This window comes from Gastrolobium bilobum, unplaced genomic scaffold (assembly GCF_033153095.1).
Source record: "Gastrolobium bilobum isolate Gb01-03AN ecotype WA unplaced genomic scaffold, APGP_CSIRO_Gbil_v1 utg14062, whole genome shotgun sequence".
Classification (NCBI taxonomy): Eukaryota; Viridiplantae; Streptophyta; class Magnoliopsida; order Fabales; family Fabaceae; genus Gastrolobium; species Gastrolobium bilobum.
In genome coordinates, this window is record NW_026898155.1 from 274,902 (window position 1) to 419,080 (window position 144,179).

General features: G+C 33.8%; 11 protein-coding genes across 14 annotated transcripts; 8 read left to right on the forward strand and 3 right to left on the reverse strand.

Moving 5' to 3' along the window:
- Window positions 1-546: 546 nt before the first annotated feature.
- LOC133313322 (uncharacterized) lies at window positions 547-3,090 on the forward strand. 4 transcript variants are annotated; one of them, XM_061514684.1, is made up of 3 exons: window positions 547-773; window positions 1,350-1,401; window positions 2,116-3,090. In XM_061514684.1, the coding sequence occupies exon 3, from the start codon at window positions 2,116-2,118 to the stop codon at window positions 2,836-2,838; it is 723 nt and encodes a 240-aa protein (XP_061370668.1). In that variant the 5' UTR covers window positions 547-773; window positions 1,350-1,401; the 3' UTR covers window positions 2,839-3,090. The 4 variants fall into 4 exon arrangements, with proteins under 4 accessions (XP_061370668.1, XP_061370667.1, XP_061370666.1 ...); XM_061514682.1 differs by having other exon boundaries at window positions 548-773; window positions 2,091-3,088; XM_061514683.1 differs by lacking the exon at window positions 1,350-1,401.
- A 20,747-nt stretch (window positions 3,091-23,837) lies between these two features.
- LOC133313326 (probable galacturonosyltransferase-like 1) lies at window positions 23,838-24,898 on the forward strand. Its single transcript, XM_061514690.1, has one exon. The coding sequence runs from the start codon at window positions 23,857-23,859 to the stop codon at window positions 24,700-24,702; it is 846 nt and encodes a 281-aa protein (XP_061370674.1). The 5' UTR covers window positions 23,838-23,856; the 3' UTR covers window positions 24,703-24,898.
- Window positions 24,899-45,058: 20,160 nt separating this feature from the next.
- Window positions 45,059-45,932, forward strand: LOC133313347 (probable calcium-binding protein CML41). The gene has a single exon (XM_061514711.1). It carries the CDS (start codon window positions 45,103-45,105, stop codon window positions 45,706-45,708), a length of 606 nt encoding a protein of 201 aa, XP_061370695.1. The 5' UTR covers window positions 45,059-45,102; the 3' UTR covers window positions 45,709-45,932.
- Window positions 45,933-54,135: 8,203 nt separating this feature from the next.
- LOC133313329 (lysM domain receptor-like kinase 4) lies at window positions 54,136-57,052 on the forward strand. Its single transcript, XM_061514696.1, has one exon. The coding sequence runs from the start codon at window positions 54,263-54,265 to the stop codon at window positions 56,165-56,167; it is 1,905 nt and encodes a 634-aa protein (XP_061370680.1). The 5' UTR covers window positions 54,136-54,262; the 3' UTR covers window positions 56,168-57,052.
- A 5,004-nt stretch (window positions 57,053-62,056) lies between these two features.
- On the forward strand, window positions 62,057-81,447 carry LOC133313328 (exocyst complex component SEC3A-like). Its single transcript, XM_061514695.1, has 25 exons — window positions 62,057-62,231; window positions 63,065-63,135; window positions 63,748-63,828; window positions 64,023-64,090; window positions 64,203-64,305; window positions 64,569-64,717; window positions 65,352-65,469; window positions 65,918-66,022; window positions 67,689-67,790; window positions 67,881-68,018; window positions 68,756-68,884; window positions 68,972-69,052; window positions 69,165-69,239; window positions 70,399-70,572; window positions 70,659-70,791; window positions 70,920-70,984; window positions 71,420-71,590; window positions 71,687-71,766; window positions 76,804-76,885; window positions 78,871-78,968; window positions 79,138-79,246; window positions 79,347-79,418; window positions 80,156-80,221; window positions 80,306-80,395; window positions 81,337-81,447. The coding sequence occupies exons 1-25, from the start codon at window positions 62,057-62,059 to the stop codon at window positions 81,445-81,447; spliced, it is 2,646 nt and encodes an 881-aa protein (XP_061370679.1).
- A 3,216-nt stretch (window positions 81,448-84,663) lies between these two features.
- On the forward strand, window positions 84,664-86,214 carry LOC133313338 (octanoyltransferase LIP2p, chloroplastic-like). Its single transcript, XM_061514704.1, has 3 exons — window positions 84,664-85,152; window positions 85,303-85,453; window positions 85,871-86,214. Exons 1-3 carry the CDS (start codon window positions 84,742-84,744, stop codon window positions 86,212-86,214), a joined length of 906 nt encoding a protein of 301 aa, XP_061370688.1. The 5' UTR covers window positions 84,664-84,741.
- A 181-nt stretch (window positions 86,215-86,395) lies between these two features.
- Window positions 86,396-89,071, reverse strand: LOC133313346 (uncharacterized). Its single transcript, XM_061514710.1, has 5 exons — window positions 88,958-89,071; window positions 88,777-88,849; window positions 88,250-88,615; window positions 86,932-87,272; window positions 86,396-86,801 (listed from the first exon to the last, which is right to left on the reverse strand). The coding sequence occupies exons 1-5, from the start codon at window positions 89,027-89,029 to the stop codon at window positions 86,583-86,585; spliced, it is 1,071 nt and encodes a 356-aa protein (XP_061370694.1). The 5' UTR covers window positions 89,030-89,071; the 3' UTR covers window positions 86,396-86,582.
- A 6,003-nt stretch (window positions 89,072-95,074) lies between these two features.
- On the forward strand, window positions 95,075-101,933 carry LOC133313339 (allene oxide synthase 1, chloroplastic-like). Its single transcript, XM_061514705.1, has 2 exons — window positions 95,075-95,761; window positions 101,187-101,933. Exons 1-2 carry the CDS (start codon window positions 95,075-95,077, stop codon window positions 101,931-101,933), a joined length of 1,434 nt encoding a protein of 477 aa, XP_061370689.1.
- Window positions 101,934-105,846: 3,913 nt separating this feature from the next.
- LOC133313331 (wall-associated receptor kinase-like 14) lies at window positions 105,847-111,146 on the reverse strand. The gene is made up of 3 exons (XM_061514698.1): window positions 110,363-111,146; window positions 107,612-107,689; window positions 105,847-107,424 (listed from the first exon to the last, which is right to left on the reverse strand). Exons 1-3 carry the CDS (start codon window positions 111,093-111,095, stop codon window positions 106,127-106,129), a joined length of 2,109 nt encoding a protein of 702 aa, XP_061370682.1. The 5' UTR covers window positions 111,096-111,146; the 3' UTR covers window positions 105,847-106,126.
- Window positions 111,147-124,245: 13,099 nt separating this feature from the next.
- On the forward strand, window positions 124,246-127,361 carry LOC133313340 (cytochrome P450 CYP82D47-like). Its single transcript, XM_061514706.1, has 2 exons — window positions 124,246-125,227; window positions 126,732-127,361. The coding sequence occupies exons 1-2, from the start codon at window positions 124,253-124,255 to the stop codon at window positions 127,359-127,361; spliced, it is 1,605 nt and encodes a 534-aa protein (XP_061370690.1). The 5' UTR covers window positions 124,246-124,252.
- Window positions 127,362-135,600: 8,239 nt separating this feature from the next.
- On the reverse strand, window positions 135,601-137,003 carry LOC133313342 (protein ALP1-like). Its single transcript, XM_061514707.1, has 3 exons — window positions 136,986-137,003; window positions 136,153-136,378; window positions 135,601-136,052 (listed from the first exon to the last, which is right to left on the reverse strand). The coding sequence occupies exons 1-3, from the start codon at window positions 137,001-137,003 to the stop codon at window positions 135,601-135,603; spliced, it is 696 nt and encodes a 231-aa protein (XP_061370691.1).
- Window positions 137,004-144,179: the final 7,176 nt, after the last annotated feature.

Here is a 144,179-nt window from a genome sequence, read left to right on the forward strand (position 1 = left end):
TCTTACTATTAATTTTGCTATTGTTGGATTGGAATTAAATCAACAGCTCTCACTTGATATTATTTTGTAACAATTAATTTAATTTTGATTCAATAATTATAAAATATCTTATGTAGAGATATAATTAAGTAGATTTCACAACTAAAAAAATGAACTGCTGGTTTGAATTTTGATAGATGTATAACATAACATAAACTTTAGAGTAAACACTCCTTTTGGTCCCTGACAATATCTACGAAATCCTTTTTAGTCCCTCGCAATAAAAAAGGACCAAATTGGTCCTTAAAATTATGAAAAAGGGTCATATTAGTCCTTATGTCAACTCCTCCGTCACTAACGTGGCCCTTTTTACATACTGTTAGGGATCAATTTGGTCATTTTTTATTGTCAGAGACTAAAAATAATTTCATAGATATTGTCAGGGATAAAAAAAGGTGTTTACTCTAAACTTTATTATATAACATGAAGAAAACATTTTCCTATTTAAAATGACGTTAACTTTAAAATTACAAACATTTTAATTCAGTGATTTGATATGAATTCTTGAAGTTTTATGCAGCTACCAAACACACAGGATCACGCATAAAAAAGAAAAAAGAAAAAAAAAAAAAAAGGGTAGAAGGACAGAATCTTCTTCCTTCTGTGTTTTATCGTAGCAACTTAAAAGTTATCGCATCACAAAAATGATATCGTCTCAGACTCTCAGCCTCCGCCTTTCTCTGATCAGTTTTGACTTTTGACTTGGAGGATCCATCGGTTTTTGGTTTCTGCAGGTTCGTAACTTATTTTGTTTTCCTTTTCTGAATCTGGATCCCTTTCTTTTCTTTTCTTTTTTCTTCACCACGTCTTTCCTTTGTCGTTTTGGTTTTCATCTCCTTGGTAGTTTTGAGAAATGATAGACTTCATAATTGGCTATTTTCGAAACTAGATCTGGGATTCTGGGTGTTTGAATTTTACTGGGACTTTTTTTGTTCTTATTTATCCATGTTTGTTGTTTTCTTTCTGCTAAGCGTAACTTTTTCAAACACTTTCTTTCAATTCCGTCCATCAAAACAGCTGCATCGGTGACTGTGTCTTTGAAACAATGGAAGGAATTTTTTATTCAGGAATATCACATATAAAATCTTAAATCTTATATTATTTTTTATCCTAAGGGCATATATATATATATATATATATATATATATATAGTATTTGGTAGAAGATTTATTTTGGGATTGATGGGAAAGTGTTAATGAATATTGGAAAATATCATATTTGGTTTAGGTTTTTGAAAAAAATACTAAGAAAACATGATAGATGGAGAAATGACTTTTGTGTTGATTTTTGGATGAAATCCACTGTTACAGAATACCACTTGAGATGTAGTATTTTGAGATAACTGGAGAAGAAAAAAAACAGGTGCGAAGTTTCTTCCGAACATAGATTTTGCAAATTTAAATAAATTTTTCCGGTAATATTTTGGTCAACCAAACAACTTTTTTTACCTTCTCCTACCAAAATCACTTTCTAACCATTTTCTTAGTAATTACATTTTCCTAGTATTCAAAAAAAATTTCCTCAACCAACCGGCCCACTAAGGTAGTGTTTGGTTGAAGAGAAATTTTGTAATATTAGGGAAATGTAAATATTAGAGATCTGCAGGGAAATTGAGTTAGATAGAAAAATTTTAAAAAAGTTGTTTGGTTGAGTATAATTTTACCAGGAAAATTGAGTGAAATTCCTGAATGTGTGTTTGGTTGAAAATAAAAATTTGATGGGGAAATAAATAGAATTTACGAAAGCAACCTTTTTTATAAAATTTTGTACCATTGCAACATATAAGAAGAGGGGTATTAATGTTATTGTATTTACTCACTTTTTCATTTCTCCAGTTTCTTACAAGAATATCATGTCTCAAACAGCATTCATCAATAGTGTTTTTTACCTTATTAACACACATTTCTACTTAGATAGACAAATGTGTTTGATGGATAAAAGTTATAAAATCTTTCAACCAAACAAAGAGAACAAGGATTGGCACATGCAATTAGACGGGAAAATTTTGAGAATCCCTCAACCAAACACTACCTAACATATAAGTTGTGTAGGTATCTGAAGGTTGGGATTTTACAGATGGCAAGTGGGTTTGGGGAATCAACAAGCAGGACACCCCCAAGCCCTTTCTGCTCCAACAACAACAATAATAACAACGATGCTGGCAACTTTGAATGTAACATTTGCTTTGAATTAGCACAAGACCCAATAATTACTTTGTGTGGTCATCTTTTCTGTTGGCCTTGTCTTTACAAATGGCTTCACTTCCACTCACACTCGCAAGAATGCCCTGTGTGCAAGGCCCTCGTTGAGGAAGAGAAGCTGGTTCCCTTATATGGGAGAGGAAAGACATCAACTGACCCAAGATCAAAATCTATTCCAGGTCTTAATATCCCACATCGTCCCTCTGGTCAGAGACCTGAAACTGCTCCACCACCTGAATCAAATCATTTTCATCAACATGGGTTTGGATTTATGGGTGGGTTGGGTGGGTTGAGAGGGTTTCCGCCGCCGCCAATGACAACCGCAAGATTTGGGAATTTCACATTGTCTGCTGCATTTGGTGGTTTTATACGGCGGCCATCCTTATTTAACTTTCAGTTCCATGGGTTTCATAATGGGACCATGTATGGTGGAGCAGCTGGTTTTCCTTATGGATTTTCTAATTCATTTCATGGCTTCCATGCTCATAGTTATCCTCTGCACGCACGTCAAGGGCAACAAGATTATTTTCTCAAGCTACTGCTTCTCTTTGTTGTTTTCTGTCTCGTTCTTGCTTTTATTTCGCAACAGATAGTATAGAAGCTCAGACTGCTAGTAGTAGAACCAAACTTCTTCTATTTTAGATCTTCTGGTGCGCTCTTTGTTTAGTAAGTAAGGAAATTGTTCATATAATAATCTCTCATTATGTGAGACTTGACTTGCGTGATATCCATATAAAAAGTTGGATATCTAAAGCATGAAAGCACGCATTAAATGTTAATTTAATGGCTACTATACTGAGTTTGAGACTACGAGGTAGCAGAACTAGTGAAAGTATGCCTTTTCTCTACTTTCCTTTCCTTTTGTATTTTCATTTACGTATTGATATACTGATGTTATATTATTTTGATGCATGCTACTTTCATTATTCACAATCCGGATTTAAGGGTTATGCACTTATACTTATTATTGGTTTTCACTAGATGTGGGTTTGCGTGCATTTGGTGGTATTTACATTCAGATTGTTTTGGTGCTGTAATTTTTGTTATATGACCACGGATGGCTTTTTATATTTTAATAAGATGAGTATATAGAAATCTAAGGACCTTGGAAACTAGTGGCCTATTTTTTCATGCAAGGTGGATTTATTTTAGGAGGGAGAATATTCTCACTACCAAAATTTTTCACTACCAACTTACTACCTATCTAATGACTATTGGATCAAAGATAGAGAATGCTAAAAAAAATTTGAAAAGAGAGAAAATATTAATCCAATGGTGATTAGATAGGTAGTAAGTTGGTAGTGGAAAATTTTGGTAGTGAGAATATCCATCCTCTTATTTTATATGGATTAATGTTTATTTTGATTTAAGAAGATTTGAGCCTGTTTGCAGTACATTAAAATTAGACATGTAAATGATAAAATTGACATTAGTTGACAAATAAAAACAACCTTTTCAGAATGATCCTGCTGTTTTAAGTGGACATGTAACTCTACATGGAGATTCTCTAACAACCTTATTATATCTCTACTCTCTACTTGTCCTTTTGCTCATTTTGTGGTTCCTAAGTGCTTGTCTGATTATCATCATTGTAAAATGTTATATCCGGCTTTATTTCAATAGCACTTTTGATGTATATACTGCCTACTTTTTCAGTTTTGAGTTTTTGGTTAAACATAACAATTGTCTGAAGATGATTTTTTAGCTGTATACACTTGTCACTAATAAGACATATATGGTTGTATATTACAAATTTCGTTCATTCTTCTCGTGTTCTGTTAAGCAGAACATGCCATTTTTCACTCTATGCGTCTTTGAGCTTGATTATAATAGTCTCTGTCCTAAGAGCGAGCCAATCACACAACTGTATCGCTTGAATATCACGTCTTGGTTTTCTGTCAGTCAAGCTGCTTGGTTATTATGTGTTCTTACGATCAATTGTCATAGATGGAGGGTTACCTTTTACCTACAGGACTTATTGTGTTTGGCTTATTATGGTTAGTATGTGTTGGGCTTGGGACACGACTTATTATCCTACAGGAGCTGTAATGTTTGAACGAGGGTTTTTGACTGTACTGATGCATCTTTCAATATATTCCACTGGTTTAGTTCGTTGCTTGAATGTATTACTGATATAATGCAGGAAGACACGCTTCAAGTGTGTGCACGTTTAATCGCGCACCTCCCAGATGCCCGTATCGAGCCGTGAAAAAAGGAAGGGTTTGAACACGTTAATGGTGTGTGGGCGTTTCTTGAAAAGTCTGTCCTTTTGAGACACGTTTTGAACCCATCAAATTCGGTTGAAATCTTTGTATCAATCACTTCCACTTGAAACCTTTGCAATGCCAAAGCATAGGGGGAAAAAATGACTGTTGATGGAGAACTGAGAGGGGAGATGAACGGGGAGAGCAAATGAGGGAGAGGTAGGGGAAGAGGAAAGGTTGAAAATTTTAGGGACAGGAAACACGCTATGTTACAATGCACTTTTATGTGTGTTAGGGACGCGGTCCAATAATAGACGCATCAGAGACGCGGTAACACCAGTTGTGCGTCAGTGTCAAAGACGCGGCTGTCTCAGCTGCGCATCGGAGCCTGTCAGCAATTCGTTACCACTAGGGGTGAAAATGGGCTGGGCTTGACCAAACTTTGTCCCGAAAAGCCCAAGCCTACGTCAAAAAAATTCAATTTGGCCTGACCCAAGCCTAGTATGAGTCTAACTGTTAGTCTGGTTTGACCCGTTTATAAAAAAAACAAATGGCCTGGCTTGGCCCGTTAGCCTGTTAATTTTTAACTTCCAAGCAGAACCATGAATCAACTTTACAAAGTACTCAAATTCAGTTGCTACACCAAAAATCATAATTTCAACGTCCAAACAGAATCATGAATCATAACAAAACTCATACAATATGCACTTAAGTCATTTTCGAAAGCAAAATGCTCAAAGTAAATAACATATATTTCATCAGATCCAATAAACAAATCCATACTATGTAAATTAAAATATGTTGTAAATAGTAATTATGTAGTCATTTATTAGTAATTATGTAGTCATTTATTTGTATTTATTTAGTCCGTTACTTGTATATTGGGCCAAGCCCATTAGGTCAAAATTAGGTCAAGAAGTCTCTATAAATAGAGACCCCTATGTACAGATTCAAATACGATTCAATAATATTTCAAATACCCTTTTATTTCAACTTGGTATCAGAGCTCTCGATCCTGAGGGCTCTGCTTCCGCGCCTATTGTCTTTAGAACAAGAACCTTTTATTCTTTTTGTCTCTCGCTGCCATCAGCCGCCACCGGATTTTTTCCGGGGACCTCTTAGACCGAGAAGATCTCTGTTATACTGGATCTCTGTTACTGTTCATCGTCTCCATTATTCTTCATCACAAGACAACATCTGTTCATCACAATTGGACCCTTTCCCGGTGGTTTTTCAACTCCGAACAGACCTAGAAAGAACCGCGCTCACCGGACGACGTTGCTCCAGAAATTTCAGACCAGACGGCCACCCACGCGCCGCCCCTTCAACCGCGAGTGAAGCCCACGCGCAGCCAATCTCACCGGCGCGTGGCGGCGCGTGAGATCATTTTTCCGGATCGGACCACCGCGATCTTGATCTTCCCTTCATCCTCTTTCTGGATCTGTGCTCCTCTCTTTGATCGGACATCGTTTGGTATTTATTTGTGATTTTTTGGCTTCTTGGAGCTTTTTTTTGACCATTTTCTGTGCAGTATGGCCTCTTCTCAAAGGAGTTCTTTTTCAAAATTTTATGATGGTACCTCTTCTAGACCTAAGAGAGATGATCGATGGTGTTCTTATTGTAAAAGAACAGGTCATATCAAGGATTTATGCTTTTGCCTTTATGGAAAGCAATATGTCTTAGAAAAGATGGCAAAGTTGCGTGGTCAAGCGCATTTTACTTCCTCTGAAATAACTCCTACACCTAATAAGACCCAACCTACATTTTGTCCAGATGAGTTGGAACGGCTCCGAATCATTCTTGATTCTATGAGTAAGCCATCTGATACTAGTGTTTTGACTATGACTGGTATGAGCTCCAAAACTTATTCTTTCATTTCTTCATGTAATGATTTTAAACATTCTTGGGTTGTTGATTCTGGTGCTACTGATCATATGGCTTGTTGTGCTGACTCCTTTACCTCTTATCATCCTACCATTGGAACTCATACAATAGCCGTAGCTGATGGCTCTCATACATCAGTTGCGGGATCTGGTGACATAAACTTACAGCAGTCCTTACATCTTAAGGATGTTCTTCATGTTCCTAAACTCTCCACGAATCTTCTTTTTATTCATAAAATTACAAAAGATTTGAATTGTACTGTAACCTTCTATCCTACCCATTGTGTTTTTCAGGATCTCGCCACGGGAAAGACGATTGGTAGTGCTAAAGAGCAAGGTGGGCTGTACTATCTGGTGTAACAATCTCCTGCAAATAAAGTAACAAATCACATCTTGATGTCTCATGGTCAATCAACTGCTGATTCTTTGATTTGGCTTCATCATAAGCGCTTAGGTCATCCTCCATTTAGTTTACTCAAATCTTTATTTCCGTCATTGTTTTTGTCTAAATCTGTTGAGTCTTTTCATTGTGATGTTTGTGAATTTGCTAAGCATCATCGTGTGTCTTTTCCTTCTAGTATTATTAAGAGTGTTGAACCTTTTGATCTTATTCATTCTGATGTTTGGGGTCCCTCTAAAGTCCCTCATGGTTCTGGAAATAGATGGTTTGTTTCTTTTACTGATGATTGCACTCGTGTAACTTGGGTGTACTTAATGCGTGAAAAGTCTGAGGTACCACAACTGTTCTTTCAATTTTATAAAATGATTGAGACCCAGTTTGATAAAAAACTCAAGAGACTAAGAACAGATAATGGTACTGAATATGTTAATCATAATTTTTCCCAATTTATAAGAAATAACGGTATGATTCATGAACTTACTTGTGTTGACATCCCCCAACAGAATGGGGTTGCTGAAAGAAAAAATCGTCACCTTCTTGAAGTGGCTCGTGCATTAATGTTTCAGACACATGTACCCAAATACTATTGGGGAGATGCTATTCTTACTGCAGCATTCTTGATCAACTGTTTACCCACTCGGGTACTTGACCATGTACGTCCTATTCACTCTATGACTTCTTTTTTCCCTTCTATTCCAACTATGATGAGTCTTCCTCCACGAGTGTTTGGGTGTGTTGCTTTTGTTCATGTTCATAAACATCATCGCAGTAAGTTGGACCCTAGGGCTATTAAATGTGTTTTTCTTGGTTATGTTCCTGATAAGAAGGGCTACAAGTGTTATCACCCTAGTAGTAGGAAATTTTTTGTTTCTATGGATGTTACATTTCAGGAATCTGAGTCCTTTTTCCAAGGTCCTCATCTTCAGGGGGAGAATCTTTCACCAGAAATCTCATCACCTCCCTTCTTTGAGTTTGAATCATCAGTGTCTACTCCTTTACTTATGTCAGTGTATCCTCCACCTGGTCCTGTTCCTCCTGTGTCTGTTTCTCCTTTGTTTGTTCCTCCTGTGTCTGATCCTCTTGTGAGTAATCCTCTTATGACTGATTCTCCTGTGATTGATACATCAAGTACACCAGAGATACGAAAGATTATGACACCTGAAAGAAGGAAACAACCCACATTGTCTCAGCAGCAACCTCAATCGTCTGAACCACTGGTAAGTCCTGAATCTCATATTTCTGATCATGATGTTAATACTTCTGATGACTTACCCATTACTACTGATTCTGATGATTTACCCATTGCTCTTAGAAAAGGAAAAAGAGCTTGTCCCAAGAAATCTTGTCCCTCCTGTCCCTCTTGTACTCAATACCCTATCTCCCAGTTTGTTTCCTCTGCTAATCTTTCTGTGCAGCACAAAAGCTTTGTTTCAGCACTAGACTCTATTGCAATCCCAAAATCAGTACATGAAGCCTTGAAAGATAGGAATTGGGCTCAAGCCATGCAAGAGGAGATGAATGCATTGGAGAAAAATAAAACATGGGAGGTAATTGATAGACCTACTAGAAAGAAAGCAGTAGGGTGCATATGAGTTTATGCCCTGAAATATAATTCTGATGGAACTCTTGAGAGATACAAAGCTCGATTAGTTGCCAAAGGTTACTCTCAAACCTATGGCATTGATTATGAAGAAACATTTGCTCCAGTTGCAAAGATGAATACGGTGAGAGTTTTGTTATCCCTTGCTGCCCATTACAATTGGGATATAAACCAATTTGATGTGAAGAATGCTTTCCTCAATGGTGAGTTAGAAGAAGAAGTCTACATGGAAATTCCGCCTGATTTTGATTCTGTGAAGGGAGAAAATAAAGTTTGTAAATTAAAAAAGGCCTTGTATGGATTGAAGCAGTCACCTCGTGCTTGGTTTGGAAAGTTTACTAAAGTTATGATGACCTTAGGATATAAACAAAGTCAAGGAGATCACACTCTTTTTTCAAGCACTCCCAAAATGGGAAGCTTACTGTGCTCCTTGTATATGTTGATGATATTATTATCACAGGTGATGATTTTGTGGAGAGACAGATTCTGCAAACACGGCTTGCCTCTGAGTTTGAAGTTAAAGACCTTGGGAAACTGAGATATTTCCTAGGGATAGAAGTAGCTCATTCGAGCAAAGGAATCTTTATCAGCCAAAGAAAATATGTTCTTGATCTTCTCAAAGAAGCAGGAAAGCTCGGGTGTAAACCCTCTAATACTCCTATTGAGCAGAATCACAAGATGGACTATGAAGAGGAGAGTCCTCCAGTTGATAAAGGACAATATCAACGGCTAGTTGAGAAATTGATATATTTGGCCCATACTAGACCAGACTTAGCTTATGTTGTTAGTGTTGTCAGTCAGTTTATGCACGATCCAAAGGAGAAACATATGCAGGCAGTAGAGAGAATTCTTCAGTATCTGAAAGGTACTCCTGGTAAAGGGTTGTTATTCCGACGTGATGGCAATCTATCTTTAGAAGTCTACACAGATGCTGATTATGCTGGATCCGTGACTGACCGTCGTTCTACCACTGGTTATTGCATGTTTCTTTGTGGTAACTTGGTGACATGGAGAAGTAAGAAACAAGATGTGGTCGCCAGATCAAGTGCAGAAGCTGAATTTCGAGCTATGGCTCAAGGCATTTGTGAGTTACTGTGACTGAAAATTGTACTTGATGATCTAAAAATAAAATGTGAGGGACCTATGAAGCTGCTATGTGATAATAAGTCCGCTATTTGTATAGCTCATAATCCAGTTCAACATGATCGGACTAAACATATTGAGGTCGACCGCCATTTCATCAAAGAGAAACTTGATAGCGGGTTGATTACCACTCCATACATTCCCACTGGGCGTCAATTAGCTGATCTATTGACAAAGGGGCTTCCTTCAGATAGATTTCAAGAACTTGCTAGCAAGCTGAGAATGATAAATATCTATTCCTCAGCTTGAGGGGGAGTGTTGTAAATAGTAATTATGTAGTCATTTATTAGTAATTATGTAGTCATTTATTTGTATTTATTTAGTTCGTTACTTGTATATTGGGCCAAGCCCATTAGGTCAAAATTAGGTCAAGAAGTCTCTATAAATAGAGACCTCTATGTACAGATTCAAATACGATTCAATAATATTTCAAATACCCTTTTATTTCAAGAAAATAACTACATGAATCCAACAAATAAATCATGATGCTTGTAGTAAGTATAACTCTCCCAAAAATCTTTTAATATATTCATATATACAATCTAACATGTTGAGATGTTGGTTCCTCCTATATAAGAAATAAAATAAGATTTCTATTAAAATATAATCGAATATAACTAAGTTATAAATAATTGCAATTGATTAAACTTATATCTTTTATTTTTTCTTCAAGACATATTTACTCTATTTTATTTTATTTAAAATAAATAGTACAATATAGGCTGACCTGTAGGCTTATAGGCCCGACCTATTGAAAGTGAGCATACGGCCTTTTTATTAAACAGGCTTTTTTAAGGCCCAAGCCCGGCCTATTATACAAAATATACTAGGTCAGATCTGGCCTGATGTAGACTAAGCCGTAGGCCTCTGTAGGCCGACCCGACCCAGTTTCACCCCAAATTACAACCTTTGTACCTTATCTACCATGTCTATAGGCACTTGCCACGTAATAAGCGCATTTGAGACACACGTGAAGCGTGTCTTCCTGTATTACATCGTTAATACGTTTGACAGACAAACTAAACTGGTGGAATATGTCCAAAAAATGTATCAGTACGGTCAAAACCCCTTTGAATGATCCTGCTCTAGTGGATTAGTGCTTGTTGTGGGCTCTGTTTTAGTTGGAAAGGTGATGTGACCAAGAATGATGACGGAGAATTTTAAGACAGACGAAGCATGTTATAGGAATATGTATTGTTTCGTCTGGGTATGCGAAAATGTTTGCTGTTTAGTGTCATCGTTGTTATAGATAGTGGCTATGTGGCATTCATTTTTGTTCTTATGTCTTTGCCTGAGAACCCAAGACCTAGAATTTGATTTTATCCCTGCTAAATAGAGATTCTCCATCGGGAGAGGTGGATTATGGATTTTGGAATAGATCCCTGGTTAATTAATTAGTGTTATCCATGGAGGGTCATTTTAATTAAATAGTATGCTGATATTGATGAATTTCCCCAATCCCTTTCATAAAAAATATATTCTTAAGCAGGTAATTTTAATTTGCATTTTAGCCTTGCATTATATCTTTTTTTCTCCTAGGGTTTTCTTTCCTTATTATATCTTACTAATAATTGGTAGTATTTATTTTCCCCTTTTTTTTTGCGGGAAAGGGGGTTACAAGCATTTATTTTCTTCATGTTCATTAATAGCCTGTTGAAATCCTGGGTTATTTTGTTTCTTCTTTCTTGAAGTGCTATTCTCTACAATGGTTCTGCAGCCAGATGGGTATAACCTATTTGCGTCTGCTTTTGTTTTGTTTTGTTTTGTTATTATTTATTTAAAATGAACATCTGATATTGCCGTAACTTATGTTTTAAAAATTATTAATAAACATTTAAAATGTTCAATAATTATTAAGGATTGAAGTTATTAAACGTAAATAGATTTAGATTTTATAAAAATGTTAAAATTTAATTTTGGTCTACACTAAAGTATAAAATGTTTTGCACATTAATAAATTGTGATTTGATTTATTTGAGACAGTTAAATTTGTAATTAAAAAATAAAAAATTTTCACTTCTTGTTATATATGTGTTTTTCATTTTTGGTAGTACAGAAATTTATACCTGCTATGGGAATTAGTATGATAAACTAATCAGTAGGGTAGTAGTTAAGTATTTATTAAATGATGATTTCATAGTAAATATTTGAAATTTTATTAAAAATAACCATTGACTACTAAATGCTTAATTGATGACATACCAAAGATAAAAAAAAATGGTACTAAAGTGGTTGGTTGGTTGCCTTCCTTGTAAACTTTAATAAAAAGATTTAATGTTTCTCATCTTGTACATAAAAGTATGTGGGGTTTTATATGTTTTTTCTTTCCTCTCCTCACATGATCTCATGTGGGATTTATATACTCTTGTCTCATAAAATATAAGAAATATTAAACACTTAATAAATTGATTAAAATTGGTTTTGAAAGAATTTATGTTAAAAAAATTAGGAAGATTATACTTATTTCCAATTAAGTTTATCACTTTTTACTATTAGATTTTAATTGTTGATTTTCGCCAATCCAATGGTTATAATTTCTTAGATGATATTTATTAATTAATTATTAATTTTTAATAAATTATAACTACCAGATTGGCAGAAATCAATGATTCAAATTTAGTGGTAAGAAATGATAAACTTAATTGGTGACAAGTTTAACCGAAAAAAATTGGTTAATGTTTAAAAATGAGTTTGAAATAACTGATTTTGTTTGGATTATAAAATACGGGGACAGATCCATTTATTACAAAAAAAGTTTAACATTCTTACAATCAATTTAATCATTGTTGATTTCGTTAATCTAACGGTTATAATTTATTGGCAATTAATAATATTTTATTGAATTATATTTATTAATTATTATTAATTTATAATAAATTATAACTGTTAGATTAACTTAAATTAAAGGTGATTAAGTTAGTTGCAAGAGCCAATGTTATTAAAACCGGCCCGGTCATTGATCTGGTTGAGGTATTGGGTCACTGGTTCAACCAGTGGGTCACTGGTTCTACCGCATGACCCGGTAATTATATGCAATTTTATAATTTATATTAGAAAATTACAACATACTCAAATATCTAAAAAAATGATAAAAATTTCAAATATTTTAATGTAAAAAGTAATAAATCACATATTATTATCTAATAAAAGATCAAACAAAAATATAATGATCGTGATACAGGATTTTAGGTTTAGAAAATGATATCTCTAACTATAAATTAATTCAAATTTTTCTGCATAGTACATAATTGAGATAATATTAGTATTGTAGATACATAACTTATGTAAGTCAATAAGCAAAAAGATATTCAAATATGTCCATTATGATTTTTTTTGAAAAAATAAATTTTGGTTTTTTTTTTTTTGGACTGAGCCGGGTCACCGGTTAACCGACCGGGTCACCGATTTTTTATGAAAACCGGCTGGATCAGACCGGGTCGCACCGGTTCTGATGCATGGCTGGTCCGTTGCTTCAATCGAACCGGTTATATGACCGGTTTACCGGTTCCCGAGTCGACCCGGCCGGGTCGGTCCGAGTTTAATAACACTTGCAAGAGTTGTAAATTTTTTAGTGGTAAGTATGTCTCCCCATAAAATACTATCACTTTTAAATATAATTTTTTTTTCTTAAAATTACATAGATCCTATATTTAAAATCAAATTTACGTAATGAAAAAGCTGAAGGAGTTCAAAATTTTCCAAACAATTATGTCACTTTAAAACTATTTAGCGCCTGTTTGAATCAGCTAGTAAAAAAAAAATTATTATGTCTTGCTTATTTTAAAAATATTTTTAGCAAAAGTTAAAATTATTTAGATTTTTAAAAAATATTTAGTTTTTGACTTTTGTTTCTTTTAAAAATTAAATTTTTTAGTTTAAAAAAAATACAGATTTTTAATTTTTTTGTGATCTCTACTTTTTTTTAAAACAAACATTCAAATAAATTTATTGTAAGAAGTATTTTTTTTTTTTTTTTGAAAAAAAGAGAGAAGAACTTTTAGAGAGAAAAAAGTCCATATCAACGAACCTTACATGGCAGTAAACGTAAATTTCAAGTAAAATAACAGCTATGAGGTTCCAGGCATGTTTCCACTACCGTCATAATTAATAAAATTGCAGTAAATTATTCTTACTAGTATCTTTGCTTCGAAGGTTTATACTCTTTAAGATCAAATTTAAGGGTAAATTTTGTTAATTTAAAACATCATATTAAACTTAAAAGGGAAAACTTCAATTATCACTTTTCTCATAATCACTTATCCACCTCCTCCAAAATTTTAATCAATTTACAGTCCTATCTATATTTTTTTTATCAATGACCCAGTATCTTCATTTTCCATCCAAAACTAAACAGAACAGAGTCTGGGGTTCCAAATTTTTGGCTCATTCCAAAGGTTTCGTTCTCCAATTTTCTTCTTAACACGCTAACCCTAATTCGAAGCTCCTTGCATGTGAGGGTCTTGAGTGTACACACTCCGACAATCAAGAACACCAACGTCATCGAGCACTGGTATCTTATTTGTCTCACTTTCGTCCTTGAGTGTTTCTTCTTGTTTCAATATGTTATGTGTATTTAAATGAAGAAATGAGAAGAAAGTGTCAATGGGTAATTTGCTTTATATGTAATCATCATATTCTGCTAGTTTTAAGGTTCCCATTTCATGATTATATGATATTTTTTAGGGAATATTCGGTAGAGGAGAAAAAATTTTTTACAGGAAAATATAATTAATGGGAAAATGGTAACAAAATCAATTTGATGGAAAAGTTTAAAAAAAGATATTTGGTTGAATGAAATATTATCAGAAAAATTTATTTAAATTTGTAAAATCTATGTTTGGGAGGAACTTCGCACATGTTTTTTCATTTCTCCAGTTATTTCAAAATACCATATGTCAAGTGGTATTTTGTAACAGTGAATTTCACGCAAAAATCAACACCAAAGTCATTTCCTAGCCTTCCTATTTGCCAAACATAGTATTTTCCATTTCTCAAGTTATCTCAAAATACCATATGTCAAGTGGTATTTTTTTTCAAAAACTTGAACCAAACATGATATTTTTCAATACCCACCTACACTTCCCCGTCAAACCCAAAATAAAAGTTGTACCAAACACACCCTTAGTGTTTGGTTTCCTTTAAAAGTTCTGTCGTCTAAAGATTCATTTTTAGGCAAGAATGAATGTTGGGTTTTAAATTTGTGCTAATCTATTATTTTCCATGAAGCTAACCTTTGCACTTAAATTTGTGTGTTTTTTTTTTTCTAAAAAAAAATAGATTTCAATCTAAGTTTTTAAATTTATGTTTTTGCTTTGATTAGATACTCTAAAAAAGTGAAAACTGAAAACAGAAGTACAATGTGTTGCTGGTCTGTCTCTAACACTCTAACCTGTCCTGTTATAACAGAAATACAACGTGTTGATGTCCCTTCAGCACATGCATTGATTGTTCTACTTGAATCCTCTCTCTATCTTATATATTTGCAATTGCTTATTTTCTTTGCCTTTGTGTGCAATGCAATACAGCATTAGATTGGTTTGGTGAGTTAATTTTTCTGCCAAGACTCCTGTCACTAGTATTCAAGGCGAACAACAAATAAATGATCCTTGTAAATGCCTTGCATACTAGAAACAAAATAGAAGCTCTATTGGTAATATAGATTGCATTTTTATTGTCCCTAATTGTTGCTATTGGTAATTGGCCAGCCCTTTTAAGCTCTATTGGTAATTGGCTCCAACTAGAATTATTAAATTGTTGCTATTGCTTGGTATGCAGGTTGCAATGGATGACTATGATGTAGGTGTGTTTGAAGATGACTATGATAGGGTTCTATATTCGATGATGGGGCTGACTATGATGGAGCTGTGTTTAACGATGACAGGGCTGACTATGATGGAGCTAAGTTTGAAGATGGTGGAAAGGATTGCTGTGCAGATGATGATGGGGCTGACTTTGGAGATGGTGTAGGCATCTGTCATTGGAGAAACACCAAGCCAACAGATGACTCGAATTCAAAATGAGCAATCACAATAAATATCTCAACCTTCTACGAACAGGAAAAAGCCAAAGAATGGTATCTTGTATTGATATATGGCTACAAGAGGAGGAAAACATATCAGCCCCCTTAGCACCTGATGAAGGTTCCTTGATTTGAAGCTTGTGGTTGCTGTCCAGATTTTTTGGAAACCTACTTTTTTGGCACAAGAAGGGAGATGTTGGCTTCATTTTGCTATCATGGAATGTCTAACAATTGTATTGTATTGAAAGGAGATACTTGATGCATAGCAACATGCTTTACCATTTCATAATAGAGTAGTCTATCAAAAGCAGTATTGTATTGAGAATATCTTCATGCATACTGATAGAAAAATGAATTTTAGAGAATGTATATTACAACTGATGATATAAAACGGACTCAATGAAGATTTATTATTTTTATTTTGTTTTTGAACGAGGGTTCCTCGGGGCTATTCTGAATTGTACAAACTCTCTAGAAAACAACCTTCTTCTTTGTTCTGTTTAGTGTTTTTTTAAAATATTAACAGAGTTAACTTTAGTTTTGGATGCAAAATAAAGATAGGGAGGTAAGTGATAAAAAAAAATTAGATGGAAGTGTAAATAATTAAAAATTTAGGGAAGGAGAATAAGTGATTATGAAAACACTTACGAGGGGGGAGTTGAAGTTTTTCCAACTTAAAAAGCGGTGACAACTTTTAAGATCAAAGTTGACACGGTGTGAGCCCCTGTTTGTACTTGAACTCTGTTTTTGGCCCGAGAATGATGAGGGATGAATCATGAGTGTTCTGATGAAATTGTTGAATTATGTGATACACGAGTTATAAGATCATTTGTTACGTGTGGACTGTCTCTGTGGACAGACCCAGATTTTTTGTTTGTGGAGCACGTCCCTTCTTTTGTTTGTCTGGGTAGTGGTAAGACACTATCATCTTTTAAATAAAAAAAGACTTTTTTTTAGCAGGTCGACACTATCATCTTTTGGTCGTGGACATCTTGCACAATTTATTGCATGTTGGCTTGTGTTACGTTACCCTTCTGTAATATACTGCTGTCATAATGCCACTGCATATAGGACAAGAGTATCGACAAAAAAATGGAAATGAATAAAAAGGTAAATAGTGATGATTTTGTAATTGTTTATTCTATTAATTTTTCTCTTTCTTCCTTTATGGGACATTGACCATATTGTCACTTCTTTAATAAAAATTTACCTGATTGCCACTTCTGAAAAAAAATTTGCCAAAATGCCACGCCTGAATCCCGCTGGTCTGACAAGCAGGAATGGACTGGACACGTGTCAGCGTCTGAATGGTGAACCATTCTCGCTGGGCTGCCCAGCTAGAATGACAGAATGCTGACACGTGACAAAAGTACAGACATCCAGAGAATGCCTGTGCTTTTGCCACGTGTCAGCATTCTGTCATTCTAGCTGAGCAGCCCAGCAAGAATGGTTCACCATTCAGACGCTGACACGTGTCCAGTCCATTCCCGCTTGTCAGACCAGCGGGATTCAGGCGTGGCATTTTGACAAATTTTTTTTCAGAAGTGAAAATCAGGTAAAATTTTGCCTAAAAAGTGGCAGTACGGTCATTGTCCCCTTCCTTTATATTGCTGATTCATCTTTTATAATTGTCCATTCCATTATTTATTTTTTCTTTTATTATCAATCTATTTTTGTATAGTTATGATCAGTGTTTTAAAACTCGGACCGGTCATTGAACCGGTTGAGGTATTGGATCACTAGATCACTAGTTCAATCGGGTTAAACCGGATTTATTGTTCACATATTAAAAATATAAAAATATTACTTATATTAATAAAAATTCACATAAGAAAACTATCAATGAGCTTCAAAAAATAAATTGATTTTCAATGATAGCAAATATTATATACTTCTAAGCTTCTAGCTCTGGACCATATCCTAATATTGGATTAAAATTGCAAAATAAGTTAAATGCACCTTTTGTGCTTGATATGATACGGATAAATTAAATAATGATAACAAATAGTATGCATGAAATATACACTAAGAAAAAAGTGTCCACCGTTGAGATGAGATCATGAGACCATCAGTGTTTATCACCACTTAACTTCATGAGATCATTATAAGATGCAACTAAATTACATAAACGAACTGCACTAATCTAAAATACCTTATTATTTTCACCTTACTTTTAATCATATTCACCATAAAATATGAATATGATTTAATTCAAGAGTTCTTATCAACAAAAAAAAAATTACCAAAAAAAGAGGAATAACCGGTCTAACTCGGGTCAACCGGTTCAATCCGGGTTGACTGCAGAAGCGGTCCAACTACCCGCTCGGACCGGAGAACCCACCGGATCACCGAGTCTCGGGTCGACCCGGGTTTTAAAACACTGGTTATGATTTTCAAACTTGACCATGTTATATTAAATAAGACATGAGCAGTGAAGGAGCCACTTGTTACTCAAGTGGTGCCAAGGCACCAGTTAATTTTTAAAAATGACACAATTTTTTTAAAAAAATTATGATACAACCTTAATATTGGTTGAACTTTTAAAAATAATATAATCTTGACACCGGCTGAATTCTATCTAATTATTTATTCAAAGAATCTTTTGATACCAGTTGAATTTTACTTTTGGTTCCGTCACAAGCATGATAGTTAAAATCGAGATTTTACCTAAAATCGAAAGGGGGATAAAAAATCGTAAAACGTAAAATTTTAATGTAAAAAAAATCGTAAAAAATCGTAAAAACCTAAAAACATTTAGAATTTTGATGGAATCATTTTGATTGAAAAAAATCGTAAAATCACAGATTTAAATCAAAATTTTAACTACCATGGTCATGAGAGTATTCACTCTCACCAAAAGTAGCTTCTATTTGCTTGTAGGACTAATTGCGTGGGCCTTAACATTCCGGCCCATTGACACCAACATGCAGCCATATGTATAAGAACAAATGGATAAAGAAAAAAAATTATTTGCGTTTGATGTAGTGGTAAACACTTCATCCTACTAATTAGTATCAAATTGTTGGGGTTATAGGGCCAGAACAATTTCTTAGATGCACTCACAAGACTACTCGTCTCGGGCTTAATATCCTGGCCTGTTGGAGCTCCGTGTACTTTAGTCGTGTATAAGAGTAAAAAAACAGAAAGAAAATTACGCCCTAAAAATAATAATCCTAACAATCCTAAACAAACTTATTTTTATATACAAATATATAATATTTTTGGTTAAATAACTTTAATTATTTGATCAATAAAATAATATTCCTTTTCAATTTTTTTAATACTTTACATTTTTAATTACTCTTGAATATTTATCAATTATCCGATTAATTTGATTCAAACACTATTAGATTCATTATATGGATGATTTTTTCAAGATAATTTTCTTCATCCCAACAGTTTGAACTCCAGGCCTTTCAATAAGGAAAATAAACTTCTTATTACTTGAATCAGTGATTATTGAATTAATTTTTAATTACTTAACGAGTACTTTAAAAACACTCATTATTGAAATCTTTGAATTTTTTTGTTTTGTTTAATACTTGTCAAACATTGAAATGCTTGAACCATTCCGTGCGACAAAAGTAAAAGCATTTCATTAATGTTATTCTAAAATTGCAATGAGTGACACGTCAAAATGATTTTTGACCAATACATAATTGGATTTTATAAGAGTTATGTTGTAGGAAAAATGATTGTGTAATGTTATAGAGATTTGTTTTATGTGTCATAATTTTTTTTTTTCTTCAAAAAGTGTGGGCCTCACAAAATGTTGTGTGTGTAGAAAAATTTATTGTGTCATGTTAAATGACAAATATAAACCCCTACATAATTTAGACATTTATGCGCCCGACAGTTTCGTAGCATCATCCTATTGCTTTACACTTTACACTTACAGTATCTTAGAAATAGAAATATAACTATTAAGAATTATTCATTTTAAGTTTTTGTGAGATTGATAATATGATATAATATCACAGTGTTTGTGATTAAGTGGTTTAAAGTTTGATATTTATTGTTATATTTTTTTAATAAGTATTGTGAAAGGACATGATAATAATATTATAATATAATATTTTTTTATGTACCTTCACCTATAAATTTATATTTTTAGGAGAATTAATTGCATGACACATTTTCACAAAAACAAACACCTAAATTTAATCATTCTTTGGAGAATTTGTTTAAATTACTTAATCTATAATCCTTTTGTTGGGATTGCTTGTGAAAGATCCGGTTGCTGGGACATAGTTTTCTGACGACGGTATGATAGTTCAACATTTACTGGAAGAATAAAACAAAAAGAAATTAAATGGCTTGACCATGAACCGTTAACAACATTCAATGCGTGTTGCTTAGATCGAAGAATGCCGTAAGAACAACGCTTGCTGCGACAGAGAAACTCAGCGAATACGAAGAAACACCTCCACAGATACTCTTTACTAGTCTTCTGTCTCGGTCATTACAGCGCAAAGAAGAATCTCCCATTCTGAATTTCTCATCCAAGTTGGAAGGGAGAGAGAGGGCTTTCTTGATTCCAAAGTACATTCCTAACCTATAATCTATTTAATGATAAATTTGAGTGCTTCCTATCTCAAATTGCTACTATTAGAAAGCTCCTTCTTTTCTTCGAATATAATAAAATACAAATTATCAAATGGTGGTAGCTCAGTTGGCGCATGAAAGCTAAGCAGGTGGGGATGAGAACATGTGTTCGATCATTTCTAGTACTATCTTTGAGAAGAGTTTAAAGCTTTAATTCCGGACTCGTCCCGAATCAGACTAGTCGCGAAGATGAACCAATTGAAATATTTTTAAAAATAAAACAAAATACAAATTTTATCTACACTTAATTATATTTATTACAAACAAATTTCATTGTAAGGAAGAGCAAGCAATAAGTTGCTAACATAATATTTGACGAAGTGTATTAGAGTATATCTAACGGTTAAATATATTTTTATTGTCACTTAACATTTTAACAGTAAGTACTTTCGGTCTCTTCTAAATCCCCACTCCACTAATCATCTTCTTTTCCCACTCTTCTCAATTGTTTAAACTGCAGTTAAAGTAACCCACCAACAAATTAATTCATATTCCAATTCGGCTAACTTAATTGATACAGTTCACTCTTACCTCTTACCAAGTTGTATGAAACATAGTTGGTTTTATATGTTCGTAGGCTCGTAGCTACACAACAGAAGATGTATTTAAAAAGAAAATCATTACCAAATTCCTTTGGCACAATTGATAAGAAGCCTAGGCGCTTTAATCAGAGATTTCAAGTTAAAGCCTTGAGAATAAAAAAATTGGGAGAGCCACCTTCGATAGAATCCAACAATGTTCGATGAAGATTAGTCTCCAATTACGACTGGAGAATACCCTTAAGATTACTCAAAAAAAATAAATCATTAAGCTTAAAACTGTGACTTATGTCACCGACAAACACAGAGCAAAATATATAAGAATTTCAAAGTGGCATAATTCAACTACTTAAGCAAAAACATTTTAAATTAGTAATCTGTAATTAAAATATGAGAATTATATTGCAGTTAATTTTTAAAAATTATTTTTTTCGACGGAGGCCTTTTTTATAAGAAAAAGTTGTTTTGTAAATAAAATAATTAGTTTTGACAGGAAATTATATGTTTTAATTTAATTATTCTTCTGAAAACCCATGTTCTTTACCATTTAATACAAATAATATTAGCGTTGGTACTTGGTATGATGGTTGATAAAAGTATTCAATAAAAGAAAATATAAGCTTTATCATTCTAGTACAAATCAACTTTTTTTTACTTTAACGAAAAGTAAGATTTCATGTGCTTTTATCTTAAGCATTTAGGGCCCGTTTGGATGAGCTTTTTTCTCTCCAGAAGTTACTTTTTTTGTGTGAAAAAAAGCACTTTTCATTTTTAGTTCGTTTGGATGTCTACTTTAAAAAAAAGCAGAAGTCACAAAAAAAGTTAAAAACCTAATTTTTTCTGAAGCTAAAGATTTTAGCTTCTAAAAAAACAGAAGTCAAAAGCTAAATAATTTTTTCAAAATCTAAATATTTTTATAAAAATATAAATAGCTTTAACTTTTGTAAAAAAAACTTCTAAAATAAAGAAAAGATAAAAGTTACTTTTTTTAAAAGCGGAAACAAACGGACTCTTAGTCTACGTAGATTTATTTCAGAATATTATTACTTATTATTTTCTTATTTTTATTAGGATAGTTATATCATTATATGTATTTATTTTTAAAAAAATATTTTATTGTTAAATTATTCGGACAATCTACTATCGCATTCATATTATCTTTTCTCAACTATTCCAAAGACTTATCGCTCCTAGAGTTTACTTTTATGACTCACTTATCAGGTGGGGTATGGAGTTTGAATCATAAGTTTAATAGAACTTAACAAAAACCGATCGTATTTATTGTGGGGACGGAATTTTTTTCTTATCACATGCTTTATTATTACTATTTTTAGAATATTTTTATTCACGTATATACAATAATGTAATATTTCTGTATTTACATTGCACAAAGTAAAAACTATATTATTTATACATATATATGTGTTACCTTTGTGAAGCAGAAGCTAGCGAAAAATGAAGGAAGTTCACAACTTTTAGGGCGTGTTTGGTATATGAATTATTTTTAAATGACTGGGAAAAAGAAGTTGGTTTTCTTAAAATGCAACGTTTGGAACTTCCTTTCCCGGATTTTCATTTGTAGTGTAAAAGTGGAAGTAAAATCCAACCAAAAAATACCACAAATAAGTTGGTATTCATGGAATCCTGATATTGAAAAAAATTGATATTATTTTTGGGACAATAATACCCTTTGTTAGATGCTTTCTTCCTCCACGCATCTGTTCCTATTATTATTTCTCTTTTCCGTTTTGTTTTTGAGATAAAATTGAAGTCTTTGCTTTTCCTTTCGGATATTTTTAGCTATCAAGAGGATGATTATAACAATGAAAACATAATAGAAATTTAATAAATTTTGCTGAGAAGTTCGCCTCCATAACCACGATCTCTTGCTCATTTTACTCACAACTGAAGCTTCATCTTTAGAAATACATTGCAGTCTCTTCTCAAAATCATCTCCACCAGATCTAAATATCACATTCCAGATTCGTGAAACAAGGGGCGCTTCTTTTTTCAGTCACTTCATTAGTGGTACTCGTCTCTTTCCATTTCGATTAGGACAGAAAAATCTTGATTTCCATTTCTGGGTTTGATGTGTAAGAAAATAAAGGGTAATTTTGTAAAAGCATGTTACATTCCCAATAATATTTAACAATCAATCAAACATAGAATTAATAATTTATAATCAATATTCCTTGTAATATTTTTGCTTACCAAACAGTTTTTTGTTCACATTCCCAGAAAATTTACATTCCTAACATATTTTCAGTAATCATGATTCTTGAACACAAAAAAATTTCTCGTGTACCAAATGCTCGCTTAATGAGGAGGGTGAGGGACTCAATCCCAAACCCGAAAATGCTATAAAATCATGAAAAAAATCTACAATGCTAAGGTAATATAATTATAGGGTTTTGCATCTATCATTTCACAAAAAAAAAAAAAAAAAACTCTGACACGCAAAACGAATCTTTATAACATAATACAATCACTTTTACTACAACATAACTCTTATAAAACCCATAATTATAATACTACAGTCACATCCGGTGCTCCGTGCGACGGGTATTGAAAATGCGCTCCAAAATCATAAGTCCAGTAGGAATGTGAAACACTACCAAATTCGCCTTCATACATTCGTGACTTTGCCATCTCTCCGGCTCTGCAGCCATCCAGCTACTCTCTTTTCTCTTTTTCATTTTCTCTCTTTTTTTTCATTTTTTTATTATTATTAATACTAAAGCGCGTTTGAAACCTCAACCTCCAATTATAAGCCACCTCATAGATCTATATTCTTTTGTCAATTCAAACTTCCACCACACTTCAAACCCAACAGGGAACAGGCGAAGCCGACATCGCTTCTCTATTACACACACAAACACACCATTTTCTCTTCTCCAAAGAAGAAAAAGGAAATCCGCACACTGTATACAAAAAAACACAAACTATGCAATCTAAGCCAATACCCAAACCAAAACCAAAAGCACCATTCCTATTCTTTCTCATTCTATCCCTCTTCTTGCTGCCATGTCCATCGTGCTCCTCCACCACCATAAATGGCGCAAACGATGGCACCATCATCCTCCAATTCAAAGAAGCCCCTGAATTCTACAACTCCCCAGATTGCACCTCCATTGCCGACAGTTCCGACAGCGACAACAACAACAACAACTACGACGAAGACACTGACAGATACATATGCTCCGATGAAGCAGTTCATGTTGCAATGACACTCGACAAAACATACATCAGAGGATCCATGGCTGCAATCCTTTCGGTTCTCCAACACTCTTCCTGTCCGCAAAACATATTCTTCCACTTTGTCTGTTCCTCCAACGCGTCTTCACTACGCGCCGCAATCGCTAGATCATTTCCTTACCTCAAATTCCAAGTCTACAACTTCAGCGATTCCGTAGTCTCGGGTCTCATTTCCACCTCCATTCGTTCAGCACTTGATTGCCCTTTAAACTATGCACGAAGTTACTTGGCTAACCTCTTACCACTATGCGTTCGGCGAGTGGTGTACTTGGATTCAGACCTCATTCTTGTCGATGACATAACCAAACTTGCAGCAACACCATTAGGTGAAAACTCTGTATTAGCAGCCCCTGAATACTGCAACGCCAATTTCACTTCTTATTTCACTCCAACATTCTGGTCCAACCCTTCTTTGTCACTCACGTTTGCAAACAGAAAGCCTTGCTATTTCAATACGGGGGTGATGGTGATCGATCTAGAGCGGTGGCGAGCAGGGGATTATAAAACCAAGATTGAGGAATGGATGGAGCTACAGAAGAGGATGAGAATCTATGAGTTGGGTTCCTTGCCACCCTTTTTGCTTGTCTTTGCAGGGAATGTTGCTCCCGTGGATCATAGGTGGAACCAGCATGGTCTCGGGGGTGATAACTTTCGTGGTCTATGCAGAGATCTGCACCCTGGTCCTGTCAGTCTGTTGCATTGGAGTGGCAAAGGTAAACCGTGGGTTCGATTGGATGCTAATAGACCGTGTCCTTTGGATGCACTTTGGGCACCCTATGATCTACTACGTACTCCGTTTTCTCTTGATTCTTGAAGAAACTTTATTTACAAACTTGGGATCCATATGTATATGTAGTTTGTATACAATTTAAGCTCTCTCTCTTGGCGCTTTCAAGTCGAAAGAAGAAGATTGAACGGACAATAGTACAGTTCAATATACACGAGAGGAAGAAGGGCTTACCTTTTTGTAGATTCACGCCGATTTGAAGCAAACGTAAGGCAAAACAGATTCGAACGCAAAGGAGGAAAGGGGAGATTGATGGTGAGAGAGATTCATAATTGTACTGTTATTATTGTATCAAATAACTGTGCATATAAAAAAAGAGCTCCATATTTTGGATGCCTCAATTCATGAACTTTTTTCCCCCCACCAATAAATGTGAATGTAATAGAGTTTTGTATAGGCCGTCTGTTTACTCTTCGCTGAGATCATCTTTTTTACTTTATCGAGTGTTTGGTAGGAGAATTCTTTTTCAATGCACGATAAAGTAAGGGTGGATTTACTAGAAGATCATGTTTGACAGCCAATTTAAGAAAAAATTTCAGGGAAAATTATTTTCCTAGGAATCAATTTTGTGTGTAAAACCTATATCAAAATATCACTGAAAAATATCACTCAAAGAGTGGTATTTTGAGTTTATGGCGTAAATGAAAAATTAGATGTGAAATTTGTGTCAACCAAACATAGCATCCCAGAGGATGTTTGGTATAGGAGGAATTTTTTTTATTCGGGAATCGTAATTCCCAAAAATATGGTGGAAAAGTGAGTTTCTCATGAATGTTATCAAAAAATTTACGAGAATGTTGGATTATTTTTCTTGATGTTATGTTTGGTTAAAATTAAAATATTGCTAGAAATGTGGTTGAGGTTAATTATGTCCCAAAAAAATTATCAAAAATTCTCATCACATGAGATTCTCAAAATACCACATATTTGGTGATATTTTAAGATATCATTTTTCTTCATAAACATGAATCTGGAGAATCTAACTTTCTGGGAAAAAAAATTTACAATCGTCGTACTAAACATGGGTAAATTGAATTCCCGATCTCATTTTCCCAGGATTTAAATTTTTTTCCTTTTACCAAACACCCCCAGGAAAATAAACCCAATATTTCTGAGAATATTTTAGCCTACCAAATAATTTTTGGGTAACATTATCATTAAACTCATGTTTTCATCATATTCCCGTGAATCAGGATTTTCAGATAAAAACAAAAAAATTTCTCTACCAAACACCCCTTCAGGAAAAACCATTTGTATGCTTAAAAGATATAAACTTATATCCTATCACCCCTTATAACTATGTATTACGGGGAATACATTGTTATAATATTAAAGTTGCTTTTTTGCTCACTCTTCAAAAACTTTTCAGAAATTTGTTGACTGATGTGGAGAGAGAGAAAATAACAACTTTCATATTATAACTATGTGCTCACCGGAGTACATAATTATAAGGGGTGAAAATACTTAAGTTTATATCCTTTAAAAGACACACACTAAACCCTTCATTTTATTAATATTTAGTATTTTATACCAGTGTTTGAATTTCTTCTGATAATCTTGTGTTCATGGACATTTGGAGGCTACTATTTTATTCTAGCTAACTGAATCCTAAGTCAGACCAGTGGGTTGATCAATTACCATGTTCAATTTTTCTAGACAAAATGAGAGGATTCTTAAAATTTTGAGGTCAAAAAGAGTAAAACTTCAAAGGTTTTAACAAATAATAAGGAGACAAGTATATTAATGCTTATTTTTCGAGTTACAAGGTACTTGATTTTTCTAAATCGCGGTTTTGAACTCGAGTATTGTAAATGGAGAAAATAGACGCTTGGATCACTACTGAGTTCACCCATTTGATTAGATTATTGGGACTTTATCTAATTTCTTCCTTGTGGAGGTTTTAGAAAATAAACTATAATAAAGGGATAGATTATTCTACCTATTATTTTTCCTGCTTATCTTTGTCTATCACTTTAAAATATCATTAGATCAGAATCTTAACTAATATTTATCTTTTCTTACAGTATGAAAGCATTGAGAGAGAACAGTGGAAAGTACAGGAAAAGGAAAACTGAATCGATTGATTAAATGAACCATTACATCAATGTATATATATACAGTCCTGGCTATCAGAAATGGAGAGCCCAACTAACTACTTCATTAAGTAACTAACTAACTGACTAAAGCTGACGTGTAATTGTATTACAAGTAATCTCTACACCCCCCCTCAAGTTGGAGGATGAAGATCATGAAGCCCCAACTTGAACAAGAAGTTATGAAAAGGAGCTGGATGTAAAGCTTTAGTAAAGCTGTCTGCTAATTGTTGAGATGTAGTAATTGGTAAAAGACGTAGAAGACCAGCCACAATTTTTTCTCTTGTAACATGACAATCAAGTTCGATATGTTTGCTTCTTTCATGAAAAGAAGGATTGTGTGCTAAATGTATAGCTGCTTGGTTGTCACAGTAGACGACGGCTGGTTGAGTAAATGGAACCATCAAATCATTGAGAAGATAAACCAACCACTGGAGTTCACAAGCAATAGCAGTGAGCGCACGATATTCGGATTCAGCAGAGGAGCGAATCACGGTACTTTGCTTCTTGGATTTCCATGAGATTAAGGATGACCCAAAGAAAACACAGTAACCAGTGGTAGACCGCCTAGTGTATGGACATGTAGCCCAGTCGGCATCAACAAAACCACGAAGATCTAATATGTTATTTGCTGGGAAGAAGAGTCCTTTGGCTGGAGATCCTTTAAGGTATCTCAGGACCCGACAAGCTGCATCAAAATGAGGTTGCATGGGATTGGCAACAAACTGACTTAATTGTTGGACAGCAAAGGCAATATCTGGCCTAGTATTTGTGAGGTATAACAACCTACCCACCAGTCGCCGGTAGCTGGCAGGATCAGAGCAAACAGTTCCCGTGTTTTGCTGAAGACGTAATCCTGGTTCCATTGGGGTGGAAGCTGGTTTGGCACCAGTGAGGCCACCATCCTTAAGAAGCTCAAGCACATATTTTCTTTGATTAAGTATCAAACCATGAGAGGATCGAGCCACTTCAAGGCCAAGGAAAAACCTTAATGGTCCAAGATCTTTTATTCGAAATAACTTGTCAAGATGATTTTTGACAGATGTTATTTCTTGCATATCATTGCCACTCAATACCATGTCATCAACGTAAACCAAAAGTGCAGTAAAAGAATTTCCATTTACCTTGGTAAAGAGTGAGTGATCAGAGGCAGATTGAGTGTAGCCAAAAGAACAAAGCTCTGCAGTGAGTCGAGCATTCCACTGTCTACTCGATTGTTTGAGGCCATAAAGTGATTTCTTCAATTTACACACTTGTTGTGGCTTATGTGCAGTAGTAACTCCTTCTGCAACCACCATGAACACCTCTTCAGATAAGTCACCATGTAAGAATGCGTTGTTGATGTCTAGTTGCTCAAGGAACCAGTTTCGAGCAGTAGCTATGGCAAGGAGTAATCTAATAGTTGTGAGCTTTGCAACAGGTGAAAAAGTTTCAAAATAATCTACACCTTCCATTTGATTATACCCATTTGCAACTAAACGAGCCTTGTGTCTAGCAACAGTACCATCGGGGTTATGCTTTATTTTATATACCCATTTAGATCCAATTGGGCGTTTTCCTTTGGGTAAGTCAACAAACTCCCAAGTATGATTCCTATGTAGTGCTTCAAGTTCTTCATTCATGGCAGCTACCCATTCAGGGGACTGTGCTGCTTGTTTGTAACTAGTGGGCTCAACAAAATAAACTGATATTATGGCAAAAAGAAGTGTATTCTGATGAACAGTGCTTATAAGACACTAAGGAAGACAGAGAATGATATGATTTGGGAATGGAAGTGGACACATTGCATTGATACTCATTGAGATGTTTAGGTGGAGCTTTCACCCGTGTGGAACGTCTGAGTGCTAGATTATCATCATGTAATTTTGGGATACAGCTTGTAGATGGGATTGGTTGTGGGAGAGGATCAGAAAAATTGTCTTCTGTTCTATCAAGAAGAACTATTGCTGATGGTTCATGAGGAATTGCTTCTGATGTGGCAGGACTAGTAGCAGCAGGAGAAGTTTGTCCACCTGTGGGAAACATATCATAAGATGAAGGGATATCATGACCAATAGGCCATGGGTTAGTACTTTTGTCAAATATTTCAGTAACAAGTGGGAACTGGTGTTCATAAAACATAACATTTCTTGATACAAGAATTTGTCTGGAGAAGAGATCATATAGCACATATCCTTTTGTTCCATCCTTATGCCCAATGTATATGCATTTTGATGCCCGAGGATCAAACTTAGAACGACCAGCAACAATAGTAGATGCATATGCTAAGCATCCAAAAGCTCTGAGATGCGTGAGTACAAGTTGTTCACCATATAGCAGTTCAAATGGTGATTTGTTATTCAATTTTGGTGTGCTAAGTCTATTGATAATGTGGATGGCATGTGTAACACAGTAAGACCAAAGACTGCATGGTAATTTGCCTTGAAAAAGGAGTGCTCTAGATGTATTGAGAATATGTTGATGCTTCCTCTCTACTATACCATTTTGTTGAGGTGATTCCACACAAGAAGTTTGGTGGAGAATCCCTTTTTGAGAAAAGAAATCATTCATTTTGAATTCTACTCCATTGTCACTTCGAAATGTTCTAATTGTTTTATGAAACTGAGTTGCAATTAAAGCTACAAATGCCTGAATATGTCCTCTTACTTCTGATTTGGATTTCATAAGAATGCCCCATGTAAAACGGGTGTAATCATCTACAATTGTTAACAAAAAACGATGACCATGAATTGAAGTCACAGAGTACGGGCCCCACATATCAACATGTACAATATCAAAGGCTGCAATTGATGTTGTAGTACTTTGATTAAAAGAAAGCCTCTTCTGTTTAGCCATATGGCAAATATCACAAGGATTGTCTAAGTACTTACAAGTAATGAAAGGGAACTGTTGAATCATAGCTCTTATTACAGATTTGGAACAATGTCCTAATCGTAAATGCCAAATATCAATGGCTTTAGTATCAACTATGTAACTACTATTATTGAAAGTCTTCAAATCTTTGAATGAAACTTCTTCAGGAATTCTACCCATGCTGTCAGCATTTTGAGAAAAAACATACAATCATTTCTCTAATCTAGCAGAACCAATCACTTCCAAGTGATGTCCCTGTTGAATGGTACATGTTTGATGCTGAAATATGACATGGCAATCAGAATTATGAGTTAATTTACTCACTGAAATCAGATTTACACCAAACTCCTTCACATATAGGACATCAGTTAAAATGAGTGACCTTGAGACCACAACAGTGCCACAAATATATGAGAAAACTCTACATCCATTAGGGAGAGATATAGCTATTGGATCTATACTTCTAATATCAGACAAAACGTCTAAACAATAGGTGATGTGGTCAGTTGCTCCCGTATCAAGTATCCACTGAGTATTGGTCATACCTGCTGAAGATGTGTTACTGTCAACATTAAGAGCTGAAGTAGTTTGAACCATGTTACTAGTTCGAGGAACTGATGCATCATGAGAGAAGGTTGAGCCAGGATTATGTTGTAACTGCATAGATTGTTGAATCATTCCCGTGATGGTGTGATATTGATCCTTAGTAAAATTTCCTTTTTCTTCTGCTTCTGGAACATTTTCAACCTGAGCAGGATAGTCACTTGTGATCATATTTGCTCTGTTTGTAAAATTCTTCACCTTAAATCCAGGCGGATAACCATGTTTTTCAAAACATGTTTCAATTGTATGACTGTTTTTGCCACAATAAGTGCATAACCTGGAACCACGTCCACGTCCACCAGTTGGATATGCATTTCGTCCTCTACCACGAGGTTGAAAACGCCCCCTTCCTTGAACCTGTTCACCAGAATTGAAAAATACTTTTGAAGGATCATGATAGTTAGAGGCATTACCTTCCGATTGCAAGTGTCTTTCTTGCTGAGCTATCAATGAGAAAACGCGATTAATTGTCAGCAGTGGATCCATGAGCATGATCTGAGACTTGACATGTGAAAATTGTTCACCTAATCCTTTGAGAAACCTAATTGAATAGTCTCTTTCTCTGATAATCTTTATCTCCTTCGCAATAGAACATCAAGGATTGACACATTTGCAAGTAGGAGTAGGTTGCAGCGCCTCTAATTCGTCCCACAAAATCTTGAGACGAGTGAAGTAATCGGAGATTGAACTATCTCCTTGTTGTAATCGATAAATGTCATCTTGAAGATCTGATATTCTGAACATATCAGATTGTGAAAACCTTTCTTTAAGATCTCTCCAAACATCATAAGCTCGATCCATCCATAGGATTGATTGAGAAATCGAGCTTGTAATTGAACGATGAAGCCATGAGAGCACCATAGTGTTGCATCTCTCTCTTCTTGAAATTCTGATCTAACGGTGTTGGAGGGTGGTAGGCAGAAAAAATAGTAGGTAGAATAACTTATCCTTATAAAAAAAAGGGAAAGGTTATACTTACAACCTATTTTTGTTGACAATCTTATCTTAACCGTTGATTTTCGTCAATCAACGATTATCATTTATTACGAATTAATAATAAATTAATAAATTTGATTTGCGAAAATTTTAACCGTTGATTAATGAAAATCAACGGTTAAGATATGATTGTAAGAGGTGGTAAACGAAAATATGTTGTAAGTATAACATTCTCCATAAAAAAAAACCCATATCTACCTTAAATCAAAAGTTTAGATTTGATCCAATGTGGGGTAAAGGTATTTACAAAAATATCATTTTGAAATTTTATCTAAACATTATTATTGTAAATTTTTTTGTGTGATTTGGAAATCTATGATTATTAAGTACTTGCACTTCTAATATGTTAAAAATGAAAAAAATAGTGAAAATCATTTTAAAGAATAAAAAATAAAAAATTATTAAATAAAAAGTATAAATGTTTAATAATTTAAAATCTCACAAAGTAAACGTTATTTTTAATTCATTAACCATGTCTAAAAATATATCTAATCAAATATCATCAGGGTTATGAAACAGGCTAATAAGCCGTGAGTTCCAGGATAATCGGGATCTGATCAAAATGACTTATATTTAAATGAGTTGTAAAATAAGCAATCTAACTTGCATCAACTTTTTTTTTTTTTGGTGAAAAACTTGCATCAACTGTAAAGCTTAAGTGAGCCACACGTAAAACTTAAAAAACAAAACAAAACAAAAAACTTGAGTTTAGGATTTGATCTGCCTAAAGAGTGATAGGTTCAATTCTTGAGTTATAATTCTGAGAGATTGTGGAGAGACTCAGATTCAAAATTGAATTAGTTGGTTTATTAGAACTTTAAATACTGATTAGGATTTCAAGTACCTGTTAGTATCTATCAAAATAAATGAAGCAATTGTGTTCAAAATACTTTTATAAGACACATGTCAATATGTCATTCTTAATTTTTCCTTTTCAAAATTAATCATACATGTCATTTTTATAATTTTATTTTTCTTAACACATAATTTTTAAATTCTATCTAAAAAATATAAATGTATATTTTAGAATTTTTAAAGATTTTTAAAAATATTTTTAAATTTTACTTAAATTGAAAATACTTGCTCAATATGCAAGCACTTGTTAATTTGTGAATATGCGTCATATGTGATTCGTAAAAACAAAAACAGAATCTATGTCATATGTGGGGCTTTTCAACTCTGAAAATATAATTTTTATAGGAGAAGGATCTGTTTACAATTTTTTTTTATAAATTTATACAAATTACACTATGTACTTCGGGGAAACATAGTGTAACCTAATATTCTCCCGAAAAAACATATTGTAGTTTGTAAATATAACTCTATATATATAAACACACTTGACTGCTTATTTTTTTCTCCCCAATTTTGTTGTCATTTAAGTTTTAACAGTCCTTGGCCTTGCGATTAGCGTTTGTCTTGACAGGAATTAGGAATAGGATGAAGTCCGAGAGGCATTATGCTAGCTGATTAGCATCTAACTAGACAAACAGTGTCACGTATGGGTATGGCTCATACTTCATATGATGATGTTGGCCATAATTGTCGGGGTCAGCAGAAAGGCAACTGGGGTCCCGCTCCCAGGTGAGCGGGCGGGGGTCCGGGGAGCAGCGCCCCCAGGCCCGTAGAGGCTAGGTAATGTTTAGACCTCTGTTTCTATTGTAATTTTCTTAGCAGTTTGGGCTTGGGCCCATGAATAGCTGCTGTTAGGGTTTTTTGTAATCCTATTTATATTTGCCTTGTAAACCGAGAGACTTGTAACGAGTGGCGGTGAGGTGAATATAGTACAGACAAGCTGGACGTAGCCTATATTAGGTGAATCAGAGTAAATCATCGTGTCAATCTCTCTACTCTTATCTCTTTTTCTGTTTTCTCGATTCTGTGTGATTGTCGATTTTCAACAAGTAGATAGTTAAAGAAATCCAGAAAGTAATACTTGGAGGCGAAGATACTACGCTTGAATTTACAAACTTAATAATATGACAATTAAAGTATAATTCAGATGCAGCTGTCCGAATGTACTGTATTCTCTCCACCATGTTTGCTTTACTTTTTTGGTTCACAACTTTGCACAGAATATTGCTAGCCTTTTGTTTCGTAGAGATTAATTTGTCTTCTATTTTATTTATTCAAATAATGAAAATTAAATATATTTTTATATAGTATTTTAACTAAGAAAAATTAGTATAATATCATTGAAGACAAAGTCAATTTTGGTACTAATATATAATGCAAATACTGGCCGAACATTATTTAAAACTGAGTATTCTACCATAAAATGATAAAATAAAAAAATGGCATGTTTTCGTAACAAGTTTCTGGAAAAATTGTCAATTTTTATTCATCCATAAATTTTCAATTCTTCAAATACTGAATACTATAAAATTGGTTATTAGTCAATGGCCGAATGACATGATTATTCACTTGACAACCTGTAAGATACTATTTATAATCTCGTTTCTGACTATAAAATATTATTGCTAATTATTTATATAGAATGGCCTTAATATTTAATTGAAAAAGAGAAAAAAGAAAAGGCAGTGTCGGTAGAGGAAAGAAAGAAACTTGGGAGAGCGTCAAGAATCTCAAGATATCTGCAAGACTGCAATGTGAAGGAAGTTCTAATAATGACTCGTGGCAAGCAGTAAGTGGCTGAAAATGGATTGTTTGACTTTATGGAGAGAGGAATCTTTTAGTGTAAGGTGTCAACATTCAATAATATAAGATTAGTTAATATGATTATGTGATGTGCAAAAATCATAATCATATCAAAGTAAATGAACAGTGATGAGAGAAGAAAAAAATATATAGAATAGATAGTTATAAAATTATCACAATTGATTCTCCATTATATAATTAAGATTTTTTCATATGATATAATAAGTTGTATAATACATGTATAGAATATGAAAAATATCTCATTATTGTGAGAACCTTATAATTTCTACTTTTTGGAAACAATAGTTGTTGTGAGTCCCCCTTCTTGTACTCTCACTAACCATTTTGGAAAAATAAAATAAAATGCAATGGGATATACGGTTGAATAATTTTATACTGTTTGAGTAGTTCTTGTATAGAACTCTTTTCTCTCGCTATGACAATGCCTTATGTCATCACAAATCTTTGTTCCCCATTAATTATTAATTTTTTTAACCAATCAAATCATTTTTTAGATGGACAATAATAACTGCCCTTTTAATTCTGGAGTTTCATGTCTTTTACATGCAACAAATATATTTAAGATAAACAAATATAGAATTAATGGGGAAATATTCACAGAAGAATCTCTAAAAAAGTTGTAACATTGATTTGGTTAAAAAATTTTATCAACATTAATATAATCATTCAAAAAGTTGACTAATATTAATATAACCTCTTAATTTTAAAAAATAACATCAATTAATCTTTAAATATAAATTTTATTAACAATATTCTCTATGTCCTTACACGAAGAATATTTTTTATGCTAATCTTTTAAGATTAAATTTTAAATTAATTTTTTTTTTTTACAAATTGGTATTCTGTAGTTACCATTTACTCAGTGTTTTTTTAACCATCATCGTTAAATAGACATGTTATTTTTTGGTGAAAAACAGTTAACTTCTCACTCGTTGGGAGCAGAAATAATAACATCTCAATAAATTATTTAATTAATGATATAAATGGGACAAAGCTTGATCCGATTTGGTTGTTCCGTCTTGTCTGGTTGCCATCTTAGAAAACCAAAATGATAGCTTATCTAAGCCTGTTTTCGGAAGGTCGAAAATATAAATATGTAACGGTAGATTTGTTGTAAAAAATTAGAGTTTTATAAGAGTTATGTTGTAGAAAAAATGATTGTGTAATGTTATAAAAATTTGTTTTGCGTGCCATAATTTTTTACTTTTTTTTGCTTCAAAAAATATGAGCCTCACAAAATATTGTATGTGTAAAAAAAAAAATTATGTCATATTAAACTATAAATGCAAATCCCTAAAAATTATATATTCGGAGTCATATCCAGTTCTCAAGGTTCGAAAGAATCAGATTAATTGATTGATATATTATCTTCCCTTAGAAGTCAAGGGAGGCCTAATTCCAAACGGTAGAAGTTGAGACTTTGATAGTTGTATCAATTATTAGTACGTATAAATTTGACAAGTTACACCTCGTTTGTTTGGTTTTTTATTAAAAATAATTTTTATTTCTTTCTTATTTTAGAAATATCTTTTACAAAAATTAAAGCTATTTATATTTTTATAAAAATATTTAATTTTTTTAAAAAAATATTTGGCTTTTGATTTCTGCTTTTTTTAGAAGTTAAAATTTTTAGCTTCTGAAAAAGTAAGTTTTTAACTTTTTTAATGACTTCTGTTTTTTTTAAAGCAGACATCCAAACAAACTAAAAATGATAAGTGCTTTTTTTAAGAAAAAAGTAACTTTTGGAGAAAAAACTAATCCAAACGGGCCCTTAATCCTTTAACTCTTAATTATATATATAGAGTTTATTATTTTTTTCGTAAGATAAAATAAAGTTAATTTTTATAATTTTAAGAATATTTTGATTTCGGTATAAGATTTACAAATCTCACTCTTTATTCTAGTTCATTTTCGTCCATTTAATGCCTATAGTTTATTGAGTTATACCAGTTAATTAAGACTTTAATGTTTCTAATGTGAATGTAGATAAATTATCTACATTCTCTCCTAAAACAACATCATTTTGGGTTGAAAAATTAAAAAATTATAATGAAAAAAACTATTATAACCCTGAAATAAATTATAATTACAAAAATATCTTGATTTCTAACTCAAAACGACGTCATCTACATTGACCTTAGAAAAAGCGAATCCATTAATTAATTACTAATTTCAAATAAATGATAATTGTTATATGGACGAAAATCAATAAATAATAATTGTTGATTGACGAAAATCAACGGTTAGAATTCAATGTCAAATTTTCAAAGTTTAATATCAGTGTCAAAGGATCCTATCTTAATAATAAAAAATCTTACACCAAATCTTAATCATTGATTTGCTTGCATCTAACTGCTCAAATATTTAATAATCAAGAATCGTTATATAAAAATAGGATCAACGATCAAGATTAAGAATGTAACTTACACCAGTATAAAATGATCCTGACTCTCTGTTTCTCTCTCTCTCTCTCTCTCTCTCTCTCTCTATATATATATATATATGTATATATATATATAGGGATATGATCAATTTACACTGATGTAAGAATAATAAGTCTTATCATAAATCTTAACCGTTGATTTCTGTATATCTAATGATTATGATTTATTGAAATTAATAATTAATTAATAAGTGTGACTAAATAAATTACAACAGTTTAATTCATGAAAATCAACGGTTAAAACTCGATGTAATATAAATTGATCATACCCCATATATATTTGGGTTCATGTTTTGTTATGTCGCATGACAGCATGAGAGAACAAAAGTAGAGATAAATTAAATGTGAATCTCACATTTTATATTAAAAAAGAAAAAAATTAATTGGCATGAAAAACAAACTTTGTGTAGAAAAAAATTTTGCTCTCCTATTGCAGGAGAGCATTATTTCTGTATATATTTATGACCTTTATAGGTTAAAACTGGAGCAATTATGAAGTCCAATTAAAATCTTAGCTAGGGTTGGGATTAATTAAAAATATTAGCAACAAACTTACCTCGCCCAAATATATTAGGAATAATAAAACGTGTCATCATTCCCTACACAATATGTCAAAATGGGGGTTGTGTGTGAAATTTGATAAATAACACGAATTAGTCACATGTTGAGTCATGAGTTAACCCGTATATTAATTTGTAATTTTTTTTGTCAAAAAAAAAAAAAATTTAAGATTTTGGATTTTGAATACCCCATCAGAGGTCACGGGATATATATTAGTAATTATAATATTCTTTTCAAACACTAGTTTACTTCATTTTTTTAATGTATAAAAACACACTTTTTAATAAATAAAAGACAATTTATACAAATTATTTTGAATTTCTGATTGAAGGATCCAGGCTCTATACAATAAATCTGGGTCAAGCTCTAGCTCAAAATTTGAGCATAGGCATGGCAATAAATTATTATCCTAAGGTCCTGTTTGGTGTGATATACAAGGCCTGGTAATATGGACTTATATCATATGTTATGACATTTTTAGTTGTTTGGTGTAATAATCGTACATTATAAGTTTATACAATAGAACTCCTTAATATATCAAAATGATGTATAACTTAATCAGGTCTAAATGGGTGAGATTAGGTCTGATAAAGAATTGATGTATTAACATTGTTGAATAGTGCAATCATCAAGAATTAATATTTTTTAATATTAATATATTAAACTAAAAATAAAAAAATTTATATTAATTTTTGAAATTTTTATATTTATAAAAATTAATATATTTTTTGGACACACAGATGAATAGATTTTTATAAAAATTAACATCATATGACATATTTGGAATAATTATATAAATTATTTATTAAAGGATATTTTTATTATAAATATTCATTTTTATCCTATCTAGTATTATACAGTGCATTATTAAACATTGAATGATATTATCTTATATAATACATTATTTTATACAATACTATGTCAAATGCTGGATAATATAAAATTTAATCAGGTCTTATACTATCAAGTCTTATACTATCTGATCTTATTCTATAATGTGCACCAAATATGCCCTAAAGCATAGGCCTGGGGTTGGATAAGCCTGATTCATGGTGAATTTCACCTTCACCTTCTTTCCAGCAAAAAAAGCTCAATATTTGGATTCAATTGTCTTAAATAAAAAAAATCGCTTTGTTCTGGCCAGGCCACAAAGGGTTTGCAAAACGGGCCAACCCGGCCCGATCCAGCCATGCCCAACCCGCATTCAACCCAAATAAAAGAGCCGGGTTAGGGTTGGCTTGAAAAAAAATGAGCCAGAAAACCCAACCCGACCCAAGTCAGGTTAGGGTTGGCTCGCGGATTGGCTAAAAAATATGGCTCGTGGGTTGACTTGAAAAAATAGCTCGCGAGTTGGCTCGTTTTCAGCCTATTTAAATGACCATGTAGTATTAATGCACCAGCTACGTGACTTCCATTAGCTTAAACAAAGGGTTACAAAATGCTAAATAAAAACAAAACATTTAGTTTTGAATTTTCTTCACAACAAATTTGCATCAACAACAAGAAACAATCAGAACCACTTATTACCAAGTGGGTAAGATATTTGAACCAAACAAAGCCAGCACAATCTAACAATATAAAAATGGCAGGGATGTAAGAAAATTAGGGACTTAGGTTTAGAGAAGGAAGAAAAATGATGACAACATGTGTGGATTTTGTATATTATATTTTGTATTTTTTTATATAAAAAAAAATCTCAACCTGCGAGCTGGCTCGTTTGACCCGCGGGTTGACTCATTTTTTTACGAGCTAGCTCGGGTCGGGTTGGCAGCTCATTTTTGTCAATCCAACCCGGTTCATTTTTGGCAGGTTACGAGCCAACCTGATGGGTTGGCTCATTTTTGCCAGCCCTAAACCCACGTATGGGCTCATCCTATTGGGTCCACTTTTAAAAGCACACATCTAAATCTTTCTAGAGGACACTCATAATAAGCTATAGAGGCTTATCACTGAGAAATTTCCCTACCCCTATACACTACAGTAGGCACAACATGCCTAGACTCATCCCCTATCTAAATACCCCCCTTTCTCCAATAAAAGGGGCATCTTCAATCTATCATTGGAGGAGTTGGGAAACTCATGTTGAGCCTTGGTCTCTACCATTGCTTCACATAGTATCCCTAGATTGACATACTTTACCCTTTATCCGATACATCTATAAACCTCTTAATGGTTGGCACTTTTTATTAACTTGTTTATTTTTCTAAGTGTCCGTTTGGATGGAATTTTATTCCTAAAAAAATTGCTTTTTTTTTTTTTAAATAAAAGTCTTTTTGAGAAGTTTTAGATGTTTGGATAACAACTTTTTAAAAAAACAAAAGTTAAAATGCTGTTTTTTTTTTTTTTTTTTTGTAAATAAATGCTGCTTTTTTTATATCCAGTAGTTGGTTGCTTTTGAAAAAAGCAGAAATTAAAAGATAATATAATTTTTTTTTGAAAAAAAGATAATATAAATTTTTAAAATATAATTTTAATCTTATCCTATCATATCTATTTTATCTCTCTTATCTCACGATCATGCTATTTTATTTCTTCTTTATTGTAATTTTATATATAAAAAGTATTTTTTTCATTTTAATATCCAAATAATTTTTTATGTAAAAGTAATTTTCAGATCATACATCTAAACGTAAAATAACTTTTTCTTTTAAAAAAATTATTTTAATAAAAATCAATACATAAAAAATTATTTTTTTAAAAGCTTATTCAAACTGGCGCTAAATTATTTCAGCCAAAAATAGAAGGAACAATTTAAGGTTGCTTCATGTGCTGCAGTGCACACACGCCTTATAAACTTATTATTCCTTCGAAGCAAAATTGATATGGACAGAAGGAATCTGCTTTGAAAGAACACTCTGTAAGCTTAAAGCTTTACTTTTCTGTCTGAAACATTCGCTCTCACTAGTTGCCAGCTCTTGATATTTGTATCACAAATTAAATGTTCATGTCTTTTACAAGCACAAACCCCACAAAAGAGGTGTCGGCCGAAAGAAAGTTTCCGCGTTTGATATTTCTTTATTTAAATTTGTTCTTAACAATGCATAATCGGGGATCAAGAGGAATCCAGAGACGTTCTATAACACTAAGTTATAAATATCATCTAAATTGAGAATATTTTGTGGAGGGCTTTGGTCTCCATGTGACTTTTTCCTTCCCTTTTTTACCCCCTTCTTTTTTTGGGTATACTCTTTTTTTTTTTTTTTTGGTATAATACTCCCTTCTTTTAGATTTGAAGGATAACTGTCCACTTTGCTTCAATTCAGACTAAAGGCCTGTTTGGAAGACTTTTTTTTTTTTTAAAAGCTATTTTAAAAAAAAATATTTTTCAATTTAAATTTGTTTGGATGTCTATTTTTAAAAATATAGAAGTCACAATAAAAAGTCAAAAATCTATTTTTTTAAGAAGTTAAAAACCAAATATATTTTTCAAACATTAAATAATATAATTTTTGTTAAGAACCTTGAGGTCACCGCCCCAAAAGCTAGCTCAAGAAGTGAGAGTGTCCAATGCCTTATAAAGGTCATATTAGTTGCCCATCTAATCAATGTGGGACTATATATCTCAACACGCCCCCTCACGCAAGAGCCCTTTTAAGCTAGAAGCGTGGAAATTGCACAGACCCATTTTTGGTTTACCTTTTTGTGCTTTTATTTATTTGTTTTAATTCCACTTTTTAAAGCGGGGGACGGTGAAGCTCTGATACCATGTTAAGAACCTTGAGGTCACCACCCCAAAAGCTAGCTCAAGGAGTGAGAGTGCCCAATGCCTTATAAAGGTCATATTAGTTGCTCATCTAATCAATGTGGGACTATATATCTCAACAATTTTTATTAAAAATATTTTTAAAATAAAAATTACTTTTTTTATAAGCCCAAACAAATGGGCTCATGGTGCAAGCAATATGACTTGTCAATTGTCATAACATTTCGTGCATGTTGGATTAGATAGTTTTTTTTTTTGTCCCTTTCTTAAACGTGACATTAAATTTTAAATATTGAGTTTATTAATTTTACTTAAAATTGTTCTTATTTTCTTTTTAAGAGTTTATATGTTTCTAATTGGGTCTTTCGTCTTTTTAAAATTTTAAGGGATGCAAGTTATCACTGAAATGAGTTAAAAGAAGGAATTTTCACCCCACCTAAATTAGGACCTGCTGCTCTTGCCAAATAAAATGGCAGCCGAGAAATACGAATCCAAAAGCAAAAGATCCCTTTTGCAAAGTGGATGATAATGTTGTTTGTTCCGCTTTATTCCAGAGTATTGCGAATTAACGCTGGAAGTTTTCTTAAAATTATCAAATTAAAAGTAATGTCAAGATTTGATTGCACCATTTCTTGCATTCATCTATAAATGGTCATTGTAAAAATACCTTTGATTGCCACAAGAGGTGACAAAACGAACTAGGCTCGGCGAACCAACCCGCTAAATGGAGCGAGACAGACTGAGTTTTTCAACCCATCTTAAAAGTGGGAAAGGGCACGGCAGACTCATTTTTTGACGGGTTGATAGTGGGCATAGGCGAGCCGAGACTGGTTAGTGTAAAATAGGCTCGGGCTGGCGGGTCAACCCGCCTAACTCGTTAAACGGGGCTGGGCGAGCTGAGTTTTTCAGTCCATTTTCAAAAGCGGAGCGGGGCGGGCTGACTTATTTTTTGGCAGGTTGATGGTGGGCCCCGCCCACTTTGCAACCTCTAATTGCCACTAGCCAACAACTAGAAAAAGATTTTAACCTATTCGCACAGATTGACCTTACATTAAATTCATCCGGTTTTTGGGGTGTGTTGCTTGTTTTGTAGATCTTTTTTGGGTCTATGGTAAGTTCCATTGTCTCCGTGTTTGTTTGGACTCGAGTGATGTCAGTCTGGTCCAGGGAAAGTCCGTGGCGGGGACCACCACCAATGAGCTAAGCTACACCAAATACACTAAGTGGATCCGACACCATATCTCAAACGAAAACCTAGGCTAGCTTGAGCCCAACCTGGCTGTGATACCACTGTCAGACGGGTCTAGGGGAAGCCCATGGCGGGGGATCACCACCAATGAGCTAAGCTACACCAATACACCAAGTGGATCCGACATCACATCACAACCCAAAACCTAGGCTAGCTCGAGCCCAACCCGGCTCTGATACCACTGTCAGGCGGGTTCAGGAGAAACCCATGGCGGGGGACCACCAGTAATGAGCTGAGCTACACCAAATACACTAAGTGGATCCGACACCACATCTCAACCCAAAACCTTAAGGCATTGGGTTCATGAGTCCTTCTACTTATATACTTTTCCACCTAGATTATTACAACCAATATAAAACTCATCACATTTAAATATCCCACAAGTGATACTGAGTTTGTGGATTGACTATTATCTTTCTTAGTCAGAGTGGATAAGGTTCCCTGGTTAAAGTGTGGATTCGCCTATTGGATTTGTGATTTTGGGTTAATGGCAAATGGGTATGACCTGAGTGATTGGCTCTTGTTGCAGCCAGCCCAATAGCCAATATGGGACAGCCATCTGGACTATAAGGTTCCGGCCCCTAAGGAACAGCCCAGTCAACTTTGGTGAGCCATCCAGATTGTTGACCTGGCCCAGCCCTAAATGAGCCTATCATGGACAACCCAACTTATATTTTCCCAGCGTTTAAATGTCCGAGCCATTTTGTTTTGTCAGACTATTGGGTCAGTTTGTCAAATTTGGTTTATTTGGACTTACTAACATTCAAATATACAGACAATGATATGAAAATTTTACATCTAAATTTATAACTGGCAAAATTAAATATTATGGTAAATTACTACAATATATGCATTATTAAACCCAAAGTTAAGGCTTAAACTTATGTATGGGTTTTCTCAAATAAGAAACCCGTACGGTTAGTTTAATGAAATCCTAACTTATATTTTGTTTTTAAAGTTGACATTCTCAGGAACTAAATATTCAAAAGTATTATGCTTGATTTTTTTTAAATTCTATTTTCTATACAAAAATTTCTGTATAAATAACAACTATTTTAGAAAAGTCGAAGAAGCTTGGCGTGCGGTTAAATCTAACCTTAAAAAGTCCCTTTTTACACTGGTAAATTGGACAAAACATATGGCTATAAAAAAAAAAAAAATGACAAAACATATTGACTTGCGTAACCGCAGTTACCCACCCGAGTGCGATTTACATTGGGAGAAAAATCAATTCACGATTGTAATAAAAACTAATAATGCTATATTTGCATTTGTTTTGCTAGTGCCACTTAGACCTCGATGTGTACGAACACCAGTTAAATCAATTCTACAACTATGCACAATTAGATATGAAGTGTTCTCTAAATTACAGTTTTTTTAATTCCATCAATAACCTTTCAGAAGATGTTCTTTTATGTTTTAAATATTCAAGAATTTTGTTTATTTTTATATATTTTTTTGGTAATCAGTTTATTTTTATTTTTATCCTTGATTTGATTATGCTTATTATTTCTTCATATGATCGATATCTGGCCTCATTAGTCGGTCAAACTTTTTTCTAGGCCAAAACAGATTATTTAAACATTCTTTTCCTATTAGGCTAATAAAGGGCTATTACTCCACTTGATCCTCTATATATAATTATATACGAAATATTAAGTAAGTTTTTAAAATATTTTAAATATCAGTTTGATCCTTTGTGATGTAAATAAATATTAATTTAAAGATTAAGGTAATGTCCATATTTAGCATTGATGTATTACATTTTTGGAGAATCAACTTGATATTTTTTTAAGACGAATTTGAACTTTACTTTTGGATAAATTTAAATATCAATTTTGGTAAAAATGTTAATTAGACATTATTTTTAGTGTAGCATTTCTCAGTTCTCACACAGTCACACTTGCCTATATAGTAGAAAACGAGTGTATATATATAAAAAATGAGGTGGGCCGAACTTTTTTCCAAATAAAAATATATGAAAATATAAAATAATATGTAAATATCCACTCATTGTTGTTCGACCTACACTTAATTAGTAATTTTTTTCTTTCTCGTGTTAATTTACGTCATCTGAATGAGAGTATGTTGCACAATATTTTTAAAATTGGGAAAAATATGTAAAAAATAAATTGAAAGAGAAAAACATTAATGAAAATTATAAAATAAATATGCATAATTAATACATAAGAATATAAATTTAAAATAAAAAATAACAGTAATATATATGATTTTTTAAAAAGTATATATTTTTCTTAGATTTTTCATTTAGTTTAATTAATTATTCAACTAATTTGATTTGAGTTGAATAAAGTTACAAACACAACAAAATTTTCTCTATTGAAGGACTCCTACTTCAAACTATTAATTAAGCTATAAAGATGTATAAAAAAAAGCTAAAAAAAATTAAATGATGGTAGTTCAGTTGACGCCAGGGAACTGAGTACATAAGGTGAGAACATATGTTCGATCCTACTCAGTACCGTCTTTAGGAGAGACTTAAAGCCTTAATCTCGGGATCTTTCCCGAATTAAACTAGTCATAAATTGAAATATCTTAAAAAAAAATAATTAAGCTAGAATATGATGGTAAAAAAAGAAAGAAAGAAAGAAAATATTTACTCATACCGTCTTCGAAGCTGCATCCCATGTTTGTTAATTGTTACAATAGAATTCAAATTTTATACGTTTCACTTTCAATTATAAAATGTTATCTCAATAAAATAGATATATATTTTTTATTTAAAATGACGGCACTTTCTTTTTGTAATTATTAGTTTTCTTACTCATATGTTAACTTTTAATTAAAGGGTTAGGAATACGACAAAGGAGAGGTGATTTCATTCATGTTATAATGACCCGTTTGACCTTCCAGTTCATCCATTTTAATTTAATTATTATCCACCTTCGTAAACCCATTGCTCGGTTCTGTCCGGAAAATGCAAAGAAGCAGGACATGATTTTTCTGCCTCGTTGAAATTAAGGAGGTTACTTCGTGACAAAGGAAGTCAAGTCTCAGGACCATAATAAGTCGGTCTCTCAGGCAATTTCCTTGTATTCACATTACGCTTCCAAGTTCAAACTTCCTCTTTTTGATTTTTGAAGTTGCATCTAATTTGGAGTTGGGATCATCAATTTCTTTTTCTATATAAATAATTAAAAATGCCACGACCCAACAGCTAGGTTCTCTTAGTTATTGTGAAGTGTGCAACTTCAATCTGTCGCACAGTGCAATTACAAAGCACCCCATGGAATCCGGGGTTGTTTCCAAGTCCTCCAGATGGTTATTCTCAAATAAGAACTTGTTCAAGTTAAGCTTTCCGTGCTTAACTCGTTCCACACCCAAATCATTACCAGCTATGGAAATTGGCACTACTACTACACCTCCCCTGATTAGGCATTCCAACGTGCACAGCGCAAAAGTCGACGATGACAAGCTCAAAGATGTTTTTGATCACTTGGATGTTGACAGAGATGGTAAAATTTCAAGCAAGGAGCTAATGGATTACTTTGCATCCGTAGGGGAATCCGTGAACCATAAAGTGGCTAAGAGTGTGATCAATGAGTTTGACTCTGATGGTGATGAGTTGCTTGATTTCGGGGACTTCGTCAGACTCATGAAGCAAGAAGACAATGGTGAGTTGGAGGATATTCTAAGAAGTGCATTTGAGATGTTTGAGGTTGAGAAAGGCTGTGGGTGCATAACGCCCAAAGGCTTGCAGCAGATGTTGCGTCAATTAGGAGATGTGAAATCTCACGACGAGTGTGCGGTCATGATTCGAGCCTTCGATCTTGATGGCAACGGATTCCTTGATTTTCATGAATTTCAGCTGATGATGTCCTCAGCTAATTAGGTTTTCCCCTCTCATGAACTTCACTTTAATGAGAGAAACCGAACACCCTTTTTCTTCTTCTTCTTTTTCTTTGACGTAAGACACACGGTTTATTATTGTGAAGACTGAGGTTGGGGCACCAGTTGTCTGTCATTTTTTAGCCATAGTTTTAGCTTGTCGTTTTTTTGTGTCACGAGTTCGCTTCCGTCTTCCGAAAGATATTAAGACTTGTTTGCTATTCAAGACAAGAGTAACAAATCATATGTGTATTTGATAAATTTATAACTTATTTCGTGTTTATTGTGAATTACATAAGTATATTAAAATAATGATGTAACATTAAATATAAATAAATAAAAATATTATATTAATATATATATATATATATTTAAAAAAATTATTTTTAAACTGTTTTATTTTATTTTACCTTATTTATATATTAGCTTATATTTTAAATTATTAAAATTATTTTAAAACTCATAATTTTATATAAAATATATCAAATTATTTAAAATAATCTACAAAACATTTTAAAATAAAATTTACAGAAATATTTAAAAATATATTCTAAATTGTTCGTCAACTAATGGTGGTTCATGATGGATGGTGACAACATGTGTGTTGTGATTAGGGGTGTTAACGAGCCGAGCTGAGTCGAGCTTTAGTCTTAAGGTGTGCATGACAACCTTCTCAGAATCAATTCTTTTTTAATTTATGTTTCCGAGAATAGAAATGGATAGGAAACTCATTTGGTAAAATCAGTTTATTTTTTTATTCCTGGGATGAACCAGTTTAATTTTTGTGCTGGGGAACAGAAAAAAGAATCATAAAATTTCTGTTTTTTTGTTCTCGGGAACAAAATGAGACACACTTATCTCTCTCAATCACTCTCCACCTCTATCATCATCACCACCACCACCACCATCATCCCGACACGACTGCCGCCACCATCGTCGCCGTCGTCATCGTACCACTAGTGTCGTCGTCACCACCCTTCACCACCACGATGCCACCGCCACCATTAACACCACCTCCACCCATCACTACCATATGCCATCGTCACCACCACACAACTATCACCGCTGCCACCACCACCACCACCATTATCACCATCACCGTCACCACCACCATCACCACTATTGCCATCAACCACCACCACCATCATCGCAATCACTACCGCCAATATCGCAATCACACGCTACTGCCACCATCCTTATCGCCACCACTACCATCACAACCAATGTCACAAACCACCACTACCATTGCCGCAACCACTATCGTCACCATCACCGTCGCCGCCGCACCAACCACCACCATCATCGTCACAGCCATTACCGTCACCACCACCACCATCGCCATCGCCACCATTACACCACCCCTGTTACTACCATCACCACGCCATCGCCACCATCACCGCCACCACTGTCACCTACCACCACCGCCGCAGCCACTGTCACTGCCACCACCACCACCATGATGCCTTCACAACCACCACAACCATGTCACTGCTACCATTGTTGTCGCCACCAACCACCATACCACCACCATTGTCGCAGTCACTGCCATCACCTCCACCACCACAATCCCCACCACTACTGTCGCCACCATTACCACCGCCATCGTCGCAGCCACTGCCGTCATAATCACCACCACTATCTTCACCACGTCATTGCCACCACCACTACCGTACCGTCGCCACCACCACCACCATGCCACCCGCCGCCGCCACCACCACCATAACCACACCATATGGAAAGGAAAGTGATGATCCGAAATTTTTTTATATCTAATAGAAATTATTTTTTATTATATTATTTGTTGTACTGTCAAACACAATTCTCATTCTCGGAATAAAAATAAAACATGTTATCAAACACATTTTTTTTCTCAGATACTGTTCCAAGGCATAGAAATAGAAAAGAATTAATTCTTTTCAGAAACAGTATTAGGGAATAGAATGGTTGTCATGCACACCCTTAAAATGTTAAGTCTGTGTTTAAATGTGTCAGCCTGATCAAGTCTGTTACCTGTTATGAATATAATTATCGGCTGTGGCCTGACTTATTTACAAAAAATAAAAGTCTGGTTCCACCTGTTTAAGAAAAAATAAGACAACAAAAATTTATACAAACAGAATATACAATCAACAACACTAGTAATTTCATAAATATTCATAAATTCAATGTATATCCAAACAACATAATATAGAACAAAATTATTTAAAAAGTCTGTTTAACTAATAAAATGGGTTGAAATGGATTGAGGAGAGGGAGGACTATTATAAGTAGTATAAAAATATAAAATAAAAATTAATGTACTAGGCCAGCCTGAGAGGCTTTAAGGTCAAACTTTTGAATTGAAGCCTGAGGCCTTTTTATTAAACGAGCTTTTATAAAAGTTCAAACAAGGTTCTAACAACCAATTTTAGACATGTAAGCTCAGGTCTTCACGAGCCGAGCCAAATGCCCCTATTTTATTTACCACCCTTAGTTGTGATGGTGGCAATGGCATTGGCCGAAGATGGTTGATAATCACATGAGTCAATGAATTATTTGTATTTAAGAGCTCTAATTCATTTAATTATATGATTAGTTGGATTTGAGATCAATAATTAAACTAAAAATATAATATATATATGGGGAATGATCCGTTTATAAATTTTTTTAATTTTTTTTTTACAAATTACACTATGTTCTCCCGGGAGAACATAATGTAGTTTGTAAACAAAAAAGTTTGTAAATATAACTTGCCCCTATATATATATGGGGAAGGATCAGTTTACAAATTTTTTTTGAAATTTTTTACAAATTACACCATGTTCTCCCGGGAGAACATAGTATAATAAGTGTTCTCCCGGGAGAAGATAATGTAGTTTGTAAGAGTTTGTAAACAAAAAAGTTTGTAAATATAATCTGCCTATATATATATATATATATATATATATATATATATATATATATATATATGAAAAAAGTGTTTTTTTCCTATGATCCAATAATCTAAAATGATAGGAGATCAAAAATTAGGCTTTTATATTGTAGGAAATAAAATTATCTCCTTACACACACAAAAATATATATAGAACCCATGTGGAGCCATGCAATCAGGAAGAGAAAGAGAGAAAAATTAGGTTTCACACACTTTTATGTGTGGTAGAGATAATTTTATCTTCTACAATATGAGAGACATTATATATATATATATATATATATATATATATATATATATAAAGAGAGTGAGATATGATCTTTTGACACCGGTATCAAACTTTAAAATTTGACACCAAATTCTAACCGTTGATTTTCGTCGATCAACGATTATGATTTCCACCAATCAAACTCATTAATTAATTATTAATTATCAATAGATAATAATTGTTGAATGATGGAAATCAAAGGTTAGGATTTGGTGTCAGATTTTAAAATTTGAGATCGGTGTCAAAGGATCATATATATATATATATATATATATATATATATATATATATATTGCAAAATCATTTCTACAGCCGCTGCACATATAGCAAGCCGAGATACGGACCCGGATCCTAGGATACAGTTCCGTATCCATTTTTTTTAGAAAACAGTGGGGCCTATTTTTGTGTGTCAGCTGCAGATAGCAGCTCTCTGTAGCCGTTGTAGAAAAAGTGTTCCATATATATATATGTATATATATAGGTTTAATGTCTCATGTTGTAGCAGATAAAATTATTTTTTACACACACGTAAAAGTGTGTGAGACCCATATTTTCTTTTTCTTCTTTTCACATGGCCCCACATGGGCCTCACACACTTTTATGTGTGTATATGAAATAACTTTATCTTATATAAAATGAGAGACATCAAACCTATATATATATATATAAGATTAATATTTTTCCTGCAAGATGGAGATTAATTTATTTCCTACACTCACATGAAAGTGGGTGAGACCCATTTTTTCCTTCTCTCTACTCTCCTCACATGGCCCCACATATTTTCATATTTGTTCATGATATAAAATTATCTCAATCTTGCAGGAGAAACATTATTCCATATATATGGGTTTAAAGTTTATCATATTGTAGGAAATAAATTTATCTCTTATACATACAAAAAATGTGTGAGATTTATGCGAAGAAGAAACAAAAATAAAAAAATTAGGTCTCGTACACTTGTATATGTGTGTACTAGATAAGTTTATCTTTTATCACATGGCAACTTTAAAAACATACACACACATATAGAGGGAGATGATATTTTTATTACCAAAAAAATCCTCTACCAACTCATTACTTATATAATTATTATTGAATCAAAGAGAAAGAATGTTGAAAGGTTTTTGAGGAGAGAGAACATATTGATCCAATGATAATTAGATAGACAGTAGATTGATAGCAAACTTTTTTGGTAGTAAGAATATCCCCGTATACAATTTCTCTGGATTTTTTCTTCTTGCTTTACGAGTTTTGATTCATCTAGGCTTTTATTTATTTAAAATAGAAACCTTAAAAAGCTACTTGTAAGTTTCAAATATGATAAATGAAAAACAATTATATACTTTTAAATTCATCTTTGTCATTAGAGACAGTCCAGCTAAACTATTTTAGTAAACGTATCGGTCGGATGGCTCTGTGCAGATGGCATCTGCGGAATTTGATTATGTATTCCTTTTATATTTAAAATTTTAAATTGTATAATCCTGATTGGACTTAGTCAAGTTAAACTCTTTTAAAAATATTGGTTGGATGACTCTCGGATGGCATATGCGGATTTAGCTCATATATTCCTTTTATATTTGAAATTCTATAATCAGTATCTGTACTTTTTTTTTTTTTTTTAGCAAACTCAAAGGTATCCTCACCCCGTTGGAGGCGAGACTAATTCTTTTTCGAGCATCGATCGTACTCTTTCAGAGATGACTCTACTCAATCTGTTTTTTTCATACTCAAGGCTTGAACTCGAGATCACTGGATAAGAAAACACAGACTCCTTCTATCTATGCCAATGAATTTGGGTAGTTTCTGTACTTTATTCTGTCTTATTTTTAAACTATATTTTTCGTATTTATTTAAAATATTGAATATTTGGAATATTAAAAAATTAGGTGGTATAAAAATAACTATAGAATAATTTTAGACACGTATATTTATACATAAATTATCTTACATGTGCACAGTTTTTACCGTATGATTAGAATTGAACAAATGTACCTTATTTTCACCCACTTAAACTTTGAAATTTGAATGTGCTACCTATGTAAGTGGAACGATATTATAAAACGAAAATAAAATGATGTATATTTAACATTTTTCTTATCCCAGTCGGGTATCGAGAATTCAATATTCCACATCTGAAATAATTAAAAGCTTCGTAGTAATTAAGGCTACATAAAAATATCTCAAGATTAAAATATTTGCTCTTGTATAATAAAATATAATTTTGATTTTTGAAAGTGAGATAATATCTTATTATTATTTGTTTTTAGGTTTTTTCACCAATTCATAAATAACTCGATTTTTTTTTTAACTTTTGAATTAATTACATAAACATAATTGTTTATCAAACTTAATGCTCAGATTTCTTATTTATTGTTTATTATTTATCAATTTTTAATTTTTCATCGTTTTGAAATTTTAATTTTCTATTTTAAAAGGAGTGTCTTTTAAATTTTAAATGATTTTCATATTGCATCAAAAAAATTTAGTAAACAATTAATTCGTATATATAGTGTACATTTTTAAAGTGACTTAACTTTTAGCTTGAACTTTTTTAAGTGACATATTTTATTATTAAATTATCTTATTTTAAGTTTTAAATTCAAGTTATTTTAAATTAATTATATATTATCTCTATAATTTAAAATATTGTTTAATATTTATTTTAAAATATATTTTGATAATCTAAGGTTCTATTTAAATTAATCATTAATTAACTATATTTCTCTTATGATTATAAATATTTAATATTTAATTTAAATTTTTATTTAAATTTAAAAATATCTTCTAACTTGAAATTCAATTAATACTAACCCAAACTTTTGGTAGATATTATATTAATGTCAAAGGTTTGACCATTTATTCGATTGTCTTTTTATTTTCCTCCCATAATTGTCCACCTCGTAATATCATCCACACATCTTCACTAAAAAATAAAAACAAAAAACAAAAAATCCTCCGTCATTAGCCATGCATGGGAGATCTTAAATAAAGGTAAACTTTTTCTTATGTATAAACTGGGTTTGCGTTGTTTTTATATAACGTTAGGAGAGAAAGAAAGTTGAATTGAGCAAATGGAATTTAATTCAAGGTCAGCTATACGAATAACTTTAATTCATTAAAGAAAGTAAGCCTAATTTTTTATGTCAAACTTGATGAATTAAACCAAATCTTATGCGTCGATAATTTCTCCTTTAATTTTTTTTATATATTGTAATGAAAAGAACTGTGTTCCATTTAAAAAAATAATTTAAAATATTCAACATCAATCATGTGAATCAATTTGCAGAGATTGTTCCAGCTTTACCTGGGTTGAGGACTCGATAATGGATTTTTTATTAATTTTTTTTTAACGTACTCCAATTATTATTTCGTTTTTAATAAATATTTCAAAAATATTTATCTAAAAAAACAAAAAAAACTTAATTTGCTGATTTTTTTAAAATATTTTTTTTTTTATTAATTAACAAATACTATAGGACATTCATTCAAAAAGAAAAACCCTTGTTATTGCAAAACTCTGATGCGTTCATGTCTTCATGACGTTCATAAATTATTTGACCATTTCCACCTCTTGGCTGTAGGACCAAAAATGACGGAGTCCGAACCCAATCACAACAAAGCACACAGCATCGGCATGTTAATATTATATTTGACAAAGGCGCTTAATTTGCTGTAGTCAGGGAAATGCATCATTTGATGTTAAATAAAATATTATATGTTTATGTGAAGAAATCACAATCATATAAAAATAAATTAATGGTAATAATTTTATAATTATCAATTTTAATATTTTTTCTTTTTTTATTATATCTTTATATAATTATGATTCCTTTTATATGATTACATTATATTATATTTTATTTAACATTAGAGGAAGCAGTTATTAATCATTAGGTCTTATTCATTTGAACAAGGTAAAGCACGGTCTAGTTAATACGATAACTCAGGCTTAGGGTGCTAAACGAATCATAGACTTTTTAGGGGTCTTTGGCTCGGCTCGTGAAGGTCTGAGCTTATATGTCTAAAATTGATCATTGGCATTGGGACTTGAACTTGTATAAAAGCTCGTTTAATAAAAGGCCTTAGGCTCCAATTCAAAAGCTCGGCCTTAGAGCCTAGAGCCTCTCAAGCAGTCCTAATATATAAATTTTTATTTTTATTTTATACTTTTTATACTAGTTGTAATAGTCCTTCCTTTCTCCTCAATCCATTTCACCCCATTTTATTGGTTAAATAGAATTTTTGAATGATTTTGTTCTATATTATGCTGTTTGGATATATATTTAATTTATGAATATTTATGGGATTACTAGTGTTGTTGGTTGTATATTCTGTTTGGATAAATTTTTGTTTTCTTATTTTTTTTAAAAAGGCTAACAGACTAAACCAGACTTTTATTTTTCGTAAACAAGTCAGGCCGCAGGCCGATAATTATATTTATAACAGGTAACAGGCTTGGTCAGATACATTTAAACGCAAGCTTAGCCTTTAAAGACCAAAACTCAGCTCGGCTCGGCCCGTTAACACCCCTACTCAGCTGACTAAACCGGTTGAGAACAAAAATGCAACAATACCATCTTCTAGAACTGCACCACCATTCAAGTGGCCTAATTTTAATTTATATTTTGTGCATTAAAAAAAAAGCTTTATTTCTCTCATTTTACTGTAGAGAATAAATTCTCTGCAGCTGACTCATGCTATGAGTGAAGTCCATAAAATAGTGAAGAGATAAAAAAAATTTAAATAGAACCCATCAAATATTGTGTATGCCGAAATGGCAAACTTTATGCTGGAGAAAACAATCCCCCCTAAAAAAATATAGATTCTACTCTATCATGCTCATTCCTCCGAGTTTACATCCCCCATTAGTCCTGAAATTGGGCCAGGTCAATAAACCACAATTATGTCATCCACCTATAAAATATACTGAAGAACCAACGTACACGAAACTGTAGGAGCCAGGCATTTGCTTTCCTCTGCAATATAAAATCTATGATGAACTAGTCAGCCAAATTCGACGTTCGGAGTTTTTCCTCAGTTTTTAATCTTCCACACGTTAATACTTGTTCTGCTATAATTAATAGTAATACTAGTACGTCTCAAATATCTAACAATCATATACTAAAAGAAAGAGAGGGTTATATTGATAAAATATATATATATATATATATATATATTCTCCATAAATTTAAAAAAATTATATTATATAAGATTTCACTAAAGAATATCTTACCATTAAAATATAACGTAGTTTATAAACAAAAAAATTTGTAAACATAATTTTTCCGTATTAAAATACTCAAATATTTTTCCATCTAGCTAATACTGAATCCGAGATCATTTTTTCCATCACAGGCTCAGGAAAATAATCGCATTATGGATCGTGCTGTGTTTCTCCTCATTCTTTTCACACAAAGCTTTCTTCTATGTTCAATTGCCACGGCACAGCAGAATTACTCAGCAAATTCAATACTAAGTTGCAAGAACAATGACACAACGGGGCCTTCTCCAGCTTTCCTTTACACCTGCAATGGCCTCCACAAATCCTGCCAGGCCTTCCTCATCTTCAAATCCCAACCTCCTTACAACTCCACGACCACAATTTCCAACCTCACATCATCAAACCCAGAAGAGCTTGCCAGAATCAATAACGTCACTCTGCACACGGTGTTCCAAACTGGCAAAGAGGTAATTATCCCTGTCAACTGTTCCTGTCTAACGAGGGACTACTACCAAGCTGAAAGCGAATATGTATTGCCTCCGAATCCAACATATTTTTTAGTAGCAAATGATACGTATCAGGGGTTGTCCACTTGTGATTCTCTCATGCGTGCCAATCCATATGGGGTGCTTGATTTGCTTCCTGGCATGGAATTGCACGTGCCACTCAGATGTGCTTGTCCAACGGCGCAGCAATCAACGAACGGCACCAAGTATTTAATGACTTACTCAGTGAACTGGGGTGATAATATTTCTAATGTTGCCAAAAGATTCAATGTTACTGCAGGTAGTGTAGTTGATGCCAACAGTTTTTCCTCTGAAAATCAAGCTCTCTTTCCGTTCACAACTGTTCTGATTCCGTTTCCAAGTGAACCCAGGAGTTCATTGACCATAGTTGATAATCGTCAACCAACCACTTTACCTCCTCTTGTTTCCATTGCTGAAAAGGATAAGAGTAAGACCAAGAGAAAATTCATCGTTGCGGGAGCCACGACAGGGGGCTTCATGCTTGTTCTCTGTGTCATTTTATCTGCGGTGTTTTTGCTCAGAAATAGATCAGCGGGGTTCTTTAAGCGAGGTACAAAAGGTAAAACATTGACCCCTTCAGAAGGTATCCGTGGGGAGATAGCAAGCATTGAGCTTCTCTCCAAAGTGTACAGGTTTGAGGAAATAAAGGAAGCAACTGAGAATTTTAGTCCAAGGAATAGAATAAAGGGATCTGTGTATCGCGGGGTATTTGGTTATGGCAGGAACATCTTGGCTATCAAAAAAATAAATGCAGATGCGTCCAAGGAAGTGAATTTGCTGGGAAAGATCAATCATTTCAACCTGATAAAGCTGCAAGGTTACTGTAAAAATGATGGCTTCTTCTGTCTTGTTTTTGAATATATGGAAAATGGCTCCTTAAGGGAATGGCTTGGAAAAAGCAGGTCCACAGAGCACCAGTGCTGGGCAAAGAGGATCCAAATTGCTCTAGATATTGCCAATGGACTACAGTATCTTCACAACTTCACCGAGCCCTGCTATGTGCACAAGGACATTAGCACTGACAACATTCTACTAAACGGAGATCTAAGGGCCAAGATAGCGAAATTTACTCTTGCTGAAGAATCAAAGAGGGAAGTAACCTGCGGTTCTTCCACATTACATGTTGTGGGAACTAGGGGATATATGGCCCCAGAGTATCTGGAGGCAGGGATAGTCACTTCCAAAATGGATATCTATGCCTTTGGAGTGGTGCTCTTGGAATTGATCACAGGCAAAGACTCTATTATAGTGCAAGATGGAAGAGAAGTAATGCTTTCAGCAGTCATTACAAATCTCATTGATGAAGATGATGCAGAAGCGAAACTCAGTTTGTTCATTGATCCACGCCTCACTGGAAACAGCGGGAATGTATTTGCTCTTCAGCTAGTTAGGCTAAGTCTAGCATGCCTGATAGAAGAACCTGCAAGGAGACCAAACATGGCTGAGGTAGTCTCTAGCTTATTGAAAATACATACAGAGATGGACAGAAGAATATCATCTGGCACCAATAGCAGTATACGCCCGGAGAGGTGAAAATGACAGAGAGCTTTAGCCAAATAGAAATGTAAGTATTCATCAGAAATGTAAACTTCTATTATTTCAGCAATTAATTAGCTGCATAATATGGCCAATAATACTCATTTATGCACAAACTAACTTGCTAAACTAGGAAGCAAATGCCAGATGCAACTTCCAAAAGGGAACAATTGCATAACTCTAAAGCATGGCCTCTTCTGGCTAGACACAACCTGCACTAAGTCCATCTTGACATTTACTTTTTCTCTGTCCTGAATCTAATGTTCCTCGTCTTAACCTAATCTCTTTCTGTTTACATCCTTTTGCCTAATAGCTTAACTTTTTGGGATAGTTGGTTCATAACAATAACATAATGAGAACCTCCTTCACTAAGGAGTCAGGTGTCAATCCTTGTCAGCCCCATTTCTTATATACAAAAATTGAATTTCAGAAAACGGAAAACTCCCCGTCAAAATTCATCTCCATAAGCAGGGGACAAGTTTGATTCAATCTGGTGCTTAAAGAACTCCCAACCGTCCTCTCAAAATGTGATATTTTACCTTTCCTAGATGCATTGGATGCAGATGATAATGAGCTGAAACAAGGTTGCTGTTCTGATGCAGAAGAGAGCTAAGCCTCGAACCACATATGAGCCACAACCTGAGACATACCTTCTTCAACATCTTGATTTAGGGTCTGATAACCTTCATATATAAAGTATGTACGTACCATTGTAATCAGTGTATCGAAAGACAATCCGAAAGAGTTGATCGATCTACTTCCACACTTCGGACCATTTGAATTTGAAGGACTCAACCTCTCAACAGCCAAGAAAACTCGCTCCGCCACTGGAATCGGGTACCATAACTCGTCCTCCATTAGCTTCTTCTTTTCGGCGAGTCAACCGAGTCTACTCTGAGTTTAGAAACGGAACTAGCGTTTTGTTATTTGTCTTGTTGAATTTAATTTTGTTTTTTAGTTTATCAAAAATACTTTTGTCTTGTTGGATATTATAAAAATTCAAAATTAATTTTAAAAATAATAATATTTAAATATAATAAAATTAAAAAATTTTAAAAAAATGAATTCATTTACAAAAGGGTAAAAGATTTTTTAGTCAACGAGATAAATTATCTTCGGTGAGTCCAAAATAACATTGTTTTGAGACAAAAATCAAGATGTTTTTGTAATTATAATATATTGCAGGATTATATTAGTCTTTATCTTTATAATTTTTTAATCTTATAACCCAAAATGATGTCGTTTTGAGGAGATGATTTTATCTTCGGTAATTGAATAAATACTTTTCCCTTTATAAAATTACAGAATTATAAAAATAATTTTTTGAAACATCTAAAATACTACTCAAACAAGTTTTTTTTATTGTTTTAAATTAAAAACTATTTTTAGAAATAAAAATCAAATGTTTTTATGTTTGTTCGCACAAATTCCTAACGTTGACAGAGTAAGTAATCTGTTTTTTGGATTACGGCTTAAAAATCCATCACAGTGGGCTGAACAATAAGGCAAACACAGGGTTTTGGAATGGTCCATCAGCTTTTACCCATTTTCCTGCATAGCCTCTTCAACTGCGCCACCTTTGCGCAAGCCTATGCCTTGTCGCAAAGCCATGCAACTTACTATCTGCCTGTGCAATTCCCTGACTGATAATGCAAGACAAGATCAATATCAAATCGAAGCCGTGTTAGGGTATCATCAAAACCCAAGATATAAATTTTGAGACGGAAACCTCCGTGAGAAATGTTGAAGGAGCCTTTTTTCTTACATAATAATAAAATTATTTGTGTCTCTTTCTAACAGTTTAAATTTTTTGAAAAATTGGTTATGTGATCATAGTATTAGAATTTATGATTAAATGATTTAAAACTCGATTATTACTGCTCTCATTTATCAAATAAAAAATTAAAATTAAATATAAAATAATAAAAAACAAAAAATGAGCATGGGTATTATCATCAAAAAAATTGTCTCTCACAGGAGGAAGCATGTTGATAAATATAATAAAATCATATACGTTCTTTTTTTAAAGGCTTAAATTTTTGGGAGAAGTGATTGTGTGACATAATATCAGAATTAGAAAATAGCCTTGTTATCCACACTTCCAACCTAGAAAAAAGGTCTCATGGGAGCGTATTAAAATATTTGATGAAATTATTCAGATTTCTAGTCCTAACAACTTAAATTTTTAGAAGAGTTAGTAATTTGAAATTATCCTTTATTATGTTAATATATATGAATTTTGCACGAGGATGTGAACTTACTCGAACTTTGAGGTAGAAATTTGCACGAGGATGCGACCATCCTAATGGAGAGGGTTTCAGTGGTTTGTCTTCATTAGCAGCAGGAAGGTGTCCATTGGGGGAAAAAACTTTAATACTACCTTCATTTTTTTAAATGTGAAAAATTTTCTTTCATTTTTTTTAAAAACAATTTCCGCAAATATTTTCATATTTAGAAAAAGGTGTACTTGGTAGCACTAGGAGTTGTCAAGAATAAGAATGTGATCTTACTCGAATTTATGGAAGAGAAATTATAGGCAGATCCAAGGGGAGATCATGACAGGAGATCACCGCCAACAGCTAAGGTTACACTCAAATATTTTTTTAATATATTATTTACATGCAGTATTTATCCCTAAATATTTTTTTTTATTGTTCTATATTATCACTCGTAAAAATTATAGGTACCATTTTCTAATAAGTTCAACCTCAATTTAATAATTCTCTCGATTAGGAATGTGAATAGTCAAATCAATATATATTTCAGTTTCAGTTTAAATAGATTAAATTTACATAAAATATTTTTAACTTGAGCTGAGTTATTAAATTTGATACAAGTCAAATTTATTTTATATTTAAAATATAAAGGGTCTGGCATGATATATTGATCTATTTAATTATTTAATCTATGGAGTCTTCTAACTTTATTAACAAAAATTAAAAATTAAAAAATAATTGAAATAATATTATTTTATTATTCATAATTATTTAATAATTATTTTAAGTTATTTTAAATAAAATAGAATTATATGTCAGCCTTTTAAAATACGCGATGCTACTTGCCAATGTGTCTAAACTCATTCTTCATTTCATAAGCCGTCCGAATCAAACAGTGAATATCGATTTTCTACTCCCGCCTCACCTTCTATGTGTCATATCCGGTATATGTTATCTTATTCATCAAAGTTTTTCTGAGTTGTTTACGCAAGACCGTGTTGTATGTAATCTGTTAGCGTTTCCATTTGGAAGAAATATGTGGGATGATTGATTTTTATGCCAGTGGGAAAGTTTATATATTTAGGGTGTGCATCACAACCATTTTATTTCCTAGCACTATTTTTCAAAAGAAATAATTTTTTTCTATTTCTATGTCTTGAAATAGTTTCTAAGAAAAAAAAATATGTTTGATAACATGTTCTATTTTCATTCCGAGAATGAGAATTGTGTTTGATGACACAACAAATAATATAATAAAAAATAATTCCTATTAAATATAAAAAAATTTCAGATCATTGCTTTCCTTTTCATATGGTGTGGTTGTGGTGGTGGTGGCGGCAGGTGGCATGGCGGCGGTGGCGGCGGTGACGTAGTGAAGATAGTGGTGGTGGTTGTGACGGCAGTGGCTGCGACGATGACAGTGATAATGGTAGTTGCGGCGGTAGTGGTGAGGATGGTGGTGGTGGAGGTGACGACAGTGGCTGCGACAATGGTGGTGGGTATGGTGGTTGATGGCGGAAACAATGGTAGCAGTGGCATGATGGTGGTGGCGACAGTGGCTGCGACGGTGGCGGTGGTGGTAGGTGACAGTGGTGGTGGTGGTGATGGTGGTAGTGGTGGCGATGACGTGGTGATGGTAATGGCGGGGGTGGTGTAATGGTGGCGATAGTGGTGGTAGAGACGGTAATGGTTGTTATGATGGTGGTGGTGGTTGGTGGCGGCAGCGGCAACGACGACGACGACGACGGCAGTGGTGGTGACGATAGTAGCTGCAGCAGTTGGTAGTGGTGGTTGGTGACAGTGGTGGTGGTGGTGGTAGTAGTGGCGATGGGGGTGGTGGCAGTTGCGTGTGATGGCGATGGTGGCGGTGACGGCAGTAGTTGCGATGATAGTAGTGGTGATGGTGGTAGTGACGGTGATAATGGTGGTGGTGACGGTGGCATGGTGGTAGTAATGGGTGGTAATGGTGGCAGTCACATTGTGGTAGAGAGGGGTGGTGACGACGGCACTAGTAGTACGATGACGGCGGTGACGATGGTGGCCGGCGACAGTCGTGTCGGGATAATGGTGGTGGTGGTGGTGATGGTAGAGGTGGAGAGTGATTGAGAGAGATAAGTGTTTCTCATTTTGTGCCCGGAACAAAAAAACACAAATTTTCTGATTCTTTTTTTTTGTTCTCCAGTACAAAAATTAAACCGGTTCGTCTGAGGAACAAAAAAATAAACTGATTTTACCAAACGAGTTTCCCATCAACTTCTGTTCCCAGAAACATAAATTAAAAAAGAATTGATTCCGAAAAGTTTGTCATGCACACCCTTATTTATTGAGAATTGTTTTTCTTATGTCACGCAAGATAAAATTTCATTCCTATTTACGTATAAAGAGACAAGATCTATTAATATTTTTTATCTCTCCTATATTCTCTTTTCTCTCTCCTTTATATATATGTGTGGGAGAAAGATTTTATCTTACATCACGTATAAAAAAATAATTCCCCTTATTTAATTATATGTTGGAGACTTCAAGTTGTATGTAATCTGTTAGCGTTTCCATTTGGAAGAAATATTTACTTTTCAACTTTTTGAACTAGTGTATTTTTGTTTTGTCCTTTTCTTTTGGGGACCGATCTTCTCTAATTTTTCTCTTGATCTTGTTTAGATTACCGGAAACGTGAACTTGTTTGTAGGGAAAAAAATAGGAAATTATTTTTTTTTAACTTAACTATTCATTGTTAAAGATATATTACTGATTAATTTTGGAAATTTTGATCAAAGAAATTAAGAAATGGATCATCTTATCGTGTGTTATTCAACATAAGCATGACATGACATGAAGGAGAATTTTTTTGGAGTTACCAAACCCTAATTATCTCTTTGAGACGAGTTGGCTCCTCCCGGTATTCCCACGAGCTTCGACTCTTTGAGCCGTCTATGGGACTAATCCAGAGTGCGGAGGAATAGTGAAGGAAAATTTTAATTATATAAGAGTAAATCAATGCTAATAATTATATAACTACCTATTTTCATATTTTTTTTCCTCTTCTTTTATTATCAATAATTCATATTATGATTCTCTCACATCACATAAGACATGAGAGGATTCACTCCTAAGATAATATCACTATCGAATTTTTAGGGAGGTCTGGGTTATCATTGAATTCAATGAAAAGTGAAAGACAAAATTGTAACATTATCAGATCAGATGAAATGTGGATAAAAAAGATGGATTATTTTTTCGTCGCTATGTAGATAACTTTTTTTTGTAACAGATACAGGAAAAGTGGGATTAATTCATTTTATTTTTTTTGAAAAAAAAGCCAAAATTCGTAAATATATCCTCATTTTTTATGTGTTGTTGACAGAGCTAAGATAGAGTTTATTTGGGATGGGTAAATTCATAACTGAACCTGGTTCGGGGGAATTTGCTTAGGCATTGGACCGCGAAGGCTCGTAACAAACAATTCGTTCGTGGCGCTAAAAAGTGAAGCGACACGAGTCACGACGCACGCAAAGAGAAAGGTCCAACCGCAAACCGTTTTTGACAATTTTTACTGCTAAAAATAATAGGCACAGTTCCTCTCTGTCCTTGTGTGCATGTGTATGTGTGTGTAAAACATCTCTCTTCTGCGAAAGTTTTCATCGTCTCTTGATTCGAGATCAGAGAGAAGAGAATGGCGAAATCAAGCGCTGACGATGCTGAGCTCCGGCGAGCTTGCGAGGCTGCCATTGAGGGAACCAAACAGAAGATCGTCCTGTCCATCCGAGTTGTCAAGACACACGGCACTTGGGGAAAATCTGCCAAGCTTGGTCGTCAAATGGCTAAGCCTAGGGTTCTCGCTCTCTCCAGTACGCAGCATTTCTCTCACACTCCCTCCTTTTTCTCTCTGCTTTCATTCTTATTCAACATTTAGCGAACTTTTGTTATGGTAATGCTCCAATACATACAGCACTGGAATCAGTGTTCAGAAAAGCTTGTTTGCACTTCTAGAACCTTACCTAACAATGATGTGAATCTTTATGTATTTTGCCAAGCAGAGATATATGTAGGAGCGAAATTTGAACGAGTGGTTGAAATATTTGAAATGTAGCATTTATGCTTTCCATGTGTGTCTTGTGGGCCGCACATTATAGGAACAAGTGCATGAGTGGTGGTTGTCTCGTTGATGTAATATTAACTAGATACTTTATGAGAAGTATAATATATTAATATTCATTTGGTTATGAGGGTGTCTTGTTGGCTTTGGTATTGTTTTGTGAGGCTATAAGGGTCTACTTTGTTTCTTAAGGATTTAACATGTAGCGTTTATGCATTTTTTTTTACTTCTAAGGGTTTTGAAACCAGCTAATTAGGTGGTTTTGGTTTCATGTTAGTAGCGGGGATGTAATTGGAAACTATGTTTCTCTTATTTTAACAAGTTATTGCAGGTTTTTCCCTTTTATATAGTAGAATAAATGGGAGGATTTAGCATTTTTTAGACATTAGCTTATAGTGTATCCATAACTGGTTCATATAATGGTAGGATTTACTTGGCAGAACAAAATAGGAATACAAAAGGATGAGAAAGGACTCATTTCTGGGTAGGTAATTATGTGGTCACTTCATTGTGTGTTACTGCTGTAATGATTTGTTAAATTCTTTATTTGTAGCACTGTTGGTGACGACATGCTATTTTGTGCAGCAAAAGCAAAGGCTCAGCGGACAAAAGCTTTTCTTCGAGTTTTAAAGTATTCATCGGGAGGAGTTATTGAGGTAATTTCTTTGGGATATACTTGTTTTTGTAGCTACTTTCAGCTCATGGTTCCCCGGTTCCCAATCAACTACACAAACGAACCTGAGAAGCTGCTTTTCTTTTTTTTAATCTTGCTTGTGTGTTGCTTTTGTTGGTTTTTGCTTGTTTTAGGAGTTTTCCTTGTTTTTGTAGCTACTTTCAGCTCATGGTTCCCCGGTCCCCAATCAACTACACTAAGTATCTTGCTTGTGTATTGCTTTTTGCTTTTTTTAGGAGTTTTCCTGATAGTCCTGTTCCATATTTCCTTTCCTTTTCATGAAAGTTTTCTTTTGCCCTGCGAAAAAAAGCTTTCTCCCTCCACGGTAGGCCAAGAAAGGAAAAAGTCCTGCATGTAGCTGATGTAATATGTTTTTGTCAAAAATTACATTTTTTATGACTCAACTGAATTGATACTTACACCATCTTTGTTGCCTCTTTCTTTTATTTTATTTTTAATATATACAACTTATCCTTGTCTAAAAGCTTGGTTGATGCTTCACAGTATATTTAGCATAGTCCTTTTTCCCCCACTTGAACTTGTCTTGTTTGGAGGTTTTACAATATTTTGTCTATAAAATTTTTTGTGCTTGCAGCCTGCTAAGATATACAAGCTGAAGCACCTTTCAAAATTGGAAGTTGTAACAAATGATCCCAGTGGATGTACGTTTACACTGGTAATATTCCATTCTTTCCTACTGCCACAGAGATCTTTATGTTCTGATGATAATGTTCTCAGTTTCTGGAACAGAAGCAAATCAGGATGCAGCCATTTCCTTTTATGAAATTTGTTTTTAAATATTATATATGTGTATGTATGTTTGTATGTATGTATGTATGTATATATAGCTGATGAGTGTCTGTCTTATAGGGATTTGATAACCTTAGAAGCCAGAGTGTGGCTCCTCCACAGTGGACAATGCGCAATATTGATGACAGGTTATATACCATTGACGGAAATGTATAATCTAAGTATGCAGACTTTAATCGTTTATGGTTGTATTTCTGGAGAGTGGAGTTTTGCTCATTTTGTCTTTTACTTTTTTTGTAGGAATCGGCTCCTGCTTTGCATCTTAAATATCTGCAAAGATGTTCTGGGTCGCCTTCCTAAGGTTGTTGGTATGGATGTTGTGGAGATGGCTCTTTGGGCTAAGGTGCATATTCTTCTAATCACTTAAACTTGAAGTTGCTTTACAATCAAGCTGCAGTCATTGTTTTGAATAGATTTTTTTTTTTAATAAATAATTACTATAATTAATTTGGATGGAATGTGACTTATCTCATTAGTGACCTTGAAGCTCTTGATTTCAAGTTGAGGATGTTAAACTCTAATAAATAATTACTTGGTGACTAATTGATCTTAATAATTATAGACTGTTGGTTTTCTCTGTTAATTTATTTTCACCAATGTAAATAGGAAAATACAACCTCAGTTTCCACTCAAAATAATCTACAAGACGGTGCTCCTGTTGAATCTGCTGAAACCGAAACAAAATTGAAAGTCAATGTCGAAAAGGAACTTGTCTCCCAGGCAGAGGAAGAGGACATGGAGGCTCTTTTGGGAACGTAGGTGCTATCATTCTCTATCTTAAATTGTGATCCGAGGTTAAATATTTTTGATGAGTAAGAATATAATTAAAGGAATTTATTCTGTCTGCAACTGGTTTATTGCAATGTCACAGAAAGCCTCTTTCTCTTCCTTTATAAAATTTCTGGTCATATTTTATGATTGATATAGATACAAGGAATTCTTTGCAATTATGCAAAGGTAAGGCTGCGTACAAGGATTTCCTTCACCCCACACTCGTTAGTCGGGTTTAACGGGGAGTGGTTTATAGATACAAAGAATTCATAAATTAGTAGCTAATAATGAGGGTTGGCTTAGTTGGTGAACTAAGCTCCGTGGGAGTGGACTTTACCTGGAAGGTGTTCAAAAACCCCTAAAAGCACCTTGTGGCTAGAACTAAGCCAATGCCCCAGTGGTGATTAGTGTCAATGTCATACCCAATGGGTGTGAAGTACTGAACATGATGCTTGTTACATGTAAATAAAGTTCAAATGAAAATAGTTATGTACTCGTGTTGATTGTTGCATAGATAATTCAGTTATTTTTCTATGAACAAAATACTTTTGTTTATCATAACTTCTTTTACAATACCAATGTGCAGAATTAAATTGTTGTAGTTTTTTGAATGTGCAGTTATTTCATGGGTATTGGTGAAGCAGAGGCATTTTCTGAAAGGTTGAAAAGAGAGCTTCAGGCTCTGGAAGCAGCAAACGTGCATGCCATTTTAGAAAGTGAACCTTTGATAGATGAGGTATAACTGTTCTTTGAGTTGATTACCTTTCTTTTGCTGGTATTACCTTATTGTTTATTTGTGTTATTGTAAACAGGCCCCTTAATTCATATATTCTATTGTAGCTTAATTTTCTGCCCTTGTGAATTTAGAATAATAGACTGAATAAATCATTTATGTTTTCTAAGCTATGATTATAATTATTTAAATACACCATGGATTCTTGAATTTTTTTTTGAGATAAACCAATTTGCTTGATTTTATCCCCTTCTTAATGCTTCAACCTTATGCTGATATTTTAAGCTCTAGTTTTATCTCGTTATCATCACTTCAACCATTAGAGCTGTTGTGATAACAACACTGTGATTAGGAAATGCTACTTCATTTTACAAATCTTCATGTTTTTAGTTATTTAAAATTATTTTAACATGTTTTTATGAAGTGGTTCATACGAATTTGTGCCTTGTAGGTGTTGCAAGGGCTTGAAGCAGCAACAAATTGTGTGGAAGACATGGATGAATGGTTAGGCATGTTCAATGTGAAACTCCGACACATGAGGGAAGATATCGAATCAGTAAGGACTTCTACACTTCAAGTTGGGAGCATAATTTGCCTATTCACAATTTACTTTGTGGTTGTTATTGCAATGTTTAATGGAATCCTTGTCCATTCATTTGATTTCTTAGTTCCTTGGCTAAAGCACCTTTTAGTCTGTTAGGTTGTTTTATTTTTTGTGGTCCAATCTATGTTCTTTTTTCTTGCTGTTATGTTGTTGTCACTAAAAGAGCATAGATAATGTTTACTCTTGTTTTATTTCTGTTTTTTTGTGTCTTTGTCAAGGAGGATATCTAATCCAACTCTCTTATTTTACACACACTTTTCTCAAAACTAAGAAAATAAAAAAGGTTTCTTTTTTATCTTGGTTCTGAGTTCTTGAAAACTGATATGAATTTAGACATGGATACTAACTTTGAAAGTTGGTTCATGATCACAATTATCTCTAAGAAGCCAACGCTTTGTGATGCTATTGAAGTTATTTTTTGCTGTGAATAGATTTTTAGTTTTGCTTCTCTAGGTTATATAGTTGATATGGTTTGGGACATATAATATTAAAAATTGATGATATCTTGAGAAGGAAAGAAGCCAAATTTTTGTGGTAATATGCAATCAATTCCACTCTGTGGAGTGCAATTCCTGCATCTTTCAGGATATTTTGTTGAGTGAGCATCTTCTTTGAGATAAGATTAGGTATTTGGCTTTTATTTAGTGTAAAACTCATGGTCTTTTTACAGCGATCTCTTACATGTATGTGGCTTTGCTTCTTTGGTATTTTCTTTGTTCTCTCTTGTTGAAATGAGAAAAATGTTTGTCTTTTTAAATGACACAACTTATGTCATTTAACTCTCACAAAGAGATAAGACCCACACTTTTTTTTTTTGTCTAATCTCTCTCCCCATGATTTATCTCTTTTTCTCACTTAAAATGACATAACATAACATCTGTTGAGATATATAAAACCATTAATGTAGCCTCACCCAACAGCTTAAGCTTTTGGATTGAATTGGTTCTTTACATGGTACTAGAGCCTCGGTGTACCGGGTTCGATCCTCACCGCCCCCCACTTTCTTTCTAGTGGAATTTCTTTCTTCGCACATGTAGGTGGGCCTGTGCATTGTCCACCCTTCAAGCCCAGTGGGCTCTCGTGTGAGGGGGTGTGTTGAGATATATAAAACTATTAATGTAGCCTCACCCAACAGCTTAAGCTTTTGGGTTGAATTGGTTCTTTACAACATCCTTTAAAATGACACACATTTTTTCTTTTTCCTGTTGAAATTATAAGGATTTGGGTGGAGAATAAGGAAAAGAGAAAATAAAGAATGAATAATCTGAAATTGATAGTGATTTGATACGTAGGATGTGTTTCAAAAGACAAAGTAATAACATTTATTTATACTAATAATAGACTCCTAATCCTAATTAAATATGGAATCAAGTCATGAAATATAAGGAAATATGGAAACCAATATTAAGAAATCATCTAAGACACAAAACTATTCTAAGATATAATTATGTTGTTATGAGATATCTTCTACATATTCTAACATCTCTTTTGTGAGGAGGATCTCGTATCCTTTTAATCCTTTATAATCATCTTCTCTCTGTCTTAATGAATTTCTTCTTTTTAATAAAAAAGAAATGGATCTCTTTTTATTTTGTCTCAATACTTTTGTGATGTCCAGATTGAAACCCGCAATAACAAGTTGGAAATGCAATCAGTAAATAACAAAACTCTCATTGAAGAGCTTGATAAGCTTCTTGAGCAATTGAGTATCCCTGCTGAGGTATGCCTTCATGTGGTGAATTCTTGTAGTTTGAGTTTGATGGACTTACTTATCTTGGTATTTATTTTAATGATGTTTCATTGGGTGTAGTATTCAGCATGCTTGACAGGAGAATCATTTGATGAAGCGCGGATGCTTCAAAATATAGAAGCATGTGAGTGGTTGACCGGTGCCTTGCGTGGTCTTGCAGTACCTAATGTAGATCCAACTTATGCAAATATGAGAGCCGTATGTTCTTTGCCTTACTTCTCAATTGTTCTAAACATCTGTTAAAGTAAGTTTTGATAATTTAGGAAACAAAACTGTTCATGGTAAAACATGCTTCTTTTCTTTTGTAAGAAACTTACATTAACATCAATGTTAACGTCGCCCTTATCCCAAATTAATTGAGGTCCGTGCTCAATGAACCCATATAAATACAAGAGAAGATTAAGAAAAAATAAATAATAAATTAAAAAGAATATATATTTATATAACTAAAAATAAATTAACTAAACAAAAGCATAATTTTTTTCAGAGAAAGAAAGAGAGAGAGAAAGGAGAAGAAGATAATGAAAATGTTAATAATGCAAATTTTACTCCTCCGTGATGTTTTTAGCTTTTCTTCACTTCATTCTAAGACAAACCGCAAGCCAATTTATTTCCCACTCTATTAAGTTTTGTTTACTACTTTCCCTGGAATAAGTTTTGGCCAACCTTTCCTTCTTTATGTCATACTCTCGGTAACAAAATTCTTGGTAAGAAAGTTAAATAAAGAAATTTGATTTAAGGTGACAATTATGATTTTTATTCATTAGTTGCTACCATATTAATTGGTCCTGAGAAGCTACTTATGTCAATCCTATGAATTTGGGGCCTCACTAAGCCAATAGAGTATTATTGCCTGCGGCTAATATGGCAAATATGTATAAGACCTAAAGTCATTTGTTTTAAATTTTTAATGGTGGTTTCTGCTACTCCAACAGGTTAAAGAGAAGCGAGGAGAACTTCAAATAATAAAATCTACTTTTGTCGGGAAAGCTTCTGAATACTTGAGAAGTTACTTTGCTAGTTTTGTGGATTTCATGATAAATGATAAAAATTACTTTTCTCAGGTATTTTCTGCATAAATTCTTTATAGAATTATTAACTTTTGAAGTCTTATAATTTTTCATTTTCACTTTGTTTGTTGCTCTAAATAGCGGGGACAGTTGAAAAGGCCAGATCATGCTGACCTGCGGTACAAGTGCAGGACATATGCACGTCTTCTGCAACATTTAAAGGTTCAATTTTGGATGAACTACAATTTCTGCTCAAAATTTTGTTTTGCATACATATATTTGTTGAGCTATTTTCATTGTTTTCTTGCCAAATTATCTTCCTTTAAACTTGCAGGTTCTTGATAAGAATTGCTTGGGCCCATTGAGAAAAGCTTACTGTAGTTCTCTAAACCTGCTTCTTCGCAGGGAGGTCTGAGATTACAAACTATTCACGCACCATATTGATGTTATTTTTTATTTCTTAGTATTTTGTGGTAAAATTCTTGCTATGACTTGCATTTAGCCTTTAATATATGAACTCAGAAGTGGCTATTATGCTTGTGGAAACTTATCATTGATGTGATTACTTGTATAGAATCAAGATTTAAAAAAAAAAAAGTTGCAAAATAAAATATTTTTAGAGCATGAGGGGTTATGAAATGTCCTGGTCAGAATAAAAATCCCAATTTAATTTCTCCTTCCTGACTATCTATCTTCTGAGGGATACAAAACAGATAGTTATACCTCATCTCAGGTTGGTTCAGGTAAAGAAGTTACCAAAGTTGTGCTAGTCATAATGTTCAAGTTTGTAGCTTATTAATGTTTTAAGATTTGGCTGACCATGCATAAGAGTTGCTGGGGGTCTTCGTGGATGTAATCATAGTGGAAATTAAGTTATCTAATTGGCTTTCAGCTAGAGTCTTGCTTGCTTGGCATCAGCCTTAAGCCTCTCTCTGCATGTAAATTTTTTACCTCTCCATCATTCTTTCCTATTAGAGAACTTTATGATTACATTCTTACCATGAATCAAAAGGAGCTGTGTGAGTTGAAGCTTATTTGCTTTGTGCTTGATGTCATACACTTGAAGGAATCAGGACTGTACAATGGAAACTGAAGTTTCAAATGTATATTTTTTATTCACTTTCCGTCAGAAAGAAACATTATTTTTCTTCTGATGTATATTGTCTGGAGCAAACTTTCAATTATTTTCTCAACAACTAATTTCTTTTTTTTGGGGTACATCTAACTACTATCTTTTAAAAAGAGGCATTGTAGAAAAAAAAAAATTCACCTCTATCATTGCTTAACTAGTTGGAGAGATGTAATGAGCCTAATTTTTACATATCCAGGAGTAATTTTGCATACAGTTGAATAGCAGGTCTTCTAACTTTGATGCTGCTTGATCTGATTTATAATTACTCTTTTGGTCTTTACTGAATTAGAGACCAATGACCTTATACTACAATTTTGTATTTGACAAGTAAGTTTTGTTATAGGTGTTCAGAGTTCTAGGTCATATATACTGTGTTGCTATGCTTCGGTTGAATAATGTGCATAGAGAGTCTAAAGTTTCACGAATCCCTTTACAGGCCCGTGAGTTCGCCAATGAACTTCGAGCTAGTACTAAAGCTCCTAAAAATCCAACTGTTTGGCTTGAAGGTTCCACAGGTTCTGGTCAGAATGTAAATTCTGCTGACACTTCTACAGTCTCTGATGCATATGCAAAGATGCTCACTATTTTTATCCCACTTCTGGTGGATGAGGTGAAAGTTCTTGATATTCACTCGTTCTCAAAACTTCTTGATCTTTAATATTTCAAATGTGTAACTATTTATGGCTTATGTTTCAGAGCTCTTTTTTTGCACACTTCTTGTGCTTTGAAGTTCCTACACTTGTTGATGGTAATAAAACTGGACACAATGATGATGCAAATGATGATGATTTGGGAATTATGGACATTGATGAGAATAACTGCAAATCTGGTACATGTACCTTGCTTTCAGCAAATATCCTTTCTGTACTTTGAAGTTTATATTTAATCTATTATGGTTTGATTTTATTCTGTTGAGATCATTTGTTCCGTAATTTGACCATTTCATCAACTTTGCAGGTAAAAATTCTGTGGAGCTTGCAGCTTTAAATGAATCACTTCAGGATTTGCTCGATGGAGTTCAAGTATGCATAGATTAAACTCTATATCTCTTTCAATGTGATTTTGAGCTTCTGATATTAGTCAGAGGAAAGGATCTAGATCCTCTCATGTTACATGATAGCCTTGTTGGAAAGAGACAGATTTTTTTCTTTTTTGCAAGGAAAATTTATTGGTCTTGTTCCTTATCTTTTTATCTCTCTAGATAACTGTTATATTGCGCAAGAAGATCCAAATTCAAGATAAATTGGTGCAGCCTTATGAGTTCTCCATTGCAGCACTGTATATTTTATCATATATAAGCTGAACCTAACATATTTAATGTTATTGTTTAGGAGTGATCTATATGTTGTTCCTTATAATTGGACACTTTGTTAAGAGTTTCCTGATCAGATGTTTTTGGTACATAATTTCGTAGATTTTACTGCTGTAAAGCTTCTGTATAATTTATATTATTTCAGGAAGACTTCTATGCTGTTGTGGATTGGGCATACAAGATTGATCCTTTACGCTGCATATCGATGCATGGAGTAACAGAAAAGTATCTCTCTGGTCAGAAAGCTGATGCAGCAGGATTTGTACGGCTTTTGCTTGGTGACCTGGAGTCTCGGATATCTATGCAATTCAGCCGTGTATGTGACTAGTTTTGTAAGAATACCATTTTGTCAAATGCATTTGGAAGAGATTGAGATGCTAACTCAATTCATCTAATTGACAATCTTTTTCAGTTTGTTGATGAAGCTTGCCATCAGATTGAAAAATATGAGCGCAATGTTCGCCAAATGGGTGTCCTACCCTACATTCCCAGGTGAAATAGATCCTTGGAGTCTACCATTTCACCCTTTCTCCAAAGAAGCTAGGATTTTTTATTTTTTTTGGAATGATAATACGTGTCCACCCTTTTGAGCCTGTTATACAGAGTTCAGAATATAGAAATACCTAGAATATTATCTGTACTAAATGTAGTGAAAGGCTCTTAACAACATCGTGTAACTTTATTACATATTGTTAAACTATGAATTGGCATCTCTGATACCCAGTTTTTTTTTTTTAACCACATTAAGTTCAGGTTAGGTACTTTGGGTTTGTTAGAGACAGATTTCTGAATTGCTTTAAGAAATCCTCAGCATGATTGATTATATATCCATGATTTACAATCTCTAATAGTAGGAAACTTGGAAAATAAGGAAACTGGTAAATTAGGAAAATAACACAAATTAAATTCTAATTATTTGCTGAGCATACTGCTCCTAAATAGGAGATATCTTTCCTAAACAGAGATACTTCCCAGCAGGGTTATCTAAATTACATGATTTTTCATATACGTCCATGAATAAAATAAGAAATCATTTGAACTTTAAGCAAATAAGTTGAAGATGAAAAGCTGCCAACCTATTCTATTTGTGTGTAGTGTCTTTTTAGGCAGAAATTAAAAGTTATAGCTGCAACGTTATTTGCTTTCCAAGGTGTATTTGATATCTCTAGTCTATCTTCAAGTAGTGAGTCACCTAAGATTCGAGGATGAAGAGGTGCTTAGGGGAGCATGGCTCAATGGCTAATCTGATAGTATTCGAGAGGAGTTGCTTATGCACCCCAAGAATAGGCTATAGGCTATCTGAAATGATGAAGTTGGCCACGAATATTGAACGTAGGAACCTAGTGTGGGTTGCTGAAGGAGTGGGACGAATGGGCTTAGGGCAAGGTATAGGAGTGTCCAAATAGGCCTAGACTAAAAGAAATGGAGCGGGTTATCTCTCGACCCGGTTGACGAATTCGATCAAGCTAATTTTAGTGGCCCAAAGCCTAATGTGGTTGATGCTTCTTCTATATCATCAGTTTCCCAATTAAACCTTAATAACCAAATTTCTTCAATCGGTAATTCTCGACCAATGGAAAGCCATGCCAGCAAAGGTGGTTGGAGTGCTAGTCGGTGTCTGTCCCAAGCTGACTTGCAGGAGAAATAGACGAAAATGAAGGCTAGGAAAATGATAGAGATGTGGGGGGACGAGGCAAATACAGCGGAGTGTCAGAATGAAGGTGAGGAGCTTTCCAACTATCCATGCACAGTCTTTTGGGGTTGTCCTCTAATCAGACTATGAAACTTTAGGGAAAGATCAAAGGCGAACTTGTGGTTACCTTGATTGATTGTGGAACATCCCACAACTTCGTAAGCAAGGACGTGGCAAGCAGATTGGGGTTAAAAGTCGATGATACACCACGATTTTGGGTGGAGGTTGGTGACAGACATCCAGTGGCGTGCCAACGTGTGTGCAAGGGAGTACCCATTGAGCTACAGGGCCATATAATCAGCCAAGACTTGCTTTTATTCGATTTGGGGGGTGCGAAAGTGGTTCTGGGGTTAGAATGGTTAGTAGGATTAAGGGAAATTAAAGCTAATATCAAAGAGATGACTGTAAGGTTTGAACAGGGGGGCAAGGAGGTGATATTTCGTGGTGACCCATCATTATCCAGAGTTGTGGCCTCAATGAAGTCAATTGAAAAAGCATTACATGATGGAGGAGCAGGTTTTCTTGTTGAACAAAGAACAAATCAATCGAAGGTGCTAACTGGAACATAGCCGGAGATGGATGAGTTGCTAGAAGAGTTCCAAGGCCTATTTCATGAACCAACCGGTCTACCCCTAAAGAGAGCTCAGGACTATGCAATTACCATTAAGCCAGGTAGTCAAATTACCAATAGCCGCTCTTACAGATACCCACTATACCAGAAAACTGAGATAAAAAAAGTAGTATCTAAACTGTTGAATAATGGAATGATTAGACATAATGTGAGTCCATATGCTAGCCCTGTATTTCTTATTAAAAAAAAGGATGGTAGTCGGCGTGTGTGTGTTGATTATAGGGCGCTGAATAAATGCACTATACCTAATAAATTCCCCATGCCTACGATTAAGGAACTTTTGGATGAATTGGGGAGGGGGTGTCTAAGGTATTTTCCAAATTGGACTTGAAGTCCAGATTTAATCAAATCAGAATGAAAGATGACATTCCAAAAACTGCATTTAAGACCCATGAGGGCCACTATGAGTATTTGGTGATGCCTTTCAGCCTCACCAATGCTCCATCAACATTCCAAGCCCTTATGAATGAGGTGTTAGCCATTCCTTAGAAAATTTGCTTTGGTGTGTTTTGATGACTTTTTGATATATAGTCAAAGTGAACATGAGCATGTATTACATCTCATGAAGGTGTTGGCAGCTCTTAGACAACATCAGTTGGTTATAAATAGAAAAAAATGTTGTTTTGGGCAGCGTCAAGTGGAATATTTAGGCCATATAATTTTGGGTAAGGAAGTTATGGCTGATCCCCAAAAGGTTGAGGCTATGGAAAACTGGCCCAAACCTCTAAATATCAAGGGATTTAGAGGTTTTTTGAGGCCCCACTAGTTATTATTGGAAATTCGTCAAGGATTATGGGAAGATTGCAAAGCCATTGACTGAGTTGTTAGAAAAGGATAATTTCAATTAGGGGCAAGAGACATTTGACAGGTTAAAAAAGGCAATGAGTTTAATGCCTGTGTTATCATTACCGAATTTTAACAAGCTATTCACTGTTGTCACGGATGCCTCGGGTAAAGGTATATGGGTTGTCTTGATGCAGGAGAATAAGCTAATTACCTTTATTAGCCGGGGATTTTCTCAGAAAGCCATGAACAAGTTAGTGTATGGAAAAGAGCTTATGGCTATTGTCTTTGCCATCCAAAAATGGAGACATTACTTAATGGGCAGACACCTTATGGTGAAAACTGACCAGAACGTATTGGGGGAAGAACAGGAGAAGTGGACCTCAAAATTGATGAGGTTTGATTTTGAAATACATTATCAGCCAATGAAAGAAAATAAGGTGTCTGATGTCTTTTCAAGGAAGATTCTGTTTTCTGTCATCTCTCATGTGGAATTGACAGATTTAACGGATCCGGATGATGAGATAAAAGCTTATCCGCGATTGAGAACTATAATATAAGACCTTTTAATTGATTCCAAGTCCCATAAAGGTTTTGAGTTGTTTGGAGGGAGATTATTACTTCATGGCAGGATGGTAATTCCAAAACAATCCAAATTAATTCCTTTGATACTTACAGAATTTCATAAGTCCCAGGTGAGGGGACACTCGGGGGCACTAAGAACTTATAAAAGGATTGCAGGAGTAGTGTATTGGGAAGGAATGAGGAAGCATATTAAGGAATATGTGGCAACATGCCATATCTACCAGCAACATAAAATTCAAAATTTATCACCTACAGGGTTATTGTAGCCATTACCCATTCCTACACAGGTTTGGGCTTATATATCAATGGATTTTATTGGCGGCATGCCCAAGGCAATTGGGTTAGACACCATTTTTGTAGTGGTTGACAGAATGACTAAGTACGCCCATTTTATAGTAGTATGTCATCCCTATTCGGCTAAATACATTGTTGAAGTTTTTATTAGGGAAGTAGTAAGATTGCATGGTTTTCGTAAGATTGTAGTGTCTAATCGTGACAGGGTTTTTCTCAGCAACTTTTGGTCTGTATTGTTCAGAATGGCTGGCTCTAAATTGCATTACACGATTGCCTATCCCCCACAATCAGATGGGCAGATAGAAGTTGTTAATCGCTGCTTGAAATCCTATCTAAGGTGTTTCTGTAGTCCAAGACCAAAACACTGGCCCAAATGGCTACATTGGGTTGAGTTTTGGTGTAACACTTCATACAAAGAGTCTACTAGAATGACACTGTTTAAGGCCTTATATGGATATGACCCAACAAATTTGTTTCGAGGAAGTCATCAGCAATCAGTTGTTGAGGAGGTTTCTGCAATGTTGCAAGAGAGAGATGTTGTCCTTGCTGATTTGCACTATCACTTAGTGCTGGCCCAGAATAGGATGAGAGTTCAAGCCAACAAATAGAGGAGAAAATTGATTTTTGAGGTGGGAGAGATGGTTTACTTAAAGCTCCAACCTTACCGTTTAAAGTCTTTGGCTCGAAAGGCTAATGAGAAATTGAGTCCAAGATTCTATGGTCCTTACAAAATTTTAGCCCGGGTTGGAGAAATGGCCTATAAATTAGAACTCCCTCCAGACTGCAAGGTGCACCTAATTTTCCATGTGTTACTCTTAAAAAAACTATCTCACCTACAGTAGTTTCCTGATCCTTGCCATCTATTTTATCCAAAGAATGGGAGCTGCAAACTGAGCCCGAGGAAGTTTTGCAATGGAAATACACTTCGGAGGGAGGTTTGGAGGTGCTAGTTAAATGGAAGCATTTACCTTCTTTCAAAAATACTTGGAAAGATTTTTTCTTGCTTAATAACCAATTTCCTCTTTTCCACCTTGAGGACAAGTGGTTAAAATGGGAGGGAGTATTGATATGATTAGCAAAATGGACAAATTCGGGAAAATGTATAAAAGGAAGAGGAGCGGGGAATTAAAAGATCCCCGTGGATAGGATGAGTCAGCATTAGGAAGAAAAGTTGGTTATAGTGGGTTAGGTGGTTGGCCAGGAGTCAATTACAAATAAGAGGAGGAGCATTGGAGAGCATCATCTTGGACAATTAGGACCTTTGGGCTTTTTGGGAGAGAACCAGAGCCTCTTTAGGTGTTTTGGGCAGTAGTAATATGTAATAGTGCTATTTCAACCTTGTAATTACCGCACTGTGGTCTTCTTTTTCATTCTGTAAATTTTCCTTTAATACTTGTATGATTGTATTTGATCATTGAGAATACAGCTTGTAATCGTCCAGAATGGACCTGAGTTTGGGTTCAATCTTATAAATACAATATACTTCTTAATTTTTGTTCTATTTAACTCTACCTATTATAATGTCTTAATTGTTTTCATATAGATTTGCAACCCTTGCGACGCGTATGGAGCAATACATTGCCGGACAATCGAGGGATTTGGTTGACCAAGCATACACAAAATTTGTTAGTGATTCCTTTCAAGAACTGTTTGTTTTGTGATGGATAACATACAAATTAGCTGAGAAATGTAGTTAATTTCTCTCAAGCACTGTTATAGAATAATACATGTGCCTTCACCTAACAGATTAAGCTTTTTGGTTGAATTGGTTATTTAAATGGCATTAAAGTTTCTACTATCTAGAGATCTAGAGTTCGATCATTGCCGCTCCATTCTTCTTATAAAAAGTTTAATTATCCACGCTTCAATCCCTAAAAAAAGGTTCTCAATGTGGTGGGCCTATGAAATGTTCCATGTTTCGATCCCTAAAAAATGGGCTCTTGGTGTGGTGGGGCATACATTGTCCATGCATTAATCCTATAACCCTCATGGCACGAGGGATGTGTTAAGGAATAATATAAAATAATATATGTGCATTTACCTTACAATTTAAGTTTTTGGATTCAATTGATTCTTTAGAGGCACTTGCTTTCCCAAAGATGATGAGACTAAAATAGATGGAAGAGTTTAGACTTTGTAGGTTTGAACTGTCAGGTGCACAGCGATAAGAACCAAACCAGAGATTAGGGAAAAAATGAAGATAAAAAGAAAGGACAAACTATTAATAATGGACTGATTCAACAAAATCCAGCATAACAGTATGCAATTCAAGGAATTACAAAGAAACTGAGATACAGAGACTGAAATACAAGGAAACAAAATTACTGAGAAATTGATAAAACAGGAAGATAATTTCAGAAGAGTTAGGGAGCTTTCTGATCTCTCCCATAAGCCCAAAGGTTACAATGCCTAAAGATGCCCCCTCTTGATCGATGATTCCTCCCTTTAAGCAGCATGGGATGTGCACTCCCACAACTTCCCTCAAGGCTAACTGATTTTCTTTGCAACAAATTGGGAATATTCACTTCAGCTGCTGACTCAGCATTAGCTAACAGAATTGTATAACAAATATTTTCTATAGTAACCTTAGTCTTGGGTGGATCTCTATCATAGAGTTTTGGCTCCAGGTTTTAACTAGCATGAAGTTTTTTTTTCTCTACCCATTTTTTTCCTTTTGGGGTGCTGGGAGAAGAAAGGTACTTAAGGTGTTGTGGAGTCATGCTTTTTTTTTTTAATGCATGGGGTGCGTTTGGTTCGAATAAATTGCAGGTTTTCTGCCTGTCGTTTCAATCCATGAATATTCTCCAAGGTAGGATAGTCTCCTTGCATCTACGGAGGTTTTGCTTATGATTTTTAAGAGGGCTCCTTGTTTCTTTTGCTGCAAGGAGGTTTCCTGGTTGTCCTGTTCTACATTCTTCATTTGGTCCAAAGAATGCAATTCGATAGATTAAGGAATAAGAATATAAATTAATCAATTGGAATAGGAATCTTGTTTTGATTCTATAGTTTGGTACAACTAGAAACAAAATAACGTGGAAAGGGATTCGATTGATTTTAATGATCAAAATAACTCTAATGAGAAAAAAAAAAAAAAAAATCTTCCATATGTTATAGAATTTGAATTCTCAAAGTTTTTTTTTTTTTGTAAAGGAGGTATTAATTTATTCTTTTATTAAAAAAGAAAAGTCTTTACGTCTTTCAATCAAGTTTTGCTAAACATTTTATTGTTTTAGGCTTTACTTCTTTCAATCAAGTTTTGATAAACATTTTATTGTTTTTGCCTGCATCCCTGACTTGACAACCAGTAATTTTTTTGCTGTATTCATGATTTTCTATACACTGATGAATCATCAGTGAACGAAAAATTGATAGTCTTGATATCAAAAAAATAAAATAAAAAAAATTGACAGTCTTAAGTCATCTGCACTATGTTGATAAATACTACAGGTGATTTCAATTGTTTACTGCTTACCCTTTCTGTCTGCAATCCAAGTATTCAATCTTCCTTTTTTTTCATTTTTCTTTATTATTTTGTTTTTCTTTTCATCTGTTTCAACAATGTGTAACTGAAACTGGCATATCTTTTGCTGGTGGGATTGTTGCTTGACAGGTTAGCATAATGTTTGTAACTTTGGAAAAAATTGCACAAACAGATCCAAAATATGCAGATATTTTTCTTATAGAGAACTATGCTGCTTTTCAGAATAGGTAAGATTTTTTGATCCCCCCTACGAAGAGGAGGCTCAAGGCTGTTTCAATTCTTCCTTGTCTGTTGGTTTTAGAGTAGAAGCAGCATCTACTGCGACTGATACCAGAACAGTCTTTACAAGGAGACAAAAGCAGATTTTCACTTATTATTTTTGTCTCTTTTTCTCAGTTTGTATGACCTTGCCAACGTTGTGCCCACTTTGGCCAAGTTTTATCATCAGGCTAGTGAAGCCTATGAGCAAGCTTGCACACGCCATATTAGCATGATTATCTACTATGTAAGTATTTTATTCTCTATTTTCTGTCTCTTTGTCGATCATACTTGAATTTATAACATGTAGGAAATACAACTCATAATCCCTTTTTTACCTTGAAAAGCAATTTGAACGCCTTTTCCAGTTCGCAAGAAGAATTGAGGACTTGATATTCAATAATGTTGCACCCGAAGAGGTTTGTTTGTGCAATTCTGTTTGCTAATCTTTCATAGACTCTTTCTGCACAGCATCTCAACATATATTTTATTAAACAAATTGTTTGCAATGTTTATCCTACATTGATACTAATCCTTGTAGATGGAGTCTAAAAATCCTTCCTGGGCATCATGAATAAATTATGGGAAATTAAAGGTGTGTTAGATTGCTACACTATTTGGGGTTTCCCTCCCAGTATTAGTAATAAAAGCAGACTAATTGATCAAAATCTATCTACTTGTATATATGCATTTACACAATTTGTCACGTTGGCTGGTCCGTGTTTATGTTGTGTACTGGTTTTGTGTTTATATGAGGTTCGAAAACTTAGGCCCTACTCTGAGTCCTCTTTTCGTCCTCTCCTTTACAGGTTTATGCTCTAAATCATTACTTTTGCCAGTTTGCTGTAGTCCTCTGCTAAAAATGTACCGGTGTTATTTAGTTGCTATGATCTTCATCTTCAAATTGACGAGACACCTACAACAGTTTTTTAATTTCTTATTATTCTTTACAAAGAGTACTGTCAGATTTAGTGCATGCCATAATAAGGGCTTAAAGGATTGTATTTGTACTTTTGCATCTGTTAATTGTCAATTTTGTATATTTTTTCCTTATTTTCTTTGTTTGTGAACTATATAGATAGCCAAACTTTGCACTTATCTCTGGATATTTCGCTTTCTAAATTGGCAATTGTATGATGTTATACATCAATTTCAGATTCCTATCCAGCTTGGGCTGTCAAAAGCGGATTTTCGGAAGATGCTAAAGTCCAGTTTATCTGGGGTAAGATGGTGCCTATCTTTTTTGAAAACCTTTTTCGCAAGTGGCATACTTACCTTGTTAATTATGTTTTGCTTTCCTATTTAGGTGGACAAGTCCTTTGGGGCAATGTATAAGAAACTGCAGAAGAACTTAACTTCGGAGGAACTGTTACCTTCCTTATGGGATAAATGCAAGGTACGTTGTATTTAATTCCAATTGACCAACAAAAATATCTCCGATTTACAATAAGGATGAAGGGAAAATCGTGTGGTAAATATTTCCAAATTTCAAGGGTCTCATGATTGCTTCGGCAGTTTGGCTGAGAGCATCACCACTGCCCTTCTACAAACTTTGAAGTGCTTGTAAAAAATAATCATTTTTGCATTGAATGCCCAGACTTTTAAGTGCTTCAAGCCCCCAACATATTTAAGGGCCGTCAGATTACTTACTATAGATCCATAGATAGTAATAGTGGATTTGTAGGTGCAAAAGAGGCCTAAAAAAGGCCGAGGTTGATAAATTTCCGTGCCAAAGGTGTAGAGAAAAATATGATGTGCAATTAAAGTTCTTTTTCTCGAGAGGAAAAAAAAATTAATGATGCTTACTGCATAGATGGTCGTATCTGAATTTCGTGGGAAAGGCTGAATTCTTAACTACTCCCTGTGGCGGAGCAGAGCCCCAAAATTGAGAAGGGACTCACTCTGATGCAAACCAAATACAATTTGAGCCCCTATATATAGTTGTTTTGAGGCGCATGTATGGCTGAAAAAATAGAACATCTTAAAATGGCAGTCTTTCTTTAATAAGAAGGAATAAAACATATGGTGGCTGGGCAACAATATAACGGCTGCCACTTTCTTTTTTTCTTCAATAGAAAGTAATCAGTTCATGGATAGCAAGAGAAGACTCCCAGACTAAGAAATTTCTCGTATTATGTACCATTCAATGTATACTATCTATCAATTATAGCATTAGAATTGTATTTGAGAGACAGTAATAACTTTCATAACTAAAATGATACACATTCAATGATACAAAGCAAAAGATTAGGATTAGGAGCACTAAGAATTTCTCCTACAACAAAGTAAAAAAGCATGCAACGGTTTCTAATTGTTGTTTCCCCAAAACTATGGCAGAAGGATTTTCTTGATAAGTACGAAAGTTTTGTGCAACTTATCGCCAAGATTTACCCTGCTGAGTCAATCCCTTCTGTAGCAGAGATGAGAGACATTTTAGCTTCCATGTGAAGGGTTTATGTGTGTATATATTTTCTTAGAATCTTTTTGACATATAATCATTCTTTTTTGCCACGATGTAATTTGATTTACTTAATGAAGTGCATTTCTGTAGTTCTGATTATTTGAAACAAGCATTTTAATGCATCATCGTGAGAATGTGATGAATAAATATCTTTGCTCATGTGTGTTTGACGTTTCGATTCCGTTGTGATAGCCATTTTTCATATCTATGGTTATGTTTGGTAGAAGTTTTATTTTGGGTTTGATGGGTAAGTGTGGGTGAGTATTGGAAAATATCACGTTTGGTTTAAGTTTTTGAAAAAAAATACTAGGCAAATAGGATGGTTGGTAAAGACTTTGGTGTTATTTTCGGGTGAAATTCACTGTTACAAAATACCACTTGTGAGATGTGGTATTTTGAGATAACTGGGGAAGTGGAAAAACAGGTGCGAAGTTCCTCCGAAACATATATTTTGCAAATTTAAATAAATTTTTTGGTAATATTTCGGTCAACCAAATATCTTTTTTTAAATTTTTTCGTCAAACTGACTTTTCTACCATTTTTCCAGTAATTATATTTTCCTGGTAAAAAAAAAATTCTCCTTTACCAAACACCCTTATAGTTGTTTGTGAGTGACTTGCAACCCTTTTTTATCATTAGATATTGGTAGTTATACTTTATCGTTTACTAGTAATGTCCGATCGCTTCAAGAATCAATGACCAACTCTACACACTAATATTGGACTTTTCAATGTGCTTTATTCTCATTCATACACTTCCTGTAAAAATTTCATAGGAAGTCACCTATCCCAAAATTGCTCCAAGTCAAGCATGTTTAACTATGGAGTTCTTCCGTTATGGACTATCAAAAAGTAGATGCATCTTGTTAGTATAAATAGTACAAATTAATTCTTATAAGCTATCTCCAACTGTGCAATTTCATACCTGCACAGTCTTTGGAATTCCTCTCTTTCGGGTGTCGATTCGATTCATTCATGTACTCCGCTGGAAGTCTGTCATGAGCTGCTCCTTGTCTGTGCTCTTTCGCACCAGTGATCACTCCCTACCCTCGTCAGCGCTTAAGATGTTACATGTACATGTTTTGTGTGGTGTTATACGTGTATAATGTATGTACTGGTGATTCGATGTATATATTTTTAAAAAATAAGATATTATGCCTATTTTTTTTCCAACAACATTGACCTTTTCTCTCTTCTTCCAATATTGGTTGAGATTGTAATTTAATAATGTTATAAAGAAGTAGGTAATATCCTATCTTATATTTTTATATTTAAAATGATGTTTATATATAAAATATAAAATAATACAATAGTAGTTAAGCACTAATTTGTGTCTAGAAGTAATACCCATTTACTTGCAAGCTTTTTTTAAAAAAGTATTTATTACAATTTTTAAAAAGTTTTATTTATTCAAAGAAGAATGTATTAAAAGTGTTCCAAAATTTAATATTAAATGATTTAAAATTTTTTTATTAAGGATTGTTAATATGTGTCTTTATAGACACGTTAAAAATATAAATTATTAAAAAAAATGTAAACCATTTAATATTTTAAAATTCAAAAGCATTTAGTAATTTTTAAATGGCTAGGTTAATTTAATAAAATAATAAATGTATTTCAGGGATGTATGTTAATAAAAAAATTTATTCAAAGATTTTATTTTAAATCTTAAATATGTGCCAAGATACAGGTACCCAAAAAAAAAAAAAAAAAAAAGCTCACAACCTTTATCTTTTTTTTTTTGGTAAGCAGCTCACAACCTTTATCTTTTCGCAACTTACCCGTACAGACAGTTTATTCTAAACATTATCAATTATAAAATTTTAATATTTCCTAAGTGGTAAGAAATTTTTTTTTCCAAACAATTATAAGATCTACTTAGAACTTGTAAGGTGCAATTTTATTAAGCCAAAAATCTATTTTAAATTTAAAATTGAAAATAAGAACTTTAAAAATAAAGTTAAAATGACTTAAAAATTATTTTTCTTAAGAACTGTTTCTAATTAAAAATACCTTAAATGGTATTAGAAACCTTTATAATTTAGATAAATACAAATCATGGTGGCATTCTCAGTATTTTGGAGGGAGGGAGGAATTGAATGATTTGTTATTAGAATAGAAAGTAAAGTTTGTAAACATAATTTTAGAATAAGGAAAAGAGATATGACAAAACAAAAATATCATATATCTTACAAGAAAAATTCTTATATTAAATATTTGTTTGGAGTGTTTTTTGTTTTTAATTAAAAGTTACTTTGAATCTAAGCTTAAAAATAATATTTTAAAAAATAAAACTAAAAAGAGTTATTTTACAGCTCAAGTTAAAAATAAATTATTTGATAAATTAATTCATAGTTTTTTTCTAAAAAGTTAATGTACATATTAAAAAAAGCTCTTCCATTCACAGAAAAAAAAAACTCTTCATGACTCATGAGAATTTTTGACGTTTTCTTTTTTATTCATTTTATGATAAAAAAATTTACAAAGTACCATTTCACATGTCTTATTTTTAGTTTTTTTTTTCTACTTAAAAGCAAAAGCTTAACAACATGTTTTTATAAAACCTCTTATTATTAAAAGATTTTTTTTTTTATAATGAAGAAAAAAGTTAAAAGTTAAAAGCTCCCAAGAGGATTTTTTTTTTAATATATATATATATATATATATATATATATATATATATATCCTTTTTTTGGAGTCCTCATATTTATTTTACAATTTTTGGAGTCCTCATCTTATTGTAATTTTATTTTTAACCTTAATAATTCATCATAATAACATATTATTTTATCTTCCCTCCTTCAAAATCACGAGAACAACTTTATATAATTACCAAACAAGTTTTAACTTCTTCTTTTTTACTTTAATTTGAAGTAACTTTTAGCTTTAAAAAAAAAAAAAAAGGTGCCAAACAAACTCAAAAATATATTTGGTTAAATTTCTCCTTCTAAGTTAAGAAAAGAATCCTCCACGTAGTAAAAATTGAATTATAATAAAAAATAACACAAGGGATGATACGGTTGCTAAGCGAGCCTTGCCGAAGGAGCAAATTGTTGGGGTTGAAAGCTCTTTTGGTTTGAATCTTAGGCAAAATAATTTGGAGCATGTGACAAAATTATTTAAAAAAACAAAAAAACAAAACCGAAGGGTGGGATGATACTAGAATGGGCCGAGACCCCCCAGTCCACCCTGAAGGCGATGAATCAGACTTTTGATGGGCAACATTGATTTGATCCTCTTCCTCTTCAGGGAAATATTTTCACACAAAATTCTGATTCAGACATGATTTTGTGTTTCAGCTCAATTCCATCTCCTCTACCTCTCCGCCCCTTCTCTAAGTCTAACCCAAATCCACTCTCATATTCCAAATCATCATCATCATCCTCATCCTCTCTTGTTGTAATCAATACTACCCACTGCTTGCGTAGCTGTGACCTCTTCGATCTGCATCACGAGCTAATCCCTTATGAAGTGGCATGGTCTTGGCAAAAACACATTGTAAGGGAAAAGATGACACACATTGAAAAGCAAGGAGATTGTACCGACACCCTTATTATTCTCCAACACCCTTCTGTTTTTACATTGGGTACCGCTAGTACCCACGACAACCTCAATTTTGACATAGAAAATCCCCCCTTTCATATTTATCGTACTGAACGCGGTGGAGAAGTTACATACCACGGCCCTGGCCAGGTGCTTCCTCTTCTCAATTCTCTTGTTTATGTTCTGATTAATTTGAAATATGTTTATTATTAACTCACACTCCTTGTTTCTTCGGTCACTAGTGTATTTTGACTTAGGAATTTTTGGATTGATTTCTAAACTATGTATTTTGCATTGCAGCTAGTTATGTACCCCATTATCAACCTGAGAAGGCACAAAATGGATCTTAATTGGTACCTCAGGACCCTTGAGGAGGTCGTCATTCGTGTTCTTTCTTCAACATTTTCAATTCAGGCTTCTCGGCTGGAAGGTTTAACTGGTGTTTGGGTTGGTAAGTTATAATTATCTTTATTGGTTGTTACTATCTACATCAACAAATTGTTAGTTTTTTTTATCAAAATATTATCAAATATCATCCTGTAAGTCAATCTTTCTTTCTTAGTGCTTATAACATTTTGAGTTCTTTTCCTGCAACCTTCCCTGAGGGATTTACTTAGGTTGATAAGATTTTAGTTCCACTTACATACACATCATGACAAATTAAATCAAGATTATGCTGGTCTTGTCGATCCAATGCGAAATAGGTTGGATAAGTTTTATTCCTAACTTCGGAGTCTTGGTCTTTACTTAAAAACATTTTAGATACTGCAACCTAAACTTTCATGACGGAGAAAACAAGAACTTAATGAAATTTAAGCAGTTCAAAATCCCAGTCTTTTTCCTTATTCTTTATTTCAATTTGTTCCAGGAAACGAGAAACTGGCAGCAGTAGGTATACGAGTGGCTCGCTGGATAACCTATCATGGCTTAGCACTTAATGTCACTACGGATTTGACTCCCTTTAAATGGATCGTTCCATGCGGAATACGTGACCGTCAAGTTGGGAGCATTAAGGGGTTGCTGAGAAAAGCTCAGTCGTGTAATTCTCATGGAAAAGCTGATTTGGATTATTTGGATGATGCCAGTCTTATTCGTATTATTCACAGGTCTTTGATTGAAGAGTTCTCACAAGCTTTTCAGCTTGAGTACCAACATAGAACAATTTCTGTACCCGTGTTGTGTGAACTTACGAAAGAAATACAGCAAAGTTGAATTTGTCTGATGTTCATCGCAGTCCCTTTGATTATTCAATTTTTTTTCAGATACGCTAGATTAAAACATCATCGGTCTCGCAATCAAACCAAATTGTTGCACTATGTTGTGTTTCAGAATACCAGCTGCTTGCAAAAAAAAAAAAAAATAGCACTGAACATTATAAACGAAACTTCTCCAGTACTCTATAAAGGAATAAAACAATGAGGTGACATTGTCAAAATCTGACACGGCTAAATGTAAGCCCTTTCAAGTTCAGGACTTACAAAATCACACTCTTCGTTTTCTTGATAATAAACTAATATGATCAAGTCAAGTCTTACAGATACCATCCAAACATATACAACACCCCCCAATCCACGCTAAACTCAATAATTATCTGCTACAGGCCTAGAAGGGAATAGCCTCAAAAGAAACGTCATCAATGACCAAAGGCACACAGCCCCCAGTACTTGGAAGGTCACTATCATTGCAAACAAAGCTCCAATTCGTTCTGCCACGTCGGGGGTGGGAGGAAGCTCCTTCATAGTGAACATTATAGTTTGAGTAAAACGAGCAGCTCTTGTAAGCTGATACAATCTGTATACCTGGCAAATCAAAGTTATTAAAGTTTCCGTTACTCCTCTCCCATCAATGGGCAGATGAGTCAAGCTGCATTAAGATCTTAAATCAAACTGAGAATAATAAAAGCAAAACACAACAAACAAACAGACAAACCTCAAATATAATCGGGACTAGAGGCCAGCAAGATGACCCACGCTTCTCCAAAGATCTCTCAAATGCAAGTTGAGCAGCACAGCCAACTAAAAAAGGAGCTACAGCTACTACAGATGTCAGGCGAACCACTGACCAGTTCACGTACAAAAGTAAGAGAGGAGCAATAATTTTCAAACCCATTGTAAAAAAAGAAGTGTATAGGTATCCTCTGAGGCCAGTGATGAGACCCCATCTTTTTGAGCTGTACTGCAAATAAGGCCTCTGGACATGATCTGCAACGTGCAAAAATATCGCAACTCCAATGTAGAACAGGGCCTCGAAAGATAATGAACTCACAATATCTGCATTTTATTGGCAATAGAAATGTGTATAAGAGATACATCTCCCCCACATTTTACAAGGTTCTTACAAAAGGGAAAAAAAAAAATATATATATATATATATATATATATATATATATATATTATAGAATTCCATTCAGATTTTTTTTTAATAGCAAATTCAACTTCCTTCCAAAGACTGTTCAGAAGTACACCAAACTTGTCCAAAAGAACACCATGGAAACACAAAATTTCCCCAAAATAGCTAAAAGTCATACAAGAAACAAAGGCTTCAATTTTCCATACGTGTTAGTGATAATTCAACCTATGTGTTACTAAACTAATGACTTTTACTGAAGTCTAGATCCACATCATCAAGAAGCTTCAGAAATACAGAAAAAATAAAGGGGAAAAGTGCAATAGCATGAGACATTCACAATTCCACGACATGGTTATTATTCCACAGAAATAACAATGTCAAAACTCAACATCTCATTCTCACATAAGAGTCAAATTCTTTAACTTTTTCTTCTCCCAGATGTTTGGTTTGAGATTGGTAGGATAGTCAGTGAAGGTTAGGTTTTTTATTATATCCCAATCCCATTCATTATCTCAGTGTATAGGTAAATAATATATGTACATAACCAGAGGACATATTAGAACTGAGACTGTTGATAACTCAAAATATTTTTATTTAATTAAGGTTATGATAAAAATTAATGAGATAATAATTAATAGTTTTTTAATCCCCGACTGTATCAAGCCAATAATTACTTTGGTATTAACAGCAGCAAGAGACCTTAACAATGTACCATGGTGCACACAAAACAGAGGGGTGGCATCAGCATATAAGGACAATTGCAACCATCATTATATTGGGGCAGTTTTTTTTGCAGTTTATTTTCTACAGCACAAACGACTAGCATCCAATTTCAAGCACAAAACATAAGGGTCGGAATCCAAAGACAGTAAGAGAAAGTACAAAGTTGTACAAAAACCTGCTAAAATCACATCATTGAAGAAAGCCTCAACTACATTGCCAAGAAAGAACTGAGGTATAATCAAAGACGATACAAACGCAGCAGGAGCTAAGAGCCAGAAGTAAGAGCTCTTCTCTTCTTTGAAGGGGGCAGATTCCAATTTCCCTTCTTCTACCGAATGATATGTCAACCCATAAAAAGAAACAGAACCTGATTTACCACCAAATGGCTCCATCCCATTATGCCCAGTAACAGGCACACTAGAACTTTGGTTCGTATGAACTTCCAAGCCACCATTTACATTGGAATCAGAAGCATGTATACGAGGTCTTTGAAATTTGTTCAATCGCAACACTGAAGGCTCTTTAATCCCCCATTTTAAACCTGAAATCAAAAAAATTAGTTTATTGAATGGATGTGATTGAATAGCGACCCAAAAATGCAAAAAAAAAAAAAAAAAATTCAATTTTTATTTTCTATTTTCTGGTGTTATTCTTAACAACCGAACACAATAACCATGCAATTAGTGTGGGGGGAAACCGTACATTTCAACGCGTTTCCAAACCGAAATCTCTGTCTCTGATATCTGAATGGAGTGAGGGTTCCAATCGCTTGTGACTGCGAATAAACGTTAACAAGTAAGTAAACAGTGTTGAAAAATACCAGACAAGAGTTACAATGGAAGCATAGAAATTCATTCGCAAGTGTGGGTTAAGGTTTACTCACTGAGATTATTCGATTATTAGAGAATTCAAGTGGTTGAGAAGAAAGAGCGCAACAAAGGGTTTGAAGTTCCATCACTTGAATTTAGGGTTTTAGGACAATGGCCTAACTATGCTATCTTCTGTTCCTAAAACCCTCATTTTCTGCCTGCGTTTTGTAGCCTAGCTGTCACACAAGGGTATCCAGGTAATTTTACACGTTCAGTAGATAGAAATTACCTTTTTTTTAATAAATATTTGTTTAGAATTAATGTATAAAAGTGTAATGCTACCACACAAAAAAAAAATGTATAAAAATGTCAAAATAAGTCGAGGATTCAGTCTAAACGATTAAAAAAATGTATGAATAAAGATTAATGAAAATAAAGTAAAATTAATCTTCATCCGACTTCATTCAGCCTCAGATGAGCAAGGTATCGGATTCAAAATTATCATCATTATACGGAGCCGTTGATGAGCACTGAGCGAATTTTCTTTCGCCTTTTACTAAAAAAAATTATCATCGTTATAATTTTTTTTTCTTTTTAAAATTTTCTTAGATGTATTTTAAAAAAGATTTATTTTTTAAGTAATAATAAATCAATTAAAGGTCCAAAATTTTATTTTTTTTTGGTAGGTAAGGTCCACAATTTTAGATTCTCAGTATATAAAAATGGAATTAATGTTTCTTTTGAGATAATTTTATCTCTTACACACATAAAAATATGTAAGACTTATATGGGGCTATGTGAGAAAAAAAAGTATGGATCCCCCGTATTTTTATATATGTAAGAGATAAAATTATCCGTTATAAAATGAAAAATATTAATCTCTTAACACAAATATAAAAAGGAAAAAAAGTTTCCGATGTTACTTTAGATAACTTTATCTAATGTTTATCGAAATTTACAAATGGGTGAGATTGACTCAATTAACCTTTAACACCTTTAATAATTCACTTTTATATATTGAAGAGTAATATTTTTCTTGTGTTACATTAAAAAAGTATTATTTTCTATATTCATATTTTTTAAATAGGTTACACGAGAATTTTTTTCTCTTATCTTCAACTCTTTTTTCTCTCCTATTTATTATTTAGGTAAAAGATAATAGTTTTCTTATCTAATATAAGAAAAGTATTACCCTATATTTAAACATAATTCATTCTTTTTAGATTGGTTAAATTTCTTAGTACAATTTCATTTAAAAAGTGACACGTGTAGCCTTTAATTTCTCTTTAATCATTTTTTATTAATTTTATGTATATAATTTATAATTTTAGATATTTTTAAACTAAAATTTTGGGTTTATTTGCATTAATTATACATGTTTTTTATAAGTTTAAACGTGAATATTGAATGTTTTTCTTAAATTTTTTAATGAATTTGCAATATGACATTATATGTTAGTACTAGTATATACAGATTACATTATCAACTAATTTTTTAATCATTGAATAGAGACATATTTGATTATTTTTTCAAATATGTAAGATTCAGAATATATATATATATATATATATATATATATATATATATATATTAATATTAATAATTACATATATGTATATATATATTTTATACACATATATATATATGAAACAAAAAAAATTAAGGAAAACATAATTTTTTCCTATAATAAGTTTTTGTACATTGTTTTTTTTATTTTATATTTGTACATAATCCCACACAAACAATGTGTATCATTTATTTTGACACAGATAAAAAAAAAAGAAATAAAAAATAAACGTTAACAATTGATATTATATTAAGTTATGTGAGTTACAATTTCATCTCGAGCTAGTATAAAATATAAACTTATTGTGTGTTTGAATTTGTTTATTTAAGGAAAATAATTATGTTAAAACCTTTTAAAAGAACTTAAAAAAAATCTGTAAATTAATCTTTGTCACACATACACTGTGAACTGGCCATCCACGGTAAAAATTATAAAAATTTTGCAAATTCTTTACATTAGTTTTTGCATATTTTTATTTTAAAATGTTAAAAGAAAGAGAAAAGGCGTGTTTGAAGGGTAATTTTCTTATTTTGTTATTAAAAGGTGTGAATAAAATATATACAATGAAATGTCGTAACAAAAATTAATATGGACCCAACAAAGTTGAAAAAGGTTTTTCTTGCAAATAATAATATTATGGGAAAACTATTTGTGCTTTAAAAAGATGTAAGTTGTGTCATTTTAATTTTTTTTATTCTATGTACTCCAGTAGTGCATATTTATAACATGAAAATTTATTTTTCTTTTTTCTTTTTTCAATCACATCAGCTGAAGTGAAAAGTAAAAAATAAAAAATAAAAAATCATGTTATAACTATGTACTACCGAGAGTACATAAAGTAAAAAATTAAAAAAACATAACTTACATCATTTAAAAGGATTCACACTAAACCATAATATTATATACACGTACCTACATAGAGTTAACTCACATTTATATAACTTATTATCTAAACACAATTGATTTTACTTTATTCATTGTATCATATATTTCAATTGTGCTTAATTCACATGGCGCTTACAATAAGATACAAATGATAATTACAATGATTATGGATTTAAGGACAAACCATGAATGTTACAACTTCTAATGGTAAAATTATACATAACATATGTACCAAAAAAAAAAAAAAAAAAAAAATTATACATAACATCCAAATATCAAGAGAGCATTTTTATTTTTATTTTTGGAAATAAGAGAGCATTTTTAGGACGAAGGGGGTACCTATTGCCTATTTAATAAGTCATGAGTGAATGTCTTTGCTTTTTCTTTCTTCAATGTACTAAATAGTGATGCGACCGGAGCACTTAAAATATGATTTCTTATTTTTATTGGATGAATGTACTAAATAGTAGATATGACAAGAGCACTTAAAATATTTTCATATATAAGACGTTTTTTTTTTTTTTTTTTGGAAATATATAAGACGTTTTCTAGAAGCTGAATCAGCACAAAGAAATATTTTCAACCAAACTGAAAATAATCTGGCTTTTTGTATATAAAAAAAGAAGAAGTTGAAGAAAATAACCTGGCTTTTAAATGTGTACGGTTTGTTTTTGCATTTAAATCGTTGCAGAGAATAATTTTACACGATTTGTAGGGAGTAATTACCTCTTTTTTAATATTCGCTTAATAATAATTTTACTTTGAAAAATAATTTGTTTATAGATAAATGTATTGAAGTGTCAAAATAAGTCGAGGAGTCAGTCTAAATGATAAAAAAAGGGTATGAATTGGTTAATAAAAAAAAGTAAAAATAATTTTCATCCGACTTCATTTAGTCTGAGATGAGCTAGTTCTCGGATTCAAAATTATATCATTGTAATTTTGTTTCTTTTTTATTTTTTTAAGAATAAAAAATATTTTGAGTAATAATAAATTTTAAATGTTTTAATATAAGTTAATTTATGTTTTATATAAATTAATTAAATAAAAGCTTTAACGTTTCTACATTAAGTGAATATAGTAAATGAATTACATTCACTCCCAAAATAATATCGTTTTGAATTGAAAAGTTAAAAAAATTATAATAAAAAGATTATTATAACCCTGAAATAAAATTATAATTATAAAAATATCTAATTTTCACCCCAAAGAAACGTCATTTTAGGCTCAATATAGACCGAATACTTAAATAAATCATTAAAGTTTCGCATTTTTAGATTCTAAGTATATAAAAAAAAATGGAACCAATGAGCCAATCCAAATAAGTTAGAACTCATAGATAGTCGAGTTAGACCAATAATTTACAAATGAGCGACACTTACTCTATTAACACCTCTAATAATTCACTCTTATATATCAAATAATAATTCATTCTTTCGAGATAGGTTAAATTTCTCAGAATAATTTCAATTTACAAATGACACGTGTCACTTTAATTTATCTTTAGTCAATTTTTATAAATTATATTTATTATTTTAAAAATTGGATACTTTTAATCTTTATTTTTAGGATTACTTGAATTGATTATGCATATTTTTTTATAATTTTAAATATTTTTCTTAAAATTTTCAAGATTTATATAATTCATTATACAGTTGACATTACGTTATATGTAGGTACAAGCAGTTTACATCATTAACTAATTTTTTAATTATTAATCGGTGATATATTTAATTTCTCTAGTTTTTCCTTTACCTTTTTAAAAAAAAAAACAAAAACTTTTTTCTCTTATTTATTTTTTCTTAAAAAAATCTTTATTTTTTATGTATTTTTTCTTTTATTTATCTTTGTTTTATTTTATTTTTTATGTATATTTTTAATTTTCAATTTCCAGGGTTTTTTATTTTTTCTTTTCTTTTCAGTTTATCGTCCATCAACTTCAATTAATTTAAGATAAAGATGTCGATGTTGATATTAGTTGAAAATATATTTGATTAAAATTTATATTTCTCCACTAATTTATAGATTATCTTACATATTTATTGGTTTTTTAAATATATAACATTATATAAATAATAAAATTAAAAAATTAAGGAAAATATGATTTTTCCTATAATGAGTTTTATACTTTATTTTTTTTAATTTTTTATTTGTTCATAATCCCACACAAACAATGTGTACCATTTATTTTGACGAAGACAAAAGAAAAAGTCTAAGTAAGTAAATCATAACGATTAACATTGTAGTAAATCATATCAAAATGCCATTAGTAAATATCATTATATTTACAAAAATATCGCTGCCAAAACAAAAAAACAAGAAAAATAGCTTTTGAAAACATCTCTAAGTTGTTGTTCTTTTTTAGTTTTAAAAAGTAAAAAAAGATGCTATTTTTAAAACTAATTTTACGGAACACTCTTACGAAATAATTTTTTTTTGTTTTATTATTTTTAAAATTAAAAAATTGTTCTACAGAGCTGAGCCTAAAAATCCAATCCAAACTTTATACAGGGAATTTAGAACTCCATTAAAAAGCATATCCGATGCCAGCACACCTTATGCTTTAATGGGACACTGATCAAAATGTCACGTTTTGGCAAAAAAAATTATCAAAATGCCACGCGAACAGTAAAATTTTCAAAACTGCCACACGGCATAATTCGCTACACAGTGTAGCGAAATATGTCACGTCAGAATGCACAGAACCAAAAAGTGCCATGTGTCAGAATGTTGAAATTCGCTACATAGGGTAGCGAATTTCAACAATTTTGACACATGACACATTTTGGTTCTGACGTGACATATTTCGCTACACTGTGTAGCGAATTATTTGCATGCATAATTCGCTACACTGTGTAGCGAATTATGCCGCGTGACAGTTTAGGAAATTTTACTGTTCGCGTGTTATTCTGATAATTTTTTTTCAAAATGTGGCAAAATGGTCAGTGTCCCTACTTCAAGAGGGAGCAGCTAAAGCAACAGGGCTCTCTTGAAAAGCATATACATGATTATTTCGGCAAAGTTTTGCTCCTACAAGTCACGCTTTTTGGTGTGGGCAATGAGCCTTGCACGGCAAGACTTGCCGCATTAGATACGTAAATTGTTTGAAATCTAAATTAGTTTGGTACTTTTTTTAAGAGTTTAATATTTCTCATATTTTAAAAGATAAATTGTATCTTCTATATATATAGACATAATATAATTTGTAAGAATTATATATATATATATATATATATATATATATATATATAGAGTTTGGTGTTTGTCATTTTAAATGACATAAATTATGTCATTTTAGGAAAGAGATAGACACAGAACAACGGAAATCATGGGAGAGAGAAAATAGGTGATTTTTTTTAATTTAAAATTCAAATTTTCTGTGTCTATATCTCTCTTAAAATGACATAACTTTCTGTTATTTGGAATGACAAATACTTTTCCCATATATATATAAAAAGAAAAAATATAAAGAAAAGAGAGAAAAAGAGAGAATATGAACAGCAGGCAATTTTATCTGTTATCCTTTCTTTACATCTTTAGTCAACATTTTAAGTTTTCAATGGTAATCTGGCTTTAAATGTTTCTAAATACAAGGCTTGTGCTTAAAATTAAATCTCTATAAAGACAAGGCTAAATTGATACAAAGTGATCCCAAATAGCCAGAATTATTAGATAAACATCCTTCTTCGCTCAGTTTCTCATTTTCTACACGCTTACTGTGTCTAAAGTGTGAACCCAAATGGCATCATTGCCAATGGCCGAAACCAGCAATCTCCCACTCCGCAAAATCCCCGGAGATTATGGCATCCCCATTATTGGACCCATCAAAGACCGCCTCGACTATTTCTACAACCAAGGCCCCGACAAATACTTCATGTCCCGCTCCCTCAAGTACCATTCAACAGTGTTCCGCGCCAACATGCCACCTGGACCTTTAATTGCTTCCAACCCAAACGTCGTCGTCTTGCTCGACGGAAAAAGCTTCCCGATTCTCTTCGACGTCACCAAGGTCGAGAAGAGAAACGTGTTCACCGGCACTTTCATGCCTTCCACCGAACTCACCGGCGGTTACCGAATCCTGTCCTATCTCGATCCTTCCGAGCCAAAACACGAACAGCTCAAGCGCCTCATGTTCTTCCTCCTCAAGTCTAGCAGCAGCCACGTCATCCCCGAGTTCAATGCAAGCTACACAGCACTCTTCGACACCTTGGAGAAGGAGCTCGCAGCAAAAGGAAAAGCTAGTTTCGGAGATGCCAATGATCAAGCCGCGTTTAACTTCCTTGCTCGCTCTTTTTATGGGACCAACCCCGATGACACAAACCTCGGACGTGACGGTCCGAAGCTGGTACAGAAATGGTTGGCGTTCCAACTCAGTCCCATTCAGGTCTCGGGCCTTCCCAAGCTTCTAGAAGATTCTATTTTCCACATGTAAGGGCGTAATTAGGGGGGAATGGGAAAGGGGATTTGAAAGGAGAAAGAGGAGTTGAGAGAGAGGATGATAAGACTTTTGCCAAATAACTCATGCCATTGAGTGATTGATTTTTCATATTTAAAGGAATTGCAAAGCCTAATCTAGAATTCAAATTGCTGAAAGGTAGGAACGTATCATCCTAAAAATAAGCATTAACAACTAAGTCCTAAAAATAAGTACTGGAATAACAACTTTCTCTAATAAAGCAATTGCTATTTTATTGAAACTAAATTAAATGCTACTAATGGTTGGGCCTGTCATGTGACATAGTCCATTAGACGTGTTGGGGCTTGCCGTTGACGTCTGGGCCTATCTGTGGTGGGCTGATATGTTACATCCCCTTGGCCATCTAAACGATCCATGTCCTCATGGATGGAAATATTTTGTGATCCGCTAGCATTCAATGTGAGCTGCACGTCTGGATGTGAGTCAGCCTGAGCTACTGACCGTTGGGTAGTGTGCATTGGAGCGGCATTGGGCAGTGGAGCGGCGGTGTCATTATGATTGAGTGGTGTCATAATGGCATGGGGTGTAGCTTTTGATGGACGCGTTGGAGATGTATGGGAAACCCCGTCAGTCTCCTTGGATGCATCTTCTTCAAACATTGATCTCTCCTCTTCCCAAGTGGAGTCTTCTGGAGCGGAGTCTGACCATTGCACAAGAACCTCCTTGATTTTTTTTCCTCTTCTCCATATTTCTCGGTCGCCAAGTATGGCCACTGCCTGGTGTAGTGGTTTGTTGTCCCTCGTTTGTGTTGGTAACTGATGGACTTTGTACGGCGTCGCTGAGACGAAGGGTCGGAGGAGGGAAACGTGGAACACTGGGTGAATCTTGGAGGAGTCAGGGAGTTTTAATTTGTACGCAACCGGTCCGAGCTTCTGTAATACCTCAAATGGTCCATAATATCGCAGCGAGAGCTTTTGTGTACTCCGTTTCTGCAATGATATTTGACGGTATGGCTGTAACTTCAGTAACACTAGATCTCCTTCTTTAAACTCCCAGGCCTTTCTTTTCTTGTCACTGTAAGCTTTCATGGATGCCTGAGCAGTATTTAAGTTTTGTTTCAAACTTGTCATTATTTTGTTTCTTCTGGACAGATCTGTGTCGATTGCTTCCAAGTTGCTCGTTCCGAGACAATACGTTAACAGATTCGGAGGGGGAATACCAAACGTTACTTCAAACGGTGTGAATCCTGTGGATCTGTTGAATGATGTATTGAAATGAAACTCTGCAAAGCTTAAGATCCTGGACCATGTTTTTGGATTATCGTGGACAAATGCTCGCAGGTATTGCTCCAAACATCTATTAACACGTTCTGTTTGTCCGTTGCTTTGTGGGTGATAGGCTGAGCTGTACCGCAAGTGAGTACCTTGGAGGGCAAACATTGCTTTCCAGAAGTTGCTAAGAAAGATAGGGTCACGGTCGGAGATGATGGTTTTTGGAAAACCATGAAGTTTGCCGACTGACTCCCAGAATGCGTTTGCAACTTTTACCGCGGTGAAGTTTGCGGTTAAGGGTACGAAATGGCCTCCTTTTGATAACCTGTCCACAATCACAAAGATAACAGTAAAGCCGTTAGAGTTAGGTAAATGGGTAATGAAGTCCATGCATAAATCCGTCCAAATGGTGTTTGGGGGTGTGATAGGTTGCAGTAGGCCATAAGGGGAGTGATTTTGTGGTTTGATTTTCTGACAAATCTCACACTGTTGGACAAAGTTTTTAACATCTCTCTTCATCCCTTTCCATGTAAATGTTTTGTTCATGCGCAGGTAGGTGTTTTGGATCCCAGAATGTCCTCCTTGCAAGGAACTGTGAAACTCGTGTAGCAACGTGTTCTTCAATGAGGAATTTGCTGGAATGAAGATTCTGCTTTTATGAAAAAGAAAATTTTTTGTAAATTTCCAGTCCTTCCATTCATTTGGTTCTGTAATAATGCCCTGGATGACTGTAATAGTGTAGGCGTCCTCATTTAACTCCTGCTGTAATATGTCTGTGAAGTTGCATGTTGGGCCTGTGATTGCTGCTAGCTGGGAAGAGGGTAAGTTGCTGCCCTCTTCTGGAATTCGGGACAAGGCATCTGCTGCTGCATTTGTTTTGCCTGATTTGTAGACAATGGTGTATGAAAATCCCAAGAGTTGTGACAGGAATTGTTGCTGCTCCGGAGTTTGCACCACTTGGTTCATCAAGTGGTAAAGGCTTTTATGATCCGTGCGAATGACAAATGAAGCTCCTAGTAGGTATTGCCTCCATTTAGAAACGCCGCTAGTGATAGCAAACATTTCGCGTATGTAGGTTGACTTCTTTTGCATTGTTGGGGATAATTTTCGGCTGTAATAGGCAATTGGGCGATCATTTTGCATGAGAACAGCACCGATACCAACACCAGAAGCATCCGCCTCTAATATAAAAGGAATTGTGAAATCCGGAAGTATTAAAATAGGTGCTGTAGTGAGTAGTTCTTTCAACTTGTCGAAAGCAGATTCTTCCTTTGTACCCCAATTAAATCCCGCCTTGGAAGTTAGATCACTTAGAGGAGCAGCTATTGAAGCAAAATTCTTGATGAAACGTCTGTAGTAACCAGCCAAACCTAGGAATGCGCGTACTTGGGTCACAGTTGTAGGCTTAGTCCAATTTGTAATTGAACTAATTTTTTCTGGATCAGGGGCCAGTCCTTTCCCTGAAATGATGTGACCTAAAAACTGGATTGTATCTTTGGCAAACATGCATTTAGATTTTTTTGCAAAGAATGAATGTTCCCGTAGAGTAGATAGTACGGACATTAGGTGATTTTGGTGGTCCGTTAGGTTCCTGCTGTAGATCAAGATATCATCAAAGAATATCACTACAAATTTCCTTAAGAAAGATGAGAATACCTCGTTCATAGTAGCCTGGAAAGTAGATGGGGCATTTGACAATCCAAAAGGCATAACCAGAAATTCGTAGTGGCCCTGATGTGTTCTGAACGCAGTTTTATGAATGTCATTGCTATCCATTAAAATCTGATGGTACCCCGAACGTAAATCCAGTTTTGAAAAAACTGAGGCACCATGTAATTCATCCAGTAGTTCATCAATAGTAGGTATTGGGAATTTATCCTGTACTGTTATTGCATTTAGAGCTCTGTAGTCCACACAAAAACGCCAAGTACCATCTTTCTTTTTTACCAACAATACTGGGGAGCTATAGGCTGAATGACTTGGCCGTATGATTCCTTCTTTGATCATCTCAGAGACCAACCTTTCAATTTCATTCTTTTGGTAATGTGGGTATCGGTAGGGACGCACCTGAATTGGTTTGGTATTAGGGAGGAGGTGTATGTGGTGGTTTGTTGGACGATGTGGTGGAAGATGGGTTGGGGTGTTGAAGACGTCAGTGTAACGGTCAAGAATTGGGGATATGGATTGTGGGACAGGAAGTGAATGGTCGTTGTTGGGTTGGTGTGGGGTGACGGACAAGCACATTGGATATGCTTGTATGGGTTCATTGGCAATTAGTTTGTTTAGTTGGGAGTTAGTTATGGCTGAAGGAGTGAAGGTAGTGTTTCCCTGAAGAGTAATGGATTGTGAGTGATGGGTAAAGGTCATGGTCAATTGTTGGTAGTCTGTGGTCACTAGTCCCAATGTTGATAACCATTGCACCCCGAGTACGACATCCGCGCCTTGTAGGTCCAAAACGAAGAGATCAATTTCAAAGGTATGTTGTTTCTGTAGCGTAATGCGGACCTTGGTGCACATTCCTTTACAGTATAAATTGTCTCCGTTCCCAACCTGAACTTTGAACGGGCTAATTGATTGGATGGGTAGTTTTATGTGACTAGCGGCCCGTTCTGTGATGAAATTATGGGTGCTACCATTGTCTATCAGAATTTGGACAGAAGTACCTTTTATTGAACCAGTTAAACGAAATGCTTTGGTTGAGTGGTGACCAAAGAGAGCGTTAAAACTGATTTCTGGGGATGTGGGTAAATCTGGAATGGTCTCTTGAGGCGGTATATTGTCAGCCTCTTGTTCTTCTTCCTCAACTAGAATACACATAAATGCTGATCCTGATTTGCATTTGTGCCCAAAAACATACTTTTCATCACAGTTATAACAGAGTCCCTTTTCTCTTCGTGCTAGCATCTCTGTTTGGGATAAGCGCTTTATTGGGAATGGTGTTGGTTGGGATGTGGGCTGCTTGGGTGATTGGTATGTATTTGTGGTCTGTGAGCGTTGTCCCCAGCGCACAGTGCGATCTTCTGCCTCTGCAAAGTTTCTGGCTAGGCCCCATGCTGCGTGAAATGTTTCTGGTAAGTGTGCTTGTACGTCGCCACGGACCTTAGGTTTTAGGCCCGAGATGAACATACTCTTCCTTAGGCCGTCGGGTATTCCACTGACTTTGCTAGACAAAGTTTCAAATGTGTTTTGATATTCACGTACGGTGCCGGTTTGGGTAAGGCGGCATAGAGCTCCTGCCGGATCTTCATAAATGGTGGGTCCGTACCTGCTGATTATTGCTGTACGAAAGTCCCTCCAATTCGCAATCAATCTTTCACGGGATAGATTGCGGTACCAACTAGAGGCTGGTGCGTCCAAGTGGAAGCATGCAAGTTTTAATCGCTCAGGTTCTGTGACAGTATAATAATCAAAATATTGATCAACTGCAAATAGCTAGTCGGTGGGGTCTCCTTGGGCAAAGCGTGGGAAATCCAGTCGTATTGGTTTTGGGCGGGTGGTTTCCGGCCGTCCTGGGTGAGCTCCGAGGACGCTGCTTGTTGCTGCGTTCGTTCGGTGAGTGTCCATGAAATTGGTCATCTCCGTTTGAAACCGTTCCATCATGGTATTCATTTGCTCCTGATTGCTACGTTGTACCTGAAGGAGGAAAGCTTGTTGCCTTTCTTCAATCGAGGCGATGAGGGTATTCTGCCGTTCCTCATGCATATTGATTTGTTCCTGCATCTGCGCCATACGAGTTTTTTCAGCCATGGAGGTGAGTCACAAGAATGAAAGCACCAAAATGTAAGGGCGTAATTAGGGGGGAATGGGAAAGGGGATTTGAAAGGAGAAAGAGGAGTTGAGAGAGAGGATGATAAGACTTTTGCCAAATAACTCATGCCATTGAGTGATTGATTTTTCATATTTAAAGGAATTGCAAAGCCTAATCTAGAATTCAAATTGCTGAAAGGTAGGAACGTATCTTCCTAAAAATAAGCATTAACAACTAAGTCCTAAAAATAAGTACTGGAATAACAACTTTCTCTAATAAAGCAATTGCTATTTTATTGAAACTAAATTAAATGCTACTAATGGTTGGGCCTGTCATGTGACATAGTCCATTAGACGTGTTGGGGCTTGCCGTTGACGTCTGGGCCTATCTGTGGTGGGCTGATCTGCTACACCACACCTTCCGTATCCCTCCCTTTCTGGTACGGAATGATTACCGGAGGCTTTACGATTTCTTCTACGAGTCCTCTGGGTTGTTGCTCGACGAAGCGGTGCGGCTTGGCGTTTCGAAAGAAGAAGCTTGCCACAACCTCTTATTCGCCACGTGCTTCAATTCGTTTGGGGGAATGAAGGTTTTCTTCCCGAACATGCTGAAATGGATTGGACGAGCGGGGGTTAAACTTCACACCCGGTTAGCTCAGGAGATCAGGTGGGCCGTTAAATCTAACGGCGGAAAGGTGACGATGGCGGCGATGGAAACGATGCCGTTGATGAAGTCGGTGGTTTATGAGGCGTTTCGAATTGAACCGCCGGTGCCGTTGCAGTACGGGAAGGCGAAGCGTGACATGGTGATCGAGAGTCATGAGAACGCGTTTGAAGTAAAAAGAGGGGAGATGCTATGCGGGTACCAACCGTTTGCGACGAAGGATCAGAAAATATTCGAGAGAGCAGAGGAGTTTATAGGGGATAGATTCTTGGGTGAGGGGGAGAAGTTGTTACAGCATGTGCTTTGGTCGAATGGTGCTGAGACGGAGGAACCGAGTGTTGGTAACAAGCAATGTGCTGGCAAGGATTTTGTAATTTTGGTTTCTAGACTTCTCGTGGTGGAGCTGTTTCTCCGTTATGATTCATTTGAGATTCAAGTTGGAAGCTCGCCTGTGGGTTCTTCAGTTACCCTCACTTCTCTCAAGAGAGCAACCTTTTAGATATTTCTATGGACTTTGTGCATATCCTTTCATCTTCTTGCTTTTTAATCTGGAGTATTTTAAAGATTCTGATAGATTCATGCACTGGTCATATGATGTATAATATACATCGCAGGGGATGCATGATGGATGCGTTCCAAGGGGTGTAAATAAAGGAAATATTATGTTTTTAATAAATAAAAGGGAAATAAGATATATGAATTTAGTGTTTTAATGATGTTTTAAACGAGTTACGGTGCAAAGACGTTCTTGCGGAACAGACAGCTGCACTATTTGATTAGTTTAAGTTTGAAGACTTTTTTCTTTTTTACCTGAATATCAAATCAGGGATGTAATGTAGTCCTGATTAAAAGTATTTTTTAAAATGAGGAATATATTTTAAAAGAATTAAAGATTATAGCCATTAATTAAAAAAATAATTAAAATTATGATATATGTTATAAGGGTTTTATATTTGTCATGTTACATCACCCAATTCCACTTTTCTACACACTAAAGAGGTGGGGTCTACATATTTTTTTTCTCTTTTATTATTCCACTCTCTCTCTCTTTTGTTGTGTATATAAAAAAGTGGAATTAGATCATATAACATAATAAATATAAAACCCATGTTATAAAATAAAGAAGAGAAATAGAGAAAGAAGGGTGAAGAGAGAAAATATATGGAGATCAAACAAGAGTTCTCGGAAAATATAGAAATATCACTAACTTATAAATTCATTCATCATCTAGTCTTCTAGAGCTTTCAATCAAGCTTGCGTGCTAAAAAATAATTCTAACAATTGTCTTAATTATATCTAAGGTCATTGCTTATAACCATAATATTTTACATTTCTAAAATTATAATTCAAAATATTTACTTCAGGAAATATAATTAAACTCATTGATTCATAACTGGAATATGTCCATTTAGAATATTTACTTCAAGGAATATTCACTTTATTGCTATTTCAGGAGCATAAAAAATAAAGAATATAAAGAGAGAATGGGTAGAATATGCTGAATTAAAAAGTGTTAAAGAATACCCACCATGCAGACAAAAAGAAAAAAAAAAAAGTCTTTCCTTTGTGGGTTCATCAATCTTAGTTTGATATGAAAGAGGCTACGCTTCCCTTTGTGGGTTCGTCAATCTTTGTTTGATATGGTAGATATTATCGTATAGATAACGTGTTATAAAATAAAGGAGAAAAATAGATAAAGAAAATTAAAGAGAGAAAACATATGGAGAACAAAGAAGAGCTCTAGAAAATATAGAAATATCACTAACTTATGAATTTATTCATCATCATATTTTTTTATAAAAGTTATATCCTTATATAGGACTATACATAAATAAAAGAGTAAGTACATTTTTTTTTGTGAGAAGAGTAGGTACACTTTAATACACCATTAGGATGGTAGTTACATGGTATATCAAAAGTATGAGCTATCAAAAGATCATCCACACGTCATAAGGCATATGAAAGACCACATATCATTAACATATTAAAATAGATATTTTACAACAACACATTTATTTTAATTTTTTTGGGTACTCATTTTAAATTTTAATTAACTGTTATTTTTCTTCTTATTTTCATCCATTACTTTAAACACATTAAAATTCAAATAAACTTTCAGCTTATTTAATAACACATGCTACTTACTAATTAGTAATTACAAGAGAGCACATCATAAGGAGTAAAAAAAAAAAAAAATTGATACTGATAGCTATCGGAGTATCGCACCATACATCTTTAGCTGAATGTACAAGTGGCAACAGAGGAATGATGGGGGAGTTCGGTATGAAGATGGAGCATATTTTCAATACACTGAGTAGATACTTTCTTAACAAAAAGAAAAAAATAAGAATGTGATAGAAAATAATTATAAAAATAGAGATATTGTAAATGTATTTTTTTTTCTCCATATTTGATAAAGGATGTGACGAGTGATTGGTATATCCACAACACTGAAAATATTTTTTTGTAAAGGGAGCATATTTTCAATACATTGAGAGTAGATATTCGCTTAACAAAAAAGAAAAAAAGGATATGAAAGGAAATAATTATAGAGGTAGGGATAATGTAAATATATAACTTTTTTTCATATTTGGTAAATGATGTATCATGTGATTGGTGTATTCATAGCACTAAAAGTATTTTCGTGAAAGGAGTATATTTTCAATACACCTGGAGTAGGTACTCCCTTAATAAAAAGGGAAAAAATTGAGATATGAAAAAAAAAAACTATAAAAATATGGATAATGTAAATGTATTAATTTTTTTCCATATTTAGTAAAGAGAATAATGCAATCTTTGTGATTCTTGTATTTAATGCTTACTTTATTTAAAGAACAACTAGTGAACTAGGGTTCTTTAAAGAGAATAATGAATTAGGATGTCAAAGAGTTGAGTCTTAAATAATTTTGGGGTATCAATCGATGATATGAAAATGACGTTTAATTCTTGGATTTTGTTTTCTTACTTTGTTATTTAATTTAGTTTTTATATAATTCTCTTAATTAATTTCCAACTTATGCTTGAATAGCAAATGAGTGGTTGAAATCTAATTATCGTGAAAATGATATTCATGCTTATATATTTTATTTCTTGTATGACCGGTGTATTTACCGAGCATACAATATATAAAAAACTGAACCAAACCAGAAAAATGATTCGTTTTTGGCAAACTGAACCGATTTTAACAAATGGTTAAGTTTTATAATTTGGTTTGGAGAAAATGGTTTGGTTCCAAAATTTGGTTTGAAAAAATGTGATACGATAAGATCTAATTTTTGGTTTGGTTGGATTCATTTAGATTTTCACACTCCTAGAGATCGATATGATCTGGTTTTTAACTCAAAGTAAACTGAATTGATAAAGTGGTTTGGTTCGAACTGATTTTGAAAAAATTAATTTTTTAATGCGCTTTAAATCGATTCACATTTATTTAATTTTTGTTCCCACTCCTAAATTTTAATTTAGAAGTAACTATTCAGGTTGACACGACACCGTACAAATTTGACGCGAACACGAATACACTTAACATGAACACAACAAAAATTTGAAATCAATTTAAAGCATTCAACACAAATATGATCTGCTTATTTTGCTGGTTGACACGACACGACATAACACGAATAACCCGCAACCTCAAAATGTGTTGTTTATTATACAAGTTGACACAATATGACATGACATGAATAGCTTGTTAACATCAAAATGTGTAACTTATTATGCGGGTTGATACGACACGATAAGAAACGAATAACTTACTTATGACACAACACGAAAAACTTATATAAAGATTAAAGAAGGTCAATTTGTGGTTCACAGATTAACCCGCAACACGACTTATATTTTTTCGTGTCAATTCTAACCAACACAAATACGACACAAATTTAAAAATGAATTAAACTGAACACAAATTTTCCGTGTGTTATTCATGTCGTTTAAGTGAATATATTAAAAATTAACATCCCTAAATTTTATCTTCATATCGGGCAGTTGGGTATTGAACGTACGCAGTTAATCTGATGAAAAGAGATGTTTTGTTTATTGAAAGCTACTGATCGTTTTCCTTTTCCTTTTCCTTTTCACATATTACTTAATTGAGATTAAAAGATTTGAGAAGTTTCCTATGTAACGCTTTCATATTTTCAACTTCATTTTCTTCCATCTTTCCTGAATCAAGTATATGAATTGCCTCTGCGTGGAAAGGTGGAAGAATGAATAAATTCGTTACTATTAATTTCATGTATATTAATGGTTTAGCTTCTTTTCTATTCAGGTAAGAGACTACAGTTAATAAGATCACACCGGAAATATAGGAGGGCCACAAGAATTTAATATAGATTAGCAAAGTATATGCCTATGTTTATTTTAGATAATCCAACATCACTGTTCCAAGGAAAATTTTTATTACGAGAATAATTAATCCATATATTTCAATTTAGGAAGATCTAAGTAAGGAATGATGATTAATCCATATTCAAAGAATGATTGATGGTTAATCAAGCGAGACTTGGATCAATCATGAATCCTGATTTGGTTAATTTCCCCCCTAATAGAGACCTATCCCAGTGCAAACGGCTTGTCATGTCCCTTCTACCTTAGCAATGAGACATAAAAGGGCTTGTTTGTTTGCCTCCTTCGAGATCATTCAAAGGATTTACAAGCAGACTATTTGATGAAACAGAGAGCTGTCTTAGCTCAATCATAGGACTTACTCGGAAAACTATTTGACGAAGGAGAGCTCTGTTCACTCAACCACATGTCTGGGTCTTGCACCGAGACTGGTGACCTGCTTTTGGGCCTTTGAGTTGAATTTAAGCTCACGGGCCCTGTTTGCAGGCTTAGATGTTCTTCTTTACCCTTTGGCCCAACCACATTCACTATGGTGCTTAGTGGTTTCTCACTATCATTGGAGGAAGAAGAGCAACAGGACAACTCCGTCGAAGTTGTGCAATTGTTGTATCCTAAAGTTGTCCACTTACTATGCCTAAGCTGCTCTAGCTCTGTTGCTACTTCTGTCATCGAAGGCCTCATATCCCTGTGGAATGCAAGGCATCTGAATGCCAACTCAGCCATCTTGTGTATGGAGGAAAGGGTCCAAGCATCATTACTTGTTTCTTGCTCAAGGAATGGGTCTATAATCTCATCCAAAAGCCCTTTCCCAATCCTATCTGCGGCAAGAGAAGCCAGATTTACTTCATTATGAGGACGAGAGAAGTCCACCACTTTCAGTCCTGTTATGATCTCAACAAGAACAACACCGAAGCTATATACATCACTTTTATCAGAAAGGTGAAAGTCTTGATGGTACTGTGGGTCAACGTAGCCAGGGGTTCCTTGTGGGGCAGTTGAAATGTGGGATATTTCAGTCATCCCAAGTCTAGAAAGACCAAAATCTGCTACTTTGGATCCAAAATTGTAGTCCAAAAGTATGTTGCTTGACTTGATATCTCTATGGTAAATGGGGGGATTAATGGCTGAATGAAGATGTGCTATGGCTTGTGCTGTTTCAAAGGCAATTGTGAGTCGAACTTGCCATGGAAGTCCATTCCCTCTCTCCCTTTGCAAATGCTGACATAGTGTTCCGTTGGGCATGAACTCGTAGACAAGGATTTGTTCTCCATATTCAATGGTACAACCCAACAACCGAACTAAATTGGTGTGGCTCACCGAGGAAAGGAGCTTGATCTCATTCATTACTTGCTCAATACTGTCGGTGTCTCTGTGTTTTATCCTTTTGATGGCAACCCATTCATCATTGTAAAGTTTTCCAGCATAAACTGTCCCATATGCCCCAGTTCCGAGCCGTTGTTTCTCTGAGAAGCTATTCGTGGCTCTCTCAATGTCTTTGTAGGGATAGATAGGAACGCTGTAATTGCCAGTGGCTTCAGTTAAGCGCCTTTTTGTGCTCTTTGTCACTCTCAATTTGGAGCGCCGGCGAAAGAAACAACATAATGAACCCAGAGTAATCATCAGTGAAACACCGAAAACAAATCCTGCAAAATAAGTTAAGTTTCCACATTATTAAGCTAGTTTGCAGCAAACAAGGTGTCAAACTTGTTCTAATTATAATTATTAGTTAATTTGCATCTTAAGTTAATAAATTTTAAGAGCGAAAAAGATGTGTAGTTGATAATTAGTAATCCCAAATGGTTTTAGAAATATGAAATAAGCACAAGTTACCTCCAATTAAGACAACAAATTTCGCTGTTCCTCCACATTGGCCAGACAGGTACTTCGCTGCGTTGCATGCTGATGAGGCTGTTTGTTTTCAAACCCAAATTCACATGATACAATTAGTAACTCAGAAATATTAAAAACTAAAGTTGAGCTAGATGGAGTTAAGATCGTTAGTAGAGAGGCCAGAGTTTTGAAACCAGAAAGATAATTAATTGGAATCGGTATGATTCAATTAGGAGTGGTTCGATATTTGTGTTGTAACTGAGAAATACTTCGAGGGATTCAATGGTTGATCCTCTGATTTCTCCAATTTTTGTTCTTTGGTTAAATTCGTTTACCAGCACCAAGCAACAGCCTGATAGCTAAATAAGCGACAATTTTAGCATGAGAAATCTCTTACTCTATATCATGAGATGTGTATAACATAAGTTGCAACTGTGAGAAATATATAGTTGAAGTGTGAGATAACGATAATTTTTTTTTTTTAGTACAAATAACGATAAATTAGTATGATACACACTTGATATAATAGAATAGGATGTTTTTCTTGACCTGAAAATACCTAAGAATTTCTAGCTAAATAATTAGCCAGTCCGTATCTCCCCTGTTCATCTCAAACCAACACTTTTTTTTTTTTTTCATCTTTTCAACTGAGTGTCGCGACCCCACCGGACATCACTTATTAATTTTTTTTTTTTTTAATTCAAATGAATGTCACATGGGTGGTCCATGACACCCATTAACTTTTAAAATATCAAAATGCTGGAGATATTACTACATGAATAGTATTTATTTTTTCATAATAAAATTGTTCAGCATGATAAAGGAATAGTAGACACTTAATTACCCAACAGTCTAGCAACATCCTAACTATATCTCAGAATTTGACTTGTTTAAAGGATAAAGAATTCGATTCCCAGAGTCTCAATTCCTAATGAGGATAAAAAGATACAAATTTAAAACCAGATTAATGGATACATTACTAGTCCATGATTTGCTATTCTTATATCATTGGCAACGATTATATTATGAAAAAATAAATATTATTTACGCAACAATATTTAACTCTGACGTTCCACTCCAGCAATTTGATATTTTAAAAATTAATCAATGCCGCAGGCCACCGCCGCAACACTCATTTGAATTGAAAAAAAAAAGAAAAGAGAATTTAATGAGTGTAGACACTCGTTTGAAAAGGAAAAACTACAACAATGAATGTCGTGGGGTAAAGTTGTGGAACTGACAACTCTCCATTAGAAATTACTTTTTCTATGATAGCAAAAGAATGAAAAGGTTATTTGACCCAGATAGGACAAACAGTCGGTTTTAAAACAACTAAAACTTCAGTAAACATAGACTCAATTTATTGTCAATTTAGTTTATAAACTTTTATATTTATCATTATAAATAATTATTAAATATTTAATAAATCATATCAATTACGATAAATTAAAAAAATGCTAATATCCTAGATTTTTTAAAATAAAAAAAAAACTATTTGCGCATAAATAAAATGACCTATTTTTTTTTTAAAAAAAAAAAAACCATAGACTTTTAGGTAAAACTTCCCTTTCTTGCGGGCAACAGACTCCTCCAAATTTCATATACAGACAAAAAGGGAAAGTAAAGAAAAAGGAAAAGATGCCGGAATTTAATGGACCGAATAATGAAAAGAAAATTTGACCACTTGGCTAATTGATTAGTCTGGTTGACTTTAATTCCCCGTAATCATGGGCAGCTCCAATAAATTAAGTGACAAGCATGTTTCAGGTTCTCTATTTCTTCCCTCGTTACTGCTTGCTGTTGCTGCCGGGTCCTACTTGTGTTCTTTATGGCAATCTTTCACGGCTGGGGGACACTCTCATCTCATCTCATCTCATGACTTGTATCTATATGATGATTTTTATTATTTATTGACAGTTATTTTTACTTCGCTTTTTTTTTTTTTTTTTAAATAACATATACTCTAATTTTTCTCATTTGTGTTCAATATAAGGTGATATACACCTAGTAAACATGTATCAATCCCTGTATTATTAGTTCTATATTACATATAAATTGATATAAAAATTGTAGTGTAAAAAAATTAATTTTTTTATTAATAATAATTATACTTTAATTATTTGGATGTATTTTTAAAGTTTATACTTATGATATAATTTTATATTGTCATTTTTAATAAAAAAATTAAATTGATTAATATATTATTTACTTATCAAAAGCATTTACCTGTATTTAAAATTTGTATAAGAAATTAATTAAGATATGTATCATAAACAATTAGCAATTTATATAATGATAGTATATATACAATAAAACTAAAAGAATCAGTGAAACGTGATTTTTTTTATTTTTAATTTTTTTGTATAAAAAGAAGCGTGACTTTTAATTGTGTATATGGGAAACATTGTGGCAAATTACTGCATAAAACAAAACATTTTCAGCATGGAATTATTTCCTATAGACAGAAAGAAAAGTCGTCAATGTCAGAATAAAATTAAAAGAATAATATGCAGAAAGGGACTTGAATTATTAAGCTTTTGTAAAAATTCTACGCAGACAGAAAAAAGTTTAGAATAACGAAGTGTGGACTCTAAGCTTGAACTAAACATCTACTTTATTTATTTATTGGCAGTAAAGCATTAATTTTGATGCGATTATTTAAGTACAAAAAAATGTTGGGCTAGAGCTACGCTATGTTATTAATTAATCTAATATCTTAAGAAAATTAAGGAGAAAAAAAACAAAACTGACCTTTGTGGCAGCCTGTTCCGGCCAAAAACCCATCGCCGACGAACCCTTCCTTGCAGCGACACCGGAACCCGGGTTTTCTATCAAGCGGCGATTCAATTATGGAACAATTGGCATGATCAGAACATTGACATTGATCTCCCTGAAGCCACCATCCAAGCTCTATTGTGGCTACTTCCAAGGACACAGCCGCACCCGAATTGTACCTTAAATCATCTGATGATATAGACGACATAAAGTACTCGCACCCGATTTGCTCTAAATTTTGTTCACTCACGAAGCCCCTCGTGTTGTTCTCAAAGTAGCAACTAAAATTGCTGCTGCAACCTTCAGACTCAAAGTGAGTCTGCACCAGGGTCCCTGGTAGCGTGCAGGGCAAGAGCGTTTCGGTGCAGTTCTTTAATAGGATCACGTTTGCTGAAGTGGGTGCGTATTTGTGGCTGAAGAGTTGATGGAATCGATCAAATGGGCGATTGCAAAGGGCTTTGATGCCCACGATTATGCCGTCTGCGTTTACTGATAGGACTGGGAATTCACCGATGTAGATTCCGCCGTCGGGGGTGCAGTTGAGGCGGATTGTGCAGCCGGAGGAAAACCCAAAAGGATAAGGGAAAGGTTTGGCTGAGCCGCATGTTTGGTGGCACTCGCGGTAGTTCACTTGGGCTGTGATTATGGGAAGGAAGATTGATACAACACCTAAAACTAAAAGGATCACAAGTGGGTGTTTTGTGATCATGGCAGAGATTATCTACGGAAGGGGATTTCTCATTTATTCAGGGAGAAAAAGAAAGACACAACAGAGAGAAGAGACAAGCTTTTATTTTTGGTCACTGAGAGACTTTTGTGATTGATCGGAGAAATGAGGAGTGACGAGAAAAAATAGATTAAAAGAGAATATCAAACAAACGCAAAGACTTTTGGGGTTGATCAGGATCAGAAATGGATGTGATTTTCCAGATAGGAATGCTTTTTGATTGGGGTAACGTGTGGACATAAGACATGAAATCCGTTAAGAAGACTGACTAAAAGGGTGGCAAATTTGTTCTGTTCCACACCTATCTCAGTCCTTGTATTTCTTTTCACACTCCTGAAAGAATAGTTTAAGGGAAAAAAAAAAAAAAATTGCCTCATCTTAAATGATACATCTTGTGTTATTTTATTCTCATAAAGAGTTAAAATCCATATTTTTTTTAAAAAAATTCACTCACTCTCTTCATTTATCTTTTTTTTCACTTAAAATAATATAAGTTTGTATCTTTCAAAATGATATACACTTTTTCTATAGTTTAATGACACAAAATAATGACAAAAGGGCAAAAAAAAAAAAAAAGATCGTGACAATGAACTAAAAATAGGGGGAAATGTGTATTATTTTGAAGGATACAAAATTGTGTCATTTTGAGGAAGAGAAAAAGATAAATTAAGAGAGAGAGAGAATGGATGAAAAAAGTTGTAAATGTGTGAGTTCTATCTCTTTGTGAGAACGAAAGAATATAAAGTGTGTCGTTTAAAATATAGTAATAAAAAAAACCGTTTTTGAATGACCGCAGTCCGCACATACTTTGAATAATCTTGGTGTGCGCTGATGCCGCTTGTTCACGGGGTACAGTCACATTTAAGACGGTGAAAGGGTGCGCGTTATAAGTAGTTCTCCGGGCTGAGAGGAAATGAGACGTACATCAGAAACAAATTGTTTCAATCGGGAACCAAATATTTTCAGTAAGACGAATTTTGTGATTATTATTTATCGCAGGGTTAAATCAAATTTTCTCTAAGAATAATTTAAATACTTTCAATCAGCTAGTAATTTAATAATTTTTTTAAAAAAATTATTTTAAGTGATAATTGAGAAGATATAAACACGTAAAAAGATTCAAAAAATTATAATATTTCAATCCATTGGCAAACAATGATTGATCACAATAGAAATTGAATGTGACTCCAATTGAAGTTTACCAGTAACGTAACATATTCCAATATCAGAAAAGAGGAACTTAGCTAACCACCAATCTTGATTCGAGAAAATGGCTCCCAGGTTAGCCTATAGGGATACCCAATCAAACAAAAAATATTTCAACGGATAATCCTGACTATCCGTGACACAAAATGCACGATTGTGTGATGAGATCTAAATTGAAGTATGTTATCATTCCTCCAGCTTAAATGATATTAAATATTTAATTTTTTAATAAAAATAAAATAAAAACTCAATAAATAAGATGTCATTATTAAAAATTAATTTGATATTTTTTAATTTATAAAATTATAAAAAGTTGTGTTAAATAAATGAGAATTATTTACATTATTAATTATTATTTAACTCAATAAAATAGTGTTAAATAAATTCTCATTGGTCGAAAAGTCTTTTTGTTTTTGTTTTGATAAAAGTAAAAATTGAACACATAATCTAATATAATCTACTCAAATCTCTCACTATTAAACCAATCTTACTGGCTTTAAACTCTAATTTTTATTCATACTTTGTTTGTTGCGAACTTTTAGAATTTCAGCAAATTAAAAAATGTTAAATTTATTGTTAATAAAAATATCTGGATATATGATTTTTATTTTCAAATAATTTAAACATTTAATAATATTTAAGTTGGGTGGATAATATTGTACTTAATAATTGTTCAAATACAGTAATTAATCATGAAATATTATGATTATTATTAAAGGATTCCGAATTGTTATATAAAATATTAGAATTCTTTCAACAAAATAAAAAAATTGATTATTAAATTATAATTATTATACTAAATTAACGTTTTTAGATTTATAAGGATTTTGAAAATTAATTATAATAGATACACGGCTTCTTCAATAATTCTTAAAAATTAATTATTTTAATTAAACATAAATTTATACAAGATCCCCGGATAAGATTTGTGATTTAGAACTTTTAGAACTTAACCATCTCGTGATTCCGATTAAATTGAAGAAAAACTACAAAATTAAAATTTAAATAAACTATTTTTGTCACAATGAAGAGGTGAGGCACTCGCTTTCAATAATATAACAAACATCTCGTGACAGCCAGTTTCATTAATTACTTATAATAATTATCACTTAATTAATTGTTTATTAACTGAACTTTCTTTACTTCACCTAAGATACTAATTTTTTTTTTCTAGGGATGGCATAGAGTCCCCAAATCATTATATATTCATATATTATAGAAACTCTCCACATATCAAACCAATAATTTTCAAGACTTGCCGAGAGCATCTCGTGTGGTTTGGTCACCCGTCACTCTCAAGTCTCAAATCACGCCTAATCGACTCATTTTAGTCTTTTTCTGCTACCATATTGAGCACTTGCTTGGTTACAACTTACAAGAAGGACATTTTTATTTATATTGTGTGATTTTCAAATTATCCAAATAGTATAATTTTAAAAAATTTACAGAGTAACGTAATTTTACGAAAGTAGTAGTTCACAATTAATAATTTTTATAAATTATTAACGGATCATTTTGTTTAGTATTTACTTTTTTGAAGTTACGTTCTCCACGTATGATTAACAACAAATTTTTTTTATCTTACAGGTCAATAATGCGATCCACAACTTAATATTTTTCAATTTGAACCAATTAATATGAATATCGTGTATTGCACATGCATTTTAAATTTAACAATAATTTAAAAAGTAAATTAAAATAAAAAATATGGTTAAAATTTGGGAAGAAATAAAAAAATTAATATAAAAAAATTAAAAGTAATTAATTTGAGAGTATAAACAATCGAGAATCATAGAAAAAAAAACTCAATATCAAATATTTAAATGTAGTTAATTTAAAAGTATAAACAGTTGATATTTTAAAAAATAATAAAGTTTAATGTAAAAATATTTTCAGAGTTCTAAAACACACAAAAAAATGCTAAATAACAGTGAAGCTATGTGTTTTGAGGAGAAATAAAATGCAATAAGAAATTATCCCACTTTTAAAAATAATAACTGCATTTCATTATATAATAAGGGATAAGATCCGTTTACAATTTTTTTTTGCAAATTACACTAAGTACGACCGGCGGTACACACGATTAAAGTATGATCGGTCGTACTTAGTGTAATTTGTAAGCAAAAAAGTTTGTAAATATAACCTGTCTCATATAATAAAAAATAAAAGTCGTTATTGTCATTAATAAATTCTTACTATTTTTTAGTAGAAGTGAATGCTATACAGGACTTAAGACTTAATAGTTAATTCTAATAAAATCATGGCCGTGACCCACGGCTTAGGATGGACTTGGAGGAAAATTAGCATGTACTGGTGTTACTAGTTAGTTGGTAATGTGTAATAGGTTTACCTTCGATGCATGAATATTATCATTGTGCATCGTTCCAGACTCACGTTTCAAAGGGTCATCTGTCCACCTGAAGCATGCATGTGATCACTACGAAGCACGCACAAGCAAAATTTAAAAAAAAAATGCGTCTCGACAGGTATCGAATACCGATATGCTCTGACACGTTTTGACACGCGGTTAATATTTTAGAACAAGCGATCAATGCTTTGACACATTTTTTCAACACGCAGTCAATCTTTTTTGACACGCGGTCAATGCTCTGACACATATTTGACACATTTTTTTTTTAAGTCTAAATTTTATTTTATTAACTAAACATAAAAAACAATTTATAAATCAATTTTTTTCTGTTAAGAAATTCGACATGAAAAATTAACAAGGTACAAAAAATTATTTTTGTTTATATTTATGTTACGAAATTTTAATATTTGATTGATTAAATGACTTATTATGGACTGTTATATGTATTAAATATAAATTACATTATATATATTAAAAATATTATTTAATATCAAAACGTGTCTCAATATGTCGAAATATGACATTTTTTAGAATTAATATGTCGGCGTGTCATGTCCCGTATCCCGTGTCAATGTTGGTGTAACATAATCTGATCATATGCTTAAATGGAAGAAGAGAAATCATCATGTCTTAAACGATCAAATATTAAGAAATATAACATGCATTAAAATGAAAATGAAAAATTAAAATAAGTAAAAGAGATTTGGTAATTTACTGAATTCAAAATCAAATTGAAGAAACTCAACCTAAAAACGAAATCGTTCAAAGTGAATCAAAAGCCAAAAAGAATTAAAATAAATAATAAATAATTTTGATTAAAAAAACAAAATAAAACCCAATCCTACTCTCGCCGTCACCACCACTATTTGCACTAAATGACTGGCTCCGATTGTCAACAAATTCCGTATAACTCTATCCTCTTATACCTTCGGAAGATAACACCCAGCACTATAGGACCTTTGAATGTTCAACGGGGCTTGTACTGGAGACCCAAAATTTAGAAATTTTTTAATGTGGTCCAGGACTACTATGGTTCTTCCACTTAAAATTTGACACCTGAATTAACTTTTTTCTTTCTTTTTTTCTCTCTCCTCTCTCCTCAATTTTTTTTTTCTCTCCAGTCCCACCAAACCTCTTTTGGTCCGCGAGTACATTAACTTCACTCCAAAATTTACACCGTAGGACCCTATACTTTCTCTACTTTTATTTTGTTATATCATTTAGAATAAAGAAAAGGTTATATTTAAAAAAAAAATTACAAACTATACTATGTTTGATCGATCAGACATTCTTGAGTAAAGTTTGATCGGTTTGACATAGTGTAACTTGTAAGTTTGTAAAAAAAAAAAAAAGTTTATCAATATAACTCATTCTCTTAGAGTAAAGTACATTTTTAGATACTCAATAAAAGTTACAAGGCTAATTTTAATCTCTTAAAAAAAATGATTATTTAAAATAGACTTAATTAATATAAAATTATGATTTCTCTTAAATTCAAAAAAGACATACATTACTACATTAATTATTTTGAAGGATTAATATGGGTCTTTTTAAAATTTCAAAAGAATTACGAATCGACTTTTTTTCTAAGGGATTATATTAGGCCCCATAATATTTATTGAGAACTAAAAAGATATTTATTCTATTATTTATTAGTACTCCCATTATTTTTTTAATTCAAAATTTAATATAAAAAAGAGGACATTGACTTGACTTTTGTAACGGTGTTTTTTCTCCCGTACTCGGCTTTCCATTGGCATTAATACCAAAATGACCATTTGTTCGACAGAGTTCAAGAGGAATGTTTATTCAATCGACTTCATGTGGGAATTAATATTTCTAAAGTTATACTTTATGATTTACACATATATAAAAATATATGGGACATCAAATATTTTTTTTCTCTTTTTTTTCAAATTATTTTACATAGGTCCCACATGTTTTTATATGCATATAAAATATAAAATATAAAATTATATCTTATAATATGAAAAACATTAATCTCATGATTTATTTATGTCAATAAAAAATGGTTTTAATAGCTCTTATGTTGCAGCAGATAAAAAAATTTGCAACAACTCTTATTTTTTTCAGGATACAGTTTTATATCCTGAATTTTTATTATTCCAGAATATGACTTCGTATCCTAGCGTTAATAAATTTATTGTAATTTTTCTCAACACCAGAAATGAGAAATCCATAAAAAATAGTATGAAAATGAACCCAAAGCCTAAACATTACATTGGCTTTATTCCCAAGGCTTGAATCTAGGAGGCGGAATACCATGCGCAGAAAATGCGAGTGTTTTAAAAAATTGAAATATTAAATATTTGTGCTGATATCATATTTTTTTATTTGAGATGAACCCAGGTGAACATATTTGAGCATGTTAATGACACTTGTTATTCTTAGATTTTAATCTGTTGAACATAAATTTAAATCATTTAAATTAAATATGCATATTGATGATTTTAAATGTTTTTAATCTATATTTTTACAATTTTGTTTAAATTACATAATAACATATTTTTATAATTTTAAATATTTTTCATGAAATATTTCTTCTTTTGATTTATATTTACCTAAATTTAATATGAAATATCCATTCTACACAAGTATTCTTACTAGTACTATGTGATTCATAGCAACCATATAAATTATATGAAGATCGAGCTGATCCAGCTATATCGAATCATGGAAATTAACAGAAATTATGACCCCGGCCGATACCTCATCCCCGTTATGTAGAGATTGTAATCTTAAGCATGAATATTTTGGTTTAAATAAAAGTTCAATCTTTGTAATTTTTAATTTATCAAGTTTTAGTTTTTTTGGATATGAAAATTGAACACATGACCTAATACAAATTATCTAAATCCCTCACTACTAGACCAATCGTAATGGCATATCAAGTTTTAGTTTTTATTTTGGTTTCTTTGGTATTGGTTATTTATTTTTTTATTTAAATTTTGATATTGAACAATATCATTGAAAGTATTGGATCTTATATTTTTTATTATTTAAATTTTTTTCTTATAATTTTTTACTTTTTTACATATTTATTCCTATTTTTTTAATAATTATATTTTTTATTATTTAAATTTTTTTTCTTATAATTTTTTACTTTTTTACATATTTATTCCTATTTTTTTTAATAATTATTGATTCTTTTTTTTTTTACATAATTATTGATTCTTATACTTAGTTTATAAAATAAAAAATTCAACGTTTTATTTGAACCCTATATATTTTTATTATATATAATATAGGATAAATTATATTATTCTTTTAAATCATGAGTGTGTTAGAGAATAATTCAATGAGATTTTCTTACTTTTTAAAATATTGAGATTAATAAAAAACATTAATAGTTCATGAAATAAGACATGTCCCTTATTGCGAAAACACTAAATAATTTCTTGCAAGACCAACGTATTCTTTCAAGTGTCAACAGTATGTCAATTGAGTCACACATGATTGTAATTTTTATATTTAAAATTTAGTATTGAGCATTTTTTTTGTATGCACTCTTCATACGTTTTTTAAAATAAAATTTTGTATAATTTAATCATGAATTGCAACTCTAATAATACAATTTTTTCTTAGAAAATTACTTGATTCAAATCTTAATCATTTTACTCTGAATTTAATTTCATAGCATTGTTAATATGTAAATTTTTACACTCACTAATAATTAGATTATTATTATATCAACTTCAATTTCACTCTGATGTGATTATGATGGTTATCAACACATATGGTTTTAAACTTATTGTTTAAATCCATTGTGATTACATAATGTATCATATCTCCTTTTAAGAAACAAATATTTTTCCTATAATAGAAAATAAAGTTATCTCATAAAATCTCAAAAGGACATCATTTCTGTTTGGATTCAAGTGTGAGTAATAAAAATTCCGCATCGGGAATGAATAGGCTAAGTATGATATATATAAGTAAAAGGACCTATAAACCTAATGCTTTAAAATTTTGCGTTGAAACATAATGTCGGATTCATTTCGTGTAATTAATCTAGTTTTACCCATTGACAGTAGTCCTCACCATGGGCTTGCTCCGGCCTGACCTATTATTTTGGGCTCCTATTGCAGCGAAAACGTTAATCCCATCTTAACTATATATATAAAATGTTAATAATACCCTAAATTATTTCATCAACACTTTAAAAGCGATAATCATAATAACCAGTGTTGAAATTAAAGTTTTCCCTTAAATAATTAATTTTTTAAATAAATTTAATAAAAGTTAATTAAAAAAAACATAACATATATATATATATATATATATATATATAATTAAGTGATAATATAAAAATTTGAAAATAAAACACGTATATCAACCAACAGGGGTTGTTCGAGCGCTGACTTGCGTTTTTACAGAATATATACATGAAAATTAAATCGTTTTTACTCTTTCAATAATTTTTTTTTGTTTTTTTTTTTTTAACAAAACAGAGTGCGTGTTATTACCGAGTGCCGACTGATTGTCCGCTAATGTGAAGTATTGAGCTGGAGATATCGTTTCGTTACGCTTAAGCATATCCGTTGGAATGAATATACTGGTTGGGACGAGGTAGGAAACCTCGTGGTCAACTGAATTAATTATAAAAAATTTTCTTTCTTCTTTTTAAGAATTTTTTTCCTTTTTGTATTCAACAACTTGCAACTTGAAACATGTTTTGTAATGTATGTTTGACAAATCATGCATACACGTTTGTAAATTATTTATTTACTCCCAAGCAATTATTCTTTGTTTGACTTTCAATAATTAAAAATTTAAATAAAAAAGTTCTCACAATATAAATTGGAGCCAGCATGCCAGATACGTTGGGTAATTATAAGGAACTACTAGCTTGTTATCCTTGCAATGGATGGTTAGAATATTATACACAGTATTTTAAGATATAAATCATCTTAACTGAAGACGCAAAGATAGAAAACTAAGCAAAAGCGATTCTAAAATAACAATGCTCGATGACAATTCATCCAATTGATTATTCAAAGTTGAAAATGGTATAAAGTGGAGCATTTTTTATTTTTTTTTGGAAATATTTCAATCAGTTCATTGTTTCGCAACTAATCCGATTCGAGGCGGGTCTAGGATTAAAACTTTAAACCCCGCCCAAAGGTGGTATTGGAAAGATTCGAACACATACTCTCACCCCACTTGCTTAGCTCTCATACGCTAACTGAGCTACCACCATTTGGTAAAGTGGAGCACTTTAGGTAGAATATAATTCTACATATATTAAGACTGTATGATGATGCAATTTTAAAAATCTAATTAATGTTTTGTTGATGAAAATTTTAATTATGTTGATTTAGCTGACAACTTGAATCTCAAACCAATGTTCCAGCTATGAGTGTTGTTAGGTATTTTCCGAATTACCTAACCTGGAACTTTCATGGGTGAAATTTTTTCCATGTGCTCCCACTCCACGCTACGTGTGTATCCGTACAATTCGAGCTCATCAGCTTCATTATTTTTCTTCTCGGCTAAATGAGTGGAAATGTACGTGAATGTCTACAGTTTATTTTTATTAAATTATATTTTATTTGATATTATGTGAGGATCATAAACTAAGGAGTAAATTCTAATTTTGCTGTATAAAGATATAAGCGTAATTACTTTTAGTTTTTTTTAAAAGTTTTGTTATCGATTAGTCCTTTTTTTTTTTTGGTATCCTTATCGATTAGTCCTTTAATAATGCAAAACATTATCCAATCAGTTTTATTTACTAGACTAAGACAAATGAGTATAATAAAGTCGTAATTTACGCATGAATTTGATGACCTTGTGTATATTGAAAGACTAAATAGATATAAAAGATACTTAGATATTCTAAAAAACTACAAATTACATTATTAAAAGACTAAATTAATCACGAAAATATTTAAAATTAAAGTGATTATACTTATACTTTTGGAGGAAAAAATAAGAATGTAATTTAAACTAAGTTACTCGACTCTCATTTAACTTACACATAAGAAAGACTTAAATATGTTTTTAGGCCATTTACACATAACTTTTTTGATTTTAGTCCCTTATTTAATTTTTTTTTTTTATGAAAAGTCATATAAAAAAAAGTTCGTTCTTATACAGGGTCAAAATTGAATACTTGTAATTTTGTAATTCAAATAGTTCCGAATTTGAGTGTAACTTGTGGGGTTTCATGATCTAGATGTAATTATGGAAGATAAATCGATCTTCGAGCTGTGTTTAGCTTTTATTTTGTAACTTGTGTTCGTTTCTTTCTGCCAGTGCAAGCCCATTGAAGTGTTGATGTAGTATTATTACATTATTTCCTTCATGGTCGTTCTTATCTCTAAATTATGGGCTACAAGAAGTTCAGGCCCAGCAGAAGTAAACGCTGAACTTAGTCGTAGATATATTAAAAGATTCCAAACTCATATTCGGGCCCGTTTTCTCTGTTTCTTTATGTCATCTGAATTTAAAAAAATTTCCGAAAGAATCGTGTAAAAAAAAATTTAGTCCACGCTAATACAAATCTGGCCCCAAAAAAAAAATAAAAAAATTTCTCTGTGATCTTAATGTGAAGTATACATGAAATCAAACGATATAATTATTTTTATTATATGAATTAATTATTGCATGGCAAAAATCTGTTACTTTGAAAACGTCATATAAAATTTGATTGACAACAACCATTCCTATTTTATTATTTTAACGTTAAAATGTAAAATTAAACGTATTGAAATTAGGGGAGGGTTCTTTTGACTCCAGAGTAAGACTTTTAAGTCTTACTCCCCACCTCAGCCGTTGATGAATGGAAATCAACGGTTGTAATTTATGGTGTAATTAATAATTAATTAATTAATTTAATTTCTTAAACTATAACCGTTGGATGGACGTAAATCAACGGCTAGGATGAAGAGTAAGATTTATAAGTTTTACTCTGGAGTCAAATGATCTCTCCCCTTTTTTAATATTTAAATGTAAATATGTTATGTATTTGTTTATTAAACTCAGAATGAAGTTACTCGTACTGTAACGCAATACAAATCTAAACAAAGTTGAAATCATAAATAACATTATAAAAATATTTTTTAAATGAGATTTACATTTATATCGCTGTTCTACGCGCATCAATCAAATACTTATTATATATATACTTAAAAACATTAAATGCAGGAAATCATAACCATACAAAAGAAGAAAACATTAAATGTGGAGAATCATAATCATACACATGTCGTTGTTGTATATAAACCGGTTGCAGAAATGATTTTACTTTTTAAATACGTTTAATTTTACATTTTACTTGTTAAAAGAATAAAATAGGAATGACTGTTGTAAGGAGTTGGACGCAATGGGGTTAGTCACGCATGACTTTATTTCCTCTGCTAGGGTTTCTTTTCTTCCAACAGTGATAAGATAAGCACTACAATGGTGATGGATCAAAGTGATGATACTTCGAGCCTGTTTGGATCCTCTTATTTTTAAGCTAGAAGCTACTTATAAGTTAAAGTTAAAAAACGAGCTTAAAAAAAGAAGCTAAAAGCTGTTTGAAAATTACATAAAAGCTTTAGCTTAAAAATTACTTACAAGCACATATTTCAAGAAAATTATCTCTATTTATTTTTATTACTTTTTATTTTTTTTTAAAAAGCACACAATTCAATAAAAATAGATAAAAGTTAAAAAAAAAGCTCTTCCTAGAAGCTTTTAACTTTCAACTTTTTTTCTTTATTATAAAAAAAAGAGCTTTTCGTTATAAGAGTTTTTATCAGGTTAACCTGTTTAGAAAGTGTGCCATGGCAGATTACTTACCAGACAGCTCACTGCTAGATGGGGCTTTAATACAGACCGTTGTTACCATTTCCAGGATAAAATTGAAGACATCCTCCATGTGATTAGAAACTGCCCTTTAGCCTCTACCATCTGGAACGGCTGCTTGTTCCCCTTGCTGCCCCCTTTTTTCTTTAATGATAAGAACTTAGAGGGCTTTTTGACCACTATAGTCTTTTTTTTAATAATTAATTACCAAATTGACCCTATTTATAAACTATTTCAAAAATTTAACCTCTCCAGAAAACATAACACCAATCTGTCCCTGTTTGACCGTTGACCATGAAGCCTACCCGGGTACACCCCTACCTACCCGGGTAAATTTTAAAAAATTTTACCTACCCGGGTACACCCCTCCCTACCCGGGTATATTTCTTGAATCTGGAAAATGTTTGAATTATTTACCCGGGTAGAGAGGGGTGTACCCGGGTAAATAATCATAACTCAAGCTTTTCTCTTCTTGCTTTTCTTCTTTGTTTCTGGTTTCTTTTTCAAACCTTGCAGAGTCATTTTAAGAATGGCCAATTTCTGAGCATCTGAGACAACCCTCTCCAACATCTTCCTCTTGCCATCTTCAGTTGTCTCTTTTACAGTTTTCCACAACTCAAGCTTGTCAACGCCCAATTCCTTCACCTCTAATTCTGAACATTTTTTTGAATTGTCTGACTGGTGACATGTAATAGCATCCTTTGTTGGAGCAGAACCTTGATTATTTGCTTCACTAATCTCAGGCATATGATCCAGTTGAATATTTTTCATCAATAACCTGTTTTCAGATTTTGTTCTCCATGCGTTAGTCCTTCAATTTAGAGATTTTCATTTGCTGTTCACACAAAGAGGATGGGCGCACACAACCAGTTTATGATTATTTACCCGGGTACACCCCTCCCTACCCGGGTAAATAATTCAAACATTTTCCAGATTCAAGAAATATACCCGGGTAGGGAGGGGTGTACCCGGGTAGGTAAAAAATTTTAAAATTTACCCGGGTAGGTAGGGGTGTACCCGGGTAGGCTTCATAGTCAACGGTCAAACATGGGCAGATTGGTGTTATGTTTTCTGGAGAGGTTAAATTTTTGAAATAGTTTATAAATATGGTCAATTTGATAATTAATTATTAAAAAAAAGCTATAGTGGTCAAAAACCCGATCTTAGAGTCTTGGCTGAAAAAGAATTTAAAATTCATTGATGGTAGATATAGAGATTGGAGGGACTGGTTTTTCACAACTTGTTGGTTTATTTGGTTGTGGAGGAATAAGGCTATCCATGACAGTGACTTTAAAAGGTCGGAGAGTGTCACTAAAGTGATTCAAAAAGTTATTGAAGACATCTACCTAGCCATCCACAGGCCTCTAAATGGTTCGGTTTTTAGAAACCAGACTACCTCAAAAATCAACTGTTAATATTGATTATAAGATTTGTTATTCTTACGGTGACTTTCAACGGTTAAATGTGGATGAGGCAAATCATAATTTGGTTATATGTTGGCGGAAATGCAATGTAAAATATCTAATACTGTTATTTGCCGTCAAAATAAAGATCGTGTTTGACATGATCCACAAAGGCATCAGTAGCCTTACGTTTTTCATCCTCCTATGTGGGACCGAATCGCTGAGCGTTTGGATTTTAGTGTCTGTGTGCTGTGGCCAACCGAATTGCTTTTAGTTTCTATAAAATATATCAAGAAGCCCATAGCATAGACCCATAATCATAAACAGCAAGATCTTCCAACACCATGGACCTGCAAAATTCCCTCTCCCAATCAACAGTACCATTGGCATTTACCATCTTTGGGCTGTTGTTATTTCTCTTAGTTCTTTCGTCAATATCGAGAAGGCGCACTGCTGCAGCTGGAAAAGCACCACCAGAAGCTAACGGTGCGTTGCCTTTGATTGGGCATCTCCACCTTTTAGGTGGTTCACAACCACCTTATGTAACCTTGGGCAACATGGCTGACAAGTATGGACCGGCATTCACCTTGCAGCTTGGTGTTCACCGAACTTTGATTGTGAGCAATTGGGAAATGGCTAAAGAGTGCTTTACTGTAAACGACAAAGCGTTTGCTAGCCGTCCTAAATCTGTAGCCTTTGAAGTGTTGGGATACAACTTTTCCATGTTTGGGTTCAGCCCCTACGGTTCCTATTGGCGTCACGTACGCAAGATAGCCACCATGGAGCTCCTCTCTACCAAGCGGATAGAGATGCTCAAGCACGTCATCGAATCGGAGGTGAAGGCAGCAATAAAAGGGAGTCACGATAATTGGTTAAAGATGAACAAGAGTGGTTCCGAAAATGCAGTGACTGATATGAACAAATGGTTCGGGGACATAATCCTAAACGTTATGTTTAGGTTGACGGTAGGAAAACGTTTTGGTGGGGTGAATTGTGATGGTGACCATGAAGAGAACGAATGGATCAGGAAAGCAGTAAGAGACTTTTTCGATCTCATGGGTTCAATAGTTGTCTCTGATGCACTGCCGTATTTGAGATGGTTGGATTTGGACGGAAAAGAGAAGGAAATGAAGAGGACAGCAAAAGAGTTAGACAGCTTTGTTCAAATTTGGCTCGAAGAACACAAACGTAACAGGAATTCTGGTTTAGGGGAATGGAAGCGCAAGCATGACTTCATGGATGCGCTTCTTTCCAATGTTGACGAAGGTGAACAGTTTGGCGGTTGTGATGCGGATACTGTTATTAAAGCTACGTGCCAGGTATGTATATTTAGGAGTCAATTCCTTGCCTGTTACTATAATTAAAAAATGAATTTTATTTTTCTTAACGTAAGATAAATTTTATATCTCGATTTTTGTATTTTTTTTTTTTAAATAATAAAGTGGGTCTCATCTTTGTTGTGAGAATCAGAGAGAAAATTTATCTTAAGTAACATAAGAAAAATAAAACTCTTAAAAAATAACATATCATGTTACAAAATAAAAAAATAGCATATCAGAAAAAATAAATTGAGCGAAGAGAAACTTTTTGTTGAAGTTTCAAATTTCATTTAGAAAAATAGGATAAGAGACATGTAATCCTAGTCGTCGAATCGTATAAATATTTAGTGCAATTGCATCTCTCATTTATTTTGTGATATGTGAAAAAAAATAGCACATCATCTGATCAACTGTCGTTTAATTTTTTCTTTTTTCAGATAATGTAATACTTTTTGTTCACGTATTACAAAATAAATAACAGATGTACTGAATTTTCGGTGCATCAATTGTACTTTAAATTTATTTCTCTAGCGGTCAATATTATGTGTCTCGATTTGGTTTCTCCTTTGAATTTTGTGTTTTTTTTTCTACCTCCACGGTGAAATTTGATTTATTTTTATCATTAACTTGGCATCCTTACAAATTTAATTTTCATAGTTGTGTGATTTGTATAAAGTTTAGGGTGAGGTTCACCCCTTTGTAACTTGAAAGAATAATTTTTTAGCAAAGTCATAAATACTAAACATAGCTTATATACGAATTTAGATTTTTTAATATATACAAAGTCATATGCTTAAAATATGTGGAACTTACACAAATATTTGTATCTCATGGCTACTTAAAAGTAACAAATTTATAATTACTCTTCATAACAATTACAACTCACTTGTGTGAATGTGAAGATAAAACACTCAGGAACAATAACCAAAATGTCACGTTTTGTCAAATTTTTTATCCAAATACCACGCGAACAATATTTTTTACCAGACTGCCATGTGTCATAATTCGCTACCACTGGTAGCGAATTTCATGGCCAATAATTTCGTGACACGTGGTCACATTGCAGACCAAATTCGCTTTCAGTAGTAGTGAATTATGACACGTCAGTTTTTTTCTGCAAAAGTGTGCCACGTGTCAAAAAATCATTCGCGAATATAATATGCTATACAGGGTGGCGAATTACTACCTGCTTGAAACGTGTCATTTTTGTTGACTGTGCATTCTGACGTGGCATAATTCGCTACACTGTGTAGCCAATTATTTGCAAGCATATTTCGCTACACAGTGTAGCGAATTATCCCACGTGGCATTCTGGGAAAATTTATTGTTGGCGTGGCAGTCTGGTAATTTGTTTGGCCAGGCGTGGCAAAATGGTCACTGTTCCAAACTCTTAAAGCTTGTTCTCTTCAGTATTTAATTTCACCATCGTTAATTTTCTCATTTTCTCTCAACGGGGTTGGTATAGGAGTACAAAAATTAAAAAAAAAAATACTATATTTTGCAGGGACTAATTTTAGCTGGCACAGACACTACCTCAGGGACATTGACTTGGGCTCTCTCCCTACTTCTCAACAACCGTGAAGTTCTAAACAAAGCCATACACGAATTAGACACACAAATTGGGAAGGATAAGATGGTCGTGGAATCAGACTTGCAGAAGTTGGAGTATCTCCCAGCCATTCTCAAGGAAACACTGCGCTTATATCCACCAGGACCACTCAGTGTGCCACACGAGTCCATGGAAGACTGCACCATTGGTGGATACCATGTGCCTGCTGGCACACGTCTCTTGACTAACATTTCAAAAATTCAACGAGATCCCCTGTTATATATGCACCCCTTGGAGTTCCGCCCAGAGAGATTCCTCACAACACACAAGGACATTGATGTCAGGGGACAACATTTTGAATTGATTCCATTCGGTGCAGGCAGAAGAATATGTCCTGGTCTCTCATTCGCTCTTCAAACGATGCACCTAACACTTGCTACTCTGCTACATGGGTTTGACATTGTGACTCCTGATGGAGGACCAGTCGATATGCTTGAATGTGTTGGGTTAACCAATAACAAAGCCTCTCCGCTCCGAGTCATTCTTACTCCGCGTCTCTCTGCCCATGCTTACCTTGAAATTTAAATGCTCAAGATAATGGAAAGTATTAGGGCTACTCCACTTGATATTCTTATTAATCTGTGTTTTTCCCCTCATGTTTTATGATTTGGTGTGATCATATTGTTAGTTATAGTTATAGAAATATGTTGAAGCCTAGGAGGTGTCAAGTACTCAACGAATAAAATCTTTCACTGAGAAGATTAAGGATTGGGATTAAATGTATCTCTCATGTCTAAATTCAATACTATAGTCTATATCATATACATGTTTGAATAATAATCGAAATTATTTTCTGTGGAAAAGCAGAGAAGGAAAACGAGTGAATAGTTTACGAGTCCCATGGGAACTCAATGCAGACTAAAAGAGTTTTTCATGGTGAGTATTATACCATATTGACAAACTTAACACACTGTGAGGGAAAAATGGGAGAAAGTGAGAGAGTGAAAACTCGTAGCTAGTTACACAAAGCAACAAATTAATAGCAAAGACTTGAACGACTTAATCACTAATCTCTAACTAATTAAGCCAATCTTAGCTTCTATAAATAATAATAATAACAATAATAATAATAATAATAATAATAATAAAAACCTACTCCTAACTAACTAAACTGGTGATGCAAGCATTAGAGTGTCAACGAGCAAATTCTTTAAGAGGGGGGGGGACAGAGGATTGGGATTACATGAATCTCTAGTGTATATATCAAAGTAAAATCGTAATATAAATTGAGATTTTAAATAACGAAAACAAGTGCACGAGGTTTACGGGTGGAAGTTTGTGGTAGATATCAAAGTTACGAAAATAGTACCACATTCCTAAAATGATGTCGAGAAAAATTAAGAATTTATACTTAATAAATATTGTAGAACTCTTAATTTATAAGGGAAAAATAATTTTAATTAAGTGAAAGAAATTATAATTTTTCTATACATATATAAAGAAATAACATATCTAGCAAAAACAAAAAAAAGGAACAATTACACTTTCTTAAAATATCTCCATATACAGTATAGAGAAAACATTCCGAAAAACATAAACTTGAGAGGTAAGGCGGAAATACATCAAGTTGTTCTCAAATTGTTCTTATTTTTTATTATCAAAATAGCTATTCAGTTCATGCATGATTGATGTTGACCAAATTAGGTTTAAATAATGTTGACCAAATTAGGTTTAAATAAATTTTTGTTCTTAGAATTTTCAACTATTTAGATTTTTTTCCCTATAATTTATTTATTTATTTATTTTATCAATTTTTATATTTTCACTTACTGGGAATTGTCGGCTTCTATATCTTTATTAATTTAAATTTTGGCCACTACAATTTCTCTTATTCAAATTACAAACTTTTTTTTTTCAAAAATAATTTTGTCCATGATATTTTACTTATTAATTAAAAAATTAATTTTTTAATTTTCATAAATAATTATTCTCTATAATTTTACTTATTAAGATATTAGTCTCAAAGAGATTAAAATAAAAATAAATGAAAATATAAAAATCCTAAAAATTTATAAGAACCAAAATTCAAATAAATAAAAATAAGTTACTTTAATTAATGTTATTATATATAAGAATTATGCTTAAATACGACATATATTTATATAATCCACGTCAAAAAGTTTTTTTTGTACAGAATAACAATGAATAATTTAAAATTTATAAAATTAATTTAATAATTTGTTTCTTAAATTAATTGTATAAAATTTACTGTGACTATGTTTAGTTGAAAGTAAAAGATTGATGGAAAAATATGACAAAATATCAAAAATACACCTGAATATAATAATAAACACGGTGGCAAAGAGACGTTGAAGACGTCATTCTCCAACGTTCTTCTTGTGGTTTGGAAGAAAATCTCCATCACTCCGGCACGGTCAGGTCGTTTGGAAGACAACCTCCATCACTCCGGCACGATCAGGTCAAGGTCTGAACTTGCAATCTACACCGACATACAAGGTTTGACATCAAGCACGACTTGCAAGCTGCCATCAAAAGTGAGTAATTTTTTTTATCCTTTCATGAAAAGAGTGAACTTATTTTTCGTTGTGTTATTGCATTACTGTATTTGTCTCCTTATTTTGATTTCTTCATTGTTTATTAATAGTTCATACAAAGAATAGGTGAAGAATGCACTGTTTTTGAACCAACTTGACATTGGATCTGTTGGGAAATGGAACGAGGGAGCCCAAAACCCTTTGCAAAGGATACATCCACCAATGGGCCAAATGACAAACCATAATAAGTGGGCCGACACCACATCTTAACCCAAAACCTTAAGGCTGCAGGTTTATGGGTCTTTCACACTTATATGGTCATCACTTGGTCTATGTGGTACTTCTTTACAACTCATACTTGATTATTTTCAACATCCTCCCTCAAGTGTGATCCCTCAAGTGTGAGACCCAATATCATTCTTACTCTAAGGTCAACTTCTGCGGAAGTCTTTTTTTCTCTTCAAATATTAGGGTCACACTAGCCTTCTGCAGAGGCCTTCCAAACACACTTGGCCCAGCCCAGATCATTGGCTCTGATACCACTGTTGGGAAATGGAATGAGGGAGCCCAAAACCCTTTGCAAAGGATACATCCACCAATGGGCCAAATGACAAACCATAATAAGTGGGCCGACACCACATCTTAACCCAAAACCTTAAGGCTGCAGGTTTATGGGTCTTTCACACTTATATGGTCATCACTTGGTCTATGTGGTACTTCTTTACAACTCATACTTGATTATTTTCAACAGGATCTATGTGGAGGCGTGAAGTGTGTCCATGCATACAAAATCGTTTTTGGCTTATTTGTCTATGTTATGACCATTAACATTTTATACTAGGCAAAAGCATTGGCTGAGAAGAATCAGCGGGACTTACAAACTCAAAGAGATCAAGCTGAGAGACATGTAAGTAGTTTCTTTTGCTGTTTTTCTTTTTATTCGCACCTGAGGGGTTTTCTGTTCGTATACTTACATCACTGCATAGCCAAAAATTGTTTTGCAAAAGCCACTAATTAAAATTTGCAGAATTTATTGTAATCTCATATTGTTTTTGTTATCTAATATTATCTGTGCATTGTTTTCAGAGGCTTGCCGAAACACTGGATTCTGAAATTAAGCGGTGGGCTGCAGGGAAAGAGGGGAACTTACGAGCTTTGCTCTCTACCTTACAATATGTAAGCACTTAGTGTACGCACTTTAAATTCTATGTCTTAATGTTTTATATTCCAGATCCATATCATGCCCCGTAAGTATGTGGGGCATAAATTATCTCTTTAATTCTTCTTTTGAAATTCTTGGGTCCAAAATCTGATATATAGCATGGAGGAAATGTGTTTTTCTCATATTTTCTCTTGTATCTGGTCTGATGATCAAGCTACCACCTTGGGGCTAGAAGTGAATACATGTGCTGATTTTATAGGTTTTAGTTGCTCTGCTCATTAAAAGGTACAACCACTATATCTATTTCTTGTAATAGATACAATCCATAGTAGCAATTTCTGATGAGATGTTAGCTAGTAGAAGACACATCCTTAGGAAACAAATTTGATTTTGAAAGATTGTTATGATGTGCTCATATTTCAATTACAGTCCATCCAGAGGAGAGAAGATTCAAAGCAACTTGTTTCCATAGTTTTTATGCACTCTGAAGAGTTCATGCATTTGAATTTGGAAGCAGCTTAATTTATGGTGTTTTTAAGGTGAGTTTATTTGTATACTATATACATATATTTTTATTTCATTTTATTTTATTTTATTATTTTATTTGTGTATTTTTATTTATTTATTTATTTTATTTTTTTACTTTTTTTCAACCGTTTTGTATCTTTATGTGGGTTTTACTCACCCACCGACCCCAATTAATTTGGGATAAAGGTGTTGTTGATGTTGATGTTGATGAGAATTCATAGTTTTTATGCACTCTGAAGAGTTCATGCATTTGAATTTGGAAGCAGCTTAATTTATGGTGTTTTTAAGGTGTTGGTATTTGTTACAGAATTTGTGTCAATTATATATTAACTTGTTTCCTTAATGAATGATATGATCAGGTGTTGTGGCCTGAATGTGGCTGGCAGCCTCTTTCTTTGACTGATTTGATTACAGCGGCTGCTGTTAAAAAAGCCTATAAGAAAGCTACATTGTGTATTCATCGTGATAAAGTGCAGCAGAAAGGTGCTACTCTTCAGCAGAAATATGTTGCAGAGAAAGTTTTAGATCTACTCAAGGTATTTCTGCGATTAAACTTACTTCTATATGCTCACTAATCAATGCTGTACAAAGAAAGATGAAATTATTTATAGTGGCTAGTGGCAATTAATGGGTTTCTGAATGTAAATTATGTTATGCTACTTTTATTCTTCTCAGTAGTTTTAAAAGTGGATTTTTACATAGCATTTTGTTGTCAAACTCTGTGTATGTCAAGACAGGATTTCCAATAGCTATAATTGTATCACAAACAAGTAATAGCTGGATGCACTCTTAACTCTTCTGACTTCTATCATGCGCTGCCTTCGCGATTTTTTATTTTTTTTTGGTAATCAGCCTTTGCGATTATTAGTGTCTTTGTTGTTTGTTCTCATTATGATTGTTGGATTTTAGGGTATTCATCCTCTGTCTGTGATGGTTCACTCATTTCCTCATCTCTATCAATCTTTTTTCAGCTTAGAATCTTAGATTTTTTTGAGTTCTCTTGAGTTAGTGTTAATATGTTGCTGAACCTTGACAAGATTCACATTTAATTGTTTCTACTTTTCATCTACATCACAACTTCCATTCTCTGTACATGATCGACACAGTTATCATTAGACTTTCATGAAAGTTTAGATTTAGTTGAATGCAGGCAGAACCAGTTTATGATTATTTAGCATATTGGCATTGGCTGTGAAACTGAAAGTTCTTTTGGCAGTACGAGGGAACATGACAGAGCAACAAACTAGTCCTTGTTCAGCAACATATGTCAGCTTATCTAGTGCTCATTGATCAAGTAGACATTCAGGCAACATCTTTAAGACAAGTGCGTTGTTGTTTTGAAGTTCAAGTAGACATTCTTAATTTGTTTTTTCTAATATTTTTTCTAAAGCAAATTTTACTTATTTATTCTTCCTCTATACCAGATATTACCTATGTGAACAAGAGACCATTTGGTTGAAATACTGGGGATGTTGGGTTTGATGATTTTTTGCTCTTGAAAGAGTCAGCAGTGCATTATGGCCGTATTATTGAGCAGGTTATAAGTATTTTCTTTGAATTTTTTTGTTTAAAATAAATTTCATGTAACAACCTTGCAGCTCATGGCTACACAAACTGTGGCCATAATCGGCCCTCATACATCTACAACAGCTCATGTCATATCTCATATTGCATACCAGCTCCTTGTTAACTATTATGGGTGGAGAGATGTTATTGCAGTCTATGGTGATGATTATCATGGGAGGAATGTATTTGGTGCAATAGGGGATAAGCTTGCTGAGGGACGTTGCAAGATCTCATTTAAACCGGCTATGAGTCATGAAGCAGCTACAGATGAGATTACTAATGTGCTTGATCATTAAATAACAACCAGATAATCCACTATCTTCAGATTGAATGGATGGCATACAAAGGAGCTGTTATGATCAATGCTCAGCTTATTGTGGAAGGATTTAAAAAGTGCAAGTCCCTAGGTGCCTTAGCCATGGTCCATGCAGAAAGTGGACAAGTACATGTAACTTGTATTTATTGTATAAATGGAACATAGACTATCAGTTTGTAAATAGGAGTTTCATGTTGTCAATTTGATGTTGTTTGTAATTACAAAATTTTTGACAGCCCTACATAGGCATGCCAATGACAATATGTAGCTCCTTCAATGACATGAGAGTTATGCAATACCTTCATTTTATTTATTTTTGTGCTGCAATTCAATGATGACACAGATATAGAACAAAATTACTGAATCACCTCAATGATAGTCAATACTTGTATTCATTAAATAGCAACAACTTTACACAATAACAGAATTACGAACACTTAAAGTACAGTAGGACAGAAATCATTCCATAACAGTTGTATCATACATGAAGTATATGAGCACATGCAGTTTGGGTTACAATTTGACTTTGTGTCATGGTTTACAAATTTGACTTTCTCTCCATCTAGCTTGGCAGGCTCCTTGAATCGCATCCATTGGAATATAAACACATGCATAGATTTGTTGTGCAGCAATCAAAAGTTTGATGATAAACCAACAAGAGGCTGTCCTATTGCACAGCATGACTCTCAACATCAAGGGCATCAGCCAGAATTCCTTTCATCTCCTTTGGGATAACCTGCACTAAAATACAGTGTGAAATAGTCAATAGTAATGATATAAACTAACACTTTAAATACCATTTATCAGCTATTCTTTATATAAGGCCAAAAAATTAAGATGTGACCTAGTATCCTTTGTGCTGTAAATCACAGACAGCAATTCAATGAACAAAAACCCATGAACACAGTCATAAACAAAACAGGTTCACACTCCAAGAAGTTTTCATATATGCGAACATAGCACTTATATTTGTAACTCTTTGACAGTGGCAGCTGACATTCATCCTGCAGAAATACATAATGATTTAAAAATCAAAGAAATCAATTTTACCAATTAACCACGAAACTGATAGTTGTTTGAAAGCACAACTTACCCTCACATTCAGGAAATATTCTACTGTGAATACTGAATATATTGGTGATCACAAAAAGGCAAACAACCAAACTTTTGAAGCATTCTGCAAACTTTTTCATTGGCAGCCAACTAAGCATTCTAATACTAATAGCATTGTGGTAACAATGGGCAAAAAGGTAACCATCAAGGACGCCTAAAATGAGATACAAAAAATATGGCTATCTCTCCATAGCAGAACCAAAAAGAGTGACCATTCATCAGTCACTGATGTGGGGCCAACAATCCAGCCACCAAAACAGCTCGCTTAGTGTGACTGCATTGCATTGCATGAATACATCTGTGAGATTGCTATCCCTGCCCAATTGCACAGCACCACGAACCTGTTGTTCCTCTGTCAATTCTTCAAATTTCTCCAGTTCTGTCATTATTGACATTCGCCTATGGCTACCCTCAGCTTGATGTTGAAAGCAACCTACCAACTTATCAATACTATCATTTGACTTCCTGTAATGATGACTGAGATCCTTCATAACATCTACAACTTCCACAAGCAATGGATCTTCACTTCTCTGACGTTTCTTACCCCTCGTTGTAGTAGCAGTTGATACAGGAGATGGTGGCATGACCTCCTCTTGTAGGAGATCGGGCAGTGTACGTAGTATCAACACAAGGTGTGGGGATGTAGTCTCCAGTCAGGTCAAGGTAATCGTCAAACCCAATCCCACTCTCTGCATTCATAGCACTCTTTTGCTGCATTTGGTTAATCGTATCTGCTGGCTCCTCTGCATTGAGACCAGATGCAACATCTTTTCCGAAGACTGTTCCTAAGCTGTCGTAGTGTGGGAATGGTTTATTGTACAGACCCTTAGCAGTAGGGTGGCTCTGCAGCAAGATAATTGACAAAAGGTTACTGCCAATGCAATTAAGATTTATTGTAGCTGGATATACAAGTACATGTAAATTAGAAAACCAGCTTACCTTCACCTAGTCATCGAATATCTCCCTCTCCACCTCTATCATTTTTTTTTGTATCATTCCATCCAAACCCACTCCCACCGTTAGGGCCGATCATTTCAGTGAGAGCATTGTAATGTTTTTTTAACAATTTAACCCGGGATGTGATATGAGGGATACCTCTGAGGGTACAAAAAGGTATCCTTTGATGCATGAGCTTCTCTATAGCACCCGAAAATCCAGGTTTAGAACCATTCTCCCCCTTCCAAATCGACCCTATGTCAATGAGACATTCCACAAGGACTTTATCCTCCTCGGCAGTCCACGTATGATTACTTCGTTTGGTTGACTGTTGGCTCTCTTCTGTCATGATGTTCAACGAGGAACTAAAAAAAGTGTAATATGAGAACAGTTTAAACAACCAAATAATATATGAAAACAATGTTATATCAACCCAAGTTAAAGCAAATCGAACATGAATAACCCTAAACCATGATATGTGCAATACACATGAAGAGGAAACTGTTATGACAATTATTATAATGATTCATAAGCCAACATTGAACACTATTACAAGACATTAGTTTACTGATCGAGGTTCGTAGTCAAATCTAAGGCATTATGTAAACAAACATAACTTTTGGACTATCAATTGTTACATAGTCCAAATCAAACACGTCTCCTGAAGTTGTTAAACATCTGTTGCGCCATATCGTCCCTCATTTGTGACCATGCACTGGATGACTCCACGTGAGTGATCATATCATTTGCTCCCATCTCGTCTTGAACCGGTTGAAGATCCACCTCACTCTCCTCTAATGGGTCAAAGGCCATTTCTCTTCTGATATGGTTATGTAGCAAGCAACATGCAGTTATAATCCTGATTTGTGTTTTAACCGGATAGAATGACTTCGACCTAACAATCGCCCAACGCCCCTTCAACATCCCAAAACAGCGTTCTATGACATTCCTTGCAGAAGAATGTTTCATGTTAAAAAACTCCTTCGCTGTTGTTGGTTGTGCCCCGTGTCTCCACTCACTGAGATGATATCTTTGCCCTCTATAAGGTGTAAGGAAACCTTCCCCATTCATGTAACCAGCATCACACAAATAATAATAACCTGAAAAAATATAGATGCCAAACATTAGATTAAAATTGCATATATTAAGCAAGTGAACAGTTTACGAAATAGGGAAGTTAAAGCAAAAAGTTTGAGGTACCTTTTGGAACCCTTAAACCATTATTACGAGCTATGGCATCTCTGAGAACCCTCGAATCTGCAGCTGATCCTTCCCATCCAGGCAATACATAAATAAACTGAGCATCTTGTGAACAAACCCCTAGCACATTGGTTGCTATGTCTCCCTTCCGAGTGCGATATCTAGCCTTATCAGCTTGTAAAGGATTTACCTTGATGTGTGTCCCACCCAGAGCTCCCAAACAATTCTAAAAATTTAGACAAAATAATTTTTGTACCAGGTAAACGTTGCATAGAACTTAAATTCGACAACAACATATTGTAACAGTCCAAAATAGTAAAAATTTACCTTGAACCACCTCTACTTGTCATCAGTTGAGTTCTCAAGGACTGGCTCAGGTTTCTTCAGTAAAACTATATGACAGCGAACGACAGCCAACAACACATTCGTGAACTGCCTGCTAATTGTTTCACCGGACCGCATGAATTGTCTTTTAATTATCCTATTCTTCACATCGTGTGCCAAAATATGAAGAAATATTGCAAGCATCTCTTCTACACCCATATGCTTCGTCGGTTCAAGCCCCCCAACAGTTTTGACTAACTCACACAACTTAAAGAAGCACCTTTGTCCATCCTTGTATTCTCTATACAAGCAGTGTCACTTAAGTAAATTATTCTATGCAAATTTACTTCCCTTACCCTAACCCTGCTACAAAACTGCCATGTTACTGTCCTCCTTTTACTTTTCTTTTTTAGAATATCGCGTAATAACAAAGCACACAAACTCATTAACAACATTGTCATTTGATTCATACACTGCAAATGAGTGATGAGGACAACAATGACACTAACCTCCATTCCATTGTTCATTGCAACGATCTAACACAAAGAAGGACAAAACAATTCAGCTTAAACAAAAAAAACAACATATATCAAAACCAAATTTCTCCATGCCTTTGATGAAATGCAGAAATAAGGAAACTATCTGTACAGCCCAAATGAGTTAATGAACATGACTTTCAGGATTAAAAATAACACAATAACAGTTCCCATCAATGTGACATGTGGGAATGGACATACGTAACCAAGTAACGCAACCTTTCCCCCATGAACATTGAGATTGTTTTAACAAATCAAACCACTGACAATAAGGCACCAATGTTTACAACTTCACCAAGTTGGCGCTCTAAAAGGAACCTACTAATAATCCAATGTGTAAGTGTAGAACAAAAATTTCAGCATGATTATTCTACTATTTTTCAATAAAACAATAAACTTAACTACAAGGAAGAACAGAGTGAGATGAAATTATATAAAATATTAAATTGTCTACATACTCAAACCAGTTGCTTACCAAACCACTGAATTTTCTTCTTTTAGACAAGATGAGGCTCAAAGCAAGAAATGGTTGAAATCTGAGTAACCAAAATATATATCATGTACTGCATAAAAAATGGCTGAATGCGTCAATGGCAAAACAAATTTAAGAGAAAAAGTACAAATAAACTGAAATTAAGAACACAATATAAATAAAAATCTGGCTATGAAAGCATGCAGCCCTAAAGTGTAAGGTGTATGTTGTTAACCACCATTTTAAGTCCCCAAGGAAAACATGTCCGGTGTGCCCCGGACATGTTCAAAGAAAAAAATAAAATAAAGAGCTTATATGACTCGTAATATGTCGAATCTGTGATGCAGTGCTACTCAATTTTTTGAGGTCGCAATCCATCCAAGAACCAAAATGCCAAGAGCTCAAAACTAAAACCAAGTTCCTGTATACTCATTGAACTTTCCATTCAAGATTGCTTGCAAATCCGAAATGAAGTATAATAAATCAAATAATGCCACGCGTGCATTCTTTCATTCATAAATTTCGTTAATAACTGATTCGTGATGAATAGCGTTATTTATTCATCTGGAATTGTTAAATACTTAAAAACCAAAACAAAAACTGAATATTTCCAAAAAAGAAAAAAAAACTAAACTAAAAATGAAACATTGAGCTCAATAATTCATGTTAAGGTATTAGATCCCAGTTCTAATATCGTTATACATCGAGATAGCTAGTTAAAACTCACAAGAACAACCAGATCCCAGATCTGAAAAATTCATGTAAATAATAAAAATAGAACGAAATATTTTAAGTCCCCAAGTAAAACATGTCAATTAGATCCCAGCTCAACAAAATATTTTTCTGCAAATATGTCAAGGCTACCAGAAACGACCATGAGCAAATCAACAACATCAACTTCACCGACATACAGGAGAAAGTAACGCAAATGACTTACCGGAACTGTGAGGTACAGATGAGGACCAAAACCTGTGGCAGATGACTCGTCTTTGCTTCAGCTACACTCGTCAATCAGTTCAAGGATGCTACCATGGAGTAATCACGAACACAAAGAAATAGAAAATCACTGTAGCTTTGTCTACAACCACATGCATGACCCATGGAGCTGTTTAGGAGAGAAGAGCAAAACGCAGCAATGTTTTCTTCATTCTGAATCGTTCTTGCAAGCGAACGGGTATTAGAGGAGAGAGGTGATTTCAAAGGGGCATTTGTGTAACTAAGTTGGCGCCAAATTTATGACTTCCCTGGCTTTCTCATCATACCACCTCCAAGAAGGTCTTCTCCAACAGTGCAGAGTTTTCCATTTTTCACTGAAATTTGCTTTTGATGGGAAAACGTCATGCCCTGCTATATTTCTCAAAAACCTGTATCAAACACGTCATTGTCATTTCCCCACTTTGACTTACTCATCTTTCCCCTCAAAAGCCACCTACCAAACACCACCTAATAGACATGTGCAAGTTCCTTTAGCAGTGTTGTCGGCTGGTGTGGTTTCGGTGAAGGGTGCTCCTCAGCGCCAATATTTGGTTCAGTGGACACATGCAGTTTCAGAGGACACTATTTGGGAATCAGAGGAACATCTGCGTCTCTTTTACCCAGCCATGGACCTTGGGGATAAGGCCATTTCTGAATATGGGGGGATTGTTATGCGAAGAGCTTCAAAGCGAGATAAGCAGCACTGCGTGAGACTGAAGGAGTTCGTAGCTTGAGTTTAGGCACGTGCTAAATGTGAATAGTGAAGTTAGTTGTAACTGTGCGTGAAATAAGGGAGTCGTTAGAATTTTTATGTAGTTTGTAGTAACTGTGTATAAAGTAGGGTGCTTCTTAGAAAGAGATCATCTGAATAATAAAGTCCTTTGTTCATTCTTCATTTTTCTTTCTCTGATAGGTTGAAACCTAACATACACACAATATATAGGTTGGAGTGTGGCCGAGTGGGAGGTTATGGAAAAAATTTCACTTATGAAAGTTCCAGGCTAGGTAATTCTAAAAATACCTAACAACAGTCATAGCTAGAACATTGGTTCGAGATTCAAGTTGTCAGCTAAATCAACATAATTAAAATTTTCATCAACAAAACAATGATTAGATTTTTAAAATTGTATCATCATACAGTCTTAATATATGTTGAATTATAATTTTCCGGCCTAAAGTGCTCCACTTTAGACCATTTTCAACTTTGACTAATCAATTGGATGAATTGTCATCAAGCATTGTTATTTTAGAATCGTTTTTGCTTATTTTTCTATCTTTGTGTCTTCAGTTAAGATGATTTATATCTTAAAATACTGTGTATAATATTCTAACCTATCCATTGCAAGCATAACAATTTTCTTTTTTTGTTCAAGCAACAATTTAGTTGTTGCTTGTAATGTCCCAACGTATCTAGCATGCTGCTGGCTCCAATTTATATTGTGAGAACTTTTTTAGTTAAATTTGTAATCGTTGAAAATCAAACAAAGAATACCTGATTGAAAGTAAATAAATAATTTACAGAGTAGATGCATGATTTGTCGAACATTCATTTCAAAACACGTTTTGAGTTGCAAGATGTTGAATATAAAAAGGAAGAAAATTCTAAAAAAGAATAAAGAAATTTTTATAATTAATTCAGTTGACGAGGTTTCCTACCTCGTCATTCCAACGGATATGCTTAAGTGTAATGGACCGATATTACCATCTCACAACTTCACATTAACGGACAATCAGTCGGTACTCAATAATACACGCACTCTATTTTGTTTTTGTTTTTGTTTTTTTTTTTAAAAATATATATATTTATCAATTTTTAAATAATAACAAATATTTTTCTACTTTAAAAGTAAATTAATTAATTTATTATTTACTTAATTATTATATTATTTATCAATTTATCAATTTTTAAGCTAACATGATTCAAGTTAAGGTATGATATGGTTCCGAATATTAAACTCAACAGTTACGATACTATATTATTTTTGAACAAAAATCCGATAGCGTTATTGGAGAGAGTTTTCACTGGGATGCATTTAATAGAAATTGTGATAGGATAGCGGATCCTACAATGGCAAATCAGAAATGGAACAAGATAAAGGAGGAGAAAATTCAGAGAAACGAAAGGGAACTGTTCTGTATATTCAAGATAACCAACAATTACATGCTATCAGGCTATAAACCACGTTTCCTAACAGATTCTAAAAGGAAGAAGGAGCATCACACGTGCTCCATGACTCACCTACTAACAACACTTATCACACTACTCAGCTAATACTAAGGCCCAACCAAACACAACAGCAATCCATTACAACAGCAATCCACTAATAACAACAGTAAGCAAACACATGACAGAACCATAACAGTGAAACAGTAATGCTAATTTGGGCTGAGTGGGCCGATTACGCCACATAATCCTTGGCCCACGAAGGGGCACCAGCTCTTCTCCTTGCCTTGGGCTCCTTATTCCTAACATTGCCCTCATCTTCAAATGGAACCTTGTCCTCAAGGTTCATAACAGGCAACACAAATCCAGGATAAAACGAGTTGATATCACACTCATCCTCCCAAGTTGCATCCTTAGGGAGAGAGTTTGTCCATTGAATCAACCATTGCCTTTGACCCCCATGTATATCCGAACCCTGTCTAGACATCAAAGCTGTCATAGGAACTTGAACAGGATGATTGCCATGATTACTCTCTGGCAGGGGTAGAGCAACAGTAGCGCTATCACCTCTAAATAGCTTGAGTACGGAGACATGGAAAGAAGGGTGAATTCGACAGCCCTCAGGCAGCTCCACTTGATAAGCAACAGGACTCGAGATTCTAGTAATGGGAAAGGGGCCGAAATACCTTTTGGCTAGCTTTTGACACTTCCGGTTAGCTAAAGTAATTTGGCGATATGGTTGCAATTTAATTAACACTAAATCTCCAACAGAAAAGGATACATCCTTTCTATGCTTGTCAGTTTGTATTTTCATCCGGTTCTGAGCACTATGTAATGTCTCTTTGAGAAGCCTTAGTAATTCATCTCGATGGCTCAAGGTGGAATCCACAACCTCTACACGAACAGAGCCCTTGTTATAAGATGGAATCATTGTGGGAACCTTACCATACAAGGCTTGGAAGAGAGTCATCCCAATAGAAGAATGTGCAGCTGTGTTGTAATGATATGCTGCCCATCCCAAATAAAAAGCCCACTTATGATTCTCCTCATGGCAAAAAGCTCTCAAATATTGCTCCAAGTATCGATTGGTGACCTCCGATTGCCCATTTGACTGGGGATGGTAAGCTGTGCTAGTCCTCAAAAGGGTACCACTACATTTGAAGAGTTGTGTCCAGAAATGACTCAAAAAAATTGGATCCCTGTCAGAAACGATGGTCCTAGGAAACCCATGTAGCTTGACCACCATATCACAAAATAACGAAGCTACCTTGGCAGCTGTGTAAGGATTGGCTAAGGCCCCAAAGTGAGCAAACTTGGTCAAACGGTCCACTACCACCAATATAACATTGAAGCCTTTAGACGTTAGCAGCCCTGTAATGAAGTCCATACTTAAGTCTTCAAAGACTCCATCTGGTATGGGAAGTGGTTGAAGCAATCCGGAAGGAGGAGAAGTAGAAGATTTAATCATTTGGCAGGTGGAACATTGCTTGACAAACTCATGAACATCCTTCCCCATGCCCTTCCAATGGAAAGAAGCAGAAAGTCTCAAGAAAGTTCGAGCTATTCCAGCATGCCCTCCAATCAAAGAAGAATGTGCCTCCTGTAGGACATGTCCTTCAAAACAGAATTTGCTCCCAACCAATATCGATTTTTATAATACAGTATACCATCCTTATCAGAAATATTAGAATCAAGGAGCTCATTCTGATGTAGTTGCAATCGGATACTGACCAATTCAGAATCAAATTTATTCTCCTCACGAATCTGATCTACTAAGGAATAAGTGGCTTCTGTTAGCAAGGCCAAGTGCACAACAGATTGCACTTCCTTACAGCAACCGAACAAAGAATTTTCTGATATCAAAGACAAGTTCTCACCAGGTTGCACATCCTCACAGCATCTGGACAATGAATCAGCCACTACATTGGTTGTCCCAGGCTTGTACTCGATGGTAAAATCATAACCCATCAATTTGCATGCATATTTTTGCTGCTCAACTGTTTGTACAGTTTGGGTTAAGAGCTCCTTCAAACTTCTGTGGTCTGTTCGGATGATGAATTTAGAACCCAACAGATAGTGCCTCCATTTTTTAACGGCCTCAGTTAGAGCATACAGCGCTCTAACATAAGTGGAAGCTACCCTCAATCTAGGTCCAAGCTTCTTACTGAAGAAGGCAATTGGGTGATGGTGTTGTTGGAGGACAACCCTTATACTAACATATGAGGCATCAGTCTCCACTACAAAAGGCAAGGAGAAATCCGGAAGAGACAGGACAAGAGTGCTAGACATGACATCCTTCAAAGCCTCAAATGCTTGAGCAGCCTCCTCTGACCAGATAAAAGCATCTCTCTTCAACATATCAGTCAACGGAGAAGCTATGGCAGCATAGTGTCGATTGAATCTCCTATAATACCCTGTCAAGCCAATAAAGCCTCTCAACTGCTTGATGGTCTTAGGCTGTGGCCATTGCTGCATGGCAGCAATCTTCCTTGGGTCAGCCTTCACTCCCTCTCCAGATACCAAATGGCCCAAATAGTCCACTTCAGCCAATGCAAACCCACACTTACTAAGCGTCACCATAAACAAATTTTCCTGTAAACAAGCCAAAGTAAGTACAATATGATTATAATGTTCCTCTATAGATTGACTATAAATGAGGATATCATCAAAAAAATACTATAATAAACTTCCTAAGATATGGCCGAAACATGTGGTTCATGGCTGCTTGGAAGGTTGAAGGGGCATTGGTTAACCCAAAGGGCATCACTAAGAACTCATAATGCCCCTCATGAGTCCGAAATGCAGTCTTAGGAGTATCGGATGGAACCAATAATATCTGGTGGTAGCCACTCCTCATCATATAGGAAAACGATCTCGAATGGTAATGCTATTCAAGGCCCTATAATCAATGCACATTTTCCACGTATTATCTTGTTTTTTGACAAGCAAGACTGGCGAAGAGAATGGGCTCCTGCTCTCCTTGATTAATCCAGAAGCTAAAAGGTCCGAGACTTGATTTTCGATTTCCTCCTTTTGATGATAGCCATATCTGTATGGCTTGACATTAACTGGCCTAGCTCCATCAACTAAATGAATCGCATGATCACAACTTCTAGGCGGAGGCAGCCCCCTTGGTAATTGGAAAATCGATTGGAATTGGACCAAAATGTCCCAAACAGCAAGTGGAATTTGCTGTTTCAAAGCCAATAATTCTGGCAGAACCGTAGACACACCCTGCTCCTCTCCTTCTAAGCTCAAGCACTGTTGCTCAGCAGAATTCCCAACCTTGCAATGAGTCTCGCCTTGTAGCAACACCCTACCCTCCTTGGTCATGAACTCCATGGACAACTCAGCATAGTCATAGATAACTCTACCAAGCTGGCTCAACCAAGAAATGCCCAAAATAATACCAAAACCAGATAATTCAATGATCCACAAGTCAACCACAAAAGCATAACCTTGGATACTCAATGGGACATCCAAGCATTTCCTCTCGCAAATGAGAAACTCCCCATTCCCCAAAAACACACGCATGCGAGGAACCTTCACAGTTTGC

What these genes read in the sequence shown, in the direction of transcription:
- LOC133313326 (XM_061514690.1), top strand. Translation starts at nt 23,857, where the DNA reads ATGACACTCGACAAAACATACATCAGAGGATCCATGGCTGCAATCCTT.
- LOC133313331 (XM_061514698.1), bottom strand. Translation starts at nt 111,095, where the DNA reads ATGATCACAAAACACCCACTTGTGATCCTTTTAGTTTTAGGTGTTGTA. An exon ending in CGGAACAGGCTGCCACAAAG is followed by an intron (nt 107,690 to 110,362) that starts GTCAGTTTTGTT and finishes GAAAACAAACAG; the next exon opens with CCTCATCAGCATGCAACGCA. An exon ending in ATTTGTTGTCTTAATTGGAG is followed by an intron (nt 107,425 to 107,611) that starts GTAACTTGTGCT and finishes CTTATTTTGCAG; the next exon opens with GATTTGTTTTCGGTGTTTCA.
- LOC133313346 (XM_061514710.1), bottom strand. Translation starts at nt 89,029, where the DNA reads ATGGAACTTCAAACCCTTTGTTGCGCTCTTTCTTCTCAACCACTTGAA. An exon ending in CTAATAATCGAATAATCTCA is followed by an intron (nt 88,850 to 88,957) that starts GTGAGTAAACCT and finishes GTTTATTCGCAG; the next exon opens with TCACAAGCGATTGGAACCCT. An exon ending in CAATGATGTGATTTTAGCAG is followed by an intron (nt 87,273 to 88,249) that starts GTTTTTGTACAA and finishes AATAAAATGCAG; the next exon opens with ATATTGTGAGTTCATTATCT.
- LOC133313342 (XM_061514707.1), bottom strand. An exon ending in TGGTTTAAGGGTTCCAAAAG is followed by an intron (nt 136,053 to 136,152) that starts GTACCTCAAACT and finishes ATATTTTTTCAG; the next exon opens with GTTATTATTATTTGTGTGAT.
- LOC133313322 (XM_061514684.1), top strand. Translation starts at nt 2,116, where the DNA reads ATGGCAAGTGGGTTTGGGGAATCAACAAGCAGGACACCCCCAAGCCCT.
- LOC133313338 (XM_061514704.1), top strand. Translation starts at nt 84,742, where the DNA reads ATGATTTTGTGTTTCAGCTCAATTCCATCTCCTCTACCTCTCCGCCCC. An exon ending in CATACCACGGCCCTGGCCAG is followed by an intron (nt 85,153 to 85,302) that starts GTGCTTCCTCTT and finishes TTTGCATTGCAG; the next exon opens with CTAGTTATGTACCCCATTAT. An exon ending in TTTAACTGGTGTTTGGGTTG is followed by an intron (nt 85,454 to 85,870) that starts GTAAGTTATAAT and finishes AATTTGTTCCAG; the next exon opens with GAAACGAGAAACTGGCAGCA.
- LOC133313339 (XM_061514705.1), top strand. Translation starts at nt 95,075, where the DNA reads ATGGCATCATTGCCAATGGCCGAAACCAGCAATCTCCCACTCCGCAAA. An exon ending in TAGAAGATTCTATTTTCCAC is followed by an intron (nt 95,762 to 101,186) that starts ATGTAAGGGCGT and finishes CTGCTACACCAC; the next exon opens with ACCTTCCGTATCCCTCCCTT.
- LOC133313340 (XM_061514706.1), top strand. Translation starts at nt 124,253, where the DNA reads ATGGACCTGCAAAATTCCCTCTCCCAATCAACAGTACCATTGGCATTT. An exon ending in TTATTAAAGCTACGTGCCAG is followed by an intron (nt 125,228 to 126,731) that starts GTATGTATATTT and finishes TATATTTTGCAG; the next exon opens with GGACTAATTTTAGCTGGCAC.
- LOC133313329 (XM_061514696.1), top strand. Translation starts at nt 54,263, where the DNA reads ATGGATCGTGCTGTGTTTCTCCTCATTCTTTTCACACAAAGCTTTCTT.
- LOC133313328 (XM_061514695.1), top strand. Translation starts at nt 62,057, where the DNA reads ATGGCGAAATCAAGCGCTGACGATGCTGAGCTCCGGCGAGCTTGCGAG. An exon ending in ATGCGCAATATTGATGACAG is followed by an intron (nt 64,091 to 64,202) that starts GTTATATACCAT and finishes CTTTTTTTGTAG; the next exon opens with GAATCGGCTCCTGCTTTGCA. An exon ending in ATTTGCTCGATGGAGTTCAA is followed by an intron (nt 70,985 to 71,419) that starts GTATGCATAGAT and finishes ATATTATTTCAG; the next exon opens with GAAGACTTCTATGCTGTTGT.
- LOC133313347 (XM_061514711.1), top strand. Translation starts at nt 45,103, where the DNA reads ATGGAATCCGGGGTTGTTTCCAAGTCCTCCAGATGGTTATTCTCAAAT.